Source organism: Rhinopithecus bieti, unplaced genomic scaffold (assembly GCF_001698545.2).
Source record: "Rhinopithecus bieti isolate Rb0 unplaced genomic scaffold, ASM169854v2 scaffold_26676, whole genome shotgun sequence".
Taxonomy (NCBI): domain Eukaryota; kingdom Metazoa; phylum Chordata; class Mammalia; order Primates; family Cercopithecidae; genus Rhinopithecus; species Rhinopithecus bieti.
In genome coordinates, this window is record NW_016812009.1 from 393,381 (window position 1) to 520,171 (window position 126,791).

At 43.9% G+C, this 126,791-nt stretch overlaps 2 protein-coding genes across 2 annotated transcripts; both read left to right on the forward strand.

The window, feature by feature from the left end:
* Positions 1 to 27,922: 27,922 nt before the first annotated feature.
* Positions 27,923 to 93,395, forward strand: SMARCAL1 (SNF2 related chromatin remodeling annealing helicase 1). The gene is given in 19 exon segments (XM_017895468.1): positions 27,923 to 28,152; positions 29,347 to 29,383; positions 30,044 to 30,897; positions 31,954 to 32,004; positions 35,996 to 36,229; positions 39,349 to 39,399; positions 44,163 to 44,349; positions 48,476 to 48,626; positions 51,077 to 51,204; positions 51,206 to 51,233; positions 54,430 to 54,495; positions 63,242 to 63,382; positions 67,088 to 67,306; positions 74,953 to 75,023; positions 78,257 to 78,359; positions 85,341 to 85,523; positions 87,184 to 87,284; positions 88,591 to 88,687; positions 93,079 to 93,395. Coding segments are annotated over 17 exon segments (2,847 nt in total). The 5' UTR covers positions 27,923 to 28,152; positions 29,347 to 29,383; positions 30,044 to 30,101; the 3' UTR covers positions 93,319 to 93,395.
* A 16,883-nt stretch (positions 93,396 to 110,278) lies between these two features.
* Positions 110,279 to 112,983, forward strand: RPL37A (ribosomal protein L37a). Its single transcript, XM_017895469.1, has 4 exons — positions 110,279 to 110,383; positions 110,781 to 110,909; positions 111,464 to 111,546; positions 112,857 to 112,983. Exons 1-4 carry the CDS (start codon positions 110,381 to 110,383, stop codon positions 112,918 to 112,920), a joined length of 279 nt encoding a protein of 92 aa, XP_017750958.1. The 5' UTR covers positions 110,279 to 110,380; the 3' UTR covers positions 112,921 to 112,983.
* The last annotated feature ends 13,808 nt before the right edge of the window (positions 112,984 to 126,791 follow it).

The window sequence follows — 126,791 nt, forward strand, 5'->3', positions numbered from 1 at the left end:
GCAAGTTTATTTTGGTCACCTAGCTTCAAGGGAAGAAGGTGGGTAGGGAGAGGTCTGTTGGCCCCCCGACAAAAGGGGCCCCCAGAGTCACCCGTACAGCTCTCGGACGGAGTTCCCACAGTCCTGACATCCCGACAGGAGTGGAGGACTGAGGAAGGCCGCGCGTGGCGTGCCTCCGGAGCGGCTTTTCTAGGAGTGGGAGGGCAATAGGCGGGGCACGGGCGTGTCAGGGGGCGTTCCACAGGTGCGACCAGGTAAATCTTGGTCTCTTCAGATTGACATCACCTGGCGCATGCCTAGTTGGTCTGCACCTTCCCGGGTCGCCAGCTGGATTTTCGCGCGCGCGGGAAAAGTTGGGGGGATGAAGAACCCGGAAGTGCGCCATCTTGCCTCCGTTCATCCAAACACTACCGTGGCCTGAAACTGCATCCACAACATCTCAGAGGGATGTTGGAACTTACTACCTGGGGCACTTCTCAAAACTCTGTTAGTTCAGATAAGGTGGAGCATTGAGTCTGGATTCTGATAATTCATGGTCATGTCTCCTTGGCCACTTTACTCCTTGTGCTTGCTTCCTCATCCCCAAACAAAATAGATCAAACCTCATAGAGCTGCAGAAAAATCAAATGAAAAAATTAACGTAAAGCACTTTGCATGGTGTCTGGCACATGGTAACTCTCAGCAACAGTGGGCTCTTTCCAAGATGACCATGACCACCCCTTAGTCCTCACACTGACAATGCCAGAAGATGCTCAATGCATAGCACTATTTATGGGACACAACCTCAGCCCCAGAGTATCTGTGAAAGCAAAAAAGAATTACACATAATCTAATGATTCTTACTGTCCTGGTTGTCCAACTCCATCCACAACAGTTGATCTCCCAATTCCTCGACAAGTCATTATGTTTTTTAACTTCCTCAGCAAACAGCACAACCTTGTTCTATCACCAGCTTCCCCATCTTAACACGTTGCCACATCTCTGCTTGCCTTTCCTAACCTAAAGAATCTATCTCCCCGTCCTGTCCTTCCCAGCAATTCCCCTTCTTATACACCCCTGTAGTTACATACACCAGAAAAACTAGCCCAATCAGTGTTATCTTGTAATTCATTTATGTGGGGCACGAGAGCATGAGTGGGCAGAGTGTGTATGCATGTGCACGTATGTGTGTGTGTGCATGCGTGTGTGTGTGTGTGCACGCACGTGTGTGTGTGTGTGTGTGTAAGATACCAGGTGCGTCCCTCAGTGCAAGTCTCCTGACCTCTTGGAGTCTTAGTTTCCTCATCTAGAAAATGAGGCCATTCACTTCCACACTGAAGGGTTGTTCTGAGGATGGAATGAAAACACACATACCAAGTAAGTGCCTAGCACAATGCCTAGCATTAACACTACTAAAGAGAAACATGTTCATGCTAAATAAGAAGGAGCTTGCTGCAAATTCCTTACTTAAGAGAAGATTTGCGGTTCTACTGGGCAGGATAACTCCTTATTAGCTTAAATTAAATCTCCATACCTCCTTGATAATTACCTCTCTGAGCATTTTAACTGACAGTTGGTCCTAGCTAGGGCTGGCAGGATTTGTGCAATGTACACATACTTGTGAAATTCAAGCACACTATCTCTTGCTGACAGACCATAATGACTGTAATAAACAGGGAAACCTCTGTTCTAATAAACAAGTAATTGCAGTTGACAATAAATGTGTAAACATGATGCTAATTAGCAAATCGTCTCATAGCTGTTTCCAGTTTGGGGATACGTGCACACATGCCCTGGAATATGGATAAGATGGGTCACCATTCTATGTTCTCATCCATAGGTATATAAAGATGTGGGCAATAAATACCACCTTCTTTGTCAAATCTTTTTTTTCCTTTCAATAGAAAGGATTATCTTTTCACTCCAGAAAAGAGGTCATTTTAGCATCTTGGTTTCCTATGTAATCCCTTTAAACTCAGGTTTTCTAGTAACCTTGGGGAACTGTGATTTATTACACAAAGTGCCTTTAGATCCATGAAGACTGGCCTCATTACCTGGGTTCTTTCCAAACTTAGATACAAAGACATGGCCTGTCGATCCTTGGAATTTGAGAGCAGTAGGTGATGGAGGGCTGAAAGGAGGAGGTGGTTAAGATTAATAAACAGTGTTAAACCAGCAAATTGTCTTTATTGAACCAAAAAAAGAGATAAACCTCACAGGGAGACAATGACCCGAATGGAGGTTCTGTCCTGCTTTCCGACAAAGGGGCTGTTGCTTGAAGCTTCTCTTCTAAAGCAGACAGAATTTCCACTTCGACTTCCCTAGAGATGGGCTGCAAATTATTTTCAGTAAGAAGTAGCCACAATTAATTCCCTGGCCAAGAACAAAAATCCTGGAGGCCCTATGTACAAACATTCCTCTCTTTTATTTTCTTTAATTTTTTGTATTGACATGGGGAGTAAAGGAAAGACAAGCATGATTTTTTGCTAATCCCTTTTCTAACATGTTTCTTCCTTCAATGATAGTCCTCATGAGTATCACTTTCTTTTCTTTTGTCCCCTTTCACTCATCCTTCCAAAACCACAACTTCCAAGAAATTTCCATGGATTAAGAGGCAGGGAGAAAAAGTATTATCCAGTGGTTAAAGACACTGACTTTTGATTTAATCCTGGCTCCTTCACTGTTTCATCCAGGATAGGTTAGGTTATGCTGCAATTTAACAAACAGCACCAAATTTTCAGTTTCTGAACACATTAAAAGTTTATTTTGCCTTTATACCAAGTCAGCGCAGGTCCAAGTGACTCTGTAAGGCAACTGCCTTCATGCAGTGGATCAGCAATCCATATCTCTTCAATCTTTTGGCACCTCCATTTCAACAAATGCCTCCATGACTGCTGGAGCAGAGGAATAAAGCGTTAAAGCCCACATGGCAGTTCTTACATGTGTCAGCCTAGAGGTACCTTATCACTCAAAGTCACAACACATTGGCAAAACTAGTCATAAGACCCTACGCAATTGCCAAGAAAGATGGAAAACAAAATTTTCCGTGTATCTAGGAAAGGAAGAGAATTGAAAATATTGGTGACCACTGATATTAGCTACCATAGCCACTTACCAGCTGTTTGATCTTGGGCAAGTTACTTAATTCTCTGAGCCTCAGTTCCCTGAACTGTAAAATGTGAAAAACAAGAGTATCTAACATATAAGTTGTTGTGAAGACTAAATAAAGTAAAGCATCTTAAGTGTTTATCACAGTGTCTGGCACATAATGTGTTCAAGAAATGGGAGGCACCTTCATCAAATGTATCATAGTTAGTATACTTTTTACTTGCTTAGAAAATAGGGAGAAGAGGTTGGCAGAGATTGAAAGGAGAGAGAGCGAATGACCTGCAAGTCCATCATTTTAACTACTAGGCTTCCCAAGAAGGCTAGGTCCTAAAAACAGGTATGAGTAGATGTTCTTTAGGCTCACAGAGCACTGGGTATGATCAAAGCATGTGGTACCCAGACACAACAGTGTGGCACAAGAGGCTCTTGAGCCTCCCACCTGCCTGTTAGTCAGAATCCTTATAGGAACCAGACAATACACTCAGAGACTTTCTAATGAAGGTACTGTTTACAGATGTATAGGTAGGATTAAGAAAACCAATACTGACTCATCTAGGAAGGTACCATCAGTAATGTAATGTGACCTTTAGACCTAAAGGAGCAAAGGGAGGAAGTGGTGTTATGGGGAACCACCCAACAGAAGCACTAGTGAAGTGGGATGTAGCGACTGCCAGAACTGTGACAAGTAGCGGAGGAAACAGGAGGAACAAATATCCCAATCTCTCATTCCTCCTTCCTTTCATCCCCTGATAATGCCACCCATTGGCCAAACCCAACTGAAAGCCACAAGACAAGAAAAGCTGGGTTTCTGGGTCATAGAGATGGCCTCCAGGCCAGAGAAGTCATCTGGGGTTGGGGACAAACAGTATACCTGTGCTCCAGCTCTCCCTCTCTCTGCACTCTTCTTAGCTGCTGCCTCCTCCTCTCCCTCTTCCTTCTCTGCTCCTCCCACTTTCAATTTGCTAGGTTGACTGAGCATCTCCTCAGGTGAAAAGTACTTCCTGGATGGTGATAATTAAAGTCAGTACTGCTATCTATCATGCGGAATGAGAAATTCTTGGAGTCAGCCCAGAGAGTTCCTGGACAGTCCCATTAGCCTGCTGCTGCTGCTGCTGCTGCTATCCAAGTCAAAGTACATGCACAATTCTTGCCCACAATTTCTCAGTAAGAGGACTGGGGTAGTGGACATCTGGAGTTTTGTTTGTTTGTTTGTTTGTGTTTATTTGTTTATTGGTGCTCAGCATATATTCATCTTATCTTGATGACATTCTTGCTTCTCTCTAGGGTATCATCCCTTCCTCCCCAAGTCTCAGCTCATGTGTTTCAGGTAGAGTTGACTTGAGCCTGGCTCAGAGGTAGAACATGTGACCTGGGCTTAATCCAATCATTGCGTCCCATTTTCCTGTACACAGAAATTGTTTCAGGGGTGGATATGTGATGCAGTCAGAGCCAATAAAATGTAGTGAAATTTTGCTAGAAATTCTGGAACAAAGACTTTTCATAGAGCAGACACTGCAGAAGACATTATGGCTGGTTGACTTTCCACCAGCCATTCCACCCTAGGTGATCGTCCAAGCCGGGGTTCTCAACATCACACTATTGACGCTTTGGACAAGATAGTTTTTTGTTGTAGAAGGGTTGTTTTGTGCAATCTGGAATGTTTAGCAGCATCTCTGTCATCTACCCATTAGATTGCGGGAGCACCCCACCTCCCACAGTGACAACCCAAAATGACTCCAGATTTTGTCAAATGGCCCCAATGGGGCAACATGATTGAGAACCACTGGTCTAAGCTAACCATGAACATTTTATCCTACTTATCAGTGGCTGGGTGAGAATGGGCATGTGATGCAATTCTGTCCCATAAGATGTAAAAAGTCTTCTAGAAGATTCTGGGAAACATTTCCTTTTTCTGACAAAAGAGCAGAAGGAAGAGGTGGTTTCACTTCTTTTTCTGCACATTGCAGTGTCTGAATATGACACTTAAAAATTTAATGGCCATTGTGTAACCACGAGGGAAGCCATCCTGAGAGAGTTGACATTGAAAATGAAGGGGTGGGAAAAACTTGGCATCTCAGCTACATTGTTGAGGCGCTTAATCAACCATTCTGGATCTCACCACATGTTTGTATTTCTTGTATGCAGAGAAAAATTTCTTGACTGGGTGCAGTGGCTCACACCTGTAATCTCAGCACTTTCGGAGGCCGAGGCAGACGGATCATGAGGTCAAAAGATTGAGACCATCCTGGTTAACACAGTGAAACCCCATCTCTACCAAAAATACAAAAAATTAGCCGGGCATGGTGGCAGGCGCCTGTAGTCCCAGCTACTCTGGAGGCTGAGGCAGGACAATGGCATGAACCTGGGAGGCGGAGCTTGCAGTGAGCCGAGATAGCACCACTGCACTCCAGCTTGGGTGACAGAAGGAGACTCCATCTCAATAGAAAAATTTCTTTATCATCTAAGCTACAGATTTTCTGTTGTTTGCAGCTGAAATTATCCTAACTGACATAGACTTCAATAAGGACATATGTGGACCTGGGAGTTACTGGAAGTTCTCTCTCTCTTTTTTTTTTTTTTTTTGTTTTTTTTTTTTTGAGAAGGAGTCTCGCTCTGTAGCCCAGGCTGGAGTGCACTAGCACCATCTCGGCTCACTGCAACCTCCACCTCCTAAGTCTCAGTTCAAGCAATTCTCCTGCCTTAGCCTCCCAAGAAGCTGGCATTACAGGCACGTGCCACTGGGCCTAGCTAATTTTTGTATTTTTAGTAGAGATGGGGTTTTACCACATTGGCCAGGCTGTTCTTGAACTCCTGACCTGGTGATCTGCCCATGTCAGCCTCCCCAAGTGCTGGGATTACAGGTATGAGCTACCATGCCCTGCCTGGAAGTTCTTTTCTAATCACAAAGAAAGGCCCTATCTAGGACTCGAGGATGCAGAGCTGAGGAGAGGGAAGAGGTGGATCTTAGTGACAAATGGTTTAGATTTATGAGACAATACATTTTCTTTGCTTGGCTTTAGTCCATTAGGGGTGGGGTTTCTGTTGCTTGCAATAGATTTAAGTGATAAAGATGGAGTAGGAATAGAGTTCCCAGTACCCAAAAATCCCTCCAGTGCAGGCAACAGATATAAGTATTTTCAAATTAATCTGAACCCAGCAAATGAATCTAATCTATACCAGCAAATAAAGTAGAATGAAGCAAATACCCAGCCTCCTCCCACCCCATTACCTTTCCCAAATATAACAAAATACTTCTGCTTAAAATATTAATAAAATTAAAGAAAGTATGGGCCTCAAGTATGGACAGTGGTCATGACTTCAAATGCCACTGAATCATTGCAGGTATTGTCTGGATGCTTCATACAGATATTTGGTCATAAGAATCATATTAAATCCATAAAAAGGAAGAGTTAAAAGGAAATAGACACATCCTATCCAGGCTTCTCATTTTACAGAGGAGGAAATGGAGGTCCAGAGAGGGAAACAATCACCAAGGTCACTCAGTTACTGAGTGGCAGAGTCAGGACCAGAAGTCACATCTCCTCACTGTTCTATCCTAGCTCATTTTCCCTCACCAACTCTGCCTGATACTGGGTCCCATCTTCTTAAATGATCCATGTAGAGATTGAGGATTTGGCCTGAAGTGCTAGAAGTCACTATCCCTGCACCCCAGTCTCAGTCGGTGGCACCTATGAGAAAACATGCTTTCAAATCTCTCTTGGCCGGATATGGTGGCTCCCGCTCATAATCCCAGCACTTTGGAAGGCAGAGGAGGGCAAATCACTTGAGGCCAGGAGTTTAAGTCCAGCCTGGCCAACATGGCGAAACCCCATTCTATTAAAAATACAAAAATTAGGCTGGGCATGGTGGTGCATGCCTGTAGTCCCAGCTACACAGGAGGCTGGGGCACAAGAATCGCTTGAGCCCAGAGGCAGAGGCTGCAGTGAGCCAGGAGCAGAGACTGCGCCGCTGCACTCCAGCCTGGGCAACAGAGCAAGATGTTGTCTCAAAATAAATAAATAAATAAATTAATTAATTAAAATAAAATCTTCTCCTTTGAGCAGCTGTGTCAGCAGCCCTGGGAGGTCCTGGGATAGGTGGGACTGCCACCCTCTTCTGGGACAGATGGCCAGTCTAGCAAGGCTGTTCTGGCAGCCTGCTGTCCTTCAAGCTGAGTGGAGCCAGCTGGGTGCTGGGGTCAGCAGGGAGGAGAAGGATGGAACATCCAGAGATGTCAGGGTGGGAAAATGGGCCCTCCCAGTGGCAGGAGGCATAGACTCTTTTGTGCCACCAAAAATACCATCCAAATTTAAAGCTGACAACACAGGTGGAGTGGGCGGGCCGCTGTGATTTGATGGGTTCTCAGAGGCTCTGCCTACCTAAAAATATCTCCTCTACCCACCTGCCTGGGACACCGTCCCTTCTTATCGAGCCTGAAATTTCTACCATTAGAGTTGCTAAGGGTTTAGATGACAAAGAACAGGGCATGTTTCCCAGCAGGTCACCATTAAAGCAGGCTTCCTGGGAGTGGAAGGGAGGCCCTTGAGTCTGCTCCTTTTAGCACAAAAAGCTAATATGGCCAGAAGCTCAGAGGAGGCAGGAGTGGCCTACTTTACAATTTTGCCTCCTACTAAGATGCCAGTCACTTAATTCATTCATGCCCATATGACCAGGGCCCTGAAGAAATTAGGCAGCAGGCTGTAAAGAAAATAAGGCAATGGACCCACAAGTAAAGCATCATATTCTGCTTCTCCTTTGCAGTTCCATTTAGGTTTTGCAATTTCTCCTCATGGGAATCTGGGTCCAAGTTGGAGACCTTTTTATGTGCTTGGGCCAGACAGGCATTAGGGTGCACCCAAAGCCCCACAGGATCCCCCAGAGATTGTTGTTCTCCCGAAGTTCTTCCCCTCTTCCTCTCATCACCACTTCCCCTTGGCTAATCCCAGGAAAAAATTAAAAATCCAAGTGTGGGCCAGGCGCAATGGCTCACTCCTTTAATCTCAGCACTTTGGGAGGCCAAGGTGGATGGATCAATTGAGCCCAGGAGTTCCAGACAAACCTGGACAACACGGTGAAACCCTGTCCCTACAAAAGTACAAAATTAGCTGGGTGTGGTGGAGTATGTTTGTAGTCCCAGCTACTAAGGAGGTTAGGGTGGGAGGATCACTTGAGCCTGGGAGGTCGAAGCTGCAGTGAGCTGAGATCGCACTGCTGCACTCCAGCCTGGGCAACAGAATGAGACCCCTTCTCAAAGGAAAAAAAAAAAAATCTAAATGTGTCAGGTCATGGTGTGCTATTGAGAAGTAGAGGAATGAAAGAGTGGGAGGCAGGGTGGGCAGTAGGGGAGATTGACACCCCTGTTGATTAGTTTTGCCCATTCCATTCTGACAGGTGTGAGCCTCAGCTCTGCTGTCGGAGGCTGAGGCAAGGGAGAGGGACTGACAGAACACACCAGAAGAGACCACGGCTGACAGAAAGGGCCTAGAGGGGGCAGAGTGATTAATGATCCTGGGCTTGGAGAACTGACGATGGCCTGAGGAGGAGAGGATAGTGTTGATCCGTGCGGGGGGTTGTACTGGGAATGTATAAGCTCTGGTGTGAAGAGGAAGCTGTCTGAATACTTAAGAAGATGCTTGGTATAGGCCTTGGTGGTTGGAATTCGGGTGGGTACCTTGATTTAGGTCACATCATTCATTGCTTCATCAATAAAGTGCATATGAATAAGATTAGCAAACCCAAGCGAAGAAATTCATTCATGTCAGGCCATTCTGTGGTTGTCTTATCTAGGCCAGACACACCCTGGTGGAGGAATGGGGAGGGCTTGCCCATGAAGCTAATGGATACTCTCATTGTCCATCATCCTAGCAAGAATTTGATTTGATGCTGGCTGCAAGGATATAAGAGGAGAGACTTAGAGAGTGGAAAGAAAAAAAAGTATTTATTTTCCCCAGAGCAGGGAATGTCTTTATCTGGTGTCCCAAGAGGGGAGTAGGATATTCCCAGTGAGTGCATTTTGGGGCAGAAGGATGGCTGCCCTTTGCCAAATGCAGGCAGCCCAGGAGCCAAACAAGGAAACAGATCCTAGGGAAGAACTTGATATGGGGCAAGAGTTTTGGTAATTTTCAGTTTTTATATTTCCTTCCATAAATCTCAGACTTAGAGAAAAGTATCTTTAAGATTTACAGCCTGGTCTCAGTGATGCTGTAGGGGCTAAGGGAAGAGTGTGGTACCCATTTGGGACCAAACAGCAGAGCAGTGGGCAGTGTCCCCTGCCTTGAGACCAGAGAAGTCAAATCAGTGGTAGTAGCAGGGCAATCATATCCAGCCGAAACACAGTGAAAGTCAATGAAGGAGGCAGTGGCTCAGGGATAAGGCAACAGAAATCATCTCCTGGATTTGTTTCCAGACCTTTGCAAGGCAGCACTCTGGGAAACTCTCAGAAATGGTTTGGGGGTCTCAGAGGATGGAGGCTTCAGCTGAGCCACTGTCACTCGAGGGGTTTTTATCTTAGACATCAAACATGTCCTGCAAGACCCAGCAATGTGTTGGGCTCTAGGGATACAGGGATGAATTCAACATGACCTTCCCACTTATGTGACTTTACCCTGTCCCTCCAGGTGCCTGGAACCAGAGGACCCTCTATAGGAAAATGCCCCCTGAGTCCTGGCTAAACAGAACCACTCGTTTTCCTGTACATTGTCCATATTGTCAGGCCAATGGCTCAGGTTTGGGGACCACAGGTTTTTAAGATCTAAAAGAGAGGTTTGAGAGTATCTGGCCCAAGTCTCCCTTTTGGCAGATGTTGAGATATTTATATAATACGATCTGTTGGAGAAAACGTCATCTAGACCTGTCCTTTTCGCAAGCTGATATCAGAGCATCACCCTCACTCAGAAGCAGAGAAAAGGAGGTGAGTCCTGCAGCCATCATAAGTCAGGGAGCATTTGTGTTTCAGTGTGACCATCACAGGGTCTATGCTGAAGCCCTAACCCCCAATTCCAGAGCATGTGACTTCATTTGGAAATAAGGTCTTTGTGGATGATTAAATTAAGAAGAGGTCATTAGGTACACCATAATCCAATATGACTAGTGTCCTTATAAAAGGGGGAAATTTTGAAACAAAGAGATAGACACAGGGGGAATGTCATATGAAGATGAAGGCAGAGATCACACGATGCAGTGGAAGGCAGGAAATGCTAATGATTTCCAGCAAACCACCTGAAGCTTGACAAGAGGCATAGAGCAGTTGCTCCCTCACAGCCCTCAGAAGGAACCAACCCGCCAACCCCTCGATCTCAGATTTCTGGCCTCCAGAACCATGAGACAGCAGATTTCCATTGCTTGAGCCGCCCAGTTTGTAGTACTTCATTGTGGCAGCTCCAGTAAACAAATACAGATTTATGACCTCGTCCACCTGACGAAGATGCCTGGCCTAATCTGGCATACCCAAGTTTTCTTGGAACTTGGGAACTGGGACAAAGAGGGACTAAGCCAGTGAGACTGAAAAGCGTGGCAGTCCCAGTATGGCCATGAAAACCACATGTGAATTAATGAATGAGCAGACTGGAGCTGGTGAGGAGAGGAAGCAGAGATGCCACAGGAGGGAGGTCCTCAGGCCCTACAAGCCAGAGAGAGCAGCATGTTGGCTGGAGTTTTTGTTCTCTTAACCCCCAGAGGTATCTTGTGCCTTGTCCATTTCCCTAGAGTCCTCTGCAGCCTTTATCTGGGTTAGCCAGAGTGGATTTCCATTCCTTGCAAATCTAAGGGCATGAATGAGAACAGTCGAGAAGAATAGCTAGAAAAATGTTAGTATTGGATATTTCCAGATGGTGGTTCTTATTTCATTCCCAAGGATTATCATAGTTTCTAATTTTCCTACAAGGGACCCCTATAATGTGTTTAATATTTTAAGCTAACTAGATTAATTCATTTATTCATTCACTTAGCAAATAATCATTGGAGCTTCCTGCATGCAAAGCATTGATTTGGACCCTAAGGACGCCATGTACAAAATGTACTTAAATCCTTGCTCCCCTGGAGCTGATGATAAAGAAGATGGACAAGTAAAACATATGGGATGTAAAATGGCGATAAGAGTGATGGAGAAAATAAAACAGGAGAGGAGGATGGAATTGCCAGGTAAGGAGAAGGATTTTCATTTTAAATATGGTGACCAGGGAAGGCATCACTGAGAAGGTGAGATTTAAACCAAGTGTTGAAGGAGGCAGGGGGAACGAGTCACTTAGGTATCTGGGAGAAGGGTGGTTCAGGCAGAGAGGCCCACAGATACAACGTGTGTGAGGCAGATGTGTGCCAGGCAAGTTCCAAGAAAAGCAGGAGACCAGTGTATCTGAAGCAGAATGAGAGAGAGGGAGAGGACCAGAAGATAAGGTCAAAGATGTAGTTGGGGGAAGAAAAAACAAAAGAAATTGAAAAGAAGAGAAAAGAAAAGAAAAGAAAAAAATAAAGATGTAGCTGGGAAAGGCTGGGTGTGGTAGCTCATGCCTGTAATTCCAGTACTTTGTGAGCCCAAGGTGGGTGGATCACCTGAGGTCAGGAGTTCAAGACCAGCCCGGGCAACATGGAGAAACCCCATCTCTACTAAAAATACAAAAATTAGCCAGGTATGATGGTATGCATCTATAGTTCCAGTTACTTGGGAGGCTGAAGCAGAAGAATCTCTTGAACCCAGGAGGCAGAGGTTGCAGTGAATCGAGATCACATCTCTATACTCCAGCCTGGGCAACAGAGTGAGACTTGGTCTCAAAAAAAAAAAAAAAAAAAAAAAAATGCAGCTGGGGAGAGAAAGTGGGAAGGCCATGTACCGTTTGTGAGGAGTTTGATTTGATTTTTGGGCTAAGTATCTATTGGAATATAACAAAATTTAAAACACAGTGGCTTAAAACAACAGCAAACATTCATTACCTCACAGTTTCAGTGGCTTAGGGACTCTCATGATGTTGTAATCAAGATGGTGGTCACGTACTGTATTCATCTGCAGGCTCTTGAACGGGGCTGGAGGACCCTCTTCCAAAGTGGCTCACACTCACAAGGCTGGCAAGTGGGTGCTGGCTGTTGACAGGAGGCTCTGTTCCTCACCACATGGCTGTCTCCATGGGGTCCTCATGACATGGGGAATAGCTTCCTCCCTTGTGAGTGATCCATGAGACAAAGTGGAAGCCTCCACTTTTTTGTGACTCTACACATAATATTTCATAGTATTTTATTGCTTACACAGGTCAGCCTTATTCCGTGTGGAAGGAGACCAAACAAGAATGTGAATACCAAGCAGCAAACAACACTGGGGGCAGCTATCCTATTTAAATGAGAATTTCCAATATATCCAAAGACAGATGATTTGCCAAGTTCAACTGCATCCCCCTTTGTAGTGTTTATCTAAAAAACAAACAAATTCAGGAATACAACAATTCTCAAATTTTGACTTCCAAAGGACCTAGTCTTAAGTAGTCCATCTTTCATCTGTAAATCATCTCCTGAAATATTATTTGCCTCCAGAGCGAAATAATCTTGCTAAAATCATTTAGTAATAAACAATAAGCACAAACTTTAGCTGTCTTGGACACAAATAAAGGGAATCTGGGGGAAAGATTTTGTGGTGTCTCACAGAAACCTTGGAAGGACTGGATTACTAAGCCTCAACGAGGGCAGGAAACAGGGTGACTTTGGAGACCTCAGTTCCTGCAGGACAAGGCTCTTCTCTAGGAGTTGCCACCAATGTGACTCCGCTCCCACACCCCAGGCCCCCATCTCTCTTTTCAGAACGGCCAGATCTCTGTGCAAGAGCATCTGATGGGCTTCAATAGGGTCAGGGATGCTCCAGCCCCACACAGACCCATCACCTACAGACAGGGGAGTAAGTGACACAAACTCCACTACTAAGGTCCCCTTGATTATTGTATTAACGACGTTCCATGAGATGAGTGAGTCTTTGGGAGCTGAGTAGCCACCCCAAGAAATACTTCCTATAAAATGCAAAGATATATTGTACTCAGATGGTCACTACTGAAATTTTATTGTGAGCCTGATTTTTGATATGAGTATATGCATGTTTGAATGTGTTTTTATGTAAAACCATTTCATTATTACTATGAACTGAATGTGTCCCCCAAAGTTGGTGTGTTGGAAACTTACTCCCCAAGGCAAAAGTGTTGGGAGGCATGGCCAAGTAAGAGGCGATTAGGTCAGAAGACTCTGCCCTCAAGAATGGATTAAAATCATGATTGCAGAAGTGGTTAGTTGTCTCCAGGGTGGGATAGTTATAAAAGCAAGTCCAGCCCCCTCTTGCTGTCTTGCTCTTTGGAGAGGTTTCTCACCACGTGATGCCCTCTGCCAGGTTATGATACAGCAAGAAGGCCCTCGCCAGATGCATCTCCTCCATGTTGGACTTCCCAGCCTCCAGATCCCTGAGCCAGATAAATTTCGATGGTTTACAAATTACCTAGTCTGTGGTAATCTGTTACAGCAATACAAATGGACTAAGACAATTATCATATCTAATAAAACAAAAATTCTTTCTTATCATCAGGTATCCATTCAAATTCAAAATTTCCTGATTGTGTCAAAGTAAGGTCTTTTTTAACATTTAATTTAGTTTGATTCACATTTTAATTTTTAGTCTAGCACAGGATCACCCAGTAGGGGCATTTTGAAAAGTGTGGAGAATTTTGGTTACCCCAATGATGGGTAAGGGGCTCACTCCTGGCAATTAGAGGCTGGAACCCTAGGCAGCTCAATCTTTTACTGTCTGTGAGACAATCTCACCATCTCATATATACTTATCCGATGCTCCACATAATTTTCAAGTGTTCTACTAGATATTTACAGAGTTGTTTATAACTTGTTTATAACTATCTGAGCTTTAAAAGTAACTTAGTTTCATATGTAAACAGAGAGACTTTTTAAAAATGATTTTTAACATGCATGAAGTATATGCTAAGAATGAAACTATGCTGTAAATTAAGGGAAGGTTATAGTTTGTGTTGTTAATTTCTTTACCAGAGTTGCTCACTCTTTTGGAAAATCACATCATTGACTGCCACACCACTCATGGTAATTGAGTCTCCAATATGCCTGTATTAGTTTTCATTCATAGCTGTCATAACTGTGGTGATTTTGCTTTTAGGAAATAGTGCCTGACTATCTTATTATGTATCCCAGCATAGTCCTCCCTGAGCTGTTGGCTTTTGAAATACACCCCTATGCGTGATTCCTTAGCTTCTTCCTACTCTAAGTGTTGCTCAGTCCTTCTCATCATGCCTGAACCAAATACTGTGGTCTCCAGCTGCCTTTCTCTTAGAATAATGTCCTAGCATCCAGGTTTGGTTGGGGATGGGGGCAAGGGGTGGGCATGAATTTCCTGAGCTCCCCTGACATTTGCAGGGAGGCAGCAAGCGAATACCTCTGTGGTTACAACAGAGGGAGAGCCAGCTGGACTTACAGGATGGAAACATGTAGTAGGCTCCCTCCAGCCATCACTGCCTCCGCTACTGCTGATGCCACCATCCATAACAAAGCTTCCAATTTGCAGGCTTCAGATTCAGCTTCTGTTTCCTGAGTGCCTTCACTATACCAGCCATTGGGGCCAGGCATCCAGAAGCCCTGAGGTAGACCTCATCATCCCTGTTTTATAGGAGAGGAAAACCAAGACTTGGCTTCTACAGTATAGAAAGGGTGTGGGAAAGTCCTCCTAGAACCCTTACCCTGCTTCCGGGAAGAGCTGGGCGGTCCTTTCCAAGTCCAGGCACAAAGGAATCTCCTCTTTTTCCACTCTCTTTACTTTATATGCCTGTGCAGGCTTGGTTGAGGAAGAAGGGGGGCCAGAAGGAAGTCTGGCCAGATGGCAGGGTAATAAATGACTCTGATTTAATAATTTGTTGCTTTCCTCTTAATTAAAAAGCTTTTCCCTAAATGATTCGCTGATCACACAAACAGCACACACTGGTTGGGCGAGGACTGGGGGCCCAGGGAAATCTAGACTGAGAGGAGAAGGCATTGGAATAAAGAGGTGGCAGATGGCAGAAGAAGCCCACCCTCCCTGTGCCAGGGTGGGCCCAGCTTCAGGAGCTCCCTTCTCCTCAGGTCTGAAACAATGAAATCCAATGACAGAGCTTTGGGGAACTGGTTCTTTTGGGACTCAGCTTGTCTGGAAGCTGACTTTGCCAGGAGGTTTTTTAATTTCTGGGAAGAAGATATAAACTTTATTTTATCTAACATGTGGCTTTGCATTCAGTTTCCTCAAAGCCCCATGTGGCCTTGGGGGGTGATCAGGTAGCCTTTAGACCATTTTGCATATGAACTGTCACTTATACACTTGATCTACTGGGGTGGTGGTCACAAAGGGGGTCAGGGCACCCATTGTTCCAAGCAGCATCCTGTCAATATCTGCAGTTGCAAACAAATGACACTAAATAGTGTCAATTGATAAGCTCTCTATTGCTTCTTTACAACTGCAATTTGTAAGTTCCTGGGATTAAAATCTGCTTTCCAGCAATTATCACACAGAGGCATATTTTCAAAGCCTCACATGTAATTAGAACATGTTATTGATAAAGAGCTAGCTAAAGATTTAGACTTTGAGTCTGTTCATGAGGGATCGGTTTTGTTAATATTGATACTGTTTCCCCCCTTTAATGCAGTTAGGAGTTAGACTGATGCCAAATTCAATCAAAATGCACATCTTAACCCCGCCAAGGGACTTCTGCCTCTCTTTTACTTGTTCAGACTTGTAGAAAGGACCCCAGAGATCATGTCACATAGGAAAACATTCTGCCAATCTATAACTCTATGTTAAAGAATAAACTCTTTCACACATTATTTTGGTTAACCAGATTGTTCTCAGCATTTGTGCTTCTGTCAGATTGGATCATCCTTGCCATAACCACCGTCCTCCTATTATTGTTGGATTCCAAATTTCTACTTAATCAGTTCAGACACCACTTCATTCACTTGACCTTCCTGATTCTGTATTCCCTGTATCCCCCTCATCAGAGCTCCTCACTAAACCCCCAAGACCATTTATCTGTGATTGACTGATTTCTTTTTAGAGATGGAGTAGCACAATGTTTCCCAGGCTAGAGCACAGTGTCTATTCACAGGCATAATCACAGCCCACTAAGGCCTTGAATTCCTAGGCTCAAGTAACACTCTTGACTCAGTCTCCTAAGCAGCTGGGACTATAGGCACATACCACTGCACTGAGCTTATCCACAATTCCTTTTGTATTATATTTTTGACACACACTTATTCTCTCTTCCCCTAGTCTTTAAGTTCCTTGAGACAAACTTTCTTTTTAGTGTTTGTATTTCATCTGTTGGCAACAGTATCTTGCACACAAATCATAAAGATGAAGTTGAAGAGGTTTCTTACTTAGTTTCATCAGTCTGCTAGTATGTTATCAATGCCACACTAGTTTTATTATTGTAGCTTTGTAGTATATTTTAAACATTAATAATAGAATAATAACTTAAATTTATTGATCACTTAATGTATTCCAGGCAATGAGCTAAGTGCTTTACATTATCTCAGGTAATCCTAACAGAAGTCTATGGGATAGGTACAATTATTTCCATATTAAGATGGAAAAAACAAAATTTAAAGGGATGAATTTACTTCAAGACAAATGCAAAAAGTGCAGAACAGTGTACATAGCACACTGCCATTTATATGAAAGGGAAGGGAAGATAAATAAATGTTTTTACTTAAGTGTGCGTAAAACATATCCAGAAAAATATGCAAGAAATTGATTATGTAATTGAAATATAACAATTATATCCATGACTATTATAAGTCAGTTAAAAATAAACAATCTTTTTAAAAAAGGAATGAATGGCATTGGCTGCCTGCTGGGAAGGGAATGGGATGTGGGTGATGGATGGAAGAAGAGCAGAATCAAGTTTTGGGTGCACTGAAGCTCATACAATTTGTGGGGAGCACTTTTACCAAAAAAAAATACAAAATTATAAATACAAAATTAGATACAGAGCCTTAGAAGGGATATATGCAAATAAGGATCCCTGATGCCATAGCTTATAAAGCATTACTTTTTAAATCAGCCCTCAGCAGGAAGGAGACATTCCACTGTATATACTTTTGTATGTATTAAATATATGGAGTTTTAATCATGTAAATGCATTGTATGTTCAAAAAGATACAACTTTTAAAAAATTTATATTTTTTGTTTTGCCAGGCACAGTGGCTCACATTTGTAATACCCGCACTTTAGGAGCCTAAGGCCGGCAGATCACTTGAGGTCAGCAGTTCAAGACCAGCTTGGCCAACATGGTGAAACCTCATCTCTACTAAAAACACAAAAAATAGCTGGGCATGGTGGCACACACCTGTAAGCCTAGCTACTCAGGAAGCTGAGGCAGGAGAATCGCTTGAACCCAGGGGGCAGAGGTTGCAGTGAACCGAGATCATGCCATTGCACTCCAACCTGGGTGACACAGTGAGCCTCTGTCTCAAATATAATAATAAGAATATTTTAAAAATCTAGTTCTCCAACTGACTGCATAAAGCAGGATTTTACATTTTCAAAAGTAAATAACTAAGCTTTCATTTTTCCAGAAGCAGAGGTGTCTATACCTATAGCAAGCTGGAGGGGGTGCTGAGGAGGAATTCCAGAGTTGCCTGTTTTATGGAGGCGGGGTAGAGGGATGTGGGAATTTACTTTCATAATTCAGAAGTAGAGATTTGTGTCAGAAGTCTAAAAGGCATATACTGTTACAACATGGAAAAATGAAAAAAATTAAAAATAAAAGGCATATACTGCACATGTATACACATAGGGATAAGAAAAGAGACCCTGCTTTTTCAGAAACGTACAAGAGAAAATTAAAGTAAAAATTCAAATAATATTGCACTAATTGTTAAAACAGAGCTGATTTCCTGGAAACCAGTGCTGAGGACCAAGGATGTGAGCAGACGGGATGCTAATGCTCTTTCCCAAATGGCTCTGACGGTCCGTGGTTTTCTATTATTGCATCTAGGAGTAGCAGGTCCCTTACTGTAAAGTATCTAGAAATCATTCAGGCTCTTAACCACTCAATTAGGGTAATTTATCCTTGCGACGAATGGGACCGTTCCTTCTCCCTGATTTAGTCTGGGTTGTGCCTCCATCGAATGCGGATGTAAATAATTCTGTTTGGGGCAGAAAGCCAGTCTTGTATCCTCACCACCCTGAGGTCTGAACCTGCAGCTTGTAGCCTGGCTCTGTGCAGGGGGATGATTCTAAGTCCTCCAGGAACACAAAATAGCTAGCAGCCCCTCCATTTATCTTTCCCCCATGGACAGAACAAATTAGCAGAGAATTTGGACAGAATTTGCAGAGAATTTGGACCGAACACTAAAAAGAATAATCTGACAATAAGAAATGTGAAATGCTGAGAAAGGGAAGGAAGGAATTGCCTTTTGCCCAGATCCACAGGAATCCTACACTTTGGGTGGCTATTTTGGTGCCATCTTAGTTGCAGTAGAGACAGGATACAGGCCTCAAAGCTTACCTTTCCCCTACTCAGGAAATTCCTTAAGAACTGATTGGCCTTTTGTTTCTGTGTGTGCTATTTTATTTCAGTCAGGGGTAGATCCCTTTCTTTTTCTACTGAAGACCACTCAGCTAGAAGAGAGGAAGGCAATTGGTGTCCATATAAGAAAACATCAAATCAGCGTGAGGAAAGGCTAGAGGAGGGAAATACGAAATGTTTCATTCGTACCTTTTGAGAACTGAAAACCAGGAGCAATTTAACACATAGGCAAACTGGGTGAAATAAGCTTTAGCTCCATGCGATGGGCAGCTGGATGTGGGGTTAGAGGAGCACAAAAAAAAAAAAAAAGAGAGAGAGAGGGGGAAAGATAAAAAAGCAAATAGATGTGGCCAGGCGTGGTGGCTCACACCTGTAATCCGAGCACTTTGGGAGGTGGGTGGATCATGAGGTCAGGAGATCGAGACCATCCTGGCTAATACGGTGAAACCCCATCTCTACTAAAAATACAAAAAATTAACCAGGCTTGTTGGTGGGCGCCTGTAGTCCCAGCTACTCAGGAAACTGAGGCAGGAGAATGGTGTGAACCCAGGAGGCGGAGCTTGCAGTGAGCCGAGATGGCGCCACTGCACTCCAGCCTGGGCGACAGAGCGCGACTCCATCTAAAAAAAAGGGGGGGGGGAAATAGATGTAACTTATTATAATAAAATGAAAAAGAATGACACAAAGAGACAAAGTATACACATGTAGAATTAAGGAGTAGGCCGGTCATGGTGGTTCACGCCTGTAATCCCAGCACTTTCGGAGGCCCAGGCAGGCAGATCACTTCAGGCCAGCAGTTCGAGACCAGCCGGTCAACATGGTGAAACCCTGTCTCTACTGAGAACACAAAAATTAGCCGGGCATGGTGGCGAGTGCCTGTATTCCCAGCTACTTGGGAGGCTGAGGCAGGAGAATCGTATGAAATCAGGAGGTGGAGATTACAGTGAGCCGAGATTGTACCATTGGACTCCAGCCTGGGTGACAGAGCAAGACTCTCCCTCAAAAAAAAAAAAAAAAATTAAGGAGTACAGAGGGTGCAGGTGAGACAGAGAGACAGCGGGACAGAGGGACACAGGCAGCCTATCTATTCGCCCCCTTGTGGTCCTCAGGGACATTGCAGTCAGCCAATGACTTCTAATCCAACCTTAACATTTCACATCTGTAGACAAAAATGCACTGTGAACACTTACGAAATTTCCAGTGTGGTGGATTCAATTATAGTAAGAGTAGACTACTGAGCAAAGGCTGATGGTATTCCACTTGATGGAGCTACAGAGTGGTCTGCTGGATAAGTAGAAGAAACTAGGATGCCTGAGATCAAGTTTGGGCTCCAGTGTTCTCCATATCCTTGCACAAGCTACTTGGCTTCCCTTTGCCTTCATTCCCCCTTAATAATCATGAAAGAACATAATTTTTCCAATCTATGTCTCTGTAAATAAGCTGCTTCATATGCAGGAATAAATGGTCCATAAGAAAGTCCAACCCAATGTGATGGCTCACACCTGAAATCTCAGCAATTTGGGAGGCCAAGGCAGGAGGATCACTTGAGCTCAGGAGTTCAAGACCAGCCTGGGCAACATAGTGAGACCCCACCTCTACAAAAAATAATCTTAAAAATTAGCCGGGCTTGGTGGCATGTGCCTGTAATTTCAGATAGTCAAGAGGCTGAGGTGAAAGTATCCCTTGAGCTGAGAAGTTCAACGTTGCAGTGATTTATGATCATGTCACTGCATTCCAGCCTGGGGTGATAGCACAAGATCATGTCTCAAAAAAAGAAAAAAGAAAAAGAAAGTTTAGTGTATGACCTCAATTTTCTTTCTTTCTTTCTTTCCTTCCTTCTTTCTTTCTTTCTTTCTTTCTTTCTTTCTTTCTTTCTTTCTTTCTTTCTTTTTTTAGGGAGTCTCACTTTGTCACCCAGGCTGGAGTGCAGTGGCATGATCTTGGCTCACTGCAACCTCCACTTCCTGAGTTCAAGCGATTCTCCTGCCTTGGCCTCCTGAGTAGCTGGGATTACAGGCATGTGCCACCATACTCAGCTAATTTTTTTTTGTATTTTTAATAGAGATGCGGTTTTACCACGTCAGCCAGGCTGGTCTCAAATTCCTGACCTCAAGTGATCTGCCCCCCTCAGCCTCCTAAAGTGCTGGGATTACAGGAATAAGCCATCACACCTAGCCAAACTCAAATTTCTAAGCCAACTTGTGGCCAACAGGAGGCGAGCAGGGGAGTTCTGCACGTGCTGGACTCAGAGATTCAGGCTCCCTGAGATAGAGAGATGGTGCTGGAGCCACCTCCAAATAGCTTTCCAACCTGTCCATCCAGTTCCATCACCATCATCTCTTCCCCAAACTCCTGCAATGGCTTCCTAAGAGGTCCTCCTGTCCGCACTCTGCCCTCCTCTGGGGCTTTCTGCCCCAGAAAGCAAGAACCTTCCTGAGACACACAAGGTTACTCCACTCTGGTGTGCATCTTATTAGGGGCCTCCTGCTGCTCTCAGAACAAATTCCCAATGTCTTTGTGTGGTACTGCAGAACCTGGATGTTATCTGTCCTATTTCTCTCCCCAGCCCCATCTTGTGTCCTTTTTATCCTCTTGCTCCTCCTCCAGCCAAGCCATCCTCGCTTCCACTTCTCAAACATGCCCAGCTCAGCTCTTCCTTGCCTGGGCTCAATGTTGCTTGCCCTTGTAGCTCACTCAGAACCCATGTCCCTCTGAGCTCCACATGGCTGCCTCCTCTCCTCCTTCAGGTCTGTCCTGGGGACACCTTTCCTGACCACTCTGAAATAGTTCCCTCTTAAGTGTCCAATTGGGCCCTCTGTTTAGGTCCCTCACAGCACTTATCATTTAGCTGATTTGTTTCTTTTGTGTGTGGGGGATCTGCCACCCTAACTAAACTGTAAGCTTTGTTTAAAAAGGGTGACGTCAGTATTGCAGCCCTGGTGCCTCTGCACACTGTGCAGCCCATAGTAGGTCCTTGAATTTTTGTTAAGTGAAAATAAGAATGAATGGACGAGGGCTGGGTGTGGTGGCTCACACATGTAATCCCTTTGGGGGATCACTTTGGGAGGCTTGGACGGGTGGATCACTTGAGGCCAGGAGTTCGAGACCAGCCTGGGCAATATGGCAAAAGCCCGTCTCTACTAAAAATACAAAAAGTAGCCGGGCATGCTGGTGCACAACTGTAATCCCAATTACTTGGGAGGCTGAGGTGGGCGGATCATCTGAGCCCGGGAGGCAGAGTTTGCAGTGAGACAATGTCACACCACTGCACTACAACCTGAGTGACAGACTCAGCCCCTGTCTAAAAAAAAAAAAAGAAGAAAAAGAATGAATGGATGAATATGAATAATAAGTAGAATTTGCAATATTGAAGGAATAGAAAAAGTAACATTTCTTAAGTCTAAAAACACTGGAGCAGGGTGTCTAGATGGGTGCTTTTAGCAAAGGATGGACAAAGCCATCCCAGCAAAAAATGTGCTGGGTTTGAGAGAAAGGCTTGTGAAGTAATCACAGCCACCAAGACCAGTTAGAGAAATTAAGACACTAGGAGAACTCTCATACCAAGCCATGGAATGCATGGTGTAAAGAAATCACATGGAGATTCTGTCTTCATAAGACATTTAGAGTTGAGGGAGAAGGAGGGCTAGAGGGAGGCAGACAAGAGGAGGAAGAAAAACGGAACTGTCAGACTCCAAGCAATTAAGTCCATCAGAACGGAACAACCGCTAAGGAAGGTGAATTTCTTGGCTTATAAACCTTTACATTACTCCTCTGTGCTTTGGATATGCAAATGTCTTTGCCAACTGGCAGCATTTGAGAGGGGAATAGTCTCCTTTTCCACCCAAAGTCTTGCATCTGCTCCTGAATCTCATCACAGCACTCTAGGTGTAATTAACCTGAGCGATGACATGCCCTAGGGGTGGCTGTCAAAAAGGCTCTCTCCAAAGGGCTGTCAAGCGCTCTCTGGGGAATCCTTGCTGAGGGAAGAGGGAAGCCCAGTACTTACATCACTAGCAGGTAAGCTCCAGAGAGAGGAACTTGAAGCTGCTTTAGGTGCCCAGACATACACTGTCAGGCAAGGGCAAGCATTTAATTAGTATCTAGAAAGACCCCTACTAGGGGACGGAGGTGCCTCATTCCAGCCTGGCCTCTGCCTGGTCTATGACATCAGGCATAGCTAACTTCTTGGGGCTTCCATTTCTTCAGCTCTAAAAAGAGATTAATGCTCTCTAAGGTCCTTTCTAAATCTCACTTTATGGGTTGAGAAAAGAAAATGAGATAGATTCTCTGGAAATGTATTCGTAGTGCTGCTATTACACTTTGAGGACCCCAGAGTACACAAGGTGGATAATTAAGAGTTATAGACTGGAAAGATTATGTCTTAGATGCAACACTTGTCCTCAAGGGACCAAGAATCCAAGATAACCTAGAGATGATGTTGTGGAATCCTAAGAGACTTTGGTTGAACCTGAGAATGACAAATTCACATTATTTGGATCCTTTTGTAAACGTTGCCTTTTTGCACCTGTATTTTACACTAAACTTTCAGCTTATTGAGAGTTCAGCGTATTTCAGGGAAGGATGAAAAGAAGGAAGGAAAAGGGAGGGAGGGAGGATAAAATTCCTTTGACTGGAGAGTTAGAAGTCAGGGTTCTTGGCCAGGCACAGTGGCTCACGCCTGTAATCCTAGCAATTTGGGAGGCTGAGGGGGGTGGATCACTTGAGCCCAGGAGTTCAAGACCAGCCTGTCCAACATGGTGACACCCCGTCTCTACTAAAAGTACAAAATTTAGCTGAGCATGGTGGTTTGCATCTGTAGTCCCAGCTACTCAGGAGGCTGAGGTAGGAGAATTGTTTGAATCCAGGAGGCAGAAGTTGCAGTAAACCGAGATCGCGCCACTGCACTCCAGCCTGGGTGACAGAGCGAGTCTCCGCCTCAAAAAAACAAAAAAAAAAAAAAAAAGAAGAAGAAGAAGTCGGGGTTCTTTGGATGCAAGCAACAGAGACTGACTTTGGTTAATTAGAGTCTCCCCACTCCAAAAATAAAAATAAAGAATTCACTGGAAGGCTAAAAGTAGTTCACAGAATAGCAAAATCAAGGCTCAGGAATAACAGGGGCAGGGTGACTCTCGAAGCTAGGTGACAGGAACTAAGGAGCAGACTCCATTCAAAGCCACTGCTGGGCTATATCAGCTCAGTTGTCTTTTTCTCATTGTATCATATCCTTATAGATTAAGTTCCCAGAAGAAGGGGGTCTGGTGTTTTCCCTCATGTTTTGCATCCACTGCCTTCCCCGAGGGTGAGGCCCTCTGATGAATACTCTCCCAAGTCTGCATGAAGTTGGGGAGGGATGGTTACTCCAAAGAGAGATGGGAAATCGATGTTTCTTCCACCTGGGGAAGTAGCTTTGGCAAAAGCGAGGCATTCTTCTGGGGTGGCAGCAAGACTACCATTTGGCCGAGGACCCCGCTGGGGGCTGGCAATACTCTGCTTGCAGTGGGTTCTGGAGCCAGACTGCTTTCCTGGGAGAAAGGGGTGTGTTTTTACAACACACAAAGGTGCTGCTGTGGACTGAACTGTGTCCCCCCGAGATTCATATAATGAAGCCCTAACCCCTACGGTGACCATATTTGGAGACAAGACCTGCAAGGAGGGAATGAAGGTTCAGTGAGGTCCTAAGGGCGAGGCTCTGATATGACAGGATCAGCGTCCTAAGAAGGAACACCAGAGGGGCCTGTGCTCTCTCCCTCTCCACTGCATGAGGACATAGAGAGGAGAGGAAGTGAGTCCTCACCAGAAACCAAATCGGCCTCGATCTTGGACTTTGCAGCCTCCAAAATTGTGAGAAGATAAATTTCTGTTGTTTAAGCCACCCGGTCTATGGTGGTGGTTTTTTTTTTTTTGTTTTTTTTTTGTTTTTTTTTTTGTTTTTTTTTTTGTAGCCTGAGCAGACTAACACAGGTGCCATATGGACTGGCAGCCGATTTGGCCTCTATTCCCTCACCTATGAAACCAGATGGTCTCTAAAGCCCCTTCTAGCTTTAAAATGCAATGTGTCAATATATCCGTGAATCATCTATCAATGCATATTTGCTTGCTGCTCAACTAAGTCCTGAGCTACTGATAATAGGAGGCTGTCAAGTAAAATACAGTATGCCCAGTTACATTTGAATTTCAGATATGTTTAAATCCATTTTTAGTGTAAGTATATCCCACACAATATTTGGGACAAATATTTGAGACATTTGTTAAATTTGGCTGTTCTAGTTATTTGTCTTCTGTTCTCCAAGTACTATAACCTTTTGGAGGAAGAAAAACTGGACCATACTCATCTCTGGATTCCCTTACAGTGGTGTCTGCCAGCTTTTTGGATTTCACAGGCTAAACATTATTGGATTAAGTTTTGGAAGAAAAAACAACTTTTTATTTTGCCCAATAGAGGTATTTATGATAATCATCACTTTACTAAAGAAAACCAGTTAAACTTTAAAACCTATTAAATAGACCCTCAGGATTTTATAATTAATTGTAAAAATTTAGTTTTACAACATATTCATTCCATTGGCCTTTTGTTTGCTTGTTTCTAAGGCAACCAGGTGACGCTTCCAACCGGTTTGGCACTGCTCAGTGCTTAGGTAACCAGTATTTGGGAGCTTCAGCTGTGCTGTGTTTGGTTGAAGGTCTTACATGACTTCCGGACATTTTTGCTTATCCTCTAAAAAGCTCAAGGTCAAGTTGGAGCTTGATTGCTACAACTGTCTTCTCCTCTCCTTTCACTCCTTGTTTCCTATGTTTTCTTCCAGGCCTTTAAACTTTTTTTTACTAAATGAATTTTCATTATAATCTACCTTAAGAACTAGCGAAATATAGTTTTTTAAAAAGCTTTGCATACAATAAGACTTCAGTAAACGATGCTATTGACAAAGCAAAAGATGTAACTATTGAGTGGGATCTAATTAGTTTACTTTCTGAAAATGATTATTCCCCCCAAATGCATTTTTTGTTGTTGTTGAGATGGAGTTTCACTCTTGTCGCCCAGGCTGAAGTGCAATGGCATGATCTCAGCTCACTGCAACCTTCGCTTCTGGGGTTCAAGAGATTCTCCTGCCTCAGCCTCCCAAGTAGCTGGAATTACAGGCATGCGCCACCACACCTGGCTAATTTTTGTATTAGATGGGGTTTTGTAGAGTTGGGGTTTCACCATGTTGGCTAGGCTAGTCTCGAACTCTGGACCTCAGGTGATCCTGCCCACTTTGGCCTCCCGAAGTGCTGGGATTATAGGCATGAGCCACTACACCTGGCCTCAAATGCATATTTTAATTTCCTATTCTTAGAATTTTAGAATGTTAGAGCTAGAAAGGTAATTACATCTTCTAACTCAATTCCAGACTTACTGAATTGGAATTTCTGGGGTAAGATCTGTGAATCTATAAGAATTCTAGGATCTAAGATTAGGATCCGCTGGCCCACAGGCCCTCTTAGCATATGTCATAGCAGGATATCATTTTACAGGTGAGACGACTGAGGCCCAGGAAAGTGAAGTGATGGTCATATGAATTGGTGACAGACATGAGTCAAGTGCACAGCACTCAGCTTTCTTAGCAAATTAACTGACTCTGTTGGGAGACAGGAAGGGCAGGGACAAGTGTTCATTAACTAGTTTCTGTTCACACTATACAGTAGTAAATGAGCACTAGGTATAGAGAAATGGACGACATAAGAGATTTACCTCAAATAATAACGACATCCCTCTCTTACCTGTTCTGGGATTTCACAGTTCACTAAGCACTTCCCCTCATAATACCCTGCTTTGATTCTAATAACAAGGGGATTTACCAAGGTGGTATTGTTTTCTACATTTACTTTACAGATGAGAAACTGGAGGCCCAGTCACTGGGTATGGCAGGTCACTAAAAAGGGCAGAGCTGAGATTTGAATACTTTCTACTACTAAACCTCACACAAACCCCCTAAGACAGGCAGTGTCTTTGTTATTTAAGAAAAATGGGCCAGGCGCAATGGCTCACACCTGTAATCCCAGCACTTTGGGAGACCGAGGCAGGTGGATCACTTGAGGTCAGGAGTTTGAGACCAGCCTGGCCAACATGGTGAAACTCTGTCTCTACTAAAAATACAAAAATTAACCAGGCATGGTGGTGCGCACCCATAATCCCAGCTATTTGGGAGGCTGAGGCAGGAGAATCATTTGAACCCAGGAGGCAGAGGCTGCAGTGAGCCAAGATCACACCACTGCACTCTGGGCAGCAGAGTGAGACTCTGTCAAAAAGAAAAAAAAAAGCAAGGAAGGAAGGAGGAAGGAAGATTATTTATTGCTTCAAAAGTCACACAAGTTCTACATTATTATTTTAGAAAATTCAAATCATTCTGAAAACAGAGATTAAAAGCTGAAAACTGTATTCCATGCCACTCTGCTCCCGGACAGTTTGGTGAGTTTTCAAGTTTCCTTCCCAGACCTTTATGAGTTTACATACATGTATAGGTAAGGATTTAAAAAACAAACAAAAAAAAAGAATCAAACTACACACGTTGCTGTGCTTCCTTTTTCTTAGCATGTCTTGTCTATTTTTTCCAAATCCTTTAGTAGACATGTTTGTTTTTAAATAAGCCATGTTTGAAAATAGAACAATAGCAACATTCATACGCACACTGATGATAGAGAAATATTATATTTATCACCAATGGTGCTCAGGATAGCTCAGGATGTTGGTGCTCAGGATGAGGTAAAGTGACTCAAGTCTCATGACTCATCTTCTCTCAAGAGGAGGGGCTATGGAATCAGAATCACAAGCTAGCTTAATAAAGCCTTGAGAAACATTATCAACTAGCTGTCTCAATTTCCCCCTCTGTAAAATGGGGACAAGAATGTGTTCCATAGGGTGTAGTGCGGTTAAATGAGGTGACTCATATTCATGCTAAACGCAGTGACCGATGACCGCAATGATGACGACGACGGCAGGCGGGCGCAGCGGGTGGGGCTTAAATTGCAAGTATAACAATACCAGGAATGGATGCCCTGGGGAGATACTTTTTATTAAGAGCTGCCAAGTTAGTATGGCTGTCTGGGATGCCCTCTGGAGACAGGAGACTCCGGATTTGGGAACCTCAATGTCCCAGGCTTTCAGGACCTGGCATTTGGCTAAACCTCTGGAGAACTACAACTTCCAGGGTGCACCACTTTCTCGCCGCCCATGACGTTGCAGCTCCCGTTTCTCGCCAGGCTCCCGTCCCGAACTACAAGTCCCAGAAGACCCTGCAGCCCCGCTCGCGTTCTTGTCTTACTTTTGGAAGCGAAACTGAGGCCGCGTTGCCTGCTGGGAAGTGTAGTTCAGCGGTGGCCGAGTCCTTCAGAACTGGCCGCTACGATAAGGCGGGTGAACTCGCAGCGCTTGAATACCCGGGGCCTAACCGTCCACTCGGAAGCCTGGCCCCTCTCGGGAGGCTCTGGAGTCGCGCCTGGGGTCAGGGCCGGGGGCGAATGCGGTTCGCGTTCTGGACCTCCCTGGGTGAGAAAGTGGTAGACTGGCAGGAAGGCGGCGGAGGCGGACGAGACCAATGCTAGCCTGGAGGAGGAAGTGGGCCAATGGGAAGGGTGAATCCAAGTGGAGATCGTAGGGGTGGGAGTGGGGCGTGGCGCCCGCTTACCTTGAGGCCGGGTGAGGCGCGCCCCGAAATGCCGGAGAGGTAGAGGTCCCTGCCTAGAGAGGAAGAGGGGCGTCCATGTGGCGGGATGGATTTATGGTTTGGGGCTGGTCAGTGGGTCTTATGGCCTCATCTCCCTGGTTAGTGGAGACAGCTCACCAGGCCTGGAATCTGGGGAGTTTGGAGGTGCAGGAGACCCCTGGTTGGAAACTTAGGCAGTAGTGTGTTACCCAGCGAGACTGAGGGCTTCTGCTGTGCACCTCCAAAACCTTTCCCTTCCCTCCTCACCCCTTCCTAACTGCTAATGGTGGAAGAAGGTGGAAGTTCTCTGAGGATAGATACTTCGTGGTGGCGGAGTTGGGAGAAGGGTTGGGTTCTGGCCAAAGAGAGCCCCAGCAGGGAAGGAAGCCTTTGAACGCTATAGTTGCCCAGAGGCCTAAGCAGTGCTACTGGAGTACCCCTACATCATCATTCTGACCGTTACACAGCATTACATTAGATGCAGGCTATTTAGTCTGAACCAAGCCAGACAAATTGGTGTTCTGCCGCCTGCTTCTAAAATATTGTAAAAATGTCTCAGCTCATAGGAAAATAAATATTCCGGGTAAATTCACGGAAAAAAATAATCAGGATGCAATGTGGAATGTTTACAATGATACTACTTTATAATAAAATCTTATGTCTCCTAAATATGTGCCATATGGTTATGGATGAAAAAAATCCGAACTATATACTCTAAATTATTAATTTCAACTCTGGTTATTGATGGCTGGTAAGATTACAGATTAATTTTATTCTTTTTTGTTTACATCTTTACGTAGCATCTTAATTTGCACAGTGAACACATAATTTTTTTTTTCTGCCCCTTATTTTCCCAGGAGAGTTAGTCAGTTGCCCCATGTGTTGTGTTTTGGAAATCAGGTACTAAGGCCAGCTGCTGTGGCTTGCACTGAGCCACAGGCAGACTCATGTGCCAGGAATGATAAAAAGGGGTGAATGTGAGGGGAGAATTTAGTGTGCAGTCTATGGGAGGCTAATGCTTTTTTTCCTTCTTCTAGGTTGGAAAGAGACTATTTTAGCAAGTGTCACGCCATGGTAGGTGGTTGGTTGGTCTATTTCAGTCTAATCTATTATGCTTTCTGGTTAAAAATGTGACCTTTCTCATTATCCTGATGGATTTAAGTTGCACTGCATAACTTTGTTAGGTTCTGATAACTCACCTTGGCTGGGCCATGGGAAGGAAAGAAATATTGCCTCTGAAATGCCTTTTTAGCTTTTTTTTTTGAGAATTTGGCTCCTGTCATCCAGGCTGGAGTGCGGTATCATGATCTTGGCTTACTGCAACCTCTGCCTCCCAGAATCAAGCAATATCCTGCCTCGGCTTCCCAAGTAGCTGGGATTACAGACATGCACCACCACGCCTGGCTAATTTTGTATTTTTAGTAGAGACAGGGTTTCACCATGTTGGCCAGGCTGGTCTCAAACTCCTGACCTCAAGTGATCTGCCTGCCTCAGCAGGCAAAGTGCTGGGATTATACCACACCCGGCCTGCTTTTTGCTTTTTGATCAGGATCTTTATTTTATCATATGCTACCTACTATTTCAGTGTGTGTGCAATTATAAAAGAAACTTTAATATATCCTTTAGTTGTGCTCATTATGCATTTTCTGGGACAAAAGCTTGTTAAAATCATGGTTGGAGCATGGCAATTAATACATGTAATGTTCATTTAATTCTGCTTACTTTCTTCCACAGCTTTTGCCAATTTTCCAATTAAAGGTTGACATTCCTGCATAAGCATTTCTCTGTGAAAATGTCCTTGCCTCTTACAGAGGAGCAGAGGAGAAAAATTGAAGAGAATCGACAAAAGGCTCTGGCCCGTAGAGCCGAGAAGTTATTGGCAGAACAGCATCAGAGGACTAGCTCGGGCACCTCCATTGCTGGCAACCCATCCCAGGCCAAGCAAGGCCCATTCCAAAATTTCCCAAGGGAGTCTTGTAAGCCAGTGAGCCATGGTGTAATTTTCAAGCAACAGAATCTCAGTAGCTCATCTAATGCTGACCAAAGACCTCATGATTCCCACAGTTTTCAAGCAAAGGGAATATGGAAAAAGCCAGAAGAAATGCCTGCTGCCTGCCCAGGCCACAGCCCACGAAGTCAAATGGCTGTCACTGGAATCTCTCCTCCCTTGGCACAAAGTCCTCCAGAGGTCCCTAAACAGCAGCTCTTGAGTTATGGGTTAGGTCAAGATCATGCCGAGGCTTCACCTGAGATCAGGTTCACACCCTTTGCTCACCCAACTCATGAGCCTTTGGCCAAAGCAAAGAGTTCCCAAGAGACACCAGCTCATTCCTCTGGACAGCCTCCCAGGGATGCTAAGTTAGAGGCCGAGACAGCAAAAGCCTCCACCTCGGGGCAGAACATTTATTATATCCATTCGAGCTCAGGGACAGAAGGAAGACTCCAACAGAAGTCAGGGTCCTCAGTCGAAAAAGGAGTGATCTCTCAGAAGGGAAAGTGCATAAGGAACGGCGATCGTTTCCAGGTGTTAATTGGGTACAATGCAGAACTCATTGCAGTGTTTAAGAGCCTGCCCAGCAAGAGATATGGTAATGTCTTTGTTCTTCAGGTGTTTGGTGATTTTTTTTTTTCTGATTTTTGGAGTCTCTTTTAATCTAACAGTTTCTCATAAATATTAGGAGAGTGCATTGGCACATTCTGTCCATGCAGTTGTTAAAATTTTTTCAATTTTAGCTTGTATTTCCCTTCATAATAGTCATTCCCGCCGGCCGGGCGCGGTGGCTCAAGCCTGTAATCCCAGCACTTTGGGAGGCCGAGGCGGGCGGATCACGAGGTCAGGAGATCGAGACCATCCTGGCTAACACGGTGAAACCCCGTCTCTACTAAAAAAATACAAAAAACTAGCCGGGCGAGGTGGCGGGCACCTGTAGTCCCAGCTACTCGGGAGGCTGAGGCAGGAGAATGGCGTAAACCCGGGAGGCGGAGTTTGCAGTGAGCTGAGATCTGGCCACTGCACTCCAGCCTGGGTGACAGAGCGAGACTCCTTCTCAAAAAAAAAAAAATTGTCATTCCCTCAAACAGCTGCCAACTTGATGGTTGTCACATGGCCATCTGGAGAATGGTTGAATGTTATTGAGAAGATGCTTCCTCTGCCAGGTGCTTTATATGCATTGTAGCACTTAAGCTGAACAGCAGTTTTTTTTAAATAAGTAGATGTAATTTCAGTTTTTAAGGCGATGGAACTGGCTCAGCAAGAGTAAGTGACAGGCCCAGTTTCATTGGTCTGGAAAGGCAGCGTCAGGATATGACCAGCTCAATTACAGCCCAGAGCCATTGCTCCTCATATTGCTTTTCCTGACCACACTACGACCTGGAGAACTTGGATTCTAGTCCTAACTCTGCCCTCAGTCCTCTTAGGTGAAGTTCGTAACTGCCCAGGGCCTGAGTTGGATTCCACTACATGGAATAAAAGAATTATCTATATTTACTGTTTGTCCTCTACAGAGATTTGTATAGATCAGTGGGGGCTTGCTGGCCAGCTGTTTTGAACTTGGCGTGCATTCATTGATTCATTTAGAAGACAAGCTTGTGTTGAGTGCCCAAGTACAAATTGTAACCACAGTCAGCCCTCTGTTTTGTTTCAGATCCTGACACCAAGACGTGGAACTTCAGCATGAATGACTATAGTGCCCTGAGTAAGTAGGCTCATGGTTGTCCCTCATGGAGGGTGACCTGGCGCTGAAAATCTTTGGAGTATCACATGTAGTCTAGCTTATGGTATGCATGGCTTTACAGGTGGTGAAAGCTTTCAGGGCACCACCGCACACTCCTTCCCACTATGTCTAGCCTAATGAAGCAGCTCTGTGGGTGAAGACCATTGGTAATAGTAACAAAAGCTAGCAGTAAATGATGCTTGCTATGCATTAGGCAATTCTAAGCCCCTTAAGCTAACTTTTATTCCTCATAATAACTTTTACAGATGGGGAAACTGAGGCCCAGGGAGGATGAGTCGGTAACACAGGGTCACATAGCCAATAAGTTGTACAACTGGGATTCAAACCCAGACAGTATGACTTCAGACTACATGTTCCCACCAGACTATGCTGGCCCCAGCAGTGACAGGCAGCTCAGGCAGCCTGCCAGCCCCTGCTCCCAGGAAGGTAACAGTTCCGCAAACAGCACAGATCCTTAGAGTACTCTCTGTGCAGCTAACTACTCAAAAATGCAAGGAGGGAGCATTGGCCAGGCAAGTTCTAATGCAGTGTCTGGTCATAGTACCTGGTTACGTCCCTCTGTCTTCTGAGAAAACTGTCATACACTGAAGTTTTTGTCACTTGATCCTGGCACATGAGCCTGCACACGTGTGTTAAAGCGTCAGCCACATGTGTTTTCATCTTCCATTTATTCTACTCTTCTCCCCCACCTGCCATTTCTATATCCTATCTTCCTCCCCCCAGCTTAAAAAGGGAAAAGATAAGGAGGTATGCTTAGGCCGATTTGCAGATTTGGGGCGTGAGGTAGGATGATCTGGAGGCACCAGCACAGTTTCTGGGGAGGGTGGTTTGGGCCGGTGATGGGACAGCTCCCTGTAGAATTTCCTGGTTTTCTCCTTGGCCTCTTGAAATGTGTACATTAGGCGATATCTCTTTCTTTGGTAGCTGCTAGCGTGTTAGTTTGTGAGGGCTGCCATGACAAAGTACCACTGACTGGGTGGCTTAAACAATAGAAGTTTATGTTTTCACAGTCCTGGAGGCTGGAAGCCTGAGATTGGTAGGGTTGGTTTCTTCAGAGGCCTCTCTCCATGCCCTGCGGCGGCTGCCTTCTCTCTGTGTCCTTGTGTGTATTTTCGTTTGTGTGTGCAAATCCCTAGAGTCTCTCCCTTTTCTTAGAAGAACACCATTCATTGGACTGTTGCCCACCTTGGTGACCTCATTTAACTTATTAATCTTTAAAGGCCCTGTCTCCATATACAATCACATTCTGAGGTCTTGTGCTGTGTGTTTAACATGAATTTCGGAGGGACACAATTCAATCCGTAACACTGCTTGCTGCTAGCTCCGTCTAAAGAGGGCTCATTTTTTAATCCATTTGTTTGGTGTTAGAAGGGGGAGACCCACGGCTCTGGATAAAGATTGCAGATTTTGATACCTGGTATTCTCATTGCTGGTGATTTTAAACCAGTGGTTTCCCCTGTTGCGGTTGTTTGTTTTGTCTTTTACCCTTGTTGTGATCACGGTGCCTGGTGGCTTAGACAACTCCTGCTTTTGCAGATTCATTTAGGTTTTTTGTCTGATATCATTACTTTTTTTTTTTTTTTTTTTTTCAGACAGAGTCTCACTCTGTCACCCAGGCTGGAGTTCAGTGGCGCAATCTTGGCTCCCTGCAACTTCTGCCTTCTGGGTTCAAGTGATTCTCCTGCCTCAGCCTCTTGAGTAGCTGGGATTTCAGGTGTGTACCACCACGCCTGGCTAATTTTTGTATTTTTAGTAGAGATGGGGCTTCCTCCATGTTGGCCAGGCTGGTCTTGAACCCCTGACCTCAGGTGATCCACCTGCCTCAGCCTCCAAAAGTGCAGGGATTATAGGTGTGAGCCACTGTGCCTGACTACCATTGCTTTGTGTAATGCTCCACATGTTTTGAAGACCATGTTTATTGGGTACAAAATTCTGCCTATATACTTCTCCATGAAGCTCACAGAAGAGAAAAAAAAATTCTCCATATAGCTTTTAGATGAACTTTCCTGATTGTTTGACTCCTCTATATCTTTACCAATGTGTTACACACTTGGCCTTTTGCCTGCTGAGATAAACCTTGAAATTCCTTGCCATAATTATGGATTTGTGAATTTCTCCTTGTATTTCTAAGTTTCAGATAGGTTCTTGATTGTGTGTCGTGACTGGCTTTTTAATCAGTATAACATAAAATTGTCTCTGTATCAGTCTTTCTGTCATTTTGCTTTAGGTGTATCTCTGGATTTTGCTTCATTAACCCTACCACATACTCACTGTAGAACATATTTTGACGTGTGAAGAAGAAAAACTATCCCCTGTAATCTCCCCACTCAACTAACCATTATTAACATTTTGGTTTCATACCCTCCAGCCTTTTTTCTATGCATTAAAATACCAAGTTTTATATATGCATATAATTTTTATTTTGTCCTTTTAATTTAATGCTCCAGCATAAAGCATATTTATTTTACTGAATGTTAACAGTTAATTCTAAGTGATGAAAATGTGTCCATTATCATAATGGGCCATTTTGGCCTTCACAAAATGGTTTCATGTTGTTGAATTACTTTTGTCTTTTCCAAAAATTTTAGTACAAAATACATTTTAATAGCTGTATGCCATTCTGTCTTATGAATGTGTCGTACATTGCTTAAATTGTTTTTTTTTTTTTTTTTCCTGCTTGATTTTAATTTGCTGCCAGTTTTTCCAGTTTTAAAGCTGGAGAGGAACACCTTCGTACCTAAGTTTTGGTCTGTATTTTCAATTGGTAGTTGGGATAGATTCCCAGAAGTGGAATCATTATTCTTAGAGCTCTTGCTATAATTGCCAAATTGTTTTCCAGAAGGTTTTATTCCCAACTAGCAATATGGATGTCTAATTGTTTCTCATCAATTTTGATAAGTAATTCTGACAAGTTTGATAAGTAAAAAAGTCTCTTATTTTTCTGATTATTTATGAAGGTAAACATTTCTTCAAATGTTTGTTAGTCTTTTTCCTCCTATTTTGAATTGGCTACATCTCTATCCTCTTCTTTTGTGGTCTTAATACTTTTTTAAAGCATAAGCTCTTTTATATTTCTTTACTCAGGGTTTTGCCTTTCACTTCAGTGTGTGTCTGTTGACAGCTTAGTGTTATATAGTTGAATTTGTTAATTATAAAAATGCATCTGCAGTAGATGAAATAATGTTTAGAACTGTGTGTTTGTGACCTGGTGATCCTGGTCCTCACTCTTTTGTTCTCTGAGCAGTAGACAGAGTAGCGACCTAGGAGTAGGCTTAGCTGGGTGATTTGTGGTGTGCTGACTTCAGTGGCTTCTCCAACACAGTGCCAGAAATTATCTAATAAGTTTATTCATCCTGGTAAGCTTCCTCTTCCCCTTGTTAATTTCTGAATTTTAAATTTTTTGATTTGAAAAATGTAGGGAGGCCAGGTACGGTGCCTCACGCCTGTAATACCAGCACTTCGGGAGGCTAAGGCGGGTAGATGGCTTGAGCTTAGGGGTTTGATACCAGCCTGGGCAACATAGCGAAACCCTGTCACTACAAAAAATACAAAAGTTAACCCCATGTGGTGGTGCACGCCTGTGGGCCCAGCTACTGGGGAGTCTGAGGTGGAGGATGGTTTGAGCCAGGGAGGTTGAGGCTGCAGTAAGCCATGATCATGGCACTGCACTCCAGCCTGGGTGACAGAGCAAGACCCTGTCTCAAAAAAAAAGAAGAAAAACTTAAGGAGATGGAAAGTTACATTCAACAAATATTGAAATTCCCAAAGCCCCAACTAAAAAACACTTTCAAGCCTTCCTAATCTAACAGTGCCTTTTCTTGCCTTCCTGCCAAACCTAGTGCCTCTTCACCATGTCCCTTCCCCACTTTCTCCCTCTTCCCTTGCCTGTGTTTCAAAGCCACATCATAGCCCTCTGCTTTATCACTTCTGTTCGATTCTTCTTCTTTGGCAGTGAAAGCAGCCCAGAGCCTCCCCACGGTCAACCTGCAGCCTCTGGAATGGGCCTATGGCAGCAGCGAGTCACCCTCCACCAGCAGTGAGGGACAGGCCGGCCTTCCATCAGCTCCGTCCCTTTCCTTTGTCAAAGGGCGATGCATGCTCATATCCAGGGCCTACTTCGAAGCAGACATCGGTTATTCACAGGACCTGATTGCACTTTTTAAACAGATGGATTCCAGAAGATACGGCAAGTAATTGGTCTTTGTCTGATTCCCCGAATGTGTAGTATGGTCTGTGTTCTCAACATAGGGTGTTTTTCTCTACCTTGAATGTTCAAAATTTACTTTCTTGGGTAAGCCTTCCCGTTCTGCTCCTCTTCCTATAGAAAGATGACACGTTAATTATTCCAGATAGTAAACATACAGTGGCGGCTGTTTTGTCATTAAGGCCTTCCAAAGAGAAGACCCCATTGACAAGACCCCCTGGTCAATGTCTTCTTGGTGGAAGCAGGTAAATCCTGCTTCAGCCATTTAAAACCCATCTGTTTTTATTTGGGCCTTTGCAGAGCAAAAAAACAGGTGGTTGCCATAAAAATAAATGCTTTTCCATATGCAAACTTCGTGGTTTTCAAACTTGAGCATGCAGGGAACCGCCTGCAGGGGTTGTTAAAACGCAGATTGCTGGGCCCCACTACCGGAGTTTCTGATTCTAGAACTTGAGCATGGAGCCAAAAATTTGCGTTTCTCACAAGTTCCCTGAGCTGGTGCTGCTGCTGCTGCTGATGCCATAGTTTGAAAATGATGATAGTTCTCCCCTCGGCCTGCCCGTCAGCATCACGGGGCCACTTCAGAAACACCGATGCCTGGTTCTTATCCAGAGAAGTTGATTTATTTTGTCTGAGGTGGGACTTGGACATTGCTGTTTTGTTTTTTTTTTTTTTTTTTTTTTTTTTTTTAATCTTCAGATGAGCCTAATTATAAGCCAGTCTTGAAATCTACGGGCCAAGGCAGAATAGTTTTGGTGTATTTTATTTATTTTTGAGACAGTGTTTCACTCGGTTGCCCAGGCTGGAGTGCAGTGGCGCAATCTTGGCTCATTGCAACCTCTGCCTCCTGGGTTCAAGTGATTTTCCTGCCTCAGCCTCCTGAGTAGCAGGGACTACAGGCACCCACCACCACACTGGGCTAATTTTTGTATTTTTAGTAGAGGCAGAGTTTCACCATGTTGGCCAGGCTGGTCTCAAACTTCTCCGCCCGCCCTGGCCTCCCAAAGCGCTGGGATTAATTAGAGGCGTGAGCCACCACGCCTGGCCATTTTGCTTTATCTTTCTGTGAGGTTCTTCAAAAGCTGCCCCGTCAGAATAGGGGAGAAGCAGCTATAGATTCTGGACTCCTGGGTGTCATTCTTAGCTTGGGCCACATTGTTTTTTAAAAACGATGTAGTTTTTATGGATTGGTGTTTCCCCATTCTTGAATTGGTTTAATCTTGTTCTTAATCAGGTAGAACTTAAGTACTTAAAACCTCATGCCTTTGAGACCTCACATTCAAGCATCGTCCTGGAAGAAGCCTCTAGAATTGCTTGCTCAACAAGAGTTTTCATCAGGGTTTTGGTTCCTTCCGGGGGAGGCTGATGCTGGTTGCTACGTCATCATCCTTAGATGGATGGAGTTTGGACTGATGAGGGCAGGCTGGTGAGCAGGGCATAGGGGAGTTGTGCGAGGCCCAGACAGGTCGTGAAATGAGCTGCTCCACAACAGCCTAGATCCTTTGCCTTTCCTGCCCCCTTGGATGTTTGGCTTCAGCTTGGGGTGGCCCGTAAAAGGCAAATACAGGCCAGGTGCAATGGCCTGTAATCCCAGCAGTTTGCGAGGCCGAGGTGGGTGGATCACCTGAGGTCGCAGGAGTTTGAGACCAGCCTGGCCAACATGATGAAACCCTGTCTACTAAAAATACAAAAACTAGCCAGGCATGGTGGTGCCAGCCTGTAATCCCAGCTACTCAGGAGGCTGAGGCAGGAGAATCGCTTGAGTCTGGGATGCAGAGGTTGCAGTGAACCAAGATCGCACCACTGCACTCCAGCCTGGGCTACAATCTCAATAAAAGATAAAAAAGGCAAATACAGTGATGTGTGTCTGTCACTGGCCTGTGAGATCACACTCCTGACATGGTCTGCATTCTGGGAGTGGGTACCATGAAAGTATTGATACTGATACTGCTCACACCCAGATGTCCAAAAACCATGATTGGTTCCTTTGCCTCAGCTGTTGTTCACAACTTTTCCTGATTGCTGCTGTGCCGCTGTGAGAATCAAGTTGTCAGGAAGGGCCTTCCTCTTCTAGTTCTGCATTTAAGATTAGTCTGTCTGCTTTGTTCCTTCCATCAGGTTGTACCTGGACGACCTTGCTTTTTCCTGAAACTGACCCACTGTGTCCAAGATGCCTCTTTCTGACCACCTTGCTTTTGAAGGAACCATATAGCGAAGAATGAACTTTTGCTGCCCAGATAGCATTTACCGAGACCAAGCGTCCTTGATTTTTCAAAAGATAGATTAGTACAGAAATTCCTCTATTTAAATAATGAGCCACCATTGGGTAGAAAGATGCTCACCTTTTTAGTTGATAAAGTGTGTAATTTATACTACACTGTGCTAATTAGCAGATGATGTAATAATCACACTAACAATAATTCATAATAACTGGATTTTTAGGGTGCTCATTGTTTTCCAGTCATACTTTTATAAGCATTTTACTTTAATTTCACATAATCCTCACAGTAACCAGTGAGGTAGGGGCTGTGGTATCTTTATTTTTCAGATATGGAAACTGAGGGAGAGGTGTTACAGTGAATTGCCCAAGGTGACATAGCTAGCAAGAGGCAGAGCTGAAATGGAAACTTTGGCAGTTTGACCACTCTGACCACATGCAGCTTCTTTCCCATGTGTAAAATGGAGTTAACAACAGCCCACTTGGGAGGGCAGATGAGATGGTGCCACTGAGTGTTGGCACAGTGCCGGGCTGAATGTGAATGCTGCTTAGGTGTGAGCTACAGTTATCACCCCTGTCACTCAGGGCATTTCTGACCTGCTAGACCCTCCCCAGCCGTGTATCCTGTGGCACCTTTTATCACAACCCTTACAACCCAGTGTTGTCAGCATCTCTGCCTCTCTTTCCTCCCAGTATATTGGGGAAGCCTCCAGGGAAAGTACTCTCCTAACTTCTCTATCCACAGTGCTAGGTACAGGACCAGCTGCCACATTGTCTTTAAGCTTAATGGAAGTTTATGAAGCCAAGTAATAAATGAGTAGGTGTGATCACGTAGCAGGAGGACAGGGTGTCCTATTTGTGTATTTATTTCTTGTCATTGCAGATGTCAAGACCAGGAAGTGGAGCTTTCTCTTGGAAGAGCACAGTAAACTAAGTGAGAAGCCTTCCTTACTTGTTTTATATCATCCTTTGTTAAGCTTTAATAATTCACCTTAAATTTGATGTATTTTCGAAGAATCTTCTCCTTCCTTTGGTGTGGTGGGATGCTTGAGTACAGGGTAAGTAAAGGTGAGGGTGCAGCCTTGTCCACATCCACTGAGACGGCGGCTTTATGACAGCCCAGACAAATGCCGGGCCTCTTTTGCCATAAGGGTGAGGTGGCAGTAGTGAAACTTCCCAGGCCTGGGAAACCTTCCTGCTGTCATGGAAGTGCTGGAAGCAAGGGTACATAGACTTTAGGAATTAGAAGTGAGCTAGGTTTGCTTAGCTTAGGTGGAAGTGACCATAGATTACTTCTGAGAATAAGCTCTCAGTGTACTTCTAAAACTGGGTGGGATGATCAAGAAAGATAGGAGAGTCTCACTAGGAATGGACTTCCTAATAGAGTTCTGTCTGAAGCAGAAGTCAAGGCCAGGGACTTATGCATTGTAATAAGCACTTTACAGACTGACCAAGGCATGGGGTATGTGTACAGACAGCATAAGTGCAAGAAGAAGCAGCCAGTTCTTCAATTCTGCACTGGGTTTGCAGCTAGCATAGCTTATGTTCCTCTACTTTACTCCCAATCCTGACGGCCTACTGGGTCTCCCAAACCAAGGAAGGAGTCATCTGTGGGTACCAATCAGGCCAGGACAGACATGAACCAACCCTGGGAGCTCTGAGTCATTGGCCATCTTGCCTGGCAGGCTAGGGCTTCAATGTGAGGGAAAAACTGGGTTCCTTCCTTTTGTCTCCTTATGTGACTTACTGTGTGACATTGGGTAAATAATTAAACCTTCTGGGTCCCATTGTCCCTTTAGTAAAAAAAGGGGTGGTCTTTAATCTCTATCTGCTCTCCTGACGTAGGAATTACATATAAAGGAAGAGCCTTTGGTTCCCTGAGCAAAACTTGCTGTGAACTGCATGATTAGGTTTGAATATGAAATGATAACTAAATAAATGCTGGCTGAAGCAGAAAGGATGGCTCACGTTGATCTTGAGACTCTCTGGCTGCTACTATTTGGAACTTGTGATTTAGAGGGAATTATTTGGCAAAAGCTGAATTTTTTTTCTTTTTGAGACAGCGTCTCACTGTCACCCAGGCTGGAGTGCAGTGACACAATTTCACCTCACTGCAACCTCTGCCTCCCAGGCTCAAGCGATTGTTGTGCCTCAGCCTCCCAAGTAGCTGTTACACAGAATCCTTTTGGTGCCACTTTGCCAGCTGGGCTTGCTGCTGGGCTTGCTCTGCCCACTCGGCTCACGCTACTAGTCCAGATTCCACACTCACTGAGGGCAAGCTAGGCATGGAGCAGTGGAGGGTGTGTGAGTGAGTGAGTGTAGGGTCTGGCCATGGCACACAGCCAGGTGCATCAGAGCGGGCAGCTCCAGACTGTGGCATGGGCACTCGCTCCCTGTGAGGCTGCAGCTGGACTAGGCATACCACAAGCAGCTTCTGCCTTGGGCACCAGCATCTGGATGATGGGAATGTGCTGGCGCCCAAAAACTTAAAGACACCAGCACCCGTGGAGCCCCAAGGGGGTGTTACAGCACGTTACAGCTCTGGCTCCGGGAGTCCCAAGGTCTGGGCCCCCAGAAAGGTTGCCGCTCTTCACTCCTGTGGTCCGGCAAACAGGAGCACATCACTGCCCGCAGCTTGGCGAGCAGACCAGGAACGTGTTATAGCCCTTTTCTCACCTGCTATTCAGCGAGTCCCAGATTCTTGTCCTGCATCCAAGAAGAATGAGGTTACATGAACAACTGGAGAGTGAGCAAGGCAGAGAAGGGTTTTATTGGTCAACAGAACAGCTTTCAGTGGAGAGGGGACCCAAAGTGGGTAGTCCCAACGTGTGGCTGAGTCCAGGGTTTTTTGGGCTCAGAATGGGGGCATGTGTGCTGATTGGTCCATGGGCAGGCCTGGAAAAAGCACATTCCGTTGGCTAAAAGGCACTAAGGAAGTTCTCACTCTGGGTTGTGGACTCCACCTAGAACTGGCAGCCCGGTTTTCAGGTTTTAGTCTGTCTTCGGCTTGAAGGTTGGGTTTCACTGTGGACCCACCCCTGTCTGCCTATGAAGTTGTCTGCCTCCTGCTGTTATCAGCTGGAATTGTAGGTGCATATCCCCATGCTTGGCTAATTTTTGTATTTTTAGTAGAGATGGAGATTCGCCATGTTGGCCAGGCTGGTCTTGAACTCCTGGCCTCAAGTGATCCTCCCACCTTGGCCTCCCAAAGTGCTGGGATTACAGGCGTGAGCCACCGTGCCCGGCTGCAAAAGCTAAATTGTTGATGAGAAATAGGAGTGAGTTCTTTCCTTCTCGCCTTTGTCTTTCAATCAGGAAACACAAATATGTTAGCTATAAAGTCTTGACTTTTACGGAACAACAAAAAGCAGGACACTTACGGCATTAGTAGATAAATGTAGTGTTGAAAAACCATGACTTACGACTCACACAGCATTGTAGAGTGGTTCCTGATCTTTTGCAGACAACACATTCCTTGAAATACCTGATGAAAATAATGGATTCTTCACCCAGAAAAAAAATGCACATAATGGCCACAAATAAAATTTTGCACTTGATAAAAATGATTCCATGGATCCTGAGTGAAGATTCTAGATTTAGAGTTTTTACCTGCTATCTCATCACGACAGTGTCTCACGGAAGATAAGACTGATCTTCCTATTTCGTAGACTGAGAGAAGGTTGGGCCCAGAGAAAGGAAACAGTGGCTTTTCTTACTGGGAGCATCGCAGGGTCACAGTAAAGTCAGTGACAGAAATAAGACTAGAATTGCCATCTGCCTTTGTAACATGACCCATTATAAAATTTAGAAGCCAGCTATACTAAGAAGCTGGGAGGGAAAGCAGTGAGAATAGAGCCCAGTTCCAATTTAGTTCCAATTTCTTTGCAAGTACTGTGAACCAAGGGAATGCCCACCTCCCTCCTCACCCCATGCTCTCCTTCCTCATGAGTGAAATTAGATGGTTGACCCTGAGCTAGTAAACGTGTGCCTAGGAAACTAATGACGAAATGACAATAAGACCTGCGTACGTGAATGCTCATTGGTGAAGCAGTGGGAGTTATTTTCTCTAGTAAGGAGAATCTAAGCTTTCCTCCTCCCTCTTTTCTAAGTGACTCAGGCCTTTTGCCCCCAGTGAAATTGGCATAAGGCCTTTTGTTTTCCCCTTGCTGTCAGTCCAGAAGGGTTCTCAACAATCTTGTCTTGTCAGCTGCTATTTGAAAACATTAGCATCTCTGCTATGTGGCTAGTAGCATTCTGCCAAAGAGCTATTTTACAGAAATGACTTCTAGATGACTCACGAAGCCAGACAGCACGTCTGTCATCTCCTAGTACCAGGGAAAGGGCAGTAGAGACAGTTGTTGTCAGGGAATGGTGGTTTTCTCAGAAACACCGAGATGGCTGAACTTGCAGCATAGGATTTTGGAGACAGTAGTTGGTAGGAGACAGAGTAGATGTTGGTTTTATTCCTCTTAAATAGCTGAAGGAACATAATGCCTACAAAGCACTGCATTTTCTATCAGCCAGTTCATCAGCCCTTTCGTAACTTTCATCAGGTATTTGAGTTCTGAAGATCACTAGAATTAAAATGAAAATGGTTTTTCTGAAAGCACATGGAGTGCTCAGCCTCCTGAAGTGTGCAGAAATCAGCATGCTAAGATTTAATTTGGAGGTATAAAATGTATTTGTGCATCAATATGGACAGTCTATTTTGTATTAAAGCCTTCAACCTTACCTAATTTCCTCTCATGGTGATTCTTTTCGTGGAAACTGTTTCCAGAAATAACTGGTACTTATATTTAGTGGAGGAGAGAAATGGACTTAAATATATTGAAATACAAAGCAGTTGGAGGTAGCAGTAGATGGCTCAGCCCTGCACGTTCACATCAGCATTTACGGTGGTAACCGATTGATGGCTGTGGTGAAAGACTTTTGGAATCAGTTGTGAGGGTATTAAGAAAACACGATCACACATGACCATATGAAATAGAGAACCAGCCTTAGAATTCCAAATAATATTGGATAGAAGTAAAATAATACCCAGTTTCTCTTTGTAGTTTCCTTTACTGAATACCGGAGGACAATTGGCCTCTTGGTGGGTCACTCTCACTCCCAGGGTGCCCTTGAAAAGGTAAAGGATAAAGAGCAATTGACGATCTGTAAATAATGGCTACTCTTCTAATTAGATTCTTCAAAGGAAAATGATAAAAGGGAAGAACATCCTGAAAGTGACAGCCTGCAGGACAGCAGGCTGTGTTAGTGATTTAACGGTAATTCCACTGCCAGGGGTCTCTAGGTCTATCATTTTTTTCTCTGCATTTTTAATTTGTAATTCAGCCTCCTTCTCCCAAGAATTATGTGTTTTTTTAATCTCTGTGGTTTATTCTTTTTCTGTTTCTCTGTTGAATAAAGGTGGGGTTTTTTTTCCCTCGTTTTTGAAGTTTAAAATCAGGTGAGACTGCATTCTTTCAGAAAGCAAGGTCAGTGCAATTCATTTGCTTTCATTTCCATGTAGATCCCAAGTAATTTATTTTTCCCACTTGGGTTAATGATCCTGACTAGGAGAGATTTCTCCACCCATTATATAGGGACCTAGGACCAGCATCATTGGAAGGAAATATTTATATCCCAAAGCTCCTCTTTCTCCAAATCTTTTGGGCATGAACACTCCAGCTCATATGCTTCTGTTCTTCTTTCCAGTTGCAAAGGTGCGCTGCCTCCCACAAGTTCAGCTGGATCCTCTGCCCACGACTCTCACCCTGGCATTTGCTTCTCAGCTCAAGAAGACATCTCTCAGTCTCACGCCAGATGTCCCAGAGGCAGACCTTTCTGAAGTGGACCCCAAGCTCGTGTCTAATCTGATGCCCTTTCAGAAAGCTGGAGTCAAGTAGGTTCTTGATCTTCTTCTCTCTTCCTCTCTTGCTCGAATTTCATTACTCACCACAGACCACATTCAGATGCTTCCTGTTTTATGAACTTCTATTTTCCACGGATAGATGAAAATTTAGAAGAGTGTAGGCATTAAACAGCCAGGTGTGCTGTTACCAAAGCCTTATTGTAACCATTGATTTCAAATTCCATGGGTTAATCAAGACTCTGAATTACAGGTATGCAGAAACCCAATTCAAACTAGCTTAAGGAAAGAGATTTCTCAGTGCCTATAAGAGAAAATCCAGCATCTCTAAAGATCTCATCAGGCTGCTGTCCTCTCTCAGATCTGCTTTCTGTTCGTTTGCTCTGTTCCCAAGCAGGTGCTCCTCAAGTGTGGCAGCTCGGGCAGCCAGGGGCTTCCAGCTTGCATTCTCAGCTTAGCAACACACAGAAGCATCTTTTTCCTAATTGGGCTAACACTGCAATGACTTAAGTCTGGTACCAACGTTGGAGCCAGTCATTGTGGCCTTGGAGGCGTGAGGTCTTGTTGATTAGACTTGGTGATAGGCCCATCCCTGGAACCAGAGGGTAAGACCTGCCCACCTAAATTACTTGGATCAAAAGTGGGAGGTGGCAGTTCTCCAAAAGAAAGTCAAGGTGCTCTTATTAGAGGAAGAAAAAAGGTAAACCTACATCCTTCCTTTTTTTCCAGAGTTTCTTGGGAGAAGCAAAATGCCAGATTTGAACTAGACTTCTCTTAAAAATATGGGAGTTCAAGGAGAAGAAAGAGGAAGTCTTGATAGTCTGTCTAGAAATAAGAAGCTGTTATTAGACAGTGTAGTTGAACATAGAGCCCTGTGCAAGGGAAGGAACCTAAATTATCAATGGCACTGACATACCGCGACAGCCTGCCTGCTTGAAGCCTGATTGTGGTATTTTGGTGAAAGCTTGGCTATCATCTCTAGCAGGATTTGGGTCTCGGTGTGCTGTTTGGACACAATGCACTTTATTACGTTACCTGGCCCAGCCCTTCCCCCTAATTCTTTTCTTCCTTTCCTTCCATCTCTCTTAAATAGCACACTCTGCAAAACGTCCTCTGGCATTGCCATTCCAGTCCTCCAGCTGGTGAGATGTCCTTTGGGCCTTGTTTGAACCAGGCTCAGGATGGTTTTTTCCTTTCATCTTTCTTCCTCTGGGCTCTTTATTAAAGCTGCAGTAGAGGTTGCCCAGCCCCACCCCCTGGGCAGCCCCTGCCTTCAGCATCCAAGTTCTTCGTGGCACTGTTAGCCATCCTTGGGCCCACGTGGTGGGTGCTGGTCTTACGCATTACCGCATTATCCCTGAGAGAGGCTCTGTGTGTGAGGCGCCCCAGGGCAGATCTGTTTCTCCCTCTGTGGCTCTAAAGCTGCTAACAGTACTTGTAATCTTTCTTCAGAATTTTCTAAATAAATTCAGATTTTAACTTTCATACTCTGAAGAGGTGGGGGCTTGGCATTGGGGGAGGAGGGCGGTCAATTCCGTGTTTTGTTGTCTTTAATGCAAGAACTACAATTGAACACACCCTTTAATTTATAAAGCAAAATCTCTTAGAAATGTCAGCATCTTCTAATATCCAAGTCAGCCTCTTCAGCAGGTGAATGAGTTGAGGCTCAGAAAGACAGTCAGTTGCCTAAAGTTATTCAGCTGCCAAAAGTGGAACTGGGGCTTAAATCTGTGTTTTCTGATGGATTAATTTCTGAGTATGGCATTTTTTTCTTTTTCTTTTTTTTCCGATTTTGGCATGTGTTTAATTTTGCATATTTGTAGTTACAATCATGTTGCCTTGTAGACATAACATAAAAAAATCAATGTCTCTATTCAATAAATCATAAAAATAATAATAATATAAATACTACAATTCGAATTTTAAAAGCATAAATTGTAAACAGGACTCCAGAAAATTTTTTCTATTATATTCAACTATCCTGTGGAGGATGACATTTAATGATGTTATTGTTCCTCTGTTATCCAGGCTTTTTCTGTCTTTGTTGTCACTTTTTGGCCACTTTGTCCCTTAGTTGGGCTCCCGCTAGGCAGGGGAAAAAGGAGAGAAAGAATGTGAAATTCAGGGGGTCCGTTCTGCTCTAAGGATGCGGATAGACCAAACTTCTGGAAATTATAGATGGTAAAGCTGAGGAGGCTGAAACAAAAGACGCTCAAAGGGCGTGGGGCTCTCCATGGATTCCGTTGCTTAGGTACTGCCTGTCCTCGCTGGCCACCAATTTTGTAAATCAGAAAGTGAGGTAGAAAATACATCTTTTCACACCTGCCCTCCCCCCATCTGTCTGTGTTGTGGGTTGATCCCAGAAATGGTCCAGAAGATTTCATAGAGGTGGGTGTACAGGGAGGAGGCTGTGCCTGTTCTGGAGAGGTGAGGCAGCCCACCGCTCGGCTCCGTTCCTCCCCAGTGGAGGGTGAGGCCGCCAGAGCAGGGCTTTGGGAAGGGCTGCCTCCTCTCTCATGCAGGGGTCCGCTCAGGCTGCAGGGAGAACAGAAGGGTGCCATGCCATGATGCCTGTTGTCCCCACACTCTACTGGCCTCGGGCTGCCTGGGGATTTGCTACCCAGTTTTCCATCTTTGGAAACGGTGTTTCCAGGCAATTCAGAAAGGGCAAGTGTAGCCTAGACTTCTTGTCAGCCCTGCTAGCTGCTGATTAGAAGAGGTGACATTCTCTGTTTTCACTGTGTGAGAAGGAAAGAGAAAGAGCTATCCCAGCGGCTTATTATCAGGATTCTGAGCAAATGATCTATTTTTCAGAGATTAGATGAAAGAAGACTAGTATTTGGCACAGAGGACCAGACATCTGGCACTTGGGATCCTTTTAGCTTTTCACTGTTTCATCATGCGACACGAGCAAGTCATTTTTACTGTTTGTGTTTTGATTCTTTTTCTTTTTGTGGAATAGTAGTTATGATAGAAGCACTTCCTTAACGCTTATGATGTTTCCAAGCACTGTTTTCAGTATTAGCTTTATTAACCCTCCCACAGCTCCATGAGATAGGTACTGTTATTACTCCCTTCTTACTGCTGAGGGGGCTGAGGCTGGAGGTTAAATCATGTGCATGAAGGTATACAGCTGCTGAGTGATGGAATTGGGACTCCAACCCCAGCCAATCTGGCTCCGAAATAGTGGAATACACCTTTATTCATAAACTATTAGCAAGGGATGCTGCACTTAGGGGCTTTAGGGTCCTGGAGGCTGCCATAATGAAAAACTCAATGCTGAGGTCGGTGCTCCCTTTTGGATAAGCACCCTTCCTCTGATCCTTTTCTCTACCTCTCTTCTCGTTACCAGCATCTTCTGTCTTTGCCAGCCCCTTTCTCTGCCTTTATGCATACTGAATGCTCTCCGATCTTCAGAAAGCCTTCTTTTCACCCCACCAACCTTTCTTTCCTTTCTTTCTTTCTTTTTTTTTTTTTTTTTTGAGATGGAGTTTTGCTTTTGTTGTCCAGGCTGGAGTACAACGGTGCAATCTTGGCTCACTGCAATCTCTGCCTCCCAGGTTCAAGCGATTCTCCTCCCTCAGCCTCCCGAGTAGCTGGGATTACAGGCATGTGCCTGTAGAGATGGCGTTTCACCATGTTGGTCAGGCTGGTGTCAAACTCCTGACCTCAGGTGATCCGCCCACCTCGGCCTCTCAAAGTGCTGGGATTACAGGCATGAGCCACCGCGCCTGACCCTTTCCTTCCTTTCAGGGCAGACTCTGGAGTGAGTAAGCCTGCCCTCCTCAGTGCTAGTCCTGGACTCCCATCACCCTCCTCCACGTACGTCCCCTGGGCCCTGCATACAGTGGGCTGAGGTGACTCCTCACTGGAAACTTCCTTCCTTGGCCTCCACAACCTAATCATCTTCCAGATCTTCTCCCTACCTTTCAACCACATTCCACATTTTTCCTTTTGGGACTTTCTCTCTCTCTCTCTTTTTTATTCTGCTCCCTATTTGGCCCATGTTCCTTCCCTTCTGGGGAGCAAGTCTGGTGGTGGGCTGGGCCCGGGCTGGCCAGTGCGGTGGCCTTCACCTGGCAGTGCTGACCCACCGGACGTGAGGGCAGATGAACTCGTGCCCCGGGAAACATGCCGTCCTCACCTTGTCTGCCTTCAGTTTTGCCATAGCCAAAGGAGGCCGCCTGCTGCTCGCTGACGACATGGGCCTGGGGAAGACCATCCAAGCCATCTGCATCGCAGCCTTTTACCGGAAGGAGTGGCCTCTCCTGGTGGTGGTGCCATCCTCCGTGCGCTTCACTTGGGAGCAGGTTAATGCTCTTCAAATTGCAGTTTTCACAGAGAAGGTTTTCTTCAGTGTTAGAGTCATAAAATAATGGTTTGCGGACAGGGCCTAGGGATCTTTAAGGATCCTGTCTCAAGTAAAGGCAAAGGCAGGAAGAGAGATGAGATGCCACCTGAGGGCAGGTTGGGGGTTTTCTGGATTAGAATCAGGTTACACCTTGAGGGAAGAAAGCAGAGGAGAAACCGGCTTAGAGACTTGTGTTCATCTGTCAGCAGGCACTTCTGTGCCCTGCTCATAATACTTTTCATCTGTACCACACTTAGTTTTATTTTTCTTATTTATTGGTTTTAAAATTTTATTTATTTTGAAACTGGATTATGAGACTGGCTAGTTTTGTACTTTTGTAAAGATGAGGTTTTGCCATGTTGCCCAGGCTGGTTCCCGAACTCCTGGGTTCAAGTGATCCACCTGTCTTGGCCTCCCAAAGTGCTGGGATTACACGCGTGAGCCACTGTGCCCGGCCCACACTTAAATTTTAAAATATTTTTACCTCCTATATTTTCCTCAATCCCATGACAGTCCTGTGCGGTAGGTACAATAGACAATAACCCTATTTATAGATGAGAAAACGGAATCTCAGAGGCTAAGCTCCATGCTTCCTGTTAATGAGGAGCCCTGCCAGATCTTGATGTGGCATCTCCTGACTTCCCAACTCAGGGATTTTGCACTCTGTAGAGCGGGGAGTGAGTGGGATGTTCACTGTCTGCCAGGTAACTTTATGGATGCAGAGCCTGGCAAGAACACTGTATCACTCACCCTTGAGCTCTTTCTACTGTAAATCCAGGAATCAGTGGTTTTGTGAAATGAATAAAAAGTCCGTGAACAAACTTAGTGAAGAAGGAAGACCTAGTCCATCGTCCACAGCTTTTTCTAGCTTTATGCCACTGACGTCAGCCTGGGGCTTCTTCCTGAGGCCTCCATGAGCCTCTCGTGCAGAGGAGGCAGCTCCTCCTGCTGCCGGTCAGCCCAAGGCCCAGACGTTCTGACCGAAGTGATGGCAAAAAAAAGAAAAAAAGAAAAGAAAAACTAAAAAATGTGCACCTCGTTTTTTTTCTGTCTCAGTGATCTGAATTCTTTTTTTTATTTTAATTTTTAATTTAATTTTATTTTTTTAATGAGACAGAGTCTCATTATGTTGCCCAGGCTGGTCTTGAACTTCTGAGGTCAGTGATCCTTCTGTCTTGGCCTCCCAAGTCTTGTGATATGAATTCTGCCAGTGCCTGTAGAAAGTAATCTTAAGTACATATTTTGTGTGTGTTAGGTTCCCACAGCACCCTCAGAAATTTTAGGAAGAGTCAGTCAGACAGTGACCAGCCTGAGGTTAGAGAAAAGGCCAGCCCTCCTTGTATCGAACAATGTCAGCCCAGGTGGTGCAGGTGAGCACCCAGATGCCTGGGTGGGTTTGGCTAGAGATGCTCAGATTACCAGAGAGAGAAGGTGGATTTGTAGGAATATTGACATAAATAGTTTTATCATCATCAATAAACGTTTATGATTTGCCTTCAGTGTACCAGGCTCTGCTAAGTCCTTCATAAAATTCCTCTTAAAAAGAGTCGTAGTCTTTCCCTGCAGAAACTTGCCATCTAGTTAGAGATCATAGAGATGAAACCCAGACACCATGAAGTGACTGTTGACAGGCAGGGAGATAGCCAGGAATGGTGGTTCACGGCTGTAGTCTCAGCAACTTGGGAAGCTGAGGCAGGAGGACGCTTGAGGCCAGTAGTTCAAGACCAGTCTGAGCAACATACTGAGACCCATCTCTTTAAAAAAAAGAAGAAAGAAAGAAATTAGCCAATCATGGTGGTGTGCACCTGTAGTCCCAGCAACTTGGGAGGCTAAGGCGGGAGGATCACTTGAACCTAGGAGTTTGAGGCTGCAGTAAGCTGTGATGGTGCCACTGTACTCCAGCCTGGGCAACAAAGTGAGACCAACACAACTCTTTTGAGACCCGAAGTTTCGCTCTTGTTGCCCAGGCTGGAGTGCAATGGTGCGATCTTGGGTCACCACAACCTCCGCCTCCCGAGTTCAAGCGATTCTCCTGCCTCAGCCTCCCAAGTAGCTGGAATTACAGGCATGCACCACCATGCCCGGCTAATTTTGTATTTATAGTAGAGACAGGGTTTCTCCATGTTGGTCAGACTGGTCTCAAACTCCTGACCTCAGGTGATCCGCCCTCCTCGGCCTCCCCAAGTGCTGGGACTACAGGCATGAGCGACTGCGTCCAGCTCCCCCAACTCTTAAAAAAAAAAAAAAAAAAAAAAAAGAGTGTTCTGTCAGTGGCAAGTGAAGGGGTGCAGGTGGGTGACAGGAAGGTAGAGGTGATGGCTGTTCATGGGTATGAGACTGCTGCTGTCACAACCAACAGCTGCTGTGCTGGATGTTCATTGTAGCTTTATTCCCTCCTGTCATTCACAGGCCTTCCTTCGGTGGCTACCGTCTCTGAGCCCAGACTGCATCAACGTCGTGGTGACTGGGAAGGACCGCCTGACAGCTGGCCTGATCAACATTGTCAGCTTTGACCTTCTTAGCAAGTTGGAAAACAGCTAAAACCCCTTTTAAAGTTGTCATCATTGTAAGAAACTTGGCAAAGTCTTTAAGTACTTCATCTCTCTGGAAACTTTCTTTGTAAAAGCTCTGAGAACTTTCATGTCTATAATCTCCTTGTACCCCATTTAGTTTCTAGAAGAATAGAAATCACTGTCTTTATTTTGTGGGGAACTGGAAATTCATTCCCTTCAAATAGCCATTCTCAACTCTGGCTACATACTAGAATCTCGTAGGGAGCTTTTTTTGAAATTGTGATTTAATTAGTTTTTGCTGGGGATTTCTAGCTCATCTCTTTCCCAGCATGAGTCATGGATGGAGGCCATGATGTGGACCCCAGGCCACCTGGGGCTCTGGGGACTACAGCCTAGACGGCAAGGGGGTGTGCCCACATCTGGTGCCATTTTACTCAAACAATTGAGTTTTCTTCCAGCCAATGTGAAGATACACCCCCACCCCACAAAAGCACTTTTTACTCTAATTGTTTTTTTGGGGCTTTTTTTTTTTTTCTGAGACAGAGTTTCACTCTTGTCACCCAGGCTGGAGTGCAGTGTCACGATCTCGGCTCACTGCAACCTCTGCCTCCTGGGTTTAAGCAATTCTCCTGCCTCAGCTCCCTGAGTGGCTGGGATTTTAGGCACCTGCCACCATGCCCAGCTAATTTTTGTATTTTTAGTACAGACAGGATTTCACCATGTTGGCCAAGCTAGTCTCGAACTCCTGACCTCAGGTGATCCACCCACCTTGGCCTCCCAAAGTACTGGGATTACAGGCGTGAGCCACCTCACCTGGCCTCTAATTGTTTTTCAAAGAAGGTCTTACTGGACCCGCTTCCAGATTTGACAAGGTATCTTTCAATTACACACAGGCTTTCCAACTTTTAACTCCTTACATACTTCCTGAGGATCTCTAGACAGATTTGGTACCCAGCCATCTCTGTCAGTACTCAGTGCGTTTACATAGCTCACACAAATATTGTGGGAGCTTAGAGAAAGGAAGGAGAAGATACCGTTACTGACCTCAGGGGATCTATTATTATGTTTTGGACATGAGAACCACACTGTGTTCTTAGCATAAGCAAACTTGAGCATTGATAGTTTTGGGGGAGTCATTTCTGGTTTGGCACAAATTCAAGTGTGGCTTTGAAAAGATGTCATCATTGCCGGGCGCGGTGGCTCAAGCCTGTAATCCCAGCACTTTGGGAGGCCGAGACGGGCAGATCATGAGGTCAGGAGATCGAGACCATCCTGGCTAACACAGTGAAACCCCGTCTCCACTAAAAAATACAAAAAACTAGCCAGGCGAGGTGGCGGGCACCTGTAGTCCCAGCTACTCGGGAGGCTAAGGCAGGAGAATGGCGTAAACCCAAGAGGCAGAGCTTGCAGTGAGCTGAGATCTGGCCACTGCACTCCAGCCTGGGCAACAGAGTGAGACTCCATCTCAAAAAAAAAAAAAAAAAGAAAAGAAAAGATGTCAGCATACATGTGAAATGAAAACGTAAGAAGTTTTCCAGGATAATGGGGATGGCTCTAGAGTGTGTGGGAAGAATAATGCTTTCAATTCTTGACTGTTGCCTTGTGTTAGCTGCTGACATATAATCATCTATTTTCCCAGTGGTCCCTGAGCAGGCTTTATCTTTTATCCTTGTGAATATACATTTCACAGCTGATGAAACTGGCAACGAGAGTGGGTACATAAATTTGCCCATAGTCACGAAGCTAGCAAGTTGGAGGTTATTGATTAAAGCTGGGTTGCGTCTGCCTTCAGAATTCATGTTCTTCTCTTTCTGGCCCATCACTTAACTTGCCGTATGATTTTTTGGCAAGCCACTTACCACCATTGTTGGTTTGTTCTTCAGTTAAGTAAGAGCTCTGTCCTCTTGCTTTCAGAGAAATGTAGGAAAGAACAGAGTGATGGCTCTGAAGTGTCGCACTTCTCAGAAGAGGCTTCGGTTTCCAGCCATTCTTTGTGATTTGTTCCACTACTGGCACATTTTTGCCTGTTGGTTGAAAGGGCCCATTCTCTTCCATATCCTCTGTACTCTCTGTGTTTTTTCTCCACAAATACCTTTTTCTTGACTGCAATGAGGGCTCATCATCAGAAAGGCATATGACTATAGCACTCCAGCTTTCTGGACAAGATACTCTCTTGACATTTTGAGGGTTATTTCACACTCCCCTCTATTGTGCTTTTGTGGCCCTTTTTGCTCGTGATAGCTGAAATGGAATTTCTTATAGATCATCTTTAAGGACAGAGTTGGGATCTCACTGGTATCCCAGCTATAGGAAGGCTGATACCATTGAGTGCTTACTGAGTGGCAGGGCTGTGCTAAGGACTTTACATGTGTTAGCTCATTTAAGACTCACAGGAACCTAATACATAAGGAACTATGGTACCCATTTTACAAATAGCAAAATTGGCACTACAGAGAGGTAGTTGTTTAGTCACACAGCAAGGAATTTGACTCTGTACCAAACTAGAAAATTTCCACTCAAATACTCATGTATTAGTTACTCATTTGGCTTTAGAAAATATGATCAACTGTATATTTGCTTATGCAACAAAAAGAAGAAAAAGAATAAAGAAAAACAAACTATATATAAACATATATATATGTATTTTCTTATGCACTGATGCAGAGTGGTTAATCAGACTTCATGTTCTAAACATAGCAGTTCCTTGAGGATGGGAATCACATCATCTTCTTTCCATTTCTCAGTTTCCCCAGCGTTTTGTTTACACTCACCTCAGTACTGATAATATAGCCTGATTGCTTGTCAGTGTGTCTGGCATCCTTCCTGCACCCTGAGCCCCTGAGGGCAGGGGCTGGACACCCCAGAGCTTTGCATCAGTGCAGGGCCCACTATGGGGCACTTGGTCTAGTGCTCCACAGGTGTGAGGTGCCTCTTACAAAGCAGCAAACCACCTTCTAGTGGTTTCTTTGAGCAGCCTCTGAGGTGGGCGGAGCAGGGAATCATGAATCCCACTTTATAGATGGAAAATTGTCCCCAGAGACATGAAGCAACTTGCTCAGAATGCAGTAGAGAAGCTGCCACCAGAACCCTGGGTCCTGACCTAGGCCCACTGAGCCATCTCCTTAAATGAGAAAGTGCTAAGGGAGCGTCCACCTTGCACTTGCCATGCCAGGGTCAAACCTAAAGTGGCCCTTATTTCTGTCCACTCAGGATTGGACCTTGTTCACTTACGTGGTTGCTTCTTTTCAGGATGAATCTCACTTCCTCAAAAACAGTAGGACTGCCCGCTGTCGAGCAGCTATGCCAGTCCTAAAGGTGAGTACTTCTGAGAACCGAGTCCACTGAGCATTGGCATCCTGTAATATTTTGCTCAGGCTTGCATGTGGTCCTAGTCCAGCAGGGGTTGCAAGTACAGACCTGTGGGCCATGGTCATGACTTGGTGTTGACTTAGGGTATCTCTGTCTCCTTAGGGCTGTGGTACCAATTTCATCTTTCTTCCTAACATCCTGCTAAGGAACTAGTAATCAGTACTGGTAGTCAGTAGTACTGCCTTTGTCTCTCGAAGGTCAAGACTGTTGAGGCTGGGTGGGCACTGGACTCCAGAATCCTCCTTTGGCTTCCTGCTTAGACAAGGGAGAGCCTCTAGCAACTTGTCCACTAAATAGCTTAGAAAAAACTGCCTGTCTTTTAAGTCACTTGTAGTGGCAAAACTGTCAAGATGCTGGAAATCATGGAAGATGAGTTGTATTCATGAAAGTAATGGCAAAAAAGAAAACGTAATTACTTTTGCATCAACCTAATACAAACAGAACTGAGCAAGGGCTGGCGGGGTCAGTGAGATGTGCTGGTAAAGCCGAGATGGGCTTTAAAAGTTGATACTGTTTTCTGTGGCTACTCTGAGCCTCTTTGGTTGACAGAAGGGGCAGCCATCCACATTCCTCCCTGTGGTGGCCTAAACTCATCTCTGAGTGCTTTGGTGGGTGTGAGTTCTGGCTTCACAGCAGGCAGGCGTGGGTATGTGATGGATTCTAGTCTTTATCTAAGCATGTTCTGATGTGCAGTGCAGGCTCTGTGTTTCATCTGTCTCTCTCTTCTGTCTGTGTTTGGTTTCTTGGTCCCCCATCCCAACAGAGGGTAGGCCTCCAAATTTCCTTCCGTTTCGGGGGAGGGTGATTTTTTTCCTATTATTGAAAGAGGGAAGGGGAAGTACAATTAGAAAAGTAGCCTTTTCTCTCGTAACAAGTTAGAAATTTATCACAGATGACTTTGGAGGTATCCACTTTGGTTTGTTTAGACTGAGCTAACCAAAGTGTGTGTTTTTCTTGTGCTCAAAGCAACCTTTGTGTTGTATCAGCATTTTAAAACTATAGCTTTTTATTGATTAAAAGCTTTAACTTTTACCTAAACTAGGGAAAACAAATACGCTAAATGTTAATGAAGCTTAGCATTTGAGCATTAATCTTACCAGTTCCTCACAAAACACACATAAGTGTCCACTCATTTCAAGTTTTCATGTGTTTAGGAATAACGGAATATGACACATCTTCCAAGGCAGGGTCATGTCATGTGCCAAACCTAAGAATAAAAGTCTTTTACTGAAAAAGTTTGGTTTTGCTGGGGTGGTGGCTCACGCCTGTAATCTCAGCACTTTGGGAGGCCGAGGCAGGTGGGTCACTTGAGGCCAGGAGTTTGAGACCAGTCTGAGCAACAAGATGAAATCCTATCTGTACTAAAAATAGAATAATGAGCCAGGCGTGGTGGCGCACACCTGTAATCCCAGCTACTCAGGAAGCTGAGGCAGGAGAATTGCTTGAACCTGAGAGGTGGAGGTTGCAGTGAGCCGAGATTGCGCCACTGAACTCCAGCCTGGGTGACAGTAATACCTATGAATACTTATATGCTGAGAGCCGTTGATGGACGCACTTGAATAAAATGTTTTTCCTAGGTTGGTGACCCTTCTTTGGGAGGCTTTAATATGCTTTCCATAGGAAAGAAATAGGCTTTGGTATTATGGTTTCAGTATTTCAGCCATAACTAAATTAAATCTTTACTCCTGATTGTTTAGACAAAAGAAATTGCACAATAGATAGATTCTATCATTAAAGATATAATGTGAAAGCTTCTTAGCAACCACTTGTTAATGTAGTCATTGCCTGGCTGGGCAAGCTGAGCCAGATAGTGGTTTCTGAAATGTGTGCTTCTCATCCAGACGTTTGGAAGCAGCATATACCTCTTTAATATCGTGAGGATGTTTCAAAGTGACAGGTTTAAAAGAAATCTTTAAACTGCTAACTAATATGTACTACTCTGCATTTGCTGTAGAACTTGGTTGAATTAATATTTTAAAATAAGCCCCATGAACATGGCCTGTGTGTATGAAGGTGTCTTGAGGCCACGCTCTTCTGCAACATTGACTTCAAGTAATGCTGGACTGTGGCAGGACTGGGGTGAAGGAATGGGATGGAGCATTCTGTGCTATTCTGTTAACCGAACCTTTCATCTCTGTCTATTGTATTTTCATCTAGATTGGAGTCTCAGCCTTGGCACTGTTGACATTTTGGGCTGGTGACTCTGTTGTTGGGGGGCTGTCCTGTGCATTTTAGGATGTTCAGCAGTATCCGTGGCCTCTACCCACTAGATGCCAGCAGTTCCTTCCCAGTCATGACAACCAAAATTGTCTCCAGATGCTACCGAATATCCTCTGGGGGAGGACAAATCGCTCTCTACCCACCTTGCCCTTCCCCAACCCCATGGAGAACCACCAATCTAAATAAGGAGATGAATCTAAATGTTTTTGGAATAATAAGGTAGTTGGGAGAAAGTAAAGTATGTTTTTGAAAAGCCGCATAAGGACCTAATTTAATGCCACTTGATTGTTCCTCTAATGTGAACATCTCTTAGACCTATATTCTGATAATTAATATTACGAGCATATTTTCAGCAAATAGGCATAATGAGGTGTTTAGATTAAATCATACAGTTTGTTGGATAGCAGGGCCAGATCGTGTCTAGAAAATGTGGCCTTTGAGTCAGCAGAGAGAGGACGTGTTAGATTGTAAGAGGCCGGGCGCGGTGGCTCAAGCCTGTAATCCCAGCACTTTGAGAGGCCGAGACGGGTGGATCACGAGGTCAGGAGATCGAGACCATCCTGGCTAACACGGTGAAACCCCGTCTCTACTAAAAAATACAAAAAACTAGCCGGGCGAGGTGGCGGGCGCCTGTAGTTCCAGCTACTCGGGAGGCTGAGTCAGGAGAATGGCGTAAACCCGGGAGGCGGAGCTTGCAGTGAGCTGAGATCCGGCCATTGCACTCCAGCCTGGGCCACAGAGCGAGACTCCGTCTCAAAAAAAAAAAAAAAAAAAGATTGTAAGAAACTGGTGTCACCATCCCCTGGGAAATGTGACATTTTTCGTCCCCCACAGCACTGTTTGCTGTGGCTACTAATCCTAAATGAGGTAGATCTATTTTTATATATAAATATATGAAAGTAGACATGATAGAAGCTAAAAGAACAAAGTTAAAATTACCTTTAATCCCTGCAACAGAAAAGCCACTGTTAACAGCTTATTTTCCAGCGTGTCAATTATTGGGCAAGATCATCATTTTTCAATAACTATGGAGCATTTACATAGTAGAGACACATCCCATAATTTAATCCTCAGTGTCAGATATGTGGTTGTTTTCCATTTTTGCTGTTATAAATAATTCTGCAAGTGAACATCATCTACATGTACCTTGCATATTTATCCTATTAGGACAAATTCCTACAATCAGAATTGCCAGGTCAGTTTTCATTTGACCTTTTTGGGGGAGGCCTCTGAAGTCCAGTCTGGCCAGGCATAACAGTCTTCACTCCCATTCAGTCTTCAGTCAGAGGCTTTCTTTTCCCACATGACTCCAACCCTCAGGATTATCGGCACTCTTTTGAACAGTGAGGTGTGTGTGGGGGGTTTTTTGGTTTAGTTTAGTTGTCTTTTGTTTACACTGGCTTTTATTGTTAAACTACTATAATAACAAAATTAAAAATTTTTAAAAGGGAAAGGCTGCCAGAATCCTACCATTCTTTCCTAGTAAGCAGCTGTTTCTCTTTTCTGTAAGTAGAGAATACTTTTTACATCTCTGTTGATTGGCTGGATGAGATAGTAGCTAAAATGTATAAGGCTTTTTTCTTTTTCCTTTGTAATTAAGTAGTTTAAATAGATGATAAATTCAAATGGCGCCAGGCGCAGTGGCTCATGCCTGTAATCCTAACACTTTGGGAGGTCTGTAGCAGGAGGATCACCTGAGGTCAGGAGTTTGAGATCAGCCTGGCCAAAATGGCGAAAACCCATCTTTACCAAAAATACAAAAATGAGCCAGGCATGCTGGCACCCGCCTGTAATCCCAGCTACTCAGGAGGCTGAGGCGGGAGAATCACTTGAACCTGGGAGGTGGAGGTTACCCTGAGCCGAGATCGCACCACTATTCTCCAGCCTGGGCATCAGAGCTAGACTGTGTCTCAAAAAAAAATTCAAATGATACAAAAGGATGGACAGTGAAAAGTAAGTCTTTCAACCCCTCTGAATCCCTAGTCCCCGTCTCTTTCCCCAAAGGCAGCTATAGTTACCAGTTTTCAGGTTTACTTCCATAAAACAGCCTGCATCTATGGAAGTACGAATGTGTGTGTTTCCTTTCTGCCTCCTTAGAGTGTTTTACCACCATTGTTTTACACTTGTCTTTATCCCCTTAATAATGTATCTTGAAAATCATTCCATATGGTTCCAAATTACTTCTACCGCATTCTTGCAAATAGCATTCTATTGGATAAATTTATCATAATATGTATCATCTGTTCTCTTTTGATGGATTTGTAACCAAATTGCAGCTATTACATGCAATATTGCAATGACCATTTTTTCATATGAGAAGTGGAGAGTAGAAAATGCAATCCCTCTGTGTCTGAGATGGCTTTTTGCCTATCAGGCCAGAGGGGAGAGCGGTGTCAGCTGGCAGATGCTGTTTTCTCCCCTAGTGTGATGAGGCTATAGAAGTCCCCCGGGTCCGACCATTCTCATTTATTTCCTCACTTTCATTACATAATCAGACTTAAAAAGGAAATTATTAGAGTTTGAAACCTATGGTAAAATAGACTGTCTTTTCCAGAGTAAAAAAAGTCTACCTTAGGCCAGGCACAGTGGCTCACGTCTATAATCCCACCACTTTGGGAAGCTGAGGTGGGCAGATCACTTGAGGTTAAGAGTTTGAGAATGGCCTGGCCAAAATGGTGAAACCCATCTCTACAAAATTAGCTGGGAATGGTGGTATGCACCTGTAATCCCAGCTATATGGGAGACTGAGGCAGGAGGGTCACTCGAACCTGGAAGGTGGAGGTTGCAGTGAGCCGAGATCATGTCACTGCACTCCAGCCTGGGTGACAGAGTGATACTCTGTCTCAAAAAAAAAAAAAAAGAAAAGAAAAGAAAGAAAAGAAAAAAGCTTGGAATGGCATAACTTTTTTCAGCTATAATTATACCATTCGATGTATTCTCATTATAATATTTTGGTATTTTTGGACCAATGTACATGCAGTCACTGTCTTCATTCTGTCTGTTCTTACCCAAGAATTGCCTTATATGTGGCGTTATAATTTCATTTATGTTAGAGCAGCAATACTCATTTAGCTTGAAGGCATTATGGTTATCATAGCAAATTAGTTTAGTTAAGGTTAGTACTATTCAGATTTGTGACTAGAACTTTGCCTCTTTTTAGAACATAGGCTAGAACCTAGAGGGAACCATTTATGTGAAATAAGCAGACCTGACCAGAGATTCAGAGGCCATGTATAAAGTATCACTGAGTGGTAGGTGGCCTTCTGCCAGTGCCTAGGGCAGCCTCTAGTCAGCAGTGGCCATAATTATGCTGTTTTCTTGGTTTGGCCTGGTTTGTTTTGGGGGGCACCACTCAGGAGTAGAGTAAAGAATACACCTGCGGTCTCCTTCCCTGACTCCAGGCACTGGGTTTCTCCTGAATGTTGAGCTTTTCCTTTTGCTCTTAGACTTTCGATTTAACTACAGGTGTCTCTTTTGTTGCTCCTTGGATGGTGACTGTGATCCCACATTTATTCTTGATCTGTGTACTTTTGGTCACTTGTCCCCAGACTGTGCTTGCCACTATCCTTATTTTTGAAGATTGTATAATGACCTCTGAACTAATTAAAACACAGCTTCAATGTCCCTGCCACATCAGGGTTACTGAGTATGGAGACTTTCCAGCAGTGTGGACTTGACCTTCTCTTTGATGTTACCTGCCTTCTTCATGTCTTATTTCTAAATTGAATATATGGTATTGTGTAAATTTATTTAGAGTACCGTTAGGAATAATTCTGGGTATAAGACTAGACTGAGCTTTGTTTTCCTAGTCTGGGGTTTTGGTGAAATATATTACAGCCCATCAGAATAATTCAGTAAAGTGAGTTACTGGCTCAGTTGGGAAAAAAAAAGAGATAACATAAAGTGATGAAGAATTTCTGAACTGCTTCTTATATAAACTTAAGACTTCAGCTCTTTTCTCTACAGTAGTACATTCTCTTGGCTCTTAATTTTATTTTTTATTTTATTTTATATTTTTTTGAGACAGAGTTTCATTCTTGTCACCCAGGCTGGAGTACAATGGCATGATCTCAGCTCACTGCAACCTCTGCCTCCCCTGCTCAAGCGATTTTCCTGCCTCAGCCTCCCAAGTAGTGGGATTACAGGTGTGCACCACTGCACCTGGCTAATTTTGTATTTTTAGTAGAGGCAGGGTTTCACCATGTTGGCCAGGTTCGTCTCGAACTCCTTACCTCAAGTGATCTGCCTGCCTCAGCCTCCCAAAGTGCTGAGACTACAGGCGTGAGCCACCATGCCCAGCCAGCTCTTAATTTTACAACTATGTATAGTTTATCCACTTTCAGTTACTACATTGAACTCTCTGTGGCGAATTATATATACACTAACTCAATCTATTCTGCAGGATTTTCCCACCCCCAGCCCATGAAGAAACGAAGCCTGTCTTTGAGGGTCATCTGACCCCAACAGTGTCTGCACATGTGAATCACATTATCTTTTTAACACCACACAGAAAGTATTTTTTAACATTGTTCTATCGTAGCTTTCTCAGGTGTTGCTTTTCTCCCATAGCCATGGGAGTTCACTGTAAACTGTTCAATTTAGTGTTGATTTCTGTAGTTTTGTAGATTTATGTTTTCCTAGATTTGGGAGTTTTCAGAAGTAGAGGGTGACATATGACACCTTTGCAGCTGGGCATGTGTTAAAGCCCTTATGGGTGATAGTGGTGACATAGACACATGTTGGGGACTGAGCAGGGAGCAGGCCAAATCACGCCATTACAGACGAGATGCCATTCTGCGTTCTTTTCAAAGCTGGTCTTTTTCTGTTTTTGTAATGCTGCCTCTGCCTTTTTAAGGCCCACAAACACCCCTTTGCAATGCTCCCATCACTCTCTAGTCTGGGGAGTGTATGGGAGAAGCGATTCAATACTAACTATATCCTATAAATATCTGACAGAAGACCCCAGAGTTAATTTCCATCATCTGATCCATGAACTGTTTTTGCCCTGGCTCCATCCCCAGGCCAGCACAGCGACATGAAGAATAGGTTTGGAGTGATGAGGAGATTTTCTCTTATTGATAAAACTTTTCATTTTCCCTTTTTCATTGAAATGATCTTAAAGCCAAGGCAAGAGATGCTACCAACGTCAGCTCATTGTTATTTTAATGAGTCTGCCTTAAACCCTGCAGGAAATTAGAAGGCCTAGGTAATTGAACTGTGGAAAATTATAGCTGGAGACATTCATAGCTCTCCCGTCATAATGGAATTAGATATTGGCGATTGCTGTGAGGGCACAAGTGCGTTTTGATAATTGTATATATTGTATATTTATGAAGAGTGATTTTTTTTCACTGTTGCACCTTTATTTATTTTTATGAGGCAGTGTATCCATCTGTAAACCTAATTTATTGTCCTAGGTGATTTATTACATGCAATTGCCTTGTATTACTGTCATTAACTCAAGGTTACAGTGGTTAACAAGCTGTTTCTAGACAACTGAGCTCCTTGGTAGGGTCCCTTCCCAGAGCTGAAGTGAATTTTACCTCCAGTAATTTGTAGTGATTCCATGTTCTAACACAGTAGGAAGTGTCTCTTTTTTTTTCTCACCATCTTTCCCATCTTAATAATAGGAGGTGGGATCTTCAGGTCTGATCCCCATGGGTCAGGTTGGTGTCTCGGTAGTGAGGAACTTGAAATCTGTCATTGCTGTTGACCAACTATTTTTTCCCATCTTGCCCATGCTAAGCACGCTGCTGCAGATCTGGGCTGAGTTTAGGGAGAATGGAACCAAGTATCACCTTTTAAGGTTCTTGTTATTAATAACTGCAAAATGAGCCTGAGTCAGGGTAGGCTTGAAGCATTGTGAAGCTGAGTTAGTAAAGGCCTTATTTTCCTTTAAAGAAAGTCACATGGAGACGTATACATTGGCAACCCCTGACACTTCCTCTTGGGAATGGGAGAGGGCTGATTGTAATTGTCATTATCTAAGTTCAACTTGCATGTCACAGATTCACTCTGGAGGAAGTTCAGACCTGCCACTGTCTTCTCCCACTTCCTGTCCAATGCTGGAATCTTTGAGTTTACTCTGTGTTCCCTAGGATACTAATTAGCTTCCTTGTGAATTTTTTTGCAGCATACAGTGAACATCTATTGGTTACTTGGTGTCAGGCATATGCTACAGAAAATAAAGGTGAATACAGCCCAGTCCTTATCTCAGGAGGCTTGCAATCTAACAAGGGAGACAGAAAAGTTATAATTCAATGTAATATGTTAAGTACTAGGATAGAGCTCAGCAGAGGGCAGGCAGGGAGGATTTAAAGAAAAGGAGATGCCATCTAACTGCTTGCACTGGCAATGCCATTAGGTTCTTGCAACACCCAGGGCATCCAGCTCCTCCATCACTGAGGCATTTTGAACATTTCCTGTGTGCTCCTCCCTGTGTTCAGAGCACCTTTGGCTGTTTGTCTGTTAGGTTGCCAAGAGGGTGATCCTGTTGTCGGGCACACCAGCCATGTCCCGGCCCGCAGAACTCTACACGCAGATCATCGCAGTCAAGCCAACGTTCTTCCCCCAGTTTCATGCCTTTGGACTTCGCTACTGTGATGCCAAGCGGGTATTTATTATCTCTTCCCTCCCAGCCCACCCATTTCTCACCCTGATTTTGACACTTACCTTTCTCTTCCTTCTCTCTGGTCATGATGTGATCAGAAGAGCACTGGCCAGGGAAATGGATTTCAGTCCTTCTGTTTCTTACTATGGCTTTGGAATGTCCTCAGTGGTAAGAGGAAAATGGTCATCTTACCCTTTAAGTCTAGTTTTAATGGTTATGGTGATCCCAAGTCATCGTTTTCCAGTAAAGGGACCAGTGGCTGATGTATAGGTGTGTGGAGCTCTGAGAGCCGGCTGCCCTCTTGCCCAGGGTCACAGCTCTGCATGAGGCACACTGTTGGAGCTATAAAAGGAAAGTCCATGTCAAGTGCTGGCCCTGGAGAAGATGCTGGCACTGACGTGAGCTAGGAGTGAGGCTGAGGCCCCAGGCAGAGGGAAGAAGGGGTAAGGGCTTCCTCCTGGCATGGGAAGAATATGAAGTAAAGGTGGGAAATTCTTCCCTGTGCCAAAAGGAAAAAAAAAAAAAGATAAAGGTAGACTGGGGAGTCTGATCCCAAACTGCCTTGGATAGGCTCTGTGAGTGCAATGCCAGTGGAGCAGGCACCTCAGGACCTATAGCCAGCACCCCAAAAATGCTCTCCCAAAATGGCAAGGAAGCCCTATAAACACAAATGCATTGCCGTGGAATCTTTGTTTTTAAAACCACATTAATTCAGACCTTAGGGATCCTTGTTTTGTGATCAGTCACAAATGTATTGACACTTTGGAGAAATGGCTGCAACTTATCCTACAAGCCATCTATGAGGGGACTGCCCATCTATGAGGGAAAAGCCTTGCTGTGCAAATACATGATATAAATAAGAGTGTCTGCCTTATTTTTTAAATTTTTAAAAGAAGAAAAAAGTTTTCAAGTACTTTAAAAATATCCACTTACATTCAAACAAAGTACTTATAATGTAAATTGTAGTGCTTAGCATAGTTAATTGCAAACTATTTTTAGCTGGTTATTGAGGCAGGAAATTTCCCAATTGTTAAATGTGTTTAAAAGCCATATACTTCTTTAATCATATATTTAATTCATTTTCCCTGTAGATCAATCCAGATTAGATTGATGCTATATAGTTTTCATGGTGCCTCAAAACTCTTCATGTATGATTTGGATTTCTGTCCTATTTGCAAACAGTCCACTTTCTAAAAAGGATCTTCTCTTTCTTGACTATCTGGGCCCATGGCATAATAATATTCAGCTAGTGATGAAAGGGGCTGAAGATAAAATTCATTGCCTTTCCTCCCCAAACTGTCCCTTCCTATGTTCCCAATCTTAGGCCAGCATCTCCTCAGTAGTTTCTCCTGCCAGAAACTAAGGCATTAACTTTGAATTCTCCTTTTCCTGCCTTCTTGATACACCTCCCCAATACAGCAAAGAATGCCTTCCTCCTCATCTTCACATCCTTCTTTCAACCTAGCCCAGTGCCTGGTATGTGGTAATTTTTCAATAAAAACTTGTTGGATTGTTACTATCCCAAAGTCCAGTTTAAAATCTTTGCCGCATGCAGTGGTACACACCTGTAGTCCCAGCTGCTCTGGAGGCTGAGGCACGAGAATCGCTTGAACCCAGGAGGCGGAGGTTGCAGTGAGCCAAGATCATGCCACTGCACTCCAGCCTGGGTGACAGAGTAAGAATCTGTCTCAAAACAAAAAGAAAGAAAAAGTAACAAATTATTTGGTATTACTAAGTTTTAACCTACAAGATTAAGAGCTAACAGTATTAGAACCTAGGAGCATGATATCTGTCTTAGTCTGTTTTCTGTTGCTGTAACTAAATACCACAGACTAAGTAACTTATAATGAATAGACGTTTATTTAGCTCTTGGTTCTGGAGACTGGGAAGTTCAAGAGCATGGCACTGGCATCTAGTGAGGGCCTTCTTGCTGCTTCATATTTATGACGTGGCAGAAGGCATCAGATGGAGAAGAGAGCAAGAGCATATGTATCAGCTCAGGTCTCTGGTCCTTTTCTTATAAAGCTACCAGTCCCAACATGGGGGACCCACCATGATGACCTTATCTAATCCTAATTACCTCCCAAAGGCCCCACGTTCAATCAACATATGAATTTGGGGATTACTTTTCTAACATGTGAAATTTGGGAGACACATTTAAGCCATAGCAATATCCAAATTAATTATGATATCCACTTGTTCTCAGCATGGTTTTTATTTAATGCAACCCAGAAGCCAGGGCTGCTTTTTTTTTTGTTGTTGTTGTTTTGTTTTTTTGCCAGCTTCATGCATTAAGAAACCACTGAAAAGAGAACTTCATGCTGAGCTCATTTGCAAACCACTAACTCTCTGAAGGCATTTGCTGAGAACTTGCAGTTGATTTCAGAGTATTTTTTAAAAAGAAACAGCTTTACAGCATTTTATTCCTCCACCTTTGACCATCTCTTCCTTCTCTCAATTTAGCAAAGGTTTATGAGACACCTATTCTGTCTCCACTATTATGCTAGGCTCTCTAGCCCTCTATAATGGAAAAGCCTAGCCCCTACCCTCAGGTAACTAGCTCATCAGCTAGGAGGGGAGATGAGCTCCTTAAAATACAAAGTAGCGGGCACACTAGCTCCCTGATTTTCTACAAGATTGTAGAAATCAGTTCCATTTCCAGTAAGATTGTTGGTGAAGGATAGGGTATTTAATGGTAATGGCTTCTTTTTTTTTTTTTCTTTTTTTTTTTGAGACAGAGTCTTGGTCTGTTGCCCAGATTGGAATGCAGTGATGCCATCTCAGCTCACTGCAACCTCTGCCTCCCAGGTTCAAGCAATTATCCTGCCTCAGCCTCCCCAGTAGCTGGGATTACAGGCGCACACTGCCACGCCAGCTAATTTTTGTATTTTTAGTAGAGATAGGGTTTTGCCATGTTGGCCAGGATGGTCTCGAACTCCTGACCTCAAGTGATCTGCCTGCCTCCACCTCCCAGAGTGTTGGGATTACAGGTGTGAGCCACTGTGCCTGGCCGGTAACGTCTTCTCTAGCTGTGTGACAGGTAATGGACATTTGAGCTCACTGCCTCCCATGAGCTACTCAGCAAGGGGGGCCATGTTTATGAAGGACTGCCTAGACACTCAGCCAGACTGCCAGAAGCCTATGTGGTGGGCTCCTCCTGCCAACCCCAGCTGCCATCAACAACAACACTGCAGTTACTTTTCTTATATTGTACTTGTTTGTGCTGGTGTAGTCCATACTGAGGAACAACAGTTTTTAAAATCCCCGTAAGTCTCATCAAATAAAGATGTTACTGACATTATTTTATTACATTGTGCAACGGACTCTGTAGGATAAGCCATAGGGAAGATTTAGTATTTAGTGTACAGGAATAGTCTGACAAGCCGAGTTTTTTGTTTGTTTTTTAATAAAATGGACATCCAATTGCTTGACTTCTGGCATTTGCTGCTGGAAAAGAAAGCTCACTGCCAAATTGTAGAATGCCGTGATAGGTGTTTTTTGCTCACCTCATTCCTGACTTTTTCTCTGTTTTCCTTTCCGTTTCTCATTTGTTTTACTGGGGGTTTATTTGTCCTTATAAGTCACTTGAAATTCTCTGAGCTAAGCCAGGGGTGGTTGTGAGAAGAGGGACCTCCTAGGATCCCACATCCCTGTTGGACTGGGCCTGAAAGGAGCCTCACGGGGCTATCGCTGTCTTGTTCTCTGCAGATGCCTTGGGGGTGGGACTACTCAGGTTCCTCCAACCTGGGAGAGCTGAAGCTTCTGCTGGAGGAAGCGGTCATGCTGCGGCGCCTCAAGTCTGACGTCCTTTCCCAGCTGCCTGCCAAGCAGCGCAAGATAGTGGTGATTGCCCCAGGACGGATCAATGCCAGGACCAGAGCTGCCCTGGATGCTGCAGCCATGGAAATGACCACCAAGGACAAAACTGTGAGTCCAGGGCTGGAGACGGATTTGGAAGCAGACGTGTCTAGGCGTTCCTTTCCGTGAGGGGCCCTTGAAAATGACCCGACGTTCTCTCAGCTTTCCTTTCTGTAACCTTTTCCCTCTTCTCTAAACAAGAAGAGCAAGTCCATTTCATTCCTCAGCCTACCTAAGTCAGTTTTGAAAAATCCCTTATTAATTTGTGGTTTTATACTTGTATAAATCGCCGTTGATGGATGGCCATAAAGATAAGCACAGGCAACAGCAGGATGGTGATCAATATTCCGAATCCCTCAAAGAATGTGGAAATTATGTCCACTATATTTTGAGAATACCTCAGTCTAGTAACAGTTGTTAGAAAATTAGTCCTAACGGGCCGGGCGCGGTGGCTCAAGCCTGTAATCCCAGCACTTTGGGAGGCTGAGACGGGCGGATCACGAGGTCAGGAGATCAAGACCATCCTGGATAACATGGTGAAACCCCGTCTCTACTAAAATACAAAAAACTAGCCGGGCGACCTGGCGGGCGCCTGTAGTCCCAGCTACTCAGGAGGCTGAGGCAGGAGAATGGCGTGAACCCGGGAGGCGGAGCTTGCAGTGAGCTGAGATCCGGCCACTGCACTCCAGCCTGGGCGACAGAGCAAGACTCCGTCTCAAAAAAAAAAAAAAAAAAAGAAAATTAGTCCTAACATATTTGATACATATGTTAATCCTTTAACCATACTGTGTCATTTGTGTTAGTCAAAATAATAAGTCAACATTCATATAACAAAATAGAGTTTTCAAATCCTCCTAACCTTTTAAATCCCTATTACAGGCATTTATGGTTAGCAGGAAGTTGGCATCCCCCTTTTACAGAGAGGGAAACTGAGGCTCACAGAGATTGCAGTTTGCCAGGCTCTCTCAGCTGCTCCACCGCAGAGCTGAGGTTGGAACCAAGCCTCTTGCCCCTATATTTTAGAACTCTTTTCACTATGATGGTTTTATCTTTTCAAACACTTTTATTTCTGTCTTTAGTGTCATACTGTGCTAAGTGCTATAATCTACACCAGCTCTGTTTCTGTCCTCTTAGATAAAACCTTGTAATTTGCATTACCAAGAAAATAACAGTCATTGATATTTTTCAACATCATGAAGCATTCGCTGGGCTTGATATTACCCCATATAAAGATATTTAGACATAGATCTCAGCCTTCTGGGAAGTTACAAAATAAGTAAGAATGACAAGAGACAGAATGCGTGTTTTTCATGTTATTTTACCATGTGATGAGCAAGATTCATTGATAACTTTGAAGAAATGGCAGGATAGAGGATGCACTGGCAAAATGTCAAGCTGTATTGAATTTATGCTGTATTATATGTAATAATCTAGATGGTCTGGAGTAAGTGAGCAGGCATCATCTCTTTACTGTGGAGTTTTCAAACAAAGTTAAACAGCATTGATGTGAATGTATAGACCAGTGTTCCCAGATTATATTTCAGTGGAACCATGAGTAAAACCAGGAAGCTTTGTCACTAAAAATCAATCTTGGTGGTCTTTTGTTTATTTTAGAGATAAAATGCAATGAGTAGAATATTTTTTCTCAATTTGAAGTTTTTTCTTATAACTTTTTCTTAAACAATAACTTTTGTCTACTGGTGAACTCTACCAGACAAAACAAATGAACTGGTATAGCAAATATATTAATGGAAAAATTGAGACATGCAATATTTTTAGATGCAAAGATCTGAATATTTATAAAATGTTATGTTTTTTTCTTTTTTTTGCCAGCAAAAGTTGTTCCTTGTGTGTGTGAGATGGAAGTAAGTCTGTTAGTGTTTCATGAGATTCCCTAGAGAACACCCTCACCAATACCTGGTTCAGCTCCTGAACCAGTTCCAGAACAGCCAAGGTAGACACCTGAAGAAGCAATTAGTGGGCATTTGAATTAAGGAGGAAAAGCACATTAGCTTGTTAAAACACAACTGTGAATTGTGTAGTATGGCCAAAAAGAAAACAAGAAAAGCAGTAGAAATTTTGTACTTAGTGCAACAAGATTTGAAAGCATTTTGTAAACTTCCGCCAACTTGTATAGTTCTTCAAGTAAAGGGAGTGGCTTTTTTCAAAGATGGTTTCAGATGCCACCTGAAAGTTTGATTTCTGAGCTTGTTGGTGATGCTATGAAATTAACCTAGGAATGTTAGGTGTTTCATAACTTTAGGTAGCTATACAAATCCGGTATTTTGGGGGATATTTTCATATTTTCTTGCTTAGAAATGGAGCCACAACTCCCTTTTGGTTGTGGAAAAGTACATAAGGGGCCGGGCGCGGTGGCTCACACCTGTAGTCCCAGCACTTTGGGAGGCTGAGGCGGGCGGATCACAAGGTCAGGAGATCGAGACCGTCCTGGCTAACATGGTGAAACCCTGTCTCTACTAAAACTACAAAAAATTAGCCGGGCATGGTGGCGGGTGCCTGTGGTCTCAGTTACTCGGGAGGCTGAGGCAGGAGAATGGCGTGAACCCGGGAGGCGGAGCTTGCAGTGAGCCAAGATCGCGTCACTGTACTCCAGCCTGGGCGACAGTGAGACTCCTTCTCAAAAAAAGAAAAAAAACAAAAGTACATAAGAGTAGTGCCGGTTGCCTAGAATCCTGCCTGTTGGGTGATTATCCTCCTTGCTTTGTAAACACTGCAGTCTTAACTCCATTTTGCAGATGATGAAAATGAAGCCTAAATTGCAGCATCACTCTTCAAGAATCCAGCTGAGAAAGAGCCCGGAGCTCTTCTCAGTTCAGCACTAGGGAGTTGCTGTCTGCTTCCTTGGAGTCTTAGGAAAATTAAATGTTTATCCCTGAAAGATAGAAATTGAGTTGGTGCAGATTACCTTCAGTGTGATGGCTGAAGCCAGTCACTAAATTCTTTCAGATAATAATTCCTTAAGAACTTGCTGCCTTTTTGTGTCTTAATATAAATCCATTTTTATAATGGAAAATCCAAGTAGAAAACAGATGTGTGTGCTTTGTGCTTCGGGCCATCAGAAGCTTTGGATTTCTAAAACCATTGATTTGGTGCATTTCTAAGCCATGGATCTAATCAGGAGCATTGCTGTAACTTACTTCAGGAAGGGAGTCAGCATCAGCTGGAGGCTGGACTACGTGACCATAGGCATGTCTTCCAAACCCTGGCCAGCTATGAAATCCTGAGTTGGAAGGGTTAAAATGGGGAATTATGTTTTTTGTTTTTTTTTATGGTTTTAGTCTAATAAGGAGGCCCTATGGATCTATAGAAAGTCCCCTCTCTCCACTGCCCCCAGTTTTTTAAGTTACCTTTTAGTCCCAAGTTTCCTTGCAATTTTGCAAATCATGGTGACTCCAGCCAAGCACTGCTGATCTGCCTGTCGAGAACTGATTCTTTCTTTGTTCCTTCACACCTTTCCATCTGGAAGAATACATTTCTTAAAAAACTTTATATCACAGGAGCCGAGGTGAAGGAGCCAATTTATAGAATATAATGTATAATGAAAGCCTTTTCTCATTTTTTCAGCTGAAATAATGGATTTCGCTTCACAGGCTAAGGAAAGCTGACTGTGGTCATCTTTTGTCTAAATTCATTTTTTCGTCCTCAAGACCAGGAGCAGAGAAATGGAACAAGTCCATACAGATTTCCTGGTGACAATATCAGTTCACCCTTGCCATTTGATAATCCACTCAAATTTCCGATGTAGAAAAATTTAAAAACTCCATTGGATCTAATTTAATTAAGGTCTAGTCAGGAACAAAGAATGCAGGTTATTTACAATTTCCTGGCCAGTAGCTGGCAAAAGAAGTAAGATCATGAATAGAGAGTATTATGTCTGCATAGTTTGGGGGAGTTTTTTTAAAGCTAAAGCTATTGATTTCTCCCACATTAAAAGTATTAATACAATAGATATCCATTGTATAAAATCTGAAAAATAAAGAAAAATACTTAAAATCAGTAACATTTATTGAATACTTGCTATGTGCTGGGCATGGTGCTTTACGTGTATTGGGTCATTAAATTCTCACCATCAGCCCAGATAGTTGAGCCTCAGAGCCTGCACTTTTAAGTGCTACAAATTCTGGTTCTACCATTTAGTAGCAGTGTGACAAGTATACTCACTTGACTTTTTTTGCCTCAGTTTCCTAATCTGTGCAGTGGTGTTAATAGTGCCTCCCTTATAGCAATGCTAATTATTAAATGAGTTAATGCATGCTTAGTTCTTAGAACACTGCTTGACCCATAATAAGTGGTATATGAGAGTTAGTTGTTATTTTTATTACTATACTGTAAAAAAGAATCATCTTTTATACAACCATAATTTTGGCATATATAATTTGAGTATTTTTCTATAATTATGTGTGTATATGTTGCTTTAAGATATATTTTTTATATCTGCATATAAATATATATAAAATATATTTTATATATGCAATAAGCAATACGTATATTTTAAAAGCAGAACTGGGATCATACAAACACGTCAAGTGGGAAGGAAAACAGGTTACTGACTTATGAAGACTTTTCCATGTTGTTAAATATTCTCTTAAAACATAATATTTAGCCAGGTGCGCTGGCTCACTCCTGTAATCCCAACATTTTGGGAGGCCAAGGCGGGAGAATCACTTGAGCCCACGAGATTGATACCAGCCTGGACAACATGGCAAAACCCTGTCTCTACAAAAAATACAAAAAAATTAGCTGGGCGTGGTAGTGTGTACCTGTAGTCCCAGCTACTCTGGTGGGAGGCTGAGGTGGGAAGTCCCAGCTACTCGGGTAGGAGGTTGAGGTGGGAGGATCACCTGAGCCTGGGAGTTTGGGGCTGAGGTGAGCTGTGATTGTGCCACTGCGTTCCAGTCTGACAGAGAGAGACCTTGTCTCAGAAAAAACAAAAACAACAACAACAAAACCGTTACATTTAAAGACTGCGTAGTGTTTTCTCACATGGCTATAATTTCGTGGATCATTTTTGTTGGGCCTTTAAGTTATTTTCAGTTGCTCACTATTTTGAGTAATACTGTACTGAAAAAGTAGCTTACATAGAAATTTGTGCACATGTGATTTTATAATGAGAATCACTTTTAAGGAGTAAGTTGCTGGATGATGGGGTTTTGGCATATTTTAAAGGGGGTTGGTACGTTTTGCTGCATCATTCCCAAAAGGGCTAGCCCAGGGTACCATCCCACCAGTCATGTATAATAGTGTTTGTTTCTTCACACTCTCATCAACTCTAGGTGCTAAATGTTAGGGCAAGATTCCTGAAAGTGCTTCTCGGCAGTTTTCCATCTGTTTGTTTTGCCCTCTTTCTTTCTTATTAGGGAGAGTGGCATGAGTGAGTGTGGGTGGGAGGGGTAGGCTGTCTCTGAAGGACACAGGAGTAAAACTGTAGAGGGGCACCGAATGGGGTGCAGTCTGATGGAGGCACACATGCTGCGAGTGAGGTCATCATATGTAAGCCTGCCTTGCCCCTTTGGCTACTAGAAACTGCATTGGGTTGGAGGACTAGCCTGCTGCTGGGGACCCTTAGAGGTCCATAAATGGATTTCATGAAATCTGAGCTACTAGCCACAGGTGAAAAGTTGTGTATGTTTCCAGAGCCTGATATAAAATAGGATAGGTGGCTGCCACTGCCAAGACACATGTAGGATATGAAAGGGATCTATGGTCTAAATCAGTGACCCCACAACTTCCTGTGGTTCCTCAGCATCTTTCTTTTTGCTGGTAAAATCCTAGAGGAAAGACATCATTCAAAGCTAAGAAGCTGGCCAGGTGCAGTGGCTCATGCCTATAATCCCAGCACTGTAAGAGGCCGAGATGGGAGGATTACTTGAGCCCAAGAGTTTGAGACCAATCTGGAAAACATGGTGAGATCCTGTCTCTACAAACAAATTTTTAAAAAGCTGGTGTGGTGGTGCACACCTTTAGTCCCAGTTACTTGGAAGGCTGATGTGGGAGGATCGCATGAGCCCAGGAGGCTGAGGCTGCAGTGAGCCATGATCGTGTCCAGCCTGGGTGACAGAGCAAGACCTTGTCTCAAAAACAATAAAAACAACCCCAAAGCCAAGAAGCTGTTTTAACCAGACAGCTTTTTCCTCCATCCATAGTTGTTAGTTTTAGGTACAGTCTGGCTGTGGTTGCTTTCCTGAGTTATTAAGATCTCAAGAATGACAGGTTCAAGGCTATAGATGTTATTGCTGTTGAATCATGTCTTTGTTCCCTGGGGAAGCTGTCCTGACAGTCACAGATCTTACAGAGGCCAGGCACAAGAAGAGGGTCCACCTGTAAAACCGTGCTTGTTGGTGGAAGGAGATGGCCACCTGTCTTGGTCCATTTGTGCTGTAACAAAATACTTTAGACTGAGTCATCTATAAACAGAAACATATTGCTCACAGTTTTAGGGGCTGGGAAGTTCAAGGTCAAGTGGCCAGCAGATTCAGTGTCTAGTGAGGGCCCAGTCTCTGTTTCAAAGAGGGTGGAAGGAACAAACAGGCTGTCTGTCCTCATGACCTAAGCATCTCCCAGATGCCCCACTTCCTACCACCACTACACTGGAAATTAAGTTTCAGATTATGAATTTTGGGGGGACACTCTTACCGATGATGGTAAGAATATGATCTCTGGGAGGCCAGAGCAATAGTAAATGTGATCTCACATTATTATGAAACGATTTGAGCATCTCCTGTGTTAGCAGTCTTTATTAGGAGTCACTTAAATGTAAACCCTAAAGAAAACACTGTTTCTTCTTCTGGGAAGTTAATAACCTTATGGGGGAGGTAGACCAAGAACATCTGAATAATGGTTTTAAAATGATACTAAAATAGACCAGGCACAATGACTCACGCCTGTAGTGCCAGCACTTTGGGAGGCCGAGGTGAGTGGATCACCAGAGGTCAGGAGTTGGAGACCAGCCTGGCCAACATGGTGAAACCCTGTCTCTACTAAAAATACAAAATTAGCTGGGCATGGTGGCACATGCCTGTAGTCCCAGCCACTTGGAGGCTGAGACAGGAGAATCGCTTGAACCTGGGAGGCAGAGGCTGCAGTGAGCCGAGATCGCGCCACTGCACTCCAGCCTGGGCAAGACAGAGCGAGACTTCATCTCAAAAAAAAATTAAAAATAAGGTAAAATAAAATGATAGTAAAATAGACTAGTCATGGTCCATTGGAATTGATTAAGTAAGTCTTGGACAGAGGTAAGCTCTGTAAGTCAGGTAGTCACAGCTTGGCAGAAGAAAAGAGGGAAGCAAAAAGCGAGTTGGGGAAATGTCACATGTAAGTTGTCACCAGGCTGTGGTAAATAGGTATGCTTAACCAAGGCCACATTTCAGTGGGTCACATGGGTTTGGTGTGTATGGTGAAATGCCTACCTGAAATGCTTTTCCAAAGAGCTTTTATGTTTCTTGCCTCTTGGATTCTTGCAACAGTTCTTGGACAATGGCAGAGTAGCTCTAATGCTGTCTCTGAGGACAAAACCAGACCCAGACAGTTCTTCTGACTTGGCGAAAGTGAAAGGGGAATTATTGTCAGCACCAGGGTCTCCTGACTCTGGTGACGGGTGGTTGAGATTTGTAAAACGCATAGGAGCAATAATTAGATCCACTCATCCCAGAGTCTCAGACTGGGGCACTTAACATTCTTAACTTCTCTTTCAACAGAAACAGCAGCAGAAAGATGCCCTCATTCTCTTCTTCAACAGAACGGCTGAAGCTAAAATCCCATCTGTCATGTAAGTGGTCACTAAGCATCGACCTCTCTCTCTCTCTCTCATCTTAAAAAAAAAAAAAACAACTTATTACTTTAGCCTGCCTGAATGATTTTACTGCTAAGAAATGACCAGAGATGATTAAATGTGCCTTTTGTTGAGGAAGGAAAAAATAAAACAGACGATCAGAGAGTCGAATCATAGCTGCCTTGAAAATAAAATTTGGGGGCCAGGCTTATGCCTGTAATCCCAGCACTTTGGGAGGACAAGGTGGGAGGATTACTTGAGTCCAGGAGTTTGAGACCAGCCTGGACAACATAGTGAGGCCCCATCTCTACAAAAAAATGAACAGAATTAGCTGGGCATGGTGACATACACCCGTGGTCCCAACTACTCGGGAGGCTGAGGAGGGAGGATTGCTTGGGAGGGAGGACGGTTGAGGCTGCAATGAGCTACGATGGTGCTACTGTACTCCAGCCTAAGCAAGAGACTGAAACCCTGTCTCAAGGGAAAAATGAAAAAAGTAAAAGTTTAGGGCACCATGCCCTTAATTACCCACAAGGTGTAAATTGGCCAGTAACTGGAGCTACTACTAGGATGCACCTGGGTTCCAAAGCGATCCTGTCTTGAGCCAAGTAGGCTGGGAGCCCTAGGAGGGTGCGGTTGTCCCCAACACTAAAAGGGAGAGTTTTTCTGGGAGAACTGGGATCATATTTGCCTTTAGGAGAAAAAAATGAGAAGGAAAAGCTGCCTTATGGGGATACCTGGGTCTTCCCCAAAGTCAGGGATTGTCATCCATTACTAACCTAAATAAAAAGAGAAATGTCAAAGTTTGTTCAAAAGATATGGGCATTGTCATGCTTAATTCTATTTCCACCTCATAAACTAAGCTAAAGTAATAATTTCTATTCTTAGAATTATTCATGACAGAATCCTCAATTGTATGCCTTTCTTAAAGAAAAACCCACTCCTATTTAAATATCACTGGGGTAGGAACCTGGCAATTCTAATGATGTGTAGTTTGCCTGACTTTTTTTTTTGTTTAACATTCATGTGATGCTCTGGCAGGGTAATGGTCCAACTGATGAAATTACAATGAGAATGGATTCCGTAGGGCTGAGTGATGCCAGACTGGCTGTGGGGACTGAGATCTGGGGGTAAATTAGGAAACATATCTTCCCCACCCTCGTACTTGGCCCACCTACCTCTCCACACCCTCCACTGAGGCAAGAGAGTTCCCCACACCACTCCATCTGCAATGCTCCCTGGAAAGACTGCCCAGTACTGGCCTCTCCCTTTCACCTCCTGGGCACTGCCCTTTTCATTTATGACACTGTTACGGAGCTAATGAACTCCAGATGTGGTTTTTATGGCCTGGAAACTTTTCTCCCAGAAACATATCTGAGTTGCCCCCACCGACCCATTTCTCATGTGCTGTGGAATAACAGATGGCAAGGGTGTGCGTTTCTCCCTTGCTCCCTCAGCTCAGGACCTACAAAATTCAGAGTCCACCGGGTGCCTCTCTCTTCAGATACTGCGCCCGGAGCCACCCATTTCCTCATAAACAAACTTTGGTCATACCTTATATGTACTTTCTCAAAATTCTATATACAATAAATTGTATAGTACTTTGTAGTTCCCAAACATTTTTTACACCTGCGAACTCATTTCACATTTACAGCATCTTTGTGCGATCACGTAAGTCACACTGGCTCCATTTTTAAAAATGCAGACACTGAGTAAATCTGTGACTCTCTGGGCCTCAGAGTCACACAGCTAGTAAGTGGAAATTAGATTGTACGTCTTCAAAACCCCAATTTCCTCAGCTAGTTGTTTTTCTTTTCTTTTTTGCTGTTGTTTGTTTTTTCATTTTAATGGGCATCTTTTAATAAAAAAAGCCAAGGTTGTTGTGGTAGGCAGATATTTCAAGCCTAGGAACTTGTAGAAGGTTATAGAACAACAAAGCTGTGTATGAGATATAGAGGGGATAGAGGCATTAGGAAAATTGGGGCCTGTGGTTTTTATGAGCTCACCAAGTGGATTTTGTGGCCTTGTGACTTTTTGCTGCTGTAGCCATAAACTTTTTTGCTTATATCATGGCAAATTTTATGTCTCTCAAAATAATTAAAGTAAATTCTATTAGTATGAACAGTTCACAAATTGAACTCAAATCTGGTGCCCTGGTCATAGTGTTGTTTGAAATGACTCTTGGATGCTTACAGGGCAGTCCACGTACCCTTCCCCCACCTGAGACATATCCTTCTTTAAGGAAGGCAGAGTCTGTTCCCCGCCCAGATGCACCCATGGCTGGTGATGGCTTCAGTGAAGGAGCTCACTTGCCAGTACTGGGCTTACCTCTTTGCAATTGTGATCCCTCTTCAGGGAGCTACCAGGGGAGAGGGGGACCCAGCCAGGGTCTCTTAACCTGGTGACTTCCCACCCCACTGCTCCCTGAGGGTAGCCACCTTAAGGCCAAGCGAAAGATAAGAGGTAGGAAGCTTACCAGGTGCAGTGGCTCACGCCTGTAATCCCAGCACTTTGGGAGACCGAGGCGGGCAAATCACTTGAGGTCAGGAGTTTGAGACCAGCCTGGCCAACATGGTAAAACCCCATCTCTACTAAAAATACAAAAGTTAGCTGGGCATGGTGGTGCCCATAATCCCAGCTACTCAGGAGGCTGAGGCAAGAGAGTTGCTTGAACCTGGGAGGCGAAGGTTGCAGTGAGCCAAGATTTCAGCACTGCACTCCAGCCTGGGCGACAGAGTGAAACTCAGTCTCAGAAAAAAAAAAAAAAAAAATGGTGGGAAGCTAAGAAAAAACACAGTGGATGGAACAGGGAAGTAAATTAAAGGGAGGCCGAACAAATGAGATCCTTCTCTCCATAGTCCTCTGCCTTGGAAGAGAATTTATTTACTACTGACTTAACTACTGGCCCTGTCATTTGAGGTCTAAAGTGGGAGGAGCTGGAGATCCTTCCCGGAATGTCTCTTTAGTATTGTGTATGTCTCAATGTTTAGCTTCTAGAAATTTGTGTACTGTCAATAATTCCTTAGTCCCCTCCCTAAGTACTTTCAGATCTACAGAGGACACTCTAATTTGTATATAAAACACATTATAATGATAGTTGGAGGTAAAGTGAAAACCGTTGATCATCTTCTGTGATCCTAGATAATAAGAATGTTTCAGTAACATACCAGAGACACATAAAACATAAGAAGTATGTGTTTAATCTGTTTTGTTGTCATTGTCAAATGCAGTGAATATATCTTGGACCTACTGGAAAGTGGAAGAGAGAAGTTTCTAGTGTTTGCACACCATAAGGTGGTCCTGGATGCAATTACGCAGGAGCTTGAGAGAAAGGTGAGCTCCCTTTGAAATTCACCATGGGCTGCTTTTGCCATATCCCAAGTTGTTCTGGGCAGGCTTAGATCAGATCCAAGCAAAGTGAGACCGAAGGCTTCCGGAAGCATTGTTGAAGACTTTCTGAAGAACAGTTCTTCTTGTTTGTAGAACCACAGTGGGGTCAAAATGTTTCCCCAGCCCTGTCATTTTAACCTCCTCCATGCTCCAAATAGATATCCCAGGAGTCTTGCTTTAGGAACATCTCCCAGGGGCTGTTCATTATTCTGCATAAATAATTACAAAGTTGGCAAGAGAGGAGATAGCAAAATTGTCCTTTTGTATGGAGACAAGTATTTATTTATGTGAATGTTTTCCTCTTTTCCTTCCTTTCATTCCTCCTCAGCACTGTCAAAGCACTTTTATTAATTGCACATGGCAGTGTGCAGACGTTAGAAGAGAGTTTTATGGCTCTCTTGGAATTGAACGAAAGGGATCTAGAAGGATTTCCAAGGATGTTTATGAAAACTGAACACATTTTATCCCCTTTTCATTTTGGTTAAATTTAAGGCAGTAAATTGCTCTTTGTCTTCCCTCATCATTTATATTTATATAATATTTGAATATACATTAAGGATACAGAGAAATATACAACAAACACCCATGTATCTCCCACCCAGATTTAATAAATGAAAGTTTCACTGTATTTATTTCAAGGTTTTTTTAGTTTTTTTATTTTGAGGCAGAGTCTTGCTGTGTTGCCCACAGTGAAGTGCAGTGGTGGCAGGATCTCAGCTCACTGTATCCTCCACTTCTCAGGTTCAAGTGATTCTCGTGCCTCAGCCTCCCAAGTAGCTGAGACTACCCCACCTTGCCTAATTTTTGTATATTTAATAGAGACGGGGTTTCACCGTGTTGCCCAGACTGGTCTTGAACTCCTGGCCTCAAGTGATCTGCCTGCCTCGGCCTCCCAAAGTGCTTGGATTACAGGCATGAGCCACCACACCCTGCGTGAAGATTTATTTTTTTGATAATAAGATACTTAGGTCCCCTCAGTATTCTAACTCTATTCCCCTTCCATGTCTCCAGCAATAACATCACTATTATGAAGGTAATGGGTATCCTTGCCCTCCATGTTGTCATACTTTATTCTAGGAGTGTGTATTCTCTATCAATTTATAGTCTCCTTTTTGCCTAATTTTTAAAATTTAAAATAAATGACAGCATGGTGTAATTATCCTGCAACTTACTTTTTTCTCAGCATTGTTTTTGAGATTTCTTTATGCTACATTACACGTATAGTTCATTCACTGTAACTGTGGAATTGTATCTCATTGGATAGCTATACTGCAGTTTATCCATTCTCCTGCTGATGGTTGCTATTGTGTGAATATTATAGTAGGTGTATGTTTGTATCTATGCATTTCTTTATGCCTTGTGTATGTGCTTTGTGTAGGGGAGGCATATTCAGGCATGCTCTTGCATGGTTATTAAATAGGCTCATCTTCATACTAAGTGGTGTCAAATTGTTCTCCAAGGTGACCATTCACATTCATAATCTCACTAACAACATATAAGCGTCCCTGTTGTTCTGTGTGCCCATTAACACTGGTATTATCCGACTTTTTAATTTTACCAATCCAGAGATATGAAATATCATCTCATTCTTGCTCTAATTTGCATTTCCCTGACTACCAGTAAAATGTGTATCATTTTATTTATTTATTTATTTATTTATGGCCATTTTAGCTGTCTCCTGTGAATATTCTGTTTGTATCCTTTGCCTGTTTTTCTGTTGGATTGTTTTTTTCTTATTGATCTAGGAAAATTCTTTATAAATTTTGGATATTAATGTTTTATCAGTTATCTTTTTATCTTTTAAATTTCTTTTGTTGGGGAGGGGCTCTCGCTCCATTGCCCAGGCTGGAGTGCAGTGGCTTCATCTCAGCTCACTACAGCCTCTGCCTCCTGGGTTCAAGAGATTCTCGTGCCTCAGGCTCGTGAATAGCTGGGACTACTGGTGCGCACCACCATGCCCAGCTAATTTTTTTTGAATTTTTTTAGTAGAGACGGGGTTTCACCATGTTGGCCAGGTTGGTCTTGAACTCCTGGCCTCAAGTGATCCACCCGCTTCAGCCTCTCAAAATGCTGGGATTACAGGTGTGAGCCACCAGGCCCAGCTGGTTTAATTCAATTCTAATAAAAACTCCAACTAGATCTTTTTTTTTCTTTTTTCTTTTCTTTTTTTTTTTTTTTTTTTTGAGGCAGAGTCTCACTCTATCTCCCACACTGGAGTTCAGTGGCACGAACACTGCTCACTGAAGCCTCAACCTCCTAGGCTCAAGTGATCCTCCTGCCTGAGCCTCCCCAGTAGCTGGGACCTCAGGAATGTACCACCACGCCTCGCAAATTTTTAAATTTTTCTGTAGAGACGGGGTCTTGCCGTGTTGCCCAACTGGGCTCAAGCAATTCTTTTGCCTCAGCCTACCAAAGTGCTGGGATTACAGGCATTAGCCACCGTATCCAGGCTCCAGGTGGATTTTTTTAAAGGGAACTTTATACTGTTATTCCCAAGAACATCTCAAAAAAGAAAAAAAAAAAAAAAAAAAGCAGGAGCAATATCTAAGCAACTATGAAAAAGAAGAGCAATGTCGGAAGACTTGACCCTTCAGATACTAAATATTAAAATGTATTATAAAACACCAATAATTAAAAGTCAGCCATGCTGGCCCCAGAGAGATGGCCAGATGGGTGGAAGAGAATAGATAGCCCTTTACCATAAATGGGAAGCAAATACATGATCAAGGAAATGTCACAAGTCCGTTTTCAATTTCTTCAACAAAGTTTGGGTAATTGCCTGAATAATTTTGGGGTGGGGAGGGTAGATGAAACTTTACCTCACTGTTTACTATATTAAATTCCAGGTGAATCAAAGATCCTTGAAACCGTGACGTATTAGAAGAAAATACCAATGAACAATAGCTGATCACTGGGTGGAGAATGACTTTCTAAGCATAAAAACAAAGAAATTACAAAGGAAAAATTGATTCGAATTACCTAAACAGATGGATTTTTTCTGTGTCACGTATATATAGTAGTTAAATTTTTTTTTTTTTTTTTTTTTTTTTTTTGAGGTGGAGTTTTTGCTCTGTCGCTCAGGCTGCAGTGCTGTGGTGCAATCTCGGCTTACTGCAGCCTTCACCTCCTGGCTTCAAGCAATTCTCCTGCCTCAGCCTCCCGAGTAGCTGGGACTACAGGTGCCTGCTACCATGCCCAGTTAATCTTTGTATTTTTAGTAGAGACAGGGTTTCACTGTGTTGGTCAGGCTGGTCTCAAACTCTTGGCCTCAGGTGATCCACCCACCTTGGCCTCCCAAAGTGCTAAGATTATAGGTGTGAGCCACTGTGCCTGGCCCACAGTGGTTAGGATTCTCTTGTACATTTGTTACATTTTTGGAGAGCAATTTGGCAGTAACTTAAGGTGTGCATTCAGTTTTTCAAATTTCACTTTAGGAATTTATCCTAAGGAAATCATCAGACTAGTCAGATTTATAAATGAGAATATTTCATGCTGTTGATAATATTCAATAATTGGAAATCTAAGTTTTTATCAACAGATATACTATTAAATAAATTATAGTCCATTCAGCCATAAAATATAATGTTGACCAGTGGTTCCTAACTTTGGACATCACTGAACACTGTAAGAACCTGAAGAAGCTCCAAAATTGAAGCTCTTGGTATCTGGTTAGTATATATTGCTATCAGAAGATGTCCATACTATGGACAAAAAGCTATTGTATGTATAATAATTTTAAAAAATTGTCATGTTGTCTGGGCGCATTAGCTCACGCCTGTAATCCCAGCACTTTGGGAGACTGAGGTGGGCAGATCACCTGAGGTTAGGAATTCTAGACCAGCCTGGACAACATGGCAGAACCCCAACTCTACTAAAAATACAAAAAGTAGCTGGGCGTGGTGGTGCATGCCTGTAATCCCAGCTAGTCGGGAGGCTGAGACATGAAAATTGCTTGAACCTGGGAGGCAGCGGCTGCAGTGAGTCGAGATCTGCCACTGCACTCCAGCCTGGGTGGCAGACAAGACTCTGTCTCAAAAATAAAATAAATAAAATAGTCATGCATAGAAAAAAGCCTGATGAATATATACCAGTACGTTAATGATGACTATCTCTAAGTAATCGTCGTTATCTTTTTAGGTTTTCTACATTTTGCAATGAGTGTATATTCTTTTATAATAAGAAAATGACATGTTTTAAAATAAAGGAGCATTTAGAAAACAACAGAAAATTAATAGAAGGAAATAAGCTAGGGAAACTATTAGCCACCTCTGTGACATACAAATAGTAGTTTTTACATGTAAAGGTATTTCCTAACTCCCAGTAGGGAAAAAAAAAAAGGGCAACCTGCATAAATAGATAGTTCATCAAAGAAATGACACCGATGGCCAATTAAATGATGCGAAAACACTCAATTTCACTAGTAATCAAGTTAGTGAAAAAAAGATTTTTTTTTTTCACCCCATCAAGTCAGCAGAGGTTTTAAAAATGTGCGGGGCTCACTGTTGATGAAAGTGCACCAAGATGGACATGCTAATACATTAGTTAATTTGGAAAGCAATTTGGCAATAATACCAGGAGCCTTAAGTTAAGTTTTTTCTTTTTGCTATTGTACTTTGATTTGTAGTCCAGTCTAAGAAAATCACCAAAAATTGGCACCCTCTTAAAAACTTTCCATTTTAATAGCATTGTTGAGGTATAATTGACATGCAGTAAACTGCACATAATATGTATAATTTTACAAGAATCAAGATAGAAAACATATCTGCCACCTGCTGCCCCCACCCCCAGAGTTTTCTCGTGTCCCTTTGTAATCACTCCCTCCTGCCCCTTCCCTCACACTCCCATCCCCAAGCAAACTCTGGTCTAGTGTCTGTCACTGCGGATTTGTTTGCAATTTTGTAGAATTTTATATGAATAGGGAATATAAATGTGGAGAAAAGGACATTCAGGATGTATTTTTTTCTTTTCTTTTTTTTGAGATTTATCCGTGTTGTGTGTCTCACTTCATTTTAGTGTTCAATCCTTGGTTTTCCTTTTTTTTTTTCTTTTTTGGTTATCTAGACCTGCAGATATTCACTCCCTTTTAGTGCTGAGTAACATCCCATTGTACATCGTCTGTTCACCTGTTGATGGACATTTACCAACATATCCTTTTAGGAAAAATTAGAGACCCCTAAATCTGCAGAAATAGAATGGTTAAATTATGCTGTTGCTGCATAATGACAGCTTATAGGGCCATTAAAAATGATATTTTAGAACGCTTAATAATACAGTTTTACTTACAATACGTTTTATTGGGGAAACAGGATATAAAACTTTTATTTAAAAGATATATATACCATACACATCAAAAAAAGAGACAGGGAAAAGTAGATTGCTTAGATTACTAAATGTTTTTATTTTCCTTATCATGTTTATCACTACCAAGAATAAATAAATGCCATTTAAAAGCAAATAGCTAAACTAAACATGCATTACCATACAACACAACAATTGACTTTTGAGCATTTTTCTCTGGGAAATGAAAACTTAGGTTAACAGAAAAACCTGTACACAAATGTTCATAGCAGCTTCATTTGTAGTAGCCCCAAATTGGAATCAACTCAGATGTCCTTCAACAGATGGATGCTGAAACTGTGGTATATCCATACCATGGGCTACTTCTCGGCAAAAAAAAAGGAGAAAATTATTGATACAGGTAACAACTTGGATGAATCTCCAGAGAGTGCTGAATGCGAAGGTCCATTCCAAAAGGTTATATGCTGTGCAATTTATATAACATTTGTATAGCATTCCTTTTTCTTTTTTTTTTTTTTTTTTGTTTTGAGACAGTCTCGCTCTGTCACCCAGGCTGGAGTGCAGTGGTGGGATCTCAGCTCACTGCAACCTCCGCCCCTGGTTCAAGTGATTCTTCTGCCTCAGCCTCCTGAGTAGCCGGGATTACAGGCATGCACCACCATGTCTCACTAATTTTTGTATTTTTAGTAGAGGCAGGGTTCCGCCATGTTGGCCAGGCTGGTCTTGAACTCCTGACCTCAGGTGATCCACCCGCCTTGGCCTCCCAGAGTGCTGGGATTACAGGTGTGAGCCACTGTGCCTGGCCTATAGAGCATTCTTGGAAAAAAAAAAAATTGGCCAGGTGCAGTGGCTCACGCCTGTAATCCCAGCCCTTTGGGGGGCCAAGGCAGGCGGATCACCTGAACTCAGGAGTTCAAGACCAGCTGGCCAACATGGCAGAACCCCGCCTCTACTAAAATACAAAATTAGCCAGACATGGTGGTGCATGCCTGTAATCCCACCTAGTTGGGAGGCTGAGGCAGGAGAATCGCTTGAATCCTAGGGGGCAGAAGTTGCCATGAGCCCCCGCACTCCAGCCTGAGTGACAAGAGCAAAACTTCATCTTAAAAAAGAAAAAGAAAAAAAAATTTTTTTAGAAATGCAGGTCAGATTAGTGGCTATCAGGAGCTAAGGACCGTGGAAAGGGGAGGAAGGTAAAAGGATCCTTGCAATGTTGGAATTGTTCAGTATCTTGACATTGGAGATGAATACATGAAAACCTACCCAGGTGATAAAATTGTGTAGAACACACACATACAAGTAAAACAAGAAATCTGAAGATCAGTGGATTGAATAAAAGTCAGCATCCTGGCTGCGGTATCATACTATAGTTTTTATAGAATGTTACCATTGCGGGAAACTGGACAAAGGCCTAAGAGGGATCTCTGTATTATTTCTTACAATGGCACCTGAGTATAAGCAATCATCTCGATACCAATTTCAATTTGAAAAGAAAATCTCTTAAGGCAGGGGCCTCTGCTGAGCTGGAACCTGGTTCCGTGCTTGCGCTGTGGCTGGGTATGGTTTGCTCAGAAGCCCCCGGCCCGGGGCTGTTGCCCACCTTGCTTCTGCCCCTTGTTCCTACAGCACGTGCAGCACATCCGTATCGATGGCTCCACCTCGTCGGCTGAGCGGGAGGACCTGTGCCAGCAGTTCCAGCTGTCGGAGAGGCATGCCGTGGCCGTGCTGTCCATCACTGCTGCCAATATGGGCCTCACCTTCTCCTCGGCTGACCTGGTGGTGTTTGCTGAGCTGTTTTGGAACCCAGGGGTAAGAGACGCAGAAGACTTGGATACCCCACTGGCATGCTCATGGCTGTGGGCAGGAAGCAGCAAGTGTCGGTCGTGGAAAGTGTGGTTTCCTTTTTATCCATTCATTATACTTCCCACAAGTCAGTTTTCACTTCCTTTAAGCACTTCTATGTCGATCGGCTAGTTTCTTTTTTTTTTTTTTTTTTTCTTTTATGAGACAGTCTCTTATCACGCAGGCTGGAGTGCAGTGGTGTGATCTCGACTCACTGCAACCTCCGCCTCCTGGGTTCAAGTGATTCCTCTGCCTCAGCCTCCCGAGTAGCTGCGATTACAGGCGTGAGCCACCGCGCCAGGCGATTGGCTGGTTTCTAGATTTTCACAGCAACCTGTAGGATTATCGACTCCGTTTTATCAACAGGAAGGTTGAAGTCTTCCAGGGCTAGAAGGAATCTTAGACTTCTTGTCTCATAGGAGGAAGTTAGGGCACCGAGAGCTCAAGGGGTGAGGCAGGAAGAACTGCACTGCCATAACTGAAGAGGGACACGTGGTGGCACCAGGTTGCAGCCTAGGCCTCACATTCCAGCCTGTGTCCCCTTCAGTAGCCATCATTGTGAGCTGCTTTAATAATGGACCTCATGCAGAGTAACAGCAGTGAGTAGTTCCCTGGAGACCACTATTGGCCTTAGCTGACCAACTGAGAGCAGAGATAAGACATTTGTTTGAACTCATAAAATTTTCTGGTAATCTCCAGGAAAGTTATATCCCCTTTAATATCTGATATTATGGCTTTTGTTGGCTACACATGAGGGACTGCATTAATAATGGGTAGACCTTGAGGGTGAAGCCATTTTATAAAAGAAATAATGCTCATGATGTTAGGTGGTTTCTTTTTTTTTTTCCTTTTTTGAGACAGGGTCTTGCTCTGTCACCCGGGCTGGACTGCAGGAACTTATTGACTCACTGCAGCCTTGATTTCCCGAGCTCAGGTGATCCTCCCACCTCAGCCTCCTGAGTAGCAGGGGACTACAGGTGCACACCTCCATGCCTGACTAATTTTTGTATTTTTTGTAGAGATAGGGTTTTGCCATGTTGCCCAAGCTGTTCTGGAACTCCTGGGCTCAAGCAATCTGCCTGCCTCGGCCTCCCAAAGTGCTGGGATTACAGGTGTGAGCCACCACGCCCAGCCTTTAAGTATTTATTATAAGGCTTACCACTATATTAAACCACCACCCTATGCCCAAATCATGGATAGCCTCTCCCTTGTGTGTGATGTTTTTATTTATTTAGAAGATAACTTTTTATTTCATACAGAGAAGAAATGGAAGTGTACAGGCCTCCATCACTGGCCCCTCCCCATGCAGCCTGATGGCAGAGCCTGTGCTTTTTCATTTGCAGCACCTAGCTCAGCGCCCAGCACCGAATGGCCACCCGCAGATCTTCTGTTCCACATTCCAGCTCCCCAACCAGGGCTGTTTTGGGTTCTCTCTTTTGTTAAAGTGGCAGGTCATTTGTAGGTCTGAGATGGTGAAGTGTAGGTTATTTCTAGGTCTGAGACAGTGAACTGCTTTGAGGGAGGGAGGGTTGTGGCGGGGCTGGAAATGGGGTGGAGAGGCTACCTGCTATGGTGGGTGGAACTGCTTCAGGCCTTTACCTTCCTGTCTCGATTTCTGGACACACAGGTGCTGATCCAGGCTGAGGACCGCGTGCACCGCATTGGACAGACCAGCTCGGTGGGCATTCACTACCTCGTGGCAAAGGGCACAGCTGATGACTACCTTTGGTATGGTTTGGCTGCATGGCCTGGCAGTTGGAGTTGAGCAAGGGTGGAAGCTGATGATATGTTTACTTTGCTCCCTAAGTGCTTCTGCTTTTGCTAAGTAAGGTCTTTAAGGATCTATAGAAAATTGACTAGTGGCCAGGCGCAATGGCTCACGTCTGTAATCCCAGCACTTTCGGAGGCCGAGGTGGGCAGATCACTAGAGGTCAGGAGTTCGAGACCAGCCTGGCTAACGGGGTGGAACCCAGTCTCTACAAAAATATGACAAAATTAGCTGGGTGTGGTGACGCACACCTGTAGTGCCAGCTACTCGGGAGGCTGAGGCAGGAGAATCGCTTGCACCTGGGAGGCAGAGGTTGCAGTGAGCTGAGACTGAGCCACTGCACTCCAGCCTGGGCGATAAGACGAGTCTCTGTCTCAAAAAAAAAAAAAAAGAAAAAATTGACTAGTAATGCCCTCCTGCTTTCATCATGACCATATTTGGCCTCCCTCAGTAGTGTTCACTGGTGGCTTACAGGGTGCATGTGGAATCTTACAGCAATAAAGGGTTGTGGCTCCTTTTCCTGCTGGTCTGAGGCAGTGAGAGGTGCCGATTGTGACAAAATGTAGATGGAATTTAGTTTGTAAAACACCCTGTTCCCAGATGTGAAGGCATTTGTTAGGACAGGGTGACAGTCTTTTACCTTTTATGATGTGCATTTATCTGGTGGGTATATCTTACATTGCTGCTGCTGGACCACAGGGAGGAAGTGGCTTTCCCTGGACCGTGTAGTGTACTTCGTTAGCAGAGCTGGAGTAAGATTTTCAACCTGGGGGTTTCTGTCTGTTACCTAAGTGAAAAACCTCAAAAAGCTTCTTCCCCTCATCTCCCTCTTCCAGATATTAAATTTCTTGATTATCTCATTGATTTCCACTGCTTGTCTCTGTTTCCAGCCTTATGACTAAGAAGTCTTCCCTTTGCAATGTGTGTGGGCCACTCCTACTTCCCTCTGTTTAGTGGATTCGTTAATTGGGCAGCTCATAACACCACCAGATTCAAAACTGTGTTGTAATGAGGCAGGATTTATTTCCTACACATCTTCCATTAGAAAGAATATGGAACCTGATGATATTCTTAGCCCTAAATTGGAGTTTTTACAAATGAGAGGGGGCAAATTTTTCAACATGAATGTTTGCGCCTTGAGAGATGCAAAGATGTGAAACTGTGAACAAGCCGTGGTCCCATAAGAACAAGGAGGGTGGCCTCATTTTCATTAGTCTGGTGGTTCTGCACAGGTTGTATTCACTGCAGCTTATTTCTCCCTAACAGGCCCCTGATTCAAGAGAAGATTAAAGTTCTGGCGGAAGCTGGGCTTTCTGAGACCAATTTTTCAGAAATGACAGAATCCACTGATTACCTCTACAAGGTAATGCCAGCACATGGCTCTTCACCCCTGGAGCAGAGGGAGGCATTAAGCTGTCTGCCAAGTCTTTGGGTCCTGAGTAGGAGGATATGAATCACTCCTAGGGACCTCCCCTAGCCCCAGAGCTGAAAACAATGGCCTGCAGTCATTCTCAGTTGAACCATGCATGCATCGCTTTATGGGGAAGTGATGGCATTAGCTCCTACAGCTGCTGGCATTCCCGCCCAGACTCCGAATGCTGCCTCTTCAATCAGACCATTAGAAACTGACAAAACTCCCCATGGCAAATGTTGAATTGTTTCAGAAAGTACACAGCAACACCACACATAGGGCTGCCACAGGAATGTGTCCCCAGCACGGAGTGGAGAGTGTTTAAAATAGGGTACTGGCTTCACAGAACATATTTTCCCCTCTGTCATTTTATTTTGTTCTCAGTGTCTCCCCACTTGATAGAGGGGTAAACTGAGACATGGCAGTGCAGTAGGCTTGCACAAAGTCACAGGGCATGTGAAGCCAGCCCAAGGAAGAAGGCTTCCTGACTTGGCCCAGCATTCTTCTTTTGAGTTCAGCCCCTTGTAGAGGAGTATAAGAGGCATCCCTCCATAACCAGGCAGGCCTTGTCAAAGGTGCTGAGGGGGAAAGCTGTTGCCTCTGGACGGGACAGCCCTGGGCCCATCATGCCTGCCTGGCCTCAGTGCTCCAGCCCAGTGGCTGCCACAGACTCTTCCTCCCCCATTTCAGTGAAACACAATGGAGGGAGCAAGAGACCCAGAGCCTTTCGAAAGCTTGTTTTCCTTCCCCAGCTTGGATTGTTGGCCAGAAGGTGAAAACTAGGAGTATGGCCTCCTCGAGCACAGCTCATGGTTGAATTGTTTCTGCCAAGAGAGCTTGAATCAGGTCTGAGCCTCATGCAGAAAGGGGCCTTAACGGTAGCTTATCAGTAAAGTGAAGCACCTCCTCCTTCCTGTGAAATCACCATCAGAAGTTGAGTTAGGGCAAGCGTGGTGGTGCACACCTGTAGTCCCAGCTACTCGGGAGGAAAAGGTGAGGATCATTGGAGCCTAGGAGGTCAAGGCTGTAGTCAGCCATGATGGTACTGTACTCCAGACTGGGCAACAGAGCAAGAGCCTGCCTCAAAAAAAAAAAAAAAGGAAAAGAAAAGAAAGAAAATAGTTTAAATAAATAAGAAGTTGAGTTAAATCTTATCGTTGACACCAAGACTTAAGACTCTGTGGATCTGCTCATTCACTTACATTTATTTAGCAAATAAATTTTCTTTGCAAGAATTTATTTGCTAAATATTGGGATAAATAAGACTCAGATCATATTTTTAAATGCAGATTGCAAATTATCCTTTCAGGCATATATAGTTAATAAGCCAATTTTAAAACAACCTTATTTTTAAGCTTTTTAAAGAACTCTCCAGTTCAGCTGAATGGTAAACGGTAACAGAGCCTAGGTTATCATATGCCTTTTGAAAAGAAAGAGCCTGAGCAGGTATAGTGGCTCAAGCCTCTAATCCCAGGCCGAGGTGGGCAGATGGCTTGAGCCCAAGAGTTTGAGACCAGCCTGGGCAACATGGTGAAATCCCCATCTCTACAAAAAATACAAAAATTAGCCAGGCATGGTGGCACGTGCCTGTATTCCCAGCTATTCAAGAGGCTGAGGCAGGAGGATTCCCTGGACTTGGGAGGCGGAGGTTGCGATGAGCCAAGATCACACCACTGCATTTCAGCCTAGGCAACAGAGCTAGACCTTGTCTCAAAAAAGAAAAAAAAGCCTAGTTTTAAAGGAGTCTCACTTGAACTCATTTATTCCTCCTTGCCTTTCTCTTACTCTAAATTAGTTAAGAATTTCTACCTAAAATATAAGTACAAGGTAATATTAATGGGTTTTCTCAAATTTATTTTGATTAATAACTATATCAATTTATTTTTTAATTAAGATGGGGCTGAAAAATTTTAACAAACTACTAGAAAAAGAAAATGTTGCTTCCAATATAGGAGACAAAAGCAGAAGAGGTTATGTCTCACTGAGATAGGCTTCCTTCTGAGAGGGGAAATGAAATATTAATCTGATCTTGGAACTCGCTTCCAATTAATTATGCATGCCCCAAGTTAGCCTACAGTGTTGCCATCATCATAATCAAATGCACATTAGCAGCTTTTTCTACTTGGAATAGGCTGCCTTACAGGGTGGCGTTTCCTTGACATTGCAGGTATTCAGAAAGAGGCTGATGAGGGCATCCTGGAGGAGGGCGTGTGGGTTATTTGGGGGCCAGCCTTGAAGATCTTTCATATCACTTCCCTCTCTGCAGGACTGGGACCCTGAAAGGCTAGGAGATTTTGGGTGCAGGTTAATTGAATAATCTGAAGTTCTTAAGTGACAGGCTGTCATCAATTTTCAAGGAACCCTGCTTCACCAATGTGGAGGGATTTGGTTAAGGAATGGTGAGACACAGTGGCCAGCTGGCAAAGATCTGTACGCTGTTTGAAATGGAAAGAAACCTGAGGCAGGAAGAGCTGTTGCAAATCCATGCAGTACCAAGTGATGTGGCCCAAGTAAAGATGGTGCCTAGAAGGAGAGAGGAGGGAACTGATGAGGGTAACAAACTTGCATGAGCCGAGGACTCTGTTTGCCTGGATGATTTCCACCTGGGAGACTACGAGAATGCAGGTAGACTATAAAAAATAGACTTACGGGAAGAGAAGCTGCTTTGGGAGTATAGGAGAGAGATGAGAGACCAGTGATTTTTTTATATGTATTTATTTGTTTAGAGACAGGGTCTCACTCAGTCACCCAGGCTGGAGTACAGTGGCACTATCCCGGCTCACTGCAACCTCCGCCTCCCAGGCTCAAGCCTCCCGAGTAGCTGGAACTACAGGCGCACGCTGCCAACACCTGGCTAATTTTTTGTATTTTTGGTAGAGATGGGGTTTCGCCATGTTGCCCAGGCTGGCCTCTAATTCCTGAGCTTAGATGATCCCCCCATCTCAGGCTCCCAAAGTGCTGGGATTACAGGCGTGAGCCCTCGCGGACAGCCTTATTTTTATTTATTTATTTATTTTTTTAAGACAGAGTCTCTCTCTGTCACTCAGGCTGGAGTGCAGTGGCGTGATTGTGGCTCACTGCAACCTCTGCCTCACGGGTTCAAGTGATTCTTATGCCTCAGCCTCCCAAGTAGCTGGGACCACAGGTGTGCACCACCATGTCTGGCTAATTTTTTGTATTTTTAGTAGAGATGGGGTTTCACCATGTTGGCCAGGCTGGTCTCGAACTCCTGACCTCAGGCGATCCATCCACCTCGGCCTCCTAAAGTACTGGGATTACAGGCAAGAGCCACTGTGCCCAGCCAAGAGATCATCTGATTTTAAACCAGTGTTAGTTTTATCAAACTGTGGGATGTCAGTGGAGATATGGAAAATATACTTCTGGATTGAAAAATGGTCAAGGTTGGAAATTTAGATGTAAGAAAGATCGGCAGAGGGGTGATAGTGATCGTGTGTTGTAGTTGTATCCACTGGTCATGGTTTTAACACTACACCATTGTCATCAATGTATAGATGCTGTTGGTAGGTATTTTGGTTATTTGTAATTTAAGGTAATCAGAATAGGTACACATATCTACTTATGAATATGTTACATGTGTGTATGTTTTTTCCACCACTTTGAAAATTAGGTATAAGCCATGGCTGAACACAGAGATTTGGAAATCTAGGGGGCTGGGCCCATGGTGGCTCACACCTGCAATCCCAGCATTTTGGGAAGCTGAGGTGGGCAGATCGTTTAAGCTCAGGAGTTTAAGACCAGCCTGAGCAACATTTAGTGAGATCCTGTCTCTTAGAAAATTTAAAAAATAAAAATAAATTTAAAAATAGAGATTTAGAAGTTGCATTACACCTTAACTGACCCTTAGAGAAAGGCTTTGGAGGAAATGAGATCTTGAGTGCTATTTCAGTATTGAAATAGTGATTTGGAAAGTTCAAAGGGAGAAAACATTTCCAACGTAAATTATAGCGTGAGAGCAGCTTCTTTGCACTCACAATCATTTCTTTTTCCTAACCCTGTGAGCGCAGAGAGGGTAAGATGTCAGACACTAAAACAATGAGGCTGCTTTAGTGATGGTTTGCTGAGATGATGTGCACTTGCCATCATGTAGCTCCCTGACACCATAAAATGTGTGGTCTCTCATCTTTATATTCTCCAATCAGCCCCAGTGGAGGAGAGTCAGTGTTGGAGCTTGGGTTCTTTCCTTTTAATCTTTTCTTTTCTTTCTGGTGATAAGGACCCAAAGCAGGGCAGAAGATCTATGACGCTATTCCAGAAGTCCTTTGAGAAAGAAGGAAGTGATATTGGGTTCTTCCTTTTATCTTTTCTTTTCTTTCTGTGATAAGGACCCAAAGCAGCAGAAGATCTATGACCTATTCCAGAAGTCCTTTGAGAAAGAAGGAAGTGATATGGAGCTCCTGGAAGCAGCAGAGTCCTTTGACCCAGGAAGTGCTTCAGGAACATCTGGAAGTAGTTCCCAGAACATGGGAGACACCCTGGATGAAAGCTCATTGACAGCCAGTCCACAGAAGAAAAGGAGATTTGAATTTTTTGATAACTGGGACAGCTTTACCTCTCCCCTGTAAAAGGGGCAAAAAGAAAAAAAATAAAAAGTATTTTAAAATCACGGAATTAAAATAAAGTAATATGTTTTGTTTTAAAAGTTTTTGCACTTCTCTTGCCATTGCAGCAGTGCCTGTGCCTGTGTCCAGGCTCAGCAGGAGACCAGGCCAAGCATCAACTTTCCATTCCTGTGTCGTTATGTGTGAGCTTGCTTGGGGTCTTAACCTCCGCTCTTCTGGCTTAGGGATGGACACAGCAAGTTGTAGTAGTGGGTAATTCATGTTCTCTAAATAATGAGGTCCTTTCTACACAATCCCCATAATCTAGAATTTTAAAATGTACTGACTCAACAAATATTTATAGGGCACCTAATTTGTGCAGGCACTGTCCTAGGTGCTGGCAGTCATTCATCCAACAAAAGACAAAGTATGAGCCTTTGTGGGAAGACCAAGTATGAGCCTATGCAGTGGGAGAAGCAATGGTTGTAGGTTCTCTTTTCCAATACAACTCTTCATGGACACTGAAATTTGAATTTTATTAATGTTCATGTATCACAAATTATTCTTTTTTTCCTGCCATTTAAAAATGTAAAAACCATTCCTTGTTTACCAGCTGTACAGAAACCAACAGTGGGCTGGAAGTTGTTCACTGCCCATAGTTGCCAACCCTGGTTTAGAGCAGCATGGTCCAATAGTAATGTAATGCAAGCTGCATATGTGATTGTAACTTTTCTAATAGAAGATTTCAATTTAAGATTAATAATATAGGGAGGCTGAGGCAGGAGGATCACCCGAGGTCGGGAGTTCAGGATCAGCCTAACATGGAAAAACCCTATTTCTTCTAAAATTACGAAATCAGTCAGGTGTGGTGGTGCGTGCCTGTAATCCCAGCTACTTGGGAGGCTGAGGCAGGAGAATTGCTTGAACCTGGGAGGCGGAGCTTGCAGTGAGCTGAGATCACGCCATTGCACTCCAGCCTGGGCAACAGGAGCAAAACTCCATCTCAAAAAAAAAAAAAGATTAATAATGTATTTAACCCAATAGATTAAATATGTTATTTCAATTTACCAACAATATTTAAAAATTATTAATGGGAAATTTTACATTCTTGGGCTGGGCGCAGTGGCTCATGCCTGTAATCCTAGCACTTTGGGAGGCCAAGGTGAGTGGATCACTTGAGGTCAGGAGTTCCAGACCAGCCTAACCAACACGGAGAAACCCCATCTCTACTAAAAATACAAAAATTAGCCAGGTGTGGTGGCACGCGCCTGTAATCCCAGTTACTCAGGAGGCTGAGGCACAAGAGTCACTTGAACCTGGAAGGTGGAGGTTGCAGTGAGCCAAGATCGTGCCACTGCAATCCAGCCTGGGCAACAGAGCAAGACTGTCTCAAAAAAACAAATAAGAAATTTTACATTCTCTTTTCTGAACTAAGTCTGAAACAATGTATTTGACATGGGCAGCATCTCAATTTGGGCTAGCCACAGGTTTCACGTGCCCAGTAGCCATATGAGACTGGTGGCTCCTGTGTTGGGCAGCTCTGGTTTAGAGAGTGATGAGGGAGTAGGATGTCATGTGGGGAAGAGCAATAGTTGATAATGTTGAGGAGAGGGACAGAATGATGCAGAGCTCATAGGCCATAGAAAGGAATCTGGGTTTAATTCTGAATATGAATGGAAGCCACCAAATGGCTTTGAGCAGACATATGAGGCAATCTGATTATATTTTTAAAACTTATAAAATTATATATATATATATTTTAAATAAAGACATAGCATCTCACTATGTTGCCAGACTGGTCTCAAATTCCTGGCCTCAAGTGATCCTACCACCTCGGCCTCCCAAAGTGCTAGGACTACAGGTGTGAGCCACTACGCCTGGCCCTTCTTTATTTTTTATAAATATAATCAGGCCCAACATAGCAACACCCTGTCTCTATTTAATAAAATAAAATAAAAAGTATTTCACGCCAATACATGTGCAGAAAATAGAGCAGGAAAGGTGGGCAGAGGGAACACTTAGGTAGGAAGCTATGAAGCTATTGTGACTATCTGTGGGGTTGGTGCTGGAGTGTGGCTGAGTATGGGTTGCACCATGGAGGAGATGAGAAGTGGTTGGGTTCTGGACGTATTCTGAAGGAAGCGATGGAACGATATGTGTAGATAGATTGACCGTGGGGCATTTGTGGAAGAGAGGCTGGGACTTTGGTGTTGGCCTGAGCAAAGTGGTAAGAGAAGAAAGAGTGGGAAGGGGAGGTTGGGGAGCCGGGTAAAATCAAGGGTTTGGTTATGGACTTGTTGAGTTTGAAATGGCTGGGAGATAATCTAGCAAACTTGGAGACACCCCACCCAGATCCCCTTCAAGGAGGGGCTTGCTCAGCTGTGGGGAGTGAAGTTGGCAGATGACTTCCACCTGGCCACAACTGGTCTGCAGAAAGCCACTTTGAGGTCACACCCTTCTTAAGGCAGCTTGCATCCATGACTGAGCAAGGCAGGGCACAAAGGTTGGGCCACTTTGGCCTGATGCAGGGCAGCTCTGATGAAATACTTAACATCGTGTTACAAGTGCCTGCATATTCAGTACAGGAAAATGCTATATAGGTTTGTAGCCTAGGGGCAATAGGCTAGACCATATAGCCCAGGGACTATGTCCTGGGCAGTATTCGCTGCAGAGCTCCCTGCTCCCTTCCTCCGCTCCCTGCTGGATTGTCTAAGGTTCCCGCAGGCCTATATCACAGTTCACCTCTCCCCCTGCCAAACAGGCCTCCATCCCCTTCCTTTCACCGGTGGTTAATCCCTAATAGATATCTTGTGCCCCAAACTCTGTCTTGGTGCCTGTTTCTGGAAAACCCATACAATCTAGCAAGATCCAAGGGGAGGTGTCCTGCAGGCAGTTGGATATGTGAGTCTTCAGACTGTGGAAAGGTCAGAGAAAGAGCTGTGGATTCTGCCCCAGCATGGGCTGAATGAGGTCACCAAGAGGGTAAGAGTGGCTTCCGAAAAAAAAGCAGTTCTGACTGACCCCCACAAACTGCAACATAGACAACTGTGCAGGGAAGTAAATGAGGAAGAAAACCAGAATGGGTGTCCAGGAATGGGAGTTTTTGGGGTTTTTTGTTTGTTTGATTTTTCAGACAGAGTCTCACTCTGTTGCCAGGTTGGAGAGTAGTGGCACGATCTTAGCTCACTGCATCCTCCGCCTCCAGGCAACTCTTCTGCCTCAGCCTCCTGAGTAGCTGGGATTACAGGCACCTGCCACCACGCCCGGCTAATTTTGTATTTTTAGTAGAGATGGAGTTTCACCATGTTGGCCAGGCTAGTCTCGAACTCCTGACCTCAAGTGATTCACCCGCCTCAGCCTCCCAAACTACTGGGATTACAGGTGTGAGACCCTCACCCAACCAGGAATGGGAGTTTTTAAAAGTATTTTACCAAAGAAGGAGCTGCTGCTCTAACTGGTCTTACAGAAGGGCAGGGAGCCAGATGTACGTTAGAGTTTAGAGTTAGCGCAATTTTCACAGCAGCAATGAAAGATGCTTAATTTGTCTGACGTCATGGTGTGTGGATTTGTTAGACTTAAATTGTTTTCACTATTCAGTACTTACTAGGTGCCAGGCACTGGACTAAGTGCTTTACATAATTGTCACACTTGATGCGATCTTGGAGGAAGGTAGTGGTATTTTGATTGTGCAGGTGAAGAAACGGAGCCAAGAAATAGTACAAATTGCTCAAGTCCAGCTAAGAAGCTAAGAAGTGGCAGAGCAGAAACTGCAACCAGGCCACCCCACCCCTAGAGCCCACCCATAGGTGTGCTGTTCCCCAGCAGGAGGCCCAGTGGTGCCTTGGTGGTCTGTTAGCTGAGTTTGGTACATGGCTCCCTTCCTGAAGGGCTCGGCCCTGGCTGCAAGTCTATCTCTGCAGTCCACCTGCTGGCTCTCTGCAACAGAGAACAGGAAGACACTGGAATGCACCACTTTCTTATCCTTTTTAATTCCCTTTCCTGAGTTTCTCAAAAGCTCCAGTTGACAGAGTAGATCTTTTGAGGCCACCTAACCCCCCTCACTGTTGTTCAGGGTGGGGGCAGGGGAGGCTTCCTGACACCTCAGCACAGTTGGGACCGGGGCATCCATGTCCTGCATAAGGAAGGCTCTGGCCTCAGGAAATGAGTGAAGATGATCACCTTGCTGCATGGCGTGCAACTGCTGTGCTTCCAGCTGGTCACTGTGTCAAGCTGCCGGCTGCTCCTTAGGCCAGATCTCTTCCAGAAGGCCCAGTCTAAGCATCTGAGTCTAAGTGGCATCAGTTGCTTCTCCCAGCTTGCTAAGGAGGACTATGGGGTTAGCCCTTGAGTCTGCTTTCCACTGGCTTATACTGCCACGAGGAGCTCTGCTGTGGCCCCAGATCTCCATAAATAACTAAGCCTTTGGTCCCCTCATTATCTGCTGAAATGAAAATCCGGGGCCAAAGGCCGAGAGAGAATGTCTTGTCTCGGCTTTCCTTTGGGCCACCTGAATTTTCTTAGATCTTCTCACTCCTAGCTCTTTGTTTTAATTTTGTTAGATATACCAGTTTGACATTTGACTATTATAACAGTGACTTGTGTCTTGTCAGAAGCTTCCAGAGGACAAATGTTGGCTCTATCTAAATTTTATTATGATTTTGTCCAAATCAGGCACTCACTTTTCGAAGAGCAAAAACTAGAGCAATGGCTGCAGTTTCATCTAGTAAGCTATACTACACCCCCTTGTGAGTGGTTGCTCTGAAAAGCCAATTATAGTCATTCACCACATAACAACTTTTGGTCAACAATGGACTGCATGTACCATGGTGGTCTCTTAAGATTATAATGGAGCTGGAAAATTCCTGTTGCCTAGTATCTGTCATAGCCATTGTAATGCTGCAGCACAATGCATTACCTTTCCTATGTTTAGATATGTTTAGATACAGAAACACTTACCATTGTGTTACAAGTGCCTACATATTCAGCACAGTAACATGCTATACAGGTTTGTAGCCTAGGAGCAATATGCTAGACCGTATAGCCCAGACGTTTACTGGATGCTACTATCTAGGTTAGTGTAAGTACACTCTGTGAGATTCATGCAGTGACAAAATTGCCTAATGACGAATTTCTCAGAATGTATCCTGATTATTAAGTGATGCATGACTGTACATCACCTCATGGCTATTGCCCTTGGAGGTTTATAATTGGCAATGGACCCAGAGATTTAATGCAGGTATGGAGAAGGACATAGTCGTTCATGTCCTGTGTGGCATGATGGGAGGTGGTCCAATAGGGACAGACCCTGTATGAAAAGAAATGCTAAAATTGTACATAAATTTTGCCCACATGTTGTTTGCATGGATTTTTGCAGACTTAGGGGTCTTGTCAATGGAAACAACACAGTCACTTCATTAGGGAAAAATCTCTGGAATGAGTCAAGGCCCAGGAAGTAGAAAGGATTTTGGATCACAGGCAGATCTTTAGAGAACTTCAGGAAGGAATATTTCTTCCTCACCTGCCCCAGTGCCCATCCAAAGCCTCTGCTCTGTGTATCTGAATCACACGGCTAGAGAAACATGAAGAAGCCCTCACCCGGGGCCCTGTGGACATCTCCCGAGATGCTTCCACCTGCCTGCTGCTCACTCGGTCCCCACCAGAGTTTTGATGCAGCTTTTATGTGGGCTCTATGGACTCGGATCTCTTAGGATCTCATTCTCTATTCCCATTCACAGTTTCTCCTCCAGGAATGTGGTTAGGATACGATGGGTATAAGGGGTGTAATACAATGGTTATGCTTCAAAAATAAAAGGGAAATGTACAGGTGATTTTAGAGACCTTCATACCCAGTGTTGCTCTGGTGAATCACCGATCATCATTAAATTACTAAATTCCTGCTGTATTCACCCTGGGACCTGCAGCACAGAGTGGCCCTCGTGATATTGCAAGAAGTCAGGTCAGTGGCTGCCAATGGGAGGCCTTGCTCTCATTCCTTGCAATTTGGTGCCCTTATTTATTTATTTATTTGAGGCAGAATCTCACTCTGTCACCCAGACTGGAGTGCAGTGAGGTGATCTCAGCTCAGTGTAACCTCCACCCACTGAGTTCAAGGAATTCTCCTGCCTCAGCTTCCCGAGTAGCTGGGATTACAGGCACCAGCCACCACATCTGGCTAATTTTTGTATTTTTGGTAGAGATGGGGTTTCACTATGTTGGCCAGGGTGGTTTTGAAGTCCTGACCCTAGGTGATCCACCCACCTCGGCCTCCCAAAGTGCTGGGATTACAAGCGTGAGCCACTGCACCCTGCCTGGTGCTCATATTTAAAACCATTATTCGTCTGTAGTCTTAGTAAATACGGCCTGTCGAGCCTCCATCTGAGGCCTCTAGTTGAATCTCAGTTTTCTGGAAAAAAATGAACTCTCGCTTTGAGATGTCCCTGAGGTCCTCCAAAGCAAATTTTATTTATACCATGTAGCCTATCTATTTTAACTTAGACCATCCCATATGTACCTCTGAAATTTGTTAAGAGTCACCTAGCCAGTTCTGCATAATTCAGCAAAAGACACTTGGGCTTATTTATATAGACAGTGAATATCACTGGGTTTAAAGTGGTATTAATGTTTCCACACTAACTCCTTTTCCTCCTTCATTTCACAGCACAGTCCAGACCCCCAGAACTGTTTTTTCTGGAAGCGTCAACTGAAATGAAGAAAATCTGGGCCCATCTGCTCCCACTCCTGTCCCTGCCATCAATTGTACCCTTACAGGATTTTACTAGACGTCACCTCTGGCCCATGGAGCTGGTCTCTGCCTTCCCTCGCCAGGGTCACTGAGAGGTATCTTGTTTCCGGAGTGATCCTGCTTGATTTCTGCCTCTAGGGCTGGCATCAAGGAAGCCTCTAAGAGGCAGCAAAGGATCCTGTTAGTCTTGATCCACTTGTGCTTGAATTAATCATGTCTTTTTCCTTCTTGGCTTCAGAGGAGCCTTTTTCTAGATCAGTGGGAGAGCTGAGAAATCGAGCAGGAGGTGTCATCCCCACACCACTGGCTCTGAGGTGTTGCCTTGTCTGTTCATTCTTGTCTGTTAGAACCTCAGTGCTTCTTGAAGTTCTATCCTCTTTTTTGCAAAGGGGAGAGAATGAAGTCCAACCTTATATTTACTCCATCCTCCCACTTCTCACCAAGTTCAGAATTACCAACATAAAAAATGGCTTGGAAGTTTAAAGAGGGTTACTTGGAGAAGTCTCTTCTACCTGTGTTTTGGTTTGGTTTTGTGTTTTTCTGTGAGGTCTCAGTGAAGGAAATGAATTCCCGACCACAGCAGAAAGCATTAAGAAGCCTGTGAGTCACAGTCTTTTGGGCATCATGACTATCAACAGTTATTTGATTTTGCAAGATCCTCTACACACATTTCTCTCCCACCCCTATTCAACAGATTTTGAGGCTCTTTTCTCTTTTTTTAACCCCTCTTTTTGGGGGCAAAAGACAATATACAGAAAAGTTCATAAAACAATTTACAGTTTAACAAAATATTTTAAAATAAACATCCATGTAACCATGACCCCAGGTTATAAAATAGTATGTTGTGAGGCCAGGTGCGGTGTCTCATGCTTGTAATCCCAGCACTTTGGGAGACTGAGGCACGTGGATCACCTGAGGTCAGGAGTTCGAGACCAGCCTGACCAACATGGTGAAACCACATCTCTACTAATAGCTGGGCGTGGTGGTGCATGCCTGTAGTCCTGTAGTCCTAGCCACTCAGGAGGCTGAGGCAGAAGAATCACTTGAACCCAGGAGGCAAAGGTTGCAGTGAGCTGAGATCGTGCCACTGCACTCCAGCCGGGGGGACAGGGCGAGGCTGCCTGGGCAACAGAGCAAGACTTCGTCTAAAAAAAAAAAAAGAAAGAAAAGAAAAGAAAATAGTATGTTGTAGAAGCTTTTGTGTTTTGCCTTTAATGTTTAGCTCTACAATCCACCTGCAGTTTATTTTTGTATATGGGGCGAGGTAAGGCCAAGGTTAATTTTTTCCATATGAATATGCAGTTAGCTCAGCAGCACTTATGGAAAAGGCGGTCCTTCCACCTACTGCTCTGCAGTGCCTTCTTTCCAATATTATGAACTTGATGTAAAAATACATCTAAGGCTGGGCGCGGTGGCTCATGCCTGTAATCCCAGCACCTTGGGAGTCCAAGGCGGGCGGATGACCTGAGGTCAGGAGTTTGAGACCACCCTGGCCAACATGGCGAAAACCCGTCTCTACTACAAATGCAAAAAAAAATTAGCTGGACATGGTGGCGGTTGCCTGTAATCTCAGCTACTCAGGAGGCTGAGGCAGGAGAATTGCTTGAACCCGGGAGGCGGAGGTTGCAGTAAGCTGAGATCGTGACACTGTACTCCAGCCTGGGCAACAGAGTGAGACTCCATATCCAAAAAAAAAAAAAAAAAAAAATTCATCTAGAAATGTATAAGCTCAAAAATAAGAGTCCTGCATTCTCCTCCCTCCCGCCCTCAGCCCTACCTCCTAGAAGTAATAACTAAATAATTTGAGATGAAGTCATTTGTAAATCATTCTCTATGCATACAAATGTATGTAAAATACACATAGAATCTGGTTTTACAAAAATTGTATCAAATTCTTCATACTGAAAATGACTCACTTCACATGATTTGACCATTGTTTCATATTGATCTACCCATTAAATTATTTATTTATTTATTTATTTATTTATTTTGAGACAGAGACTCTCTCTGTTGCCCAGGCTTGAGTGCAATGGTGTGATCTCAGCTCACTGCAACCTCCGCCTCCTGCTACTCATTAAATTAAATTTAATCCAATGCTGCCTCCTTACATATTTTAAAGTTGGCCTAAAAGTTTCTCTGTACAGAGTGAACTGTAACCTAACTGGATTGGTAAACAGACTGGGACCCACGCTTGTAACAAGTAGCCAAGTCTCAGGCAATTACTGCAGCCACATTTCAGCCAATCACAGGTGGCCAACCGTTGGCACTGTGTTCAAATAAGGCAAATGTGGAGTTGCAACCAATCCAGCTCTTTCTGTCCTCACTTCCCTTTTCTGTATGTTACTTTCTTTGTTCTGTCCATAAATGTGATCCAACCATGTGGCAACCCTGGAGCTGCTCTGAACCTCTCTGGTTGCGGGGGCTGTCCAATTCACAAATCATTCTTTGCTTAATTAAACTCTGTTAAATTTAATTTGTTGAAAGTTTTTCTTTTAACATACCTTATCCCACTTAAGAGTTGCCGGCCGGGCGTGGTGGCTGAAGCCTGTAATCCCAGCACTTTGGGAGGCCGAGACGGGCGGATCACGAGGTCAGGAGATCGAGACCATCCTGGCTAACACGGTGAAACCCCATCTCTACTAAAAAATACAAAAAAAAAAAAACTAGCCGGGCGAGGTGGCGGGCGCCTGTAGTCCCAGCTACTGGGGAGGCTGAGGCAGGAGAATGGCGTAAACCCGGGAGGCGGAGCTTGCAGTGAGCTGAGATCTGGGCACTGCACTCCAGCCTGGGCGACGAAGCAAGACTCCGTCTCAAAAAAAAAAAAAAAAAAGTTGCCAAGTGACTACTCCAGTCTTTACGCGTGCCCTTCCTGTGTAAATGCTCTGTGATGGGTCCATTAATAACTAGAACGAGTTTAAACGGAATTTGAGGCGAGAAGGAGGAAAGGAATGGAGGGTTGCCTAGGTCAATTTCCCGCACTCTTATTCTTGCGGGGCATCCAGGACTGCCTTGGAGGGCCTCACCTCTCCTGCTGGGTCAGCTCTTGCCTGTGGCTCTGGGCTCACAGGGCTCTCAACAATGCTGTACGGGCCCCACTCTTGTCTGTGGCCACCAGGGGCTTTGTGGAGAGCAGGCTCTCTTGAGGCACGAAGTGAAAGAAAAACGCCCCGATACACCCTTTCTGTCTCCAGCACAAGAAGAACTTGGAATGACGCTTGCACCTCAGATTTCTTTCAAGAATAAAATGTTCCATATGCCCCAAGAGAACTGGTTAACAGCTACAAGAACTCCTCTCTGGAGGCAACTTTTAACTTATTTATTTTTCCTTATTTTTCTTTATTTATTTAGAGACAAGAGTCTCGCTCTCTCACCCAAGCTGGAGTGCAGTGGTGCAATCTCAGCTCACTCTCCTCCTCCTGGGTTCACAGCATTCTCCTGCCTCAGCCTCCCGAGTAGCTGGGACTACAGGCGCCCGGCACCACACCTGGCTAATTTTTTGTATTATTTTTTTTAGTAGAGATGGAGTTTCACCACATTGGCCAGGATGGTCTCGATCTCCTGATCTCGTGATCCACCCGCCTCGGCCTCCCAAAGTGCTAGGATTACAGGCATGAGCCACCATGCCCACCCAACTTACTTATTTTTCTAAAGGCAAAGAGTGAATGTTGAGGGCTCCTCAAGAGCAGAGGTGAGTCAGCAGTGATTTTTACCGAGTTTTTTATGGGGACACATTACAGTTAACATTCTCTACACCGGATGTCCTCTAATAGGGATGGAAATTTATGAGCCCACAGATGAGACAAATTGAGACTTTAGGAGAGGGCCAATTCTCTGAAGTCACTCAGAGCTGATTTCACGAGTGCTATTTGTACATCCTCAAGCTTGCTATTTAAAGAGAATTGTTCAGTTTTGACAAAATTGCTCTGAACATGAACAATTTCCTCCTATTATGGAGTGTCTCATTTTCAGCTGCTTATTGCATTCCTACTCATGCATTCCCTCTTCTCTTGCTCTCTCTCTCAGACCCCCTGAAGGCCAGAGACGTAGGAGGCTCTGCAGTGGAGGGCGTGGGGGAGGTAGCACATTTGCTAACTAGCGCCAGCCCAGGATGGCTCACCTCAGCTCTGCCTGGACTGCCCCAGCATGAAGCTGACTCACCCACTCCCCAGGTCAATTGAGCACCATCCTGCTTGGCCAAGAGGCACAGTCTGAAAAGGGAGGACCGTGGTGAGTGTTTAAGATTCCTTCCACTAGTTTCCTTTGTTTGTACCAATATGGATATGTTTTTGTTTTAATTTATAGTTTTCTGGAGGCAGGCAATGTTTAGGTGGAGAGCTTTCCAGACAACCCCAAAATGCAGTGCATTTCCCTTCTGAAGGAAGAGGGACTTGTTCCCTTGGCCCCTTGCCATCTTCCACCCTAACCTATGGGGGCAGAGGGTGCATGAGGCCTGTGGTGGAAGCAAAACATCTTGAGCACGTCTCACTCCCTTTGTGGGCCTCAAGTAGCAGTTACCATGACTGTAGTGGTTTCATTGTGTTCAAGCTAAAGAAATTAAGGAGAAAAGAGATGGGCATATTTTTAAGGGAAAGGAGAAGGCAGATCTTCTGTAGTTCCTTGAGTATGGCAGAAGAGGAGAGACGATTGAAAAGGCAGAAAGGTGGCCGGGCGCGGTGGCTCACGCCTGTAATCCCAGCACTTTGGGAAGCCGAGGCGGGCGGATCACGAGGTCAGGAGATTGAGACCATCCTAGCTAACACGGTGAAACCCCATCTCTACTGAAAATACAAAAAATAGCCGGGCATGGTGGAGGGCGCCTGTAGTCCCAGCTACTACGGACGCAGGCTGAGGCAGGAGAATGGCGTGAACCCGGGAGGCGGAGCTTGGAGATGGCGCCACAGCACTCCAGCCTGGGCAACAGAAGGAGGCTCCGTCTCAAAAAAAAAAAAAAAAAGAAAGAAAGAGAGAAAAGGCAGAAAGAGATGTTGAAATCAGGTAGTAGCAGCAGCAGCAGGATCTCAACAAACACACTGGCCAGTATTTTAAAATGTCCACTAGACACTTCATGAAAGTTATTTTATCCTCTGGAGACCCTTAAGAGGTGTATAATGTACTCATTTTGCAGCTGAGGAAAGAGACCTAGAGATTTGAATCATGTGGTACAGTGGAGAGAACACACGTCTAGATGTCACTTAATGGCTATGTGACCTTGGGCAAGTCATTTGACCTCCCTGGGCCTCAGTTTCCAGTTTGGGCTTCCAGAGAAACCAAAACATATAAAACGCTTCATATACCCATCACCATTATACCATGCAAGGTAACTATCCCCCATTCAACAGATATTACTGCTGTCATGTCAGGCTCTTGTATAGGTCCTGGGATGCAGAGGCGAACAACATAAGCCCTGTTCTCATGGAATTGACTTGTGGTGACCTCTTTGGGTGGTGGTGGTGGGTGGTTGTTTTAAAATAGACTTTATTTTGTAGAACAGTTTTAGAATTATGTAAAAAAAAAAAAAAAAATTGAGAGAGTAGCTTTGTACACCCTTACCCAATTCTCTCTATTGTTAACAATTTTTTTTTTTTTTGAGACGAAGTCTTCCTCTGTCGCCCAGGCTGGAGTGCAGTGGCGCGATCTCAGCTTACTCCACCTCCACCTCCCAGGTTCAAGTGATTCTCCTGCCTCAGCCTCCCGAGTAGCTGGGATTATAGGCACGTGCCACCATGCCTGGCTAATTTTTTGAATTTTTAGTAGAGACACAGTTTTGGGGCCCGGGCGCGGTGGCTCAAGCCTGTAATCCCAGCATCTTTGGAAGAGGCCGAGGAGGGCGGGATCACCGAGGTCAGAGATCGAGGACCATCCTGGGAACACGGTGAAATCCCGGTCTCTACTAAAATACAAAAACTAGACCGGGCGAGGGTGGCGGCGCCTGTAGTCCCAGCTACTGGGGAGGCTGAGGAGGAGAATGGCGTAACCCGGGAGGCAGAGCTTGCAGTGAGCTGAGATTGGCCACTGCACTCCAGCCTAGGGCCGACAGAGCGGAACTCCGTCTCCAAAAAAAAAAAAAAAAAGGAGACACAGTTTCACTGTGTTAGCCAGGATGGTCTCAATGTCCTGACCTTGTGATCTGCCCACCTCGGCTTCTCAAAGTGCTGGGATTACACGTGTGAGCCACCGCGCCCGGCAACATCTTAACATTAGTATGGTAAATTGGTTACAATTAATAAAGCAAGATTAATACATTATTATGACCTAAAATCTATACTTTATTTGGATCTTCCTAATTTTTAATGTATTGTCTTTTTTTGTTCTAAGACATCATGTTACATTTAGTCATCATGTCACCTTAGGTTCCTCTTGGCTGTGACAGTTTCTCAGGCTTTCCTGGTTTGACAGTTTTAAGGAGCCCTGGTCAGGTATATTGAAGGATGTCCCTCTTTTGGAATTTGTCTGTTGTTCTCACAATTAGCCTGAGGATATGGGTTTTGGGAGGAAGATCACAAAGGCAAAGTGCCATTTTCATTCCCCATCAAGGGGACATACTAACAAGATGACTTATCACTTCTGATGTTGACCTTCATCACCTTGGCTGAGGTCATGTTGGCCATAAAGTTACTCTTTTTTCCCCTTTCTATACTGTGCTTTTTGGAAGGAAGTCATTCTGTGCAACCCACATTTAGGAAGTGGGGAGTTATGCTCACCCTCGAGGGCAGAATATCCACATAAATTATTTGAAATTCTTCTTGGCCAGGCGCAGCGGCTCACGCCTGTAATCCTAGCACTTTGGGAGGTCGAGGCAGGTGGATCACGAGGTCAGGAGTTCGAGACCAGCCTGGCCAACATGGTGAAACCCCATCTCTACTAAAAATACAAAAATTAGCTGGGCGTGATGGTGCATGCCTATAGTCCCAGCTGCTCAGGAGGCTGAGGCAGGAGAATTGCTTGAACCCAGGAGGCAGAGGTTGCAGTGAGCCAAGATCACGCCACCACACTCCAGCCTGGGTGACAGAGAATTGCCTCTTGTCCTTCATTTATTTATTTAGTCTATCACTTATTTATATCTACGTGGACCCATGGATATTTATTTTACACTTGGGTTATAAATCAATACTACTTTATTTATTGCTCAAAATTTTCTAGCTTTGGCTATTCGGAGTTCTTTCAGTTGACTCCTGTGTCTCTCTGACATATCTCCATCAGTGTAGGGTTTTCTGAACATTTCCTTATTTTCTAGCACTACAAGATACTACAGTCTCACCTTGTATATTTCCTGCTGCAGTCCTAGAATGAGTCACTTCTCTGAGGGGCCCTGGTTCCTTTCATTAAAGAATGATATTACAAACCAAGATCTGGGGTCCAGGCATGGTGGCTCATGCCTGTAATTCCAGCACTCTGGAAGACTGAGGCTGGAGGATTGCTTGAACCCAGGAATTCCAGACCAGCCTGGGCGACATGGCGAGACCATCTCTACAAAAATAAAAAAATTATCTGGGCACTACTCAGGAGACTGAAGTGAAAGGATTGCTTGAGCCTGGGGAGGTCAAGGCTATAGTGAGCTGTGATCACACCACTGTACACCAGCCTGGAGGACAGAGCAAGACCCTGTCTCAAAACAAAACAAAACAAAACAAAACAAAACAAATAAAAACAAACCCTGAGATCTGGGGCGGTAGGTATACTCGTTGTTACTGGAGATGCTTGGATTTTTTTTTTAATGGGAGTTTTTTAGATTATAAAAGAAACACATGCTTATTATAAAAGATAATTAGAAAATTCAAAAATGTATGCAAAAATCAATTTAACTATTCCCACTATCCACTACTTTTTGCTTTATCTCCTCCTTGAATTTACACAGCCAGAGTTGGAATAACAGATTGGGGAGGATAAAGAGACTACTACCCTTTTTCCACAAAAATGTGCAAGATGTGATGACATAAAGCACATGGTTGGTCACTGCCCCAATGGCACTCAAAGTCTGGAAGCTCTTCCTGGAATCATGGGAGGGAAGAACGGGACAGGACCTTGGAGACCACCTGGTCCAGCTCCTTGTAAACAAAGATGGTGGTTGCTGGGAGGTGGGGAGGTTGTTCTTCATGTGGGCACTGTGGCTTACCTAAAGTCAAACCACAAGGTAGTTACAGAGCATGGCCCAGACCGAGTGCCAGGGACCTGATTCTAATTCAAGTATGTTTTCTAATGTGCTTTTTCAGTGCACTAAATATTATGATTTAGAGTAGTACAAGCCAGCAATTAGGAGAACTAACTTTGGGGTCAGACAGACCGGATTTGAGTTCTAATTGCTGTGTGACATTGAGCAAGATTCTTAACTTCCCTGAGATTGAGTTGCTTTTTTCTTTTTTTTTTTGTTTTGAGAAAGGATCTCACTCTGTTGTCCAGGTTGGAGTGCAATGGTGTGATCATAGCTCACTGTAACCTCTGAACTCCTGGGCTAAAGCAATCCTCACATTTCAGCCTCCTGAGCAGCTAGAACCACAGGTGTGTGCCACCATAACTGGCTTATTATTTTTATTTTTTGTGGAGATGGGGTCTTGCTATATTGTCCAGGGTGCCTAGAACTCCTGGCCTCAAAGAATCCTTTGCAAGAGAGACTCTGTCTCAAAATAAAACTAAATAAATAATAAATTTAAAAAATAAAAAATAAAAAAACAGAAAAAAGAAAGAATATAATAACTTGTCAGAGGTCCCACGGCTGGTAAATAGTTGTTTTGAACCCAGACTGAATCCAGAGCCTCTAAGTTCCTAATCATTACATGAGACTTTCTCTCTTTTTCTTAGTAATGAAGATAATAATTCCTATCATAAAGGATAATGGAAAATTAAATGAGCACATCCATATAAAATACTCAGTGCCTACCATGTGTTACCTTCCGACAATTGTAACCATATGAAGTGCACAGCTGTCTACAAGTTGCTGTGATTTGATTTACATATATTTTTTGAGACAGGCTCTCACTCTGTTTCCCAGGCTGGACTGCAGTGGCATAATGACAGCTTAGTGCAGCCTCAACCTCCCAGGCTCAAGTGATCTTCCCACCTCAGCCCAGGTATGCAAGTTGATTTTAATATAATTGTGAGGAAAAGTGAACAGGTGCAAAATTATTCGAGACAGTTAATATTGTTAATATTAAGCTTTGGGAATGGAAGCTACTTGTTACCAGAGTTCTGATTGGAATCAAGGCCACACAATGCCTTTCAGCTCTCATGGTCTTTCTTGGTCCTCAAATCATGGATTCTCTCTTATAGTCTTATTCCAGTATTTTTCTGAACTTCTTATCCTCTCTCTGGATTAGCCATCCCTGAAAAAAGGCAGCCAAACTTCCTAGTTCTACATGAAGAAAGAAAATCATGTGTCTAGTCCCAGAACACACCCTCCCCACCCCAGACCTCAACCAGAAATCCAGTTCTTCCCTGCTGACCCCTTTGAGAGACCTGGAGGGACAGAGAATTGATGGTGGGTGGGTAAGATGTTAGAGTTTAAGGGTTCAGGCCTGGACCAGGAAGCTGCCTAACAGTCTAGTGTGGGGCCATGGGAGTGGGTTCTGAAATGAAGTGGAAGGCGGGCCATCTGCACTGAGATGGAGCAGCTGGAACACAAAACTCCAAGGTGACTGTTAACTTTTCTCCAGCCTTCCAATCTCAGACTTTCCTCAGGGAACGCCAGGCTCTTCTGAATTAGTCGCGGGCGGAACCATCGTCCTTTCCTTCAGAACTCTGATCAGTTTGAACTATCTAACTTCTTAATGTGGCTATACGATTGTTTGCTGCTGGCCTGCAACTTGCTCTCGGAGTGGAACTTTGGATTTTAGTCACTACTGTCGCTAGCATCCTGCAGAGTCAGCCACTTTTAGAGAATATGATGCAGCGGGGAAAGAAATGAGATTTGGAATAGGGACGGGGTTTCATCCTGCTGACCAGGCTGGTCTAGAACTCCTGACCCGCCCCGCCTCCCACAGTGTTAGAATTAAGGCGTGAGCCACCGCGCCCGACCCCACAGACGTTAAGATTTATGCACTTCTCCAAGCCAAGCGCTGTGCATCGAATGGAGGAACTCGTACCTTTGCAGGATTTTATAATATATCTGAAATAATCTGGACATGCTTCTGCTATGGTTGTTTGTCGCCATAGTTTGCGAATCCGGGTAAACCTGCGTGAGAGAGATACCTTACAATTGCAAACATTTCTCAGGAGGGCGCCGGAAAACGCCCGAACCATAGAGCTCAGTTCCTAGCTAGGCCTCCACCAGCCACTTCCGCTCGTCCGCCTAATACCGCGCCTGCGCACCGCGTTTTTTCCTCTCTGGGCTCGGACCTAGTTCGCGGCGACATGGTGAGTGCGGATCTCTGTGCGGCCTAGGTCTCTATCTCCCTGCATCTGTCCTTGTTTTCTTCTCCTGCACCCGTCTTCTCACCTGCCTTGCCCCGTGTTCTCTCCTGTCTCCATGCCTTCGCAGGAGACACCACTGTCGGACGCTGCCCCAAGGCGGAGGAGCGGGGGCGCCTTACCTGGTCCTGGCGCGCTCCGGCTGGGTTAACGCCGGGCGTTCGGAGCGCGCGGCGAGCCCTGGACACTGGTTTTGTTGGGTTGAATTTAGGGAAAACTAGGTCACATGTAATTCACATGTCGGTCACACGTCAGTGAGGTGGAGGAACGGTGTGTGGGGGCTCCGGGGCCTGCCTGGGTTCCAGGTCTAACTTTCACTGGTTTCTCCCTTCACTCTAAACAGGCCAAACGTACCAAGAAAGTCGGGATCGTCGGTAAATACGGAACCCGCTATGGGGCCTCCCTCCGGAAAATGGTGAAGAAAATTGAAATCAGCCAGCACGCCAAGTACACTTGCTCTTTCTGTGGCAAAGTAAGTAAGGCAAAGTCTGGTGAGGGCAGAGGGAGGGCAGGTTTCTTACCCAGGTGAGGTCTGACTTCAAGGTATTTTATAAGCCGTGTGCTCGTGAGCAGTTAGAATTACTCGTGCCATTCGTTGGTCATGAGTTTTAAGATAAAAGTGTTGATGGTAACTTTAGATTTTGTGAAACGTTTTTCATTTAAAGAAAACCACTTAAAAGTTAATGGGTAAAATAATCATTTGACAGAGTGCCCCCAGCCTAAGCCAAACCTGCTTTGTGGGAAATGATTCCATCAGTTTTGTCTACTGATGTTTCTGTACCAACCCCCAAGATGTCTAGTCTGTCCGTCTAATACCATTCTACTTGTTCTAGGAGGGATTTTTGTTTGATAAAGGTTTGAACGTTTATGTGCAAAATACTGCATTACATCAATCCTTGTTTTTGTTTTTGAGGGAGGAAGGAAGGCTTTCACATCCTTGACAATAAGGTGAATCCAAATTTAGACTTCTGGATGCTTGTAAGATAAAATACTTGGTTCATGGTGAAAATTGTTTCTCTTTTATAGACCAAGATGAAGAGACGAGCTGTGGGGATCTGGCACTGTGGTTCCTGCATGAAGACAGTGGCCGGTGGTGCCTGGACATACAAGTGAGTCTGTTTCCTTGTATTTCGAAGTGGGGGGGCCACATAGGCCCACATTCCAGGTTGTTGCTGGATGGACTAGTGTTAACACTTTCTCAGGACCGAGAGACTAAGGGTGTCCTTGTATTTTCAGGATTCTTTTGTGGTGATTTATTTTCAGTTATTGAAAGAGTAAACACAAAACTACCAAATAGAAGTCGGAAATCTATTCACAGACTGCTTTAGAATTAGATGGTCACTGGGCACATGGTTGTGAACATTGTCATGATACTGTGCAGGTCCGTTAGTGGGGCTGAATCTACTGAACGTTGGTGTGCATTGCAAGTTTTGACAAAAATAGGTGAAGAGGTCAATTAGTTCAAAACTGTATTTGGAAACTTGAGGCCATCAGGACCACCACAATTTCGTCTTTCTGAACAGTGTTAGACTGCTGCAGGTTTGTGAATCTGCAACTTAGTAGCACCTGACAGGGTGATACTACAAACACTACACTACAAACCAGTGTCCAGACCTGTGTTGTCCACTACACTAAGTACATATATGGCTAGTGTAATTAAAGAATTGGATTTTTAAGTTTCAGACAATTTAAACTTAAACTGAAGTGGAAAATGTTGAAATACATACATATATATACACACACACACCTTGTGTGGGTTTTTATTAGGGGAGAATGGAAAATGGGAACTAGAGTGCTTTCTTGGTTCTGATAGGAAAGTGAATTCGCATTTATATACTCACCATATAGGATGGTGATTTTCAGGTATAGTTCCTGAATTTTGTGGTAAAATTTTTGTAGTCATTTCAGTAGCTGTCTTTCCCAAAGGCACTTTAGTGTCCTCTATTTCCTTAATCATTGTTCTCACTGTACCATCTTGTAATTTATTCATTTCTTGTAATCTGTCCATTCCCTTTTAATAAGTTTGGGTCAGCCTCTTAAAACCATTTCTGTTTCGTGGGGTGGGGTAGGGGGGGTTAAAGCTTGCTTGTCCATAACTGAGTTCCTATTAAAAAAAAAACTAGTTGAGAAATCAGATGCATGTGATTTGCATGTCTAATTCTGCAAGATCCTGAAGGCATGGCTCTTAAAGGATGCCATCATGTAGTTTAGAAGCCACTCACTCGGGGAAGTAATCTAATGTTGGTAAGATGTTTGGATCGACTGCAGCAAAGTATTGGTAGAGCAGTCTATCTCAGTATAATTCTTTCCAGGAAAATTTGGGAAGAGACTTCACCACAAAAATGAGGCAGATTTACTTATTTGCCATTTTCTATGTTAACATGCTTAATTATGTTGGAAACTGAATCTTTCTTTCCAGTACCACTTCCGCTGTCACGGTAAAGTCCGCCATCAGAAGACTGAAGGAGTTGAAAGACCAGTAGACGCTCTTCTACTCTTTGAGACATCACTGGCCTATAATAAATGGGTTAATTTATGTAACAAAATTGCCTTGGCTTGTTAACTTTATTAGACATTCTGATGTTTGCATTGTGTAAATACTGTTGTATTGGAAAAGCATGCCAAGATGGAATATTGTAATTTGGTCTCCTTTTTAGTAGTCAGATGGTAAAATGCAGCATAAGAATGTAAGTCTTCAAGTTAGATATGTGTATTAGCTTTTTATAAGTCTGCTCTTGCCAGTTTGAGATACATTGGAGCCAACTGTGAACTTTAGTTTTTAATTATAGTTAATTTTTTTTGTTTGTTTTCTAGGCGGACTCTTTGTCACCCAGGCTGGAGTGCAGTGTACTGATCTTGGCCCACTGCAACCTCCACCTCTTAGGTTCAAGCAATTCTCCTTTCTCAGCCTCCCGAGTAGCTGGGATTACAGGCACGCACCACCATGCCCGGCTAATTTTTGTATTTTGAGTAGAGATAGGGTATTCGCCACATTGGCCATGCTGGTCTTGAACTGACCTCAAGTGATCCATCTGCCTCGGCCTCCCAGAGTGCTGGGATTACAGGCGTGAGCCACCAAGCCCAGCCTTACAGTCGGTGTTTTTATAAAATTTGTCTAGGCTGGGTGTGGTGACTCATGCCTGAAATCCCAGCACTTTGGGTGACTGAGGCAGGGGGATTACTTGAGGCCAGGATATTGAGATCAGTGTGGACAACATAGCAAAAACCCATCTTGATGAAAAATATAAAAAATAGCTTGGTATGGTGGCACATGCCTGTAATCCCAGCTACTTGGGAGGCTCAGGCACAAGAATCACTTGAACCAGGATTGTGCCACTGCACTTTAGCCTGGACAACACTCTGTCCCCCCAAAAAAAATTTCTGAAGGTGAAAGATATACTGAAAGATATACGTATACTGCCTCTTCTATGATGTTTCATTTGGCCTACACTGTATCAGCATCTTCAGGAAACAGTATGAAACTAATTTCACATTAAATGTTGCAAACGTCCACGATTCTCCAGTTTTTAGTTTGCACATAAGGATTTGTAGGATTGATTTCAGATTGACAGATGGTTGTAGTAACAAAGTGAATTGCCTTGGAGGAAGTCGAGTTATTTTAGGTCTGTCTTTGACACTTTTATGCACTTAATTCACTGCCAATTTAGTCTAACTTCTCAACCATCTGTGGTATGGACTTCTCAGTCCTCCTAATTGGTTTGTCTTGTGTCTATTCCAGAGTCAGTAATCCTTTAAGGATGCAAATTTAATTCGGTAAGAATGTGGATTTACTTCATCTTTAGGACCCAGTAAAAACCTTTGTTTCACTTGGGCTGACCCCTATCTTCTATAACTTTTTTTTGCCCATTACTCGCTTTTGTACAGATGTCTCCCTTGACCTTTACCTCCTGCATTGCCTCTGGCAGAAACATAACTACCCTAGAAGAATACTTAACTGGGTCAAGCGTTTGCTAGATCCATAGCAGTAACTGGTCATCTTTGGATCTCATTTGTGTCACAAAGTGGTACTACTGATTTTGTACTGTGAAGCAAGTACTGTTGGTCAGTAGGGGTAGGACCAGGAGTGACAAGTCAGGATTTTCAGGCTTCATAGGTGTGGCGCAGCTCTCCAGGTGAATCTCCGGGAGAAGCTCTCCATAGGATCTCCAGGTGAGTGACCAGGATTTCACATAAGCATAGGGAACTGAGGGAGCATTAGATGGCCTAATGCTGTGGTTAAGAACACCAGCTTAGCCAAACTGCCTAGGTAGTTGGGTGACCTGGGTTAAGTAACAACCTCTCTGCTTCAGTTTCCTGTATAATTCGTGATAGTAGAATGGAATAGATGATGGGTGTTTGGATTACTAATCTGGAGTCTTAACAAAGCTGGTATGTTACCTTTGAACATGATTAGGCATGGAAAACTACTCAATTTTTGTAATAAGTGAAGTACTGCTTTTTGTTTGTTTTCTGAGACAGTCTCACTGTCACCCAGGCTGAAGTGCAGTGGCACAATCTCAGCTCACTGCAGTCTCCACCTCCCGGATTCAAGCAGTTCTCATGCCTCAGCCTCCGAAGTAGCTGGGATTACAGGCTTATGCCACTAAGCCCAGCTAGTGTTTGTATTTTTAGTAGAGACAGGCTTTCGCCATTTCACCATGACCAGGCTGGTCTCGAACTCCCGGGCTCAAGTGGTATGTCAGCCTTGGCCTCCCAAAGTGCTGGAATTTTGTAAGCCGCCTCAACCAGCCATGTATTGATTGCTTTTTTATGACAGTTAAAGAGGAAAGGGCAGCAGACAGTTTACAGACTAGTGAAAGTGTTGAGATAAATATTTTTATATCTAAGGAAATAGTGATTTTCCCAAGATGTTAGGGAGGCAGGTGGTGTAGGTAGGGCTGAAAATAAGGTTTCTGATCCCTGGTCTGTGATTTCCTGCTGTACTAGTCTGCCTTCTATTTTATGGGCTCAGAGTATTCCTTACCTGCCTCTTCCCATACTAAAGATGCCCACCTTCATTTTGTGATTTAAGCAACTTCATCCCCTGGCTTGTTTTCACAGTGGTTTTCTGAGCGTTTGACTCTTAAGTCATTTAATTGAACATTGTGTCGTGATACAAAAAGTAAGTTAGGCTTGTGTTTTTCACCAGGCCATTTCATTGTATCCTAACTATGCGGGTGGCTGTGATAAATGTACAGATAGCCAATACAGAAGCACGTCTAATTCCAAGTTTTGGGTATGAAGTTGGGACATGGGTAAGCTTGAGCTTCATTTTGTCAGCAACAGGTGAGGTGTGGAGAACTGGGACTGAAGGAATTTGGGGAGGATCTGTTCAATAAAGATTGGAAATATTACATCAACTTGGGAATGTAGCAACTAGAACCAAGCAATCTGTACAGCGTTTTTACTGTTGGCTGTCTTCCTCTGGGAAACTAAAAGCCATTTTGTTGATAGCACTTCAGGTCAGAATTCATCAACACGGAATGGAAACATTGTTTATACGCTTTGGGGTACATCAAGATAAGTTGAGGGTAAAGTGAATGTCATGCCACAATCAACCCTGTATGTCAGGACCCTTGAGAGCAGAGTAGTGTCTGGAGAGTGGGTGGTATGGTTGACACAGAGACCCACATTATGGGTTCACTTAATGAAGCGGGGGCTTGGTTGAGGATAGAGACTGTTCATTAAACCAACCTGTGTTGACCTCTCTGTGCAGTATGGACAGGACCTGATCACCATCCTCAAGTCCCAGTATAACAGGGGGAACAGTATGCTTAATTAAGCTTGATTATAAACTCTTTGAGCTAGACACAACTATGGTGAAAGTGTTATTTCCTCCTAATTATGTGTATATACATGCCAATTCCAATCAGAACGCTAATTTTTCTTTTTAACCCCCAGAGCTGTGCAAAATATTTTTCAAATTTATTCGGGAACACAAACAGTTGGAAAGGACAAGAACTGTCTCCAGCATAATGGTTAAGAATGTGGAGGCTGAGGCAGGAGAATGGCGTGAGCCGGGATCACGCCACTGCACTCCAGCCTAGGCTACAGAGCAAGACTCTATCTCAAAGAAAAAAAAAAAATGAATGTGGATTCTGGAGTCAGAAGCAGGAGTTCTGCTATACTGGCTGTGTGACCTTGGAGGAATTATTTAATCCTCTCCTGAACTTTACTCTTTTTCCCCCCCGAGACAGAGTCTTGCTGTGTTGCCAAGCTGGAGTGCAATATCATGATCTTGGCCCACTGCAACCTCCGCCCGCCTCCTGAGTTCAAGCGATTCTCCTGCCTCAGCCTTCCGAGTAGCTGGGATTACAGGTGTGTGCCACCAAGCCCGGCTAATTTTTGTTTTTAGTAGAAACGGGGTTTCACCATGTTGGCCAGGCTGGTCTTGAACTCCTGACCTCAGATGATCCACCCACTTTGGCCTCCTAAAGCGCTGGAGTTACAGGCATAAGCCATCGTGCCTGGCCTAATCTTTTCATCTGTAAGATGGATATAATAGTTTTCCTCTTAAACAGAACAAGTTAGATAAATTTGGATCTAGAACACTCATAGTGAGGTTCAGGGACTGTAGATCTTGGAAAGACGAAAAACACTTCGGACATAATGCTGTTTTTCAAAGATGGGGTGGTGGATGAGTGTTAGAGGGTGCTGTCAGGCCAAAGGAGAAGGAATCAGGAGGGAGACTGTCTATGGTGAAAGGATGAGTTACGATGTCAGAAAGGGAGAGACAGAGTTCAGGCCAAGGAAGCCTTTCTGTTATTGGCCCAAGGAGCTTCAGTAAGATCTTTGAACATACTTTGAAGTAATTGAAAATACTTTGAAGTCATTTTGTGTGTGTGTACGTGCATACACAACTGATTTATTTTTGTTTTTTATTTATTTTTTTTGAGATAGGGTCTGGCTCTGTCGCCCAGGCTAGAGTGCAGTGGTGTGGTCTCAGCTCACTGCAACCTCTGCCTCCCAGGCTCAAGCCGTCCTCCCACTTTATCCTCCCCAGTAGCTGGGACTACAGGCGTGCGCCACCTCGCCTGGCTAACTTTTGTATTTTTCATGGAGACAGGGTTTCACCGTATTGCCCATGCTGGTCTCAGACTCCTGAGCTTAAGCAATCCACCTGCTGTGGCCTCCCATAGTACTAAGATTACTGGCGTGAGCCACCGTGCCCAGAATATGAAACACTTTTGAGGTTCAAATCTCTTGAATCTTAGAAATTCCGAGAAAGGCTTATTTTCCTCTTTTCCATCGGATCTGCCTTTGCTGTTTATACTGTCTATGGGAAGTTGTTGTGTGGACCTGTTTGTCATGGGTTAAATTCTAGCACATTTGTGCTAAGGGTCAAGTAATACCCTGTTTTCCCAGGGGCTTCACTTAAAGTAATTTCGTGTAATTTTTGGTTGGTTAGTCTCTGGCTTACTTACTTCAGGTCATAGAGAAAATGAGATGTATTGGCTGCATTTGCACAGGAACCATAAAAGGATTGTTCCAAGCACTGTGGGAAAAGGATGGTGCCATTTGCTTACAGGGTACTGACTAGAGATAGAAAAAGCCATTCTGAAAAAATAGAAACCACAAGAACTGAGGACAGATTTAATTCCTGGTGGCTGAGAGCTGGTTCTTGTTGCTTCTCTGTTCTGCTCTCCCATTGAGTTGGCTGCACCCAGTTTTTCTAGATATAGAAGGTTGGGACCTACAGTGACTGGGAGATTGCTATAAGCAACAAGATGCCAACACCACTTGCATCTTAGGCCCATTTACAAGAACATTAGAAGAACGAGTTTCTGTGTGCCCCGTGGTTCCTTCCAGGCAATAATCAGTGAAAAAAGTAGGAGACCAACCACATGGATCTACAACTACATGATTTATTGTCTACACCCACTAGACCAGAGTAAGCTGGAGTTTGGGGCATGCAAGCAAAAGGTAACACTTTCTTTGTTTGTTTGAGATTGAGTCTCACTCTCGCCCAGGCTGGAATGCAGTGGTGTGATCTCAGCTTGTTATAACCTCTGCCTCCTGGGTTCAAGTGATCTTCCTCCTCAGCCTCCTGAGTAGCTGGGATTACAAGCATGTGGCACCATGCCCGGCTAATTTTTCTATAGAGACGGGGTTTCACCATCTTGGCCAGGCTGGTCTAGAACTCCTGACTTCAAGTGATCCGCCCGCCTTGGCCTCGCAGAGTGTTGAGGCCACCACACGCAGCCAACACTTTTATACACAACCGTATTGGTCCATTCTTGTACTGCTATAAAGAAATACCTGAGACTGGATAATTTATAAAGAGATTTAATTGGCTTACAGTTCCACGGGGTATACAGGAGGCATGACTGGGGAGGCCTCAGGGAGGTTTTACTCACCGTGGTAGGCAAAGCCAGAGCAGGAATCTTCACATGGCTGGAGCCTAGAGCAGGAGGAAGAGTAGGGGGTGGGGGGTTGGGTAGGAGGTGGTACTATACACTAAAAACAACCAGATCTTGTGAGAACTCTCACAAGAACAGCACTTAGCAGGATGGTGCTAAACCATGAGAAATCGTCCCCATGATCCATTTACCTCACACCAGGCCCAGTCTCCAAAGTTGGAGATTTCAATTGAACATGAGATTTGAGTCGGGACACAGATCCTGACCATATCAACAACTAAAGTTTCTTTTTATGACAGCATTATTTGTGGTATACCTGAACTCCTCCCAGACTCCCCAACTATTTCCCTGGTTGGGTAATGTGTCAGTGTCCTAGCAGGGAACAGATGACACATTCAAATTACAAAAATACAAGGTTTTTATAAAGACATTTAAAAAAGTGTGTGCAGGACGTTGGAAAAGCCATAGGAGATAGTAGAGTGGCCTGAAAGGGAGGAGAGTGAGTAGTTACTGGAAATTGTTAAGGAAAGCCCTGTGGAAAGGGTGACCTTAAAGTGATTCAACGAATGAAATGTGGCCTTGCAGAGTGACCCAAGGGGATGAATATCCCAGCCTCATTCTGTCTTCTTATCTGCTGTTTTCCAGTGACCAAGCCCAACCAGTAGGCAAAAGAACCCATTCACATAGTACATAGAGGTCAGCCTCCTGGAGCAGAGATCAAGATAGCGAAGAGAGGAGGATGGCGTCAGAGAGGCATGTGAAAACTGTCAAGCGTATACCATCTGTTAGGGCTCTGCATTCTGTTAAGATCAGACATTGATCTGTTGAAGATTTTCAACTTCAATAGGTTGTCATTGTGCAGTCCTTGTGGGTAGGGACTAGGTTTCGTTCTTTATGTCCTCTTGTATTAGCTACTGTGAAATCCAAACCACCTCAGAACTCAAGAATTGAAAACAATAAGCATTAATAATACTCAAAAGTCATTCTGATAATGAGTCATTCCGGGCTTGGCTTGCTCTTGCATCTGTGGTCAGCTGTTAGTTTGGTGGGGATCTGATTGGTCTAGGATGACCTCATATCTGGCTGGTAGTTGGCTGGCATTTGGAGCAGTAAGTGTGACTGGGTCATGTGTCTCATTCAGCAGCTAGCCTGGGTTGGCTCACAGTTCAGTGGCAGGGTAATTGAAGTTCACACATCATTACTTGTTCTACATTATAGTACAAAGAAGTCAGTCTCAAGGCGAATCCAGATTTAAGGAGTAAGAAAATACACTCATTTCTTGATGCAATAAGCTACACATTACAAAGGGTGTAGATACAGAATTATGGCACTTTGTGCAATCTAGTCCCCATAATCGGGTCTGGGATAAAATGAGTCCTCTGTTATTTTATGATTTAATAAATAAATGGACGGTACTAGAGAGGAGATTTTAAATGTCCTGAAAGGTCTGACCATTTTGTGGTCCCCATCTATTAGTTTACTTTTTTTGTGGTTAATTTAGACGGGGTCTCACTGTCACCCAGGTTGGAGTGCAGTGGCATGATCTGGGCTCACAGCAACTTCTGCCTCCCAGGCTCAAGCAATCCTCCCACCTCAGCCTCCTGAGTAACTGGGACTACAGGCAGGTGCCACCACGCCTGGCTAATTTTTTTGTATTTTTTGTAGAGACAGGGTTTTGCCAGGTTGTCCAGGCTGGTCTTGAACTCCTGGACTCAAGTGATATGCCTACCTTGGCCTCCTAAAGTGCTGAGATTACAGGCATGACTTATTAAGTATTTGTAAAACTGTCTGATTATAATGTCTTAGGCATTCAGAGGAAGCACAATTGCTGGTACTATTGAAAGGGGTGTGTTGAGCCATCTGTGTCATATTCCAACTTTTGTCTTGGCTCATTCCAGTTTTATGGTAACAAGAATATAAATATTCTACTGTCTCTTCATTTTGCCTGTTACCTGGTGTTTAGTGACTTGTTCATATTCTCCCTTTACTGACATCATACTTCCTATGTCTGTTAGCTAGTCTTGATACTTTTCTGATGATCAGATTACCTAGTCCTTTTGATACATGAAGTTTTGCCTATTCTTGGGCCAGTCAACTCTCCATAGTTTGCAGAATCGTGAGGATTGTCATCACCAGTCTCTTGATTGAGAAGCAGCTTACAAAGGTATCGCATCTTGGTATGGTAGCTAATTGGGCATTTGGGTTGATTAGTGAAGGGATTTTTGGTTCCACATGTGATACTTTGGGGCATCTTTGGAATTGCATGTAAGGAAAGAGAGGCATGTAGAATGCATTAGAGATTCCATCATAATCATGTCTGGGCGCAGTGCCTCACACCTGTAATCCCAGCACTGGGAGGCGTGGGTGGATCACCTGAGGTCAGGAGTTTGTGACCAGCTGGACCAACATGGTGAAACCCTGTCTCTACTAGAAAAATACAATAATTAGCCGAGTGTGGTGGCTCCCGCCTGTAATCCCAGCACTTTGAGAGGCTGAGGCAGGCGGATCAGCTGAGGTCAGGAGTTTGTGACCAGCCTGACCAACATGGTGAAATCCCGTCTCTACTAAAAAAATAAAATAATTAGCTGGGCGTGGTGGCACGCACCTGTAATCGCAGCTACTCAGGAGGCTGAGGCAGGAGAATCACTTGAACTCGGGAGGTGGAGGTTGCAGTGAGCTGAGATCGCTTCACTGCACTCCAGCCTGGGCGAGGGAGTGAGACTATCTTAAAAAAAAAGAAAAATAACTACTGTCATCTAGCCTTTGGTACTCTGTTTCTCATAACTGAACACTCTCAGTAGGCTCAGTTGATTGATAGAGTAAATGGAACCAATCAATTATCTTTAGAGAATTTGGATCAAATGACACAGGAGCTGAGTTAAGATCATTAAGCTTTGGGAAAAGTGCATGCCTCCTGCTGCCAGGATCACAACACTGCCCCAATTCCTATCCCAGCCAGAGTGTTTGGTTGCATGCAATAAAGACTAACTGCAGGTAACTAAAGCAGAAAAGTGTTTATTGGAGGGTAATAGAGTGCTTCACAGGATTGAAAAAAATCTAAAGGATCAGGTTTATACGGGGAAGAAAATAGGGCGTTCTCACAGATACCAAAGGGAGGAGTGAAAGACAATCCCCTTAAAGAATCCCCAGTGGGGAGCTGAGCTTCTGGTCTGTTTTGTCTTGACACTATTCAGGAGTCAAAAACCTGAACAGAAGAGTCCAGCGGCCTAGTTGGGGGCCACACTCGTATCCCTTGGCACCTTAGTTGGCAGTCCCACCAAGACTACAGATGACAGAGGAGAAATAAATCTCTAATAGGGAATTCGAGATTATCCATAATTTTAGGAGGGCAAATGTTTTTCACATCAAGCTTGAATTACCATTTAGAGTGTATTTGTACTACTTACTCTTTTATAAACTATCTAATTAGAAGGTAATGCCTCTTGGATTTTGTCCTTCAACTCATGGAAGAACACTACAACAGAGCCAGAGTACACAAGTTGGGGGGCAAAGTACTCTCCAACTCTTCCCCATGAGAACCTGAGACCACTGACTGTGGTCAGAGTAGGAGGTTATGGAGGTCAGATGGTAGATGATGTCTTGGATTGAATATCTCACAGTGGGTAATGTGGAATGGTGGCTCCATCCTTTGTTTTTTACCCTATTTCCAGAATGATGAAACTGCTTTATTTGACCCGTGGCCCATGGAGGGAGGGCTGTTAGGGTTGGAAAATCAAATGCAAACCTCTAGGGTTGCCTCTCCTACACACAGTAAAACAAAAGGAATCTCTGGGTCTATCACAGATAAATGGCTTAGCCAAACATCTGACATTTTCATGAATAATAATCTTATGATCATAACTAACCTCAGCTATGATTCTGGTTATAAATCTGTATTGGAGGAAATCAACATATCTCCTGGCCATGACATACTGCTGCTATTAACCTAACAAATGTATTTTTTCCTTTCATCCCTATCTGCGAAGTAGGCAAAACTAGTTTATCTTCACATTGCAGGGACAGCAGTATACTTTCACTGTTTTACTTCAGGGCTATCAACTCATATACTCATATACAACTCATATATGTTATTGATGTTAACATGTAATGGGGTTATTGTTATTTTTAAATGAATTGGTAATTTTTTTTTTTTAATTCCCAGTATTAATTCCTTTTTGTTTTTTTGAGACAGAGTTTCACTCTGTTGCCCAGGCTGAGTGCAGTGGTGTGATAGCTCTGCAACCTCTGCCTCCTGGGTTCAAGCAATTCTCCTGCCTTGGCCTCCTGAGTAGCTGGGATTACAGGCGTGCACCACCATGCCCGACTAATTTTTTTGTATTTTTAGTAGAGACAGGGTTTCACCACATGGACCAGGCTGGTCTCAAACTCCTGACCTCAGGTGATCTGCCTGCCTCAGCCTCCCAAAGTGCTGGGATTACAGGCATGAGCCACTGTGCCCGGCCTCATATACTATAATATAATCCAGAAAGATCTTGACCATTTTGGTGTCTCAGGGAAGATACTGATCCATTATACCGATGACATAACAAGTGGACCTAAAGAGATCAGGAAGTGTTGAGAATGATAGGCCTAGTATGATATGAATATGGTGTTTAGGTTATCGGGGATTTCCTACCTAAAGTGATAGACAAGTTGCTGCACTTTACTCCCAACTAAGAGAGAGAATCTTTATTGGGTCCGTTTGGATTGAGGGGGATGGTTGCAAAATAAATCACATTTGAGTGTGCTTCTCTGTCTCGTTTACTGAGTAACCTGTAGGACTTGAGTGGAGTCTGTCAGAGTTTTCAGTAGAGCCTGGAGAAAGAACAGACTTGGCAGCAGATCCAAGTTGTAGTCCCAAGTTGTTCTGGCACTTGCTCTGTATGACCTAGCAAATCTAAGTAGATTTGAGGTGTTAGTGGCAGGCAGAGATGCTCTATGATGCTGCAAAAGAAAAATCGTAGTGCACTAGGGATTTGAAATTAATGACCTCTTCTGCTGACATCTGTTACCTATTTAAAAATTAGGTCTGGTTTGCTACTAGACCCTGGTAGAATACCTGAGCATGGAACATCAACTTTCTTTGCAACTGAATCTGTTTACTATAAACTTGATGTTATCTGATCTATAAAATTATAAAATTAGATGTGTGCCACAGCATTCCATTCTAAAACGGAAACGGTTTATACAAAATTGGACCAGAGAATATCCAGAAAATACAAGTAAGCTGTTTAAGCATGTAGATTCCCATGGAATATATTTAGGTGTATTCTCTTACTGCCTCACTGTTTCTCCTGTAATCGTTGTCTTCTTGGGGAGTTCGTTATGTCAGCTAATGGAAGAGGGAAAAGTGCATTATGGATGGAACTACATACTATACTGGCATCAGCTGAAAATGGACAGAGGTAGAGGGAAGACAGTGGTAAAGGGAAGTCCTCCCAGTGGGCAGAACTTAATATCCCCTTTGCATGCAAGAAGAGATGACCTAAAGTAGAGACTTACACGATTGATGAGCAGGCAGAAAAGGTGGTGTCTCCAGGTATTCACATCACCTTGAAATGGCTAATGGATTGGTACCAGCTGGCCAGAGATTTGGAAGGAACAAGCATGGAAGACGGGATACTTCTTCAAGATTGGAAGATGAGGATATTTCAAGCATGGATATGTGGATAGAACCGCAACAAAGGAGGCCTTTGCTGAGCAGCTAATGTGACACTATTCCCTAAGGGTACGTTAGATGTCTCCCATCATGCAAAGGGCAGCAGTTTGTCATCCCAGAGATAGATACGTATTATGGGTATGGAGTTGTCTTTCTTACCTATAGTATATCTGCCAGCATTACCATTCATGGGCTTGCAGAATGCCTTATCCATCAGTGTGATACCATATAGAGATTAAGGTACTGTCCTACAAGATGTAGTTTATATCTTAAATCTATCAGTATATAGTGCTATCTCTTCCATAGCCAGAACGGATAGGTCAAGAAATCAAGTGATGGAGGTGGAACCTACTACATTGAAAATTCTGCCAGTTAACCCACTGAAAACATTTTTATTTCCCCTGCTTTTGACCTGCTTTTGAGTTTGGTGACTTTGGAGGTCCTAGTTCCTAAGGAAGTAATGTTTCTCTCAGGGAGTTCAACCTTGGTTCCATTTAAATTGAAATCTTGAGTCAGTTCTCTGATCACTTTGAGCTCATTCTACTGCTGAACCAGCAGGCGGAAAAGGTGGTCTCTCCAGACACATCACCTTTACGATCCAATTTGAGCTCTGTGCTTCAGATATCTTGCCCTATCAAAAGAAAATATCCAGAAAGAAGCACCAAAAAAGGAAAAGAACAAATACGTGTACAAGCCATAGGAGCTAGTTAAGAGTTCTTTTCTTTTTAGAGACAGTCTCCTCTGTTGCCCAGGCAAGAGTGCAGTGGCATGATCATAGCTCACTGCAGCCTGGGACTTCTAGGCTCAAGTGATCTTCTGGCCTCAGCCTTCCGAGTAGCTAGGCCAACAGGCATGTGTTACAGCCGGCTTACTATTTTTTTTTTTTTTTTTGGTAGAGATTGGATCAAGATACCAAGCCACAGATTAAAGTATCCCTGTAAACTTGCACAAAATAAAAATTTAAAAGTTACACCTAAGAATGTCATAGTATTACTGAATACCAAAGATAAAAAGAGCATCATAAAAGCAGCTAGTAGCAACAAAAGTGTAACACTAACAGTTAACTTCTTAACAACCATAGAATCTAGAAGACAATAGAGTTATACTTTGAAAGAGCTTCAAGTTCTGTACTCAGCAATTATCACAATATGAAGGTGAAACAAAAACAGTTTCCTCTGCCACCACCAGCAATAAAATACTGACAGAATTGATCACTAGTACACACATCACACAGAAAGTAAATAATCCGTGGATGAGACTTGAAGGAAGGAATGGCAGTCAACAAACGAGAACTATGTCAGTAAATACAAGTGAATTTAGACCACATGAATAGTAGCAGCAACAACTTTGGGGAGTGATACGAAAATGTATTACAGCAGCATATACATTGGGAAAGAGTAAATAGTGTTAAATATCCGAAGGTTCTTGCATTGTTCTGTAAGAAGTCAAACTACAAAGTTAGTATATGTTGTAATCTCGGATAGTCATGAAAAGAATAGAAAGTAATATATAAGGGCGGGCGCGGTGGCTCAAGCCTGTAATCCCAGCACTTTGGGAGGCTGAGACGGGCGGATCACGAGGTCAGGAGATCGAGACCATCCTGGCTAACACGGTGAAACCCCGTCTCTACTAAAACTACAAAAAACTAGCCGGGCGACGTGGCGGCGCCTGTAGTCCCAGCTACTCGGGAGGCTGAGACAGGAGAATGGCGTGAACCCGGGAGGCGGAGCTTGCAGTGAGCTGAGATCCGGCCACAGCACTCCAGCCTGGGCGACAGAGCAAGACTCCGTCTCAAAAAAAAAAAAAAAAAAAAAAAAAAAAAAAAAAAAAAAAAAAAAAAGAAAGTAATATATAACTAACAATACAATGGAAATAGAATTGAAAAACAGGAGAGAGGAATTTGTAAGGCAAGTAGTACCTAGTAAGGTGGATTTAAACATACCTGTGTACACGTGTATATATATACACACACACACATATTATTTGCACATTTATATATATATAAATACATTTATTATATACATTTGTAATATATATAATGTAGTACATATTACATATGTATTACAATATTATATATAACCTATACCTGTGTAGACATGTATATATACACATGTATAATATACATATTATATATGTAAATGTGCCAGTAAACTTTGCATACAAATAGACTAAGTGTGTCAATTAAAAGATATAGTCAGGCCGGGCTCGGTGGCTCAAGCCTGTAATCCCAGCACTTTGGGAGGCCGAGACGGGCGGATCACGAGGTCAGGAGATTGAGACCATCCTGGCTAACATGGTGAAACCCCGTCTCTACTAAAAAATACAAAAAAAAAAA

Excerpts from the sequence above, each read along its gene's own strand:
- RPL37A (XM_017895469.1), top strand. Across the intron at positions 110,910-111,463 it reads CTTGCTCTTTCTGTGGCAAA|ACCAAGATGAAGAGACGAGC; the intron begins GTAAGTAAGGCA and ends TCTCTTTTATAG. Across the intron at positions 111,547-112,856 it reads GGTGGTGCCTGGACATACAA|TACCACTTCCGCTGTCACGG; the intron begins GTGAGTCTGTTT and ends CTTTCTTTCCAG.